Here is a 140,007-nt window from a genome sequence, read left to right on the forward strand (position 1 = left end):
AAAGTTGGAATATTTTTTTACCCCAATTTATGGAATGATTTTGACAATGACTTATTCCTAATAGATCTAGATAATAGTATACATTCTCAGATTTTATTGAATAATAATTTGCCAGTGTTTGTTTTGCGTGACTGCTAAAGCATGTGTATGCTACTATGCTTATCAACTAGGGGACCTACGCCCTTAAGTCATAAATGACATAAATGGCCTCACAGTTACAAGGCCATTGCTTTGCCACTGAACCATGACTGTACGCAGCGGGGGCTAGGGTAGGGGGCAGTTCCCACAAATAAAAAATACACAAAGAAAATGCAATAAATCATCAATAATTCATTGCATTTTACCCCTGTCCACAACATAAACAAATCTTCTGTACGGCCATGCATTGAATGTATACTATTATCTAGATCTATTAGGAATAAATCATTGTCTTTTTCTTCTCATGGGCATTTTCACGATAAAATCCAGAGAGAGATGAATAATGTGAAAAGTAGACGATTTGACCCCTCCCACCCTTCTTTCCCCCCCTTCTCTCTCTCTCTCTTCCTCTTCATGTATATCTCGTACGTGTTTTGACAGAGTGTTCCGTATTCCACACACCTGACGTGGGTGAAACCAGAGTGTACACCTTTCCCGGCTTCTGGATTGCTGAGAATGTGACGTCATTTGACTTCATGGTCAGCGCTGACAATGATGCCCACATCGGACTCTTCGCAAGTAACGTGTCACACGAAAAATACGAATTAGGTAAGTCAGTGTCGCTGAGTTTCGGAGTCAATGGCTGCAATCCCTGGAGGGCGGGAGAGAACCCCCCCCCCCCTCCCCCTCCCGAACATATTTCTTTGAGGGATCTCTACCCCCCCCCCCCCCTCCCCCTCTCCCGGAGAAATATTGATAATCTTCTCACTCCGTCACGACGGACCCTCGCTTAAAAATCAAAAGTTTTAAAATGTCTCAAAGTTGATATTCTAAGACAATCCCAAATATTGAGATAATTACATCAATAGAAAGCTTTTAACCCCCAGAATAACACTAAATGGTGTCCAACTGAAAAAAAAAACAAGTTTAGAATGGTGAATTTATGCGAGTAAACTCTACCAAACTATCTAAGTCTGAAACCGGAAGTGCATGTAGAGTCGGGCCTATATCCGTGACGTCACGAACGGGACTCATGGGCTCAGTGAGAGTGAATAGGGGCTTTTAGATTTGCGTGGACTGATACGTGTGACGTCCATTCAAGGCAGTGCATTAAAAGGACGTCGACCGTAGCAATCCCCATTGTCTTCGTGCGAATCTAAAAGTCCCTAATAGCAGTGATATCCCTACGTAAATGCTATCCAGTCAGAGTTTTGATTTGTTGTTGTTAATGAGTATGTTTTGATGGATTTTCTGTTTCATTTGAATGAAGAAAAACAAAGCAACATTTTCCAGTCGCTGATTTTTTTTTATATCCTCATATTCACCTATTTGGTAGAGATTTAAGACGAATTTACTGCTTGGGAAACAAGGTTAAATCATGCACGTATCCGGATGCATTATCTTGTCATCAGATAAGGTACAGGAGCAGTTTTGTAAAACGAATAGGCATATAACTATGATAGTACTGACATAGATGTGTGTGACTGCCTCAAAAAGGATGCAGTACCAGTTAAACATTTTATGTTGTAAAATATCAAACTTGAACGAGATCATGCAAACGTCTAGTGATCGAACGATATTCATCCGCGAGTGATGCGGCTCTTGCACGAAAGTTCGTGAAGCGAGCAGAATCGGGAGGTAAGACCAGGCCGCTGCTCTAGGCGCGGCTTGCTTGTGATGGAACGTACGTGTGCGCTAGTTATATGTTTATCGGCAATTGCAAGAGAATGAAAGCAACGTTACCAGCTAAGAAAAACAACTAACAAAGACTTGCTCCTGACTACCGGTGTCAGAATTGGTAGATCGCACAATGCATAGCATGGAAGAAGATGAAGGATCTTCAGGGCCAAGGAAGGCGAAAGACATGGGAAAAGGAAGAAGAAACCATCGGGAGGTCGCTGTATGTATAATAATGAACTGTGCATGGGTCCACTTACCAGACAGCTACTGTTCACTCCGTGCCTGTGCCGATTTCAACACTAAAACAAAAATTACATGGTGAAAATATCGACTAATAGCACATCGGTGGCATGTATATGTCATAATTTTTAAAAGGGGAATTGATATTAATACTATGAAATATTAGGGGAAGGTAAAGAATTGTACATAGAATTATGATTTATTAGACTTTTCAGCCTTTGAAACAAAAATAAGCAGAAAATCTCTCTGCACATGCTTTCTATGGAACATCCGGGTACATGAATATACTCTTTCCCGGACGTGATGTCATAATATACTAGACCAGCGCCGTGACTGATTTTCTATGCAAAGAGAGGCGGATATTTTCGTCATTTCAATTAAGGATTTCGAGTAGCCAGATTTTTTTGTGATATACTAAGTAATTGAAAAACTTATAAATAACATATGCTTGCTGTAGGTACCAAATTAAGGGACATTTATTTGCTTAGAATATCAGCTTTAAGAGTGTACATCCATGCAGGGAGGGGGAAGTGGTAAGTCGTATGTATTGAACAGACAGAGATTCCATTGTGTGTATATACCGTGTGAGTCAAAAAAAAGTTTACACCTCGAAAATTGCTCATTATTTAAAAATCATCTATGAACAGTAAATTATTATACATCTTATGAAAGAGTGTTTTATCCCAAATCGTTTGATATCATTTGTGTGTGATGCATACAGCAGGTATTATGTTGGGGTTAGCGGAGTGAGAGAATGAATTGAATGTATCAAATGAAATGCATTGCAAATGCTTTTCATATTCGATATTTGATATGTGTGGCATGATTAATTTTGTAAGGGATGTTATTTGGATCTGCCAAATTCGATTTAATACCCAAATCTTCCCTGTCTCTCTCCCCGTTTTCCTATCCTTTATCCCTCGGTTTTACCCCTCTTCGTCCCCATTCCATGGAAAGGGGTAGGGCTGTTTGGAAGGGGGAGGGGCAATACACTCTGTACTACCCTCTCGTCGCGCTATACTATTTTCACGATGTATTACGTATTGGAAGCTTTCCACTGTTGGTGTGGGGTGGGGTTGGGAGGGAGTGTTCACGAGGAATCTTGCGCATCAATGACTTCTCCTCTCTATTACTTTTCATTTTCTTTTGGGAAAAGATATGAATATATGAACCTGTGAACTTATATCTATCATATAGCTATCGGTGGACGGAGCAATACTGGTGGACATATCGTACGAGCTGCCAGTTCCGGTACTTCTAATTGGCAAGTATTATCTCCTCGCACCCCTGTCAGTCTGTCAGGAATTCCGGATTTTAACCACTACCAGCTATCCTTCGCCAACGGTCATATTAAGTTAAGCCGTTATGGTACACAACAGGCCCTCATGAACGCCACTGATCCGAATCCTCTTGCAGTTAACTATGTCGGAATATGGACTGGGTTTGGATCACAAGGGTATTGGAAATTCCCGACATTCTGCCAGGAAAGCCAAAACCAGGATCTTGCATAAATGCTGGTTGAGATATGAAGACCAGAAATTAATTGAATTGTATAGTCAATCTGCCGTTAAACTTGGGATTGTCAATGAATTTAAAACATTATAGCCTTTTCTCGTGATGATAAACACGGCATCGTTTCACAAAGCAGTGTTAAGTTCAAGTTCGCCGACAATACACGCATTTCAATCGGATGATGGTGAACTTGCACGACGGTTTCGTGAAACGTTGACCTGTATCATAAAATTATGTTATGGCATGGTAAAAAATACAATAATGTAACATTATTGATCCCAGAAATGGTAGGTCGTCTGTATGGATAAAAGCCGGAAGGAAGACCTCTTATAGAATTCTTAGATGATAATTTGAAGAATTCGGAGTTTATTATTGCAAAGAAATCACATTTATTTCCTTCTCATTCCCCGTGCAATGTATACAAAATTAAGAGCAGTACAGTACCAAAAAAAAATATATATATGGGGCCAGTCACCACGAAATGAGTCCAGTGTCGCATTAGCTCAATCGTAGTAATAGCGATGTATATGTACTGAAAATTGACCCACCTACCACATTTAAGATTTTTCCAAAAATCGACTTATTATTTCTTTGTTTGTTGAAAGTTTCATTGAAATCGAATGATGGGAAGTGTGTTGTTGCTATGTTGTTGTTGACCAGACTATAATATGTTACGCATCATTAACTTTACACCTAATTATCTCAAAACTGGGTAATCCCATTGTTATAAAGTCCAATCAGGTTTTTGTTCATATTTCTGGATATAATTTATCAATTTTAATGTGTGACCCCTTAATTTAAAGCTTACTTAATGTAGATTCATATAATACTTAAAAACAGGAATAATTTTTTTGCGACACTGGACTCATTTTGTGGTGACAGGCCCCATATATATAAACAAATCAGAAAATATAAGAAGGCGAAATAGAAGCAGGCGTAATAGAATAGGGCGAAAACGAAGAGGTTATCTAAAGATCGTAGCATTTGGAGAACTATTTGTTGTAGAAGTTATTGGGGTCACCAAACCTGTGATTTGACTTTTGACATTTAAAGATGAATTATTCATATGATAAGACGGGAAGATGCATTTTGTGTAAATATATCAAAATCACAATTCATGCACCTGAGAAATGAAGACTGATTATCAGTGTTAAAGAGTATACCTTAAAGGTAATACAAAGTTTTGGGAAATTTTGAAAATTGGGTCGATAGTGATTCTTTACAATTTTGATATATTTGGATGCCCCTGTGGATGTATTATAAGCACAGGAAAATTTATCCCCTAAAACACTTCTGCTTTCGAGAAAAATTGAATATAAAAATTTACCGGTGCTCCCGGTAAATTTTGATGAATTTTTAAATAGCGCCTACGGCCGTACAATGTCAGCTGCGACCATGAAAATCTTAGAAAATATAGCTGTGATATATAATTTCCAAACGGGAATAACTAATCGGTCGATAATAGTAAATAAACTTTGTTTTATAGCTTAATTAATATCGTGACCTTGAGAGGGAGCTATACAACATAAAGAGTTTATTATTTACAATTACATAACTTTAAACTCGAATTTCAACCGCGACAACAATCACTGAATATTGTAGGATCGCATATGCTTCCAATATGTTCATTTGAACCAAATTCATGACCCCATACCAAAACTTTGTATTACCTTTAAGTTAGTCAACAATGTAAGTCAGTCATTGGAATGTAACTTACTTGAATATTAATTTACATGTTTTAATTTGTTTTAAAGTAGATATTTATTGATTTTAAAAACTAACTTTATTTTCATTATTGCAAAGTTGAAACTTTGATTCGACAAGGTTATCAGAATTCAATGCTTAGAAACATGCGAAGTAATGATTATTATCAATTACAAAACGCTTAAATACGTCCCCGGCATAGCACCTGAAGAGCTCTCCGAACGCTGCTGAGATGTGTGACATCACAGTGTGGACATGATTTGCACAAGCAGACGATGTCCCATGACATCTCACACATTTTCGGTGTCTGTTTTCATCTTCTATGGAGTTCTTTCTCTTACCTCACTACCGTCAGGCTAAATGTATAATCTATTGCCTCACTCTAAAACCCGAGCATGGTTTTATTTTGATGACAAATGCAGCGATACAAAAATAAAGGAATCTGTAGCTTGTAAACAAAATAAGACGCCATTGTATATTCAGCTGCACACACCGCGGTATGTTCGGCATTTCAAGAGGGAACAAATGCCTTCTTCAATATCATTCCGGGGGTTTTTAAATTTGAAAGTGTAGTTTCTTTGATTGTCAAATACCCCTATCCTGTGTATTTACAAACAAAAGATTTTAGTTAACAGAATCGGTTTCATATCCCCTTTTGAATGGTTTGAAATGCCACCACATTTATATACACTAAATTCATTATAATTTGACAAATAATAGCTTTGCAATTATGTTCATTCTTTATGGGATGTCGGCTGCTTGGGCAGGTTTGGTCCATATTGTGACGTCATTAAACATCGTTATTTTTCTGACGAATTTCTCGTATATACCAGCTGCTATGGAGGTGGTTGTATTTGTATTTTTATAAATCACCCGATATGTAGTTGACCTAAAACTTGTACGATGGCCATCTGTTAGCTTACCATTTTCTAGTGATACATTAGTTGACATATTTGTGATTTTCTTTGAATTTCCACTTTAATTTTTTTTCATTCTTCTGTACATTATACCTTAAAGTATGTTTTGTGTATTTCTTTTGTATAATACTTTTTGTATTGATTGTTATCCATGCAGCAGTTTATTAACTGTAGAGGCATTCATGTACAAATACTAATATTACTCTAATTTGTCTGCTTCTATTCAAAGCTCCACTGTCCTACTTGTAGCTACTTGCTCCCTCTATATAGAAAACAATGCCTAATCGGTGACCATTGGTCCCCCATGATCCTCTTTTTCTTATGTTAATTGAGAGCTGATTTGATGAGATAACCACCTTTCCAGTGACCTTGCAGTGTGGTCTAATCCCTCCTATAAACTAGTACAGATAAGCTTTGAAGCCAACATAATATTAAAGTCCAAAGTGGTTTCCGCCCAAATACGTTGATACGCCACAGATTTTCCAAACGAAGAATCGAAACTTTAACTGTTAAATATATATACGTATATTCATGTTTTAATTGTAATTTAGTATTTTTGACACAGCCTTGTATTCGTAAAAGCGATAGGTTTAACTTGAGTTATTCTCATCAATAATCTACGTTGTATAAAGTGTCTATCATTCTCACAATCGTGTATTAACTACCACAATTCTGTATACAAACGATTGTACCCCTTAAAAAATATTTTAAATGAATATTTAGACGTGTTTTGGGGCAAAGTTTGCATGATGTCACGGTCACGATAGATTGTACAAACTATTACTTGGATTATTTAGACTCCTGTGTTTGCATTCTAATCACCAAGCAGAAATTAGTTTTTTTTTCTTCCACAATTATGATACCACATTTGTAATGATAGAGCTTATGATAGAGCTAGATATATCAATGTCAATAACAATAACAATGTCAAAATCGATCTGCTTATGAGATTGGGATTTAGTGATCAATGTAATGAATGGCCGTTCATTGAACCTCTCTTTTATTTGCTTTTCCTTTCATTTTTGTCTTGCAATCCCATTGTCCTGTCCATCAAACTGATCAAATTGTAAATATTATGGACTCATTTTCAGGTTGAAAATATTTGAAAAATGATTAAATGTACATCATGAAACATCAGTTATCTTTTTTGATTATCTTAATCTTTTATTTATTTTATTGCATGATACTTACAAGTAATTACATTATTCATTCTGTACGTAAACTACTATTGACATTGCCCATGAAACTGTAAAATAGATTTGTGTATTCATGCATAGCCCTTGTTGGTATCATATGAAACAGGAAGAAGTCATCTTTGACATGAACAACTCAAATTCATCAGAACATAATCCTTTTTTTCTAATCATCGATTGGAAAGCCGGGTTTCACAATAGTACTTGGGAGATTTCATTTCGGAATTCAATTACTTTTCGTGTCCGTTACAGGTATTTGAAAGAGTAGAACCCGCGCAGAACAATGTTGTGTCGATATTATTTGTATGGATTGTGTTTAAGTGTTTAAGAGAGAAGAGATTTTAACTATGGAAATCCCCGTTGATCGACACCTCCGACCTTCAGAGAAGTTTTCAGCAGGCCAACGTGAACAATATGTCGGAGTTCTTGACTGTCGGTCTCACCAACCCTAAGACAACTTTTCAGAATGCCTGTCAGTGCGACATTGTCAGTGTGGTGGCTCGTCAGTCTCCTAGAGCCGTCCGTCTCGTGGACCGAGACGATCGTTTTATATACGCACAGAAAGGGAAGTGTTTCGTGCTGGTCGATTGAACATAATACTGAATCGAAGAATTAACATTGTTAACATTTGTTGGAAGACCGAGATTTATGAATAATTATTATAGGCCTAAAGGCGAAGAGAAGTTTTGGAATTGAAAATAAGAATGTATAAGCTTGATTAATTTCTAATTCAAATAACAATGTAGTTCAAAATTATGCGTGCGATTTAGATGTACTTTAAAGGCCATCCCAATTTGCAATCACTGTAAATACTCGGAATTTCTATCCTATGTATGTGTTGAAATACGAACAGTTGTTCTAGTTGTTATATAATCAAGTTGAAGACATCGTCCTATAGTTGAAGTTAAATGTTAATTTGATGTATTCGTTTTAATGTTGATTATAGTATTGCCTGTATTCATATTCGGTGTGAGTGAAATAAAATAACAGAGTAATCTAATAATCGTGCGACACGTCTTTTATCATTCAAGAGCCAATATCGTCTCTCTCTCAATCTCTCTCTTCCTCTCTCTTTCTCTCTCTCTCTCTCTCCCTCTCCCTTCGTCCTCCTACATGGGTTGTATGTATGTCCGTCTCCGCCTGTCTGACTCTTTCTCTCTTGATCTTTGTCCGTCTCTCTATCTGTGTCTCTATCTCGATCCGTCTATGTCTCTATTCCTGCTTCTGTCTCTGGCTGTCTCCTATCTCTCTCTCCTACACATTCACACACACACTCACGCACACACACACGCACACTTGGTACTTTCATTTTATTACAGGTTCATTGACTTTGATGAGCAGATGTGACACAAGAAAGTCATTATTTCACATCTATTTTTGATGAATAATCGATTTATTCATCTTTAATTACATTGTTATTACATGAAATATTTTCCAATTTCTAAAATCAGCGTTCAGCCCATTTCATTTCAATATCCTGTCAGCCATGTTGTTTTGATTTAGTTGGTGAAGAGGAGAAGGTTGGGTGAGAGCCAGCCCCTGTTGGTCACCTTACCGCTGGTGGCGGAGTTGAGCATAGAGCTGTAGACGGAAGATGGGGGACATGCTTGGGCTGGCGGCAAGGATAAGAGCAGCAACTCCTGGAAAATAAAGCGAAACGAAAGTATGTAAGAGATGAACTTAAGTAGCTGCCATGCGATAAGTATGAAATAGTGTATACAGTTATCGGAAAAGAAAAAAATAACGCACCCCGGAGTGGGGGGGGGGGGGGGGGTACAAGGCGTGGTGAATGAAGTGTCTTTCACATAACGCTGTTTAGCGGGGAACCCCAGTAGCGGGGAATCCCAACTTCTTCTTCTTCTTCTTCGGGAGTACTCCTCAACGTTCCGTAAGGAACCAAGCGAGGAGGAATGAGGGGGTGCGCACTGTGCTTGTTTAGTTCTTATTGCTTGAGTCTTGGTTGCGGAAAAAGTTGGTTGCTTGGAGTTTGAAGGTGTCAATGTTCGTGGTCCTTTGGATGTCGGAGGGTAGTGAGTTCCAGTCCTTAATGGTACGTGGAATGTAGGAGTGTTTAAAACAATTGGTGCGGGTGGAGTATTGGATGAAGGAGTTTCCTGAGGTACGTCTGGTGGCTCGTGTAGCTGGACGCAGGTAGTCCGACACCGGCAGGGCCAAGTGCCCCCCCCCCCCCCAAGGCTTTGTGCAATATACAGACCCTCGAAACTGACACGTCACTTCAAACTCTGGTACATTAAAACCCATTTCACTGCCTACATTCACTGCCACATATTGTATTCACTGAACAAGGAGCGGATATCCAGTTTGTTGATTAGTGAGTGATTGTGTATTGATATTATTTCTCTTAATTTTCACGTTTTCATTGATATGCTCTTGTCTTGTGAGTATACAAATAACGCACGTCCCAGAGTGCAATAGCGGTGAATGCAGTACGCGCGAGGTTTCTTTAGATTGGTGCCGCTCTGTGCAACGAGCCGCTTGCGGCGAGTTGACAGTGCGAACCATCTGAAGAAACCGAGCGTACACTGCATTTACGTTTCGCACAAGTGGTCAAGTGCGTTATTTGTTTTATAAAATAGCGACACAAATAGCAACAAACGAAACTTTAGATCTTAAGTTAGAGTCTACGAGAGTTCGATCTAGATCTAGAGTTAGGTTGGTTCTAAAAGTTAGACTAAGACCTTGCAGGCTTACCAAAAAGTCAATGGGATTCATTGCCTTGATTAAAAATAAAATCCACAGAGGTCTACAGTGGGTCGATGAATCTACATCAGACAGCTGAAATTCCTGGCTTAATTATAAAATCCAAAAGTCAAAACAGGCCTAAATCCAAGGCAAAAGTAAAATAAAAATTTGCTTTTTATGTCTAGTAAGTCCATGCTAGAGCTAAGCTACGCGAACGTTGCGCTGGGGATCATGGTGGAGCGTACAATATTAGCTACGCGTAGCCTACACTAATTACAATGCACTCGAGGGAGCGCGTACTATACACGTACGCGCGCGCACTGGATCTCCATGGTCACGTGCAATATAACTTTTTGTTGCGCTTTTTCTGCACTCATTTCTGCAAAATCGTGCTTGCATCAAAAATTTGTCAATGTCATGTGACGCGTATTGACCAATCACGATGCTTAAAATACTAGAGCCATTTTATAATTGACTCTATTTGCAGGTAAATCGTAAAATATTATTTGCTTGCCTTGCTTCTACGTCGAGAAACTATTTTTTATTAGAGTGCCATTTTTCGATTGTTATTTAAATTCATTGTAGTGCTTTTCTTTTTCAAATGTTGAGTTTTATTTTTCAATTCAATTCAATTCAATTCTTTATTCAACCAGTATAAAACAATTTACAATGAAAATATATATAGGCCTAATGGTTAGGACCCCTTAGAAGCAGAAATCTGCTTGTAATCGGGGCGCTGTAACAAACAATAACAATATAATTAACATAAATTAACAATAAAAAGTAAAGACTTGCATAATACAAGTAGCACATTAGCACATACACAACAACACACACACACACACACACGCACATCCATAAAGAAGGTTACACAGAAAAATAGGAAAGAAAGAGATACAAGTAGAAGAAAGATGGGAAAGATAGGTCTACTCAACACACTAAAAAATAATGGTACAAATTTGCACCATAGGGTGCAGACCGCTGCTACAATAGCAGCCACGTATTGCAGACTTGCGCCCTATAGGTGCATTGTAGGCTATTGTAGCAGCGATCTGCACCCCAAATGTACCCCTATTCCTTAGTGTGAATCATGGATACCATTCTTTAAAAAATACCCTTTTTGTACATTGATTTAAATCTGCTAATTGTAGAACTGGACCTTAGGTCATGATTAAAGGAATTCCATTCCCGTACACCAACAAATGATATAGAATTATACAGTGAAGCTGAGCGACAAATATTGGATGATATAAGTTTTGACTTTGACGAGTGGGGTAATTGTGAATAGAAGAATTTGTTTGGAACATTTTAATAAAAACAGATGGTAACAGCTTATTATGAAATTTAAACATAAATATTCATGTATTAAGTGTTATCAAATCATATACAAGAATAATTTTCAGTTTAATAAATACAAGTACAAGGCCCGCTCCCCCCCCCCCCCCAACTCAGTGTTATTTAGGATACGCATATGCATGTTCCCTCCTTTTGAAAACACACCCTAAAACCGGTGTGTAAATCGGGGTTTTGTGTCCTACGAGCCGGACTTTGGTGCGTGAAAAGTACCCCTTTACCGGACATTTTGGTAACACGCATGCAGTCCCGCCGACCCCGGAGGCGTTATTTTCTTCTGCGGCACAGATTGGGGCTTTTTTTTTAAAGAGGTCTTGATTTAACCCTTACCTGAACCCTAACCCTAAACTTTCCCATAGGCTCAACACGCACCTAACCCCAATCTGTGCCGCAGAAAAAAATAACGCACCCCGGAGTGGGGGGGGGGGGGGGTACAAGGCGTGGTGAATGAAGTGTATTTCATATACCGCTGTTTAGCGGGGAATCCCAGTAGCTGGAAATCCCAGTAGCGGGGAATCCCAACTGACACGTCACTTCAAACTCTGGTACATTAAATCACTCTCACTGCCTACATTCACTTCCACGTATTCACTGAACAAGGAGCGGATATCCAGTTTGTTGATTAGTGAGTGATTGTGTATTGATATTATTTCTCTTAATTTTCACGTTTTCATTGATATGCTCTTGTCTTGTGAGTTGACTCTATTTGCAGGTGAATCGTATAATATTATTTGCTTGCCTTGGTTTTACGTCGAGAAACTATTTTTATTAGAGTACCATTTTTCGATTGTTATTTAAATTCACTGTAGTGCTTTTCTTTTTCAAATGTTGAGTTTTATTTTTTAATTCAATTCAATTCAATTCTTTATTCAACCAGTATAAAACAATTTACAATGAAAATATACAATATATGCCTAATGGTTAGGTCCCCTTAGAAGCAGAAATCTGCTTGTAATCGGGGCGCTGTAACAAACAATAACAAGATAATTAACATAGATTAATAATAAAAAGTAAAGACTTGCATAATACAAGTACGCACATTAGCACATACACAACAACACACACACACGCGCGCGCACACACACACAAACACACGCACACACACACACACACACGCACACACGCACGCACACACGTCCATAAAGAAGGTTACACAGAAAGAATAGAAAGGAGCGAACAAAGGAAAGAAAGAGATAGATGTGAAAGAGAAGTCTACTCAATCATGGATACCATTCTTTAAAAAATACCCTTTTTGTACATTGATTTAAATCTGGTAATTGTAGAACTGGACCTTAGGTCATGATTCAAGGAATTTCATTCCCGTACCCCAACAAAATTAATGATATATAATTATACAGTGAAATTGAACGACAAATATTGGGTGATATAAGTTTTGACTTTGACGAGTGGGGTAATTGTGAATAGAATAATTTGTTTGGAACATTTTAATAAAAACAGATAATAACAGCTTAATATGTAATTTAAACATAAATATTCATGTATAAAATTTTATCAAATCATATATAGGAATAATTTTCAGTTTCATAAATACAAGTACAAGGCCCGCCCCCCCCCCCCAACTCAGTGTTATTTAGGGTACGCATAGGCCTGTTCCCTCCTTTTGAAAACACCCCCTAAGTCCGGTGTGTAAAACGGGCTTTTGTGTACTACGAGCCGGACTTTGGTGCGTAAAAAGTACCCCTTTACCGGACATTTTGGTATTAACGCGCATGCGGTCCCTCCGAGGCGTTATTTTCTTCTGCGGCACAGATTGGGGCTTTTTTTTAAAGAGGTCTTGATTTAACCCTTACCCGAACCCTAACCCTAAACTTTCCCATAGGCTCAACACGCACCTAACCCCAATCTGTGCCGCAGAAAAAAATAACGCACCCCGGAGTGGGGGGGGGGGGGGTACAAGGCGTGGTGAATGAAGTGTCTATCACATACCGCTGTTTAGCGGGGAATCCCAGTAGCTGGAAATCCCATTAGCGGGGAATACCAACTGACACGTCACTTCAAACTCTGGTACATTAAATCACTTTCACTGCCTACATTCACTGCCACATATTGTATTCACTGAACAAGGAGCGGATATCCAATTTGTTGACTAGTGAGTGATTGTGTATTGATATTATTTCTCTTAATTTTCACGTTTTCATTGATATGCTCTTGTCTTGTGAGTTGACTCTATTTGCAGGTGAATCGTAAAATATTATTTGCTTGCCTTGGTTCTACGTCGAGAAACTATTTTTATTAGAGTGCCATTTTTCGATTGTTATTTAAATTCACTGTAGTGCTTTTCATTTTCAAATGTGGGGAAGAATGTTTGCATTGTAAATATTCATTAATATGTTCCTTGGGAGAAAATTCTTTAGTCTAGATAAGACACCAAAACATAATCGATATGACATTTCCAATCTAGAGTTTCTTCAATATTAGTACCTAGAAAAATAACACTTGGTTCTTGTTCAATAGCTACATCCGCTATTTTAACAGGATAGGTGAAACTTGGAACTTTTGTTTTTCTTTGTGCAGTGAAAAATTACATATTTAGTTTTTTCATAATTCAAAAGTAATTTATTACATTTAAATCAATCATTCAATTTTATTAACTCTTCATTTAAAATAGAAACTAAGCGTGTTACATTGTAATGAGAATAAAAAGCAACCGTATCATCTGCAAAATGAAAACATAAGAAATTTGGATGAGCTAAAAATATTATTCATAATTATATATGATAGGGTTTTATTAGGCTTTCTTTTATTTGAAGTTGAACCGTATGTTTGTCTGATTTAGCGTCTCGTCGAGTAACTTAATGACTACTTTTAAATGCCATTTTATTATTGACACAGGTTATTGACATTCAAATTCACGGTTTTAATTTTGTTTTGCAAATGATTGAGCTGAATTGAGTTTGCACTATTTAGTTATGTACGGGTGAATAGTGTGTTCGCATTCTCTGATAACTCGCCGAGTAACAAGAGCTAATGGAATGCTATTTCATAATCGTTATTTTTATTCGCTGAAATGCTTTTCTTTTGCTAATCATTGAGCTTGCTATTTTTAAATATTATGAGGCGAATGGTATGTTTGCATGATTTGAAAAACAAACCATTATCACCATCATCAAATATTATTCATTCTCGTCTTTTTTAATCTCTCTTTTACCACTTATCAGTTTCATTGGAAAGCGATCATCTTCTCAATAATCATGAAGAAGTTGGCTGCTCTGTTTCTCGTGCTTCTTGTCTTGTAAGTTCTGTATATCTACTCAGGGGCGGCAGGGATCGGGGGGGGGGGGCACGTCCCCCCCCCCCAATTTTTTAGGGGGTCGTCCCCCCGGAATTTATTTTGAAAAAGTGTATAGCAAATACTGGCTTATTAAAGGCTGCAATACAAGTTTGGGCTCTGAGGGGCCCGTTTAGACTAATAAAAGTGCAAAAACATTTCTTTATAATATTATGTAACAAATAAAGTACTGCTTTTAACATCTGATGTCCTCTCTTAATTTTGTTTCTAATGTTAGGTGCCAGCCTTTACCAATTTAATAATAGCCCCGTTTTACTTCTGATAAATAAACATTTCAAAATCGTATAAAGTTGTGTAGGCGGCAGTGCGATTAATGTGAATTAATAGGGAAAAAGTGGCTCTTTTCAGAAGAGAAAATGGCACTTATCAGAGTTGAAATGTACCCTTCAGTTAGAATGTGAAAACGGCACCTTAGATTTCGTTTTCATTTGTTGAACCATGGACCCATTTCAAATGGGCACTGATTGGTACCACGATATTCGTGCACCTGACTCTGTCAAAAGTATCATAATAACATTCCAAACATGCTTCCAAGCTTTGATCTCATCACGACCGCCGCCAGCCAGTCATAAAAGAACCAAAGCTGTGCCTTGAAGAATCAACGAAATGCTTGCGAAAAAGTAACTGAATCGCTTGAAATCACGGAAATGCATGTGCAATTGTGGAGTACATAATATAGACGTATATGAAGTTTTCAATAGGAAATTAGAAGTAGTTTACAAGAGAAACCTGGACATTTGGCTGTAACACAATGATTTTAAACTTCATTTTAAAACTTATCCTATCCATTTCCAAAGAAAAGAACTTAAGAAGGTAATAGGACAATAAAGAATATGTATTTTTCAAAGTTTGGCAAGTCCAGATATAATGTCCACCAGTGTCCACTTCTTTAATAATCAATCTAATATCACACGAATTGTCATAATTTGGGGTGCACTGCTCCTCTAACTGGTCTTAAGTCGCGAAAAGTTCGCAACGACACAGCCAGCCGGTGAATGTCCTGGGGGGGGGGGGGGGGGAGGGAAGAGCTCTTAAAAAAAAATTGTCCCGGAAATTTGGCCGACCGATATTTCTTTTTAAGGGGGTGGGGGTAAGGTCACTTTTTTTTGTCATCCATTTGGCACAAAAAAAATTGAGGGGGGGGGACTAGGTTTCCTCCAAAACACACTCATATAAACAAAAAATTGAGGGGGCTCGACCCCCCCCCCCCTGCGTACGCAAAAACAAATTATTCAACAAAAAAAATTGGAGGCGGCCCTCAAAAAGGAAGCGGACGGGGACGCCTCTTAGCCCATGTGTAGTAGGGTCCATGGTTGAGTAAATATTAAAAATGATCCTATAAATATAAAATTGAATTTGAATTTGAATGTTTGTAATCAATACCATGATCATGTTCTAATTGCATTAACTTTCTCATCTCTGAATTAATCTCATTCAGGAACACCGCCAATGCCGGGGTGCTGTCAGACATCGCATTGGGTGTTGGAACAATCGCAATTGGAGCCGTTGCAGCACCTATAGCGCTTACTGCTGTCGGCTTTACAACGGCCGGTATTGCTGCTGGGTCATGTGCCGCGGGAATGATGTCAACCGCCGCCACCACTGGGTATGGCGCGAGTGTGGTCGCTGGGCTCCAAGCTGCTGGAGCATCCGGTTATGTGGCACCCACTATGGGAGCCGTGGCTTCTGTCGTTGCAAAGGCTTTATATGATAATAATTAGAAGTTATTCTTTTTGGAGATTACAATTTTTGATGTACCATACTTCCATAGGTCGCCCTTTGCTTAATCTAAGTTAATCAAACCGTCATTTTAGCCAATACAATTTAATTTTGCACATACCCTATGTCGATCTTCCCGTTGTACCCTAATCTTAAAAGTTAACCTCTCATGCAGATATATCTCTATGTTAGAACATTGCAGTTTCCATTTCATTGATTTGTCTGCTTTCTGTTTCAAAAAGTTGTATCTGCTGTACATGTATTCTCAACTGTTTTCATTAACTGTATTAATATGTAAAGCGTCAAAAATTATTATGAGCCACACTAATATTATCTTAACTATCGTTATTGTAATTATTATTATTATTATCATCATCATGATTTTGAAATAATAATTCGCATTTTGCACAATAGCTTCAAGAAACTTTGACTCATCTAACTGACATAATGACAAAGCCCCGAACTGTCGAGGGAAGGGACCAGCAGACAGAAATTCTCCGACAAGCAAGAGAACAAACACGTATAATAAGCACAACGTAACTCTAGTTTATGCCGGATTTGATTTGGGTGGGGAAAGGATGCAGGCCCCTGCTCCTGAATCCTCCTAGTTGAACCAGATACATTTTTAAAATAATAAAGGCGTGTAGATATTCCTCTTTCATTATTCCATAATTAGAGTGCACAATATTATTGTTAAATGAAACTTAAAGGTAAAGACCAGTTATGGTCATGCGATTGAATTGTGAAAGAAACGTTGTGGAATCGATCAGAAAAGGTTGATCATCTAGCATCTAGCATCTGCAAGGTTCTGGAATCATCAAAATGATAAGAAATTTGGCCCATTCTTCGTAAAGTTACAAGCACTATACACAGAAAGATGTATATGGGACTACCCTATATCTCTCACAGGACCATGAGAGAAACAAATTTACCAAATATATGAATTAGTAGGCGGTTTCCCGGCAAATTTTTTATCATCATGTATTAGTCAAAACATATTCTTTCACATGATTGGTAATGAGAGCTTCCATTTAATTTTTTGAAATTGGGGCGTTACCAATACTGGTCTTTACCTTTAAGTGCTTCCATTAATCTTTAAAACAATACTTGTGTTCAGACCAACTTCATTTGAAGTGATATCGTAGTCTTCAGTTACTCCTTTTGTCATGCGTGATGACTAATAAATTAGAGAAGAAGAAAACAAAATTGGTTTGATGATGTTCCTATATATTGGGGCTATGGTGTATATGAAGGGAAAACACACCAAATACTTTCTGCATTGTATTTTTTCAGATAGCGGAGAAAATCAAAGAATATTATTGTACAGGGGCGCCGCCTTATATATAGCACCAGAGTTGAGAAAAATATTGTTGAATATGTTAAGTATTGGCTGAGATATGACCATCTAAATAAATAGATTGCCAATGGGAACTCAGTGTTATATTGCTCTGGTTCATAATGTTATGAACCAGATAACACTGAGTTCCCATAGGCAATCTATTTATTCAGATGGTCATATCTCAGCCAATATTTAACATATTCAATTGAGAAATTGAGAAATTCCAATGTTTGATGACGTCACGCTCCACCACTCTATAGGGTGACTAAAGTCAACACTTATTTAGTGCATGTATGGTGTCATACTCCGTCCTCAAATGGCGCTGAAATGAACTTCTTTGCTCTGAAAACATTTGCCTCTATGTCTGTCTCCATCACCCCCTTCTCTCTCTCGCTCTCTTTCTCTCCCTCTCTCTCTCTCACCATTTCTCTCTCTCTCTCTTTCTCTCTCTCTCTCTCTCTCTCTCCCCCCCTCTCTCTCTCTCTCTCCCCCTCTTTCTCTCTCTCATGCTGTCTTCAACAGTCTTACAAATTATCTTTTCGACCCATATGTCATGAGGACATGACTTATACATTACTTTTAATAAATCATCTATTGTGCGACAGAAAAACCCATTTAAAATGAGGAAAGAGAGGGGGTGGTGGAGAGAGAGAGAGACAGAGAGAGAGAGAGAGAGGGGGGGGGGTATTTGGGGCTGCGTAACAAGACGTTAGGGATGTCGCAATTAGCAAGGTGAAAATTGATCAACAGAGAGAAAGACAGACAGAGATAGAGGTACAGAGTTAGAGATGGGGGGGGGGGGGGAAGGGGAGAGCGAGAAAGCTAGAGGGGGAGGAAGGGGAGACCGAGAAAGAGAGAGGGGAGACAGAGAGCTGTGTATACAAATGGATATCACTCACAATTAAATATCAAATAACAAAAACTATTTTTTTATCTTTTTCTTCAATCTAATGATTTTATTTGGCACATATTATAGCATCGTTGTTTTTCATATAAACTGTAAGCAGAGATAAAAGCACAATAAATGCTTTTAATATTGTTCTACCAACATGCACGTGAGAAAGATACCAAAGAATACGTTCCTGTTGAGTTGACTTCAATCCATTCCAAATTATAAATTATATTTGCAGGTCAATCGTAAAATATTATTTGCCTGCCTTGGTTCTACGTCGAGAAACTATTTTTATTAGAGTGCCATTTTCGATTGTTATTTAAATTCACTGTAGTGCTTTTCTTTTTCAAATGTTGAGTTTTATTTTTCAATTCAATTCAATTCTTTATTCAACCAGTATAAAACAATTTATAATGAAAATATACAATATAGGCCTAATGGTTAGGACCCCTTAGAAGCAGAAATCTGCTTGTAATCGGGGCGCTGTAACAAACAATAACAAGATAAGATAACATAAATTAACAATAAAAAGTAAAGACTTGCATAATACAAGTACGCACATTAGCACATACACAACAACACACACACACGCGCGCGCGCGCTCACACACACGCACACACACACACACGCACACACACTCATAAAGAAGGTTACACAGAAAGAATAGAAAGGAGCGAAAAAAGGAAAGAAAGAGATAGACGTGAAAGAGAAGTCTACTCAATCATGGATACCATTCTTTGAAAAATAACATTTTTGTACATTGATTTAAATCTGCTAATGGTAGAACTGGATCTTAGGTCATGATTCAAGGAACTCCATTCCTGTACCCCAACAAATGATATATAATTATACAGTGAAGTTGAACGACAAATATTGGGTGATATAAGTTTTGACTTTGACGAGTGGGGTAATTGTGAATAGAAAAATTTGTTTGGAATATTTTAATAAAAACATATGGTAACAGCTTAATATGAAATTTAAACATAAATATTCATGTATTAAATTTTATCAAATCATATACAGGAATAATTTTCAGTTTCATAAATACAAGTACAAGGCCCGCCCCCCCCAACTCAGTGTTATTTAGGGTACGCATATGCATGTTCCCTCCTTTTGAAAACACCCCCTAAGTCCAGTGTGTAAAACGGGCTTTTGTGTACTACCTACGAGCCGGACTTTGGTGCGTGAAAAGTACCCCTTTACCGGACATTATTTTTGGTAACACGCATGCTGTCCCGCTGCTGGGATTCCCCGCTAAACAGCGCGCTGTCTTTCACATACCGCTGCAGCGGTATGTGAAAGACACTTCATTCACCACACCTTGTACTCCCCCCCCCCCCCACTGCGTTATTTTCTTCTGCGGCACAGATTGGTGTTTTTTTTTAAAGAGGTCTTGATTTAACTCTAACCCTAACCCTAACCCTAAACTTTCCCATAGGCTCAACACGCACCTAACCCCAATCTGTGCCGCAGAAAAAAATAACGCAGTATGTCTGTCCATTCAAGGCGTAGTATGTGTGTGTGTGTGTGTGCGTGTGAGTATGTGTGTGTGTGTGTGTGTGAGTGTGTGTGTGTGTGCGTGCACGCTTGTGTGTGTTATTTTACCTCATTAAGTATGCATCAGATTGCACGATTTCAAGTTCAAAATTGCAAAAGCTCCCTACCGTGGGAGGGGGGACACCCCCCTCCCACACCTTCCCCCCGCTCGGTCGCTTCGCTCCCTCACTAGCGTTGCAAGCCCAGTCATCCCCCCAGGTGTCAAACCTGTCTACGCCACTGGGTACGCATATGCATGTTCCCTCCTTTTGAAAACACCCCCTAAGTCCGGTGTGTAAAACGGGCTTTTGTGTACTACATACGAGCCGGACTTTGGTGCGTGAAAAGTACCCCTTTACCGGACATTATTTTTGGTAACACGCATGCTGTCCCGCTGCTGGGATTCCCCGCTAAACAGCGCGCTGTCTTTCACATACCGCTGCAGCGGTATGTGAAAGACACTTCATTCACCACACCTTGTACTCCCCCCCCCCCCCCCCCCCCCCCCCCCCCCCCACTGCGTTATTTTCTTCTGCGGCACAGATTGGTGTTTTTTTTTTAAAGAGGTCTTGATTTAACTCTAACCCTAACCCTAACCCTAAACTTTCCCATAGGCTCAACACGCACCTAACCCCAATCTGTGCCGCAGAAAAAAATAACGCAGTGGGGGGGGGGGGGGTACAAGGTGTGGTGAATGAAGTGTCTTTCACATACCGCTGCAGCGGTATGTGAAAGACAGCGCGCTGTTTAGCGGGGAATCCCAGCAGCGGGAAATCCCATTAGCGGGGAATCCCAACTGACACGTCACTTCAAACTCTGGTACATTAAATTACTCTCACTGCCTACATTCACTGCCACATATTGTATTCACTGAACAAGGAGCGGATATCCAGTTCGTTAATTAGTGAGTGATTGTGTATTGATATTATTTCTCTTAATTTTCACGTTTTCATTGATATGCTCTTGTCTTGTGAGTTGACTCTATTTTGCAGGTGAATCGTAAAATATTATTTGCTTGCCTTGGTTCTACGTCGAGAAACTATTTTTTATTAGAGTGCCATTTTTCGATTGTTATTTAAATTCACTGTAGTGCTTTTCTTTTTGAAATGTGGGGAAGAATGTTTGCATTGTAAATATTCATTAATATGTTCCTTGGGAGAAAATTCCTTAGTCTAGATAAGACACCAATACTTCTAGAAATTCTAGAACAAACATAATCGATATGACATTTCCAATCTGGAATTTCTTCAATATTAGTACCTAGAAAAATAACACTTGGTTCTTGTTCAATAGCTACATCCGCTATTTTAACAGGATTGGTGAAATTTGGAACTTTTGTTTTTCTTTGTGCAGTGAAAAATTACATATTTAGTTTTTTCATAATTCAAAAGTAATTTATTACATTTAAATCAATCATTCAATTTTATTAACTCTTCATTTAAAATAGAAACTAAGCGTGTTACATTGTAATGAGAATAAAAGCAACCGTATCATCTGCAAAATGAAAACATAAGGAATTTGGATGAGCTAAAAATATTATTCATAATTATATATGATAGGGTTTTATTAGGCTTTCTTTTATTTGAAGTTGAACCGTATGTTTGTCTGATTTAGCGTCTCGTCGAGTAACTTAATGACTACTTTTAAATGCCATTTTATTATTGACACAGGTTATTGACATTCAAATTCACGGTTTTAATTTTGTTTTGCACATGATTGAGCTGAATTGAGTTTGCATTATTTAGTTATGTACGGGTGAATAGTGTGTTCGCATTCTCTGATAACTCGCCGAGTAACAAGAGCTAATGGAATGCTATTTCATAATCGTTATTTTTATTCGCTGAAATGCTTTTCTTTTGCAAATCATTGAGCTTGCTCTTTTTAAATATTATGAGGCGAATGGTATGTTTGCATGATTTGAAAAACAAACCATTATCACCATCATCAAATATTATTTATTCTCGTCTTTTTTTAATCTCTCTTTTACCACTTATCAGTTTCATTGGAAAGCGATCATCATCTCAATAATCATGAAGAAGTTAGCTGCTCTGTTTCTCGTGCTTCTTGTCTTGTAAGTTCTGTATATCTACTCAGGGGCGGCAGGGATCGGGGGGGGGGGGCACGTCCCCCCCAATTTTTTAGGGGGTCGTCCCCCCGGAAATTATTTTGAAAAAGTGTATAGCAAATACTGGCGTATTAAAGGCTGCAATACAAGTTTGGGCTCTGAGGGGCCCGTTTAGACTAATAAAAGTGCAAAAACATTTCTTTATAATATTATGTAACAAATAAAGTACTGCTTTTAACATCTGATGTCCTCTCTTAATTTTGTTTCTAATGTTAGGTGCCAGCCTTTACCAATTTAATAATAGCCCCGTTTTACTTCTGATAAATAAACATTTCAAAATCGTATAAAGTTGTGTAGGCGGCAGTGCGATTAATGTGAATTAATAGGGAAAAGGTGGCTCTTTTCAGAAGAGAAAAATGGCACTTATCAGAGTTGAAATGTACCCTTCAGTTAGAATGTGAAAACGGCACCTTAGATTTCGTTTTCATTTGTTGAACCATGGACCTATTACAAATGGGCACTGATTGGTACCACGATATTCGTGCACCTGACTCTGTCAAAAGTATCATAATAACATTCCAAACATGCTTCCAAGCTTTGATCTCATCACGACCGCCGCCAGCCAGTCATAAAAGAACCAAAGCTGTGCCTTGAAGAATCAACAAAATGCTTGCGAAAAAGTAACTGAATCGCTTGAAATCACGGAAATGCATGTGCAATTGTGGAGTACATAATATAGACGTATATATATGAAGTTTTCAATAGGAAATTAGAAGTAGTTTACAAGAGCAACCTGGACATTTGGCTGTAACACAATGATTTTAAACTTCATTTTAAAACTTATCCTATCCATTTCCAAAGAAAAGAACTTAAGAAGGTAATAGGACAATAAAGAATATGTATTTTTCAAAGTTTGGCAAGTCCAGATATATGTCCACCAGTGTCCACTTCTTTAATAATCAATCTAATATCACACGAATTGTCATAATTTGGGGTGCACTGCTCCTCTAACTGGTCTTAAGTCGCGAAAATTTGGCAACGACACAGCCAGCCGGTGAATGACCTGGGGGGGGGGGGGGGGGGGGGGGGGGAAGAGCTCTTAAAAAAAAAAGTTGTCCCAGAAATTTGGCCGACCGATATTTCTTTCATTTAAGGGGGTGGGGGTAAGGTCACTTTTTTTTGTCATCCATTTGGCACAAAAAAAAATTGAGGGGGGGGGGGACTAGGTTTCCTCCAAAACACACTCATATAAACAAAAAATTGAGGGGGCTCGACCCCCTCCCCCCCCCCTGCGTATGCAAAAACAAATTATTCAAAAAAAAAAATTGGAGGCGGCCCTCAAAAAGAAAGCGGACGGGGACGCCTATTAGCCCATGTGTAGTAGGGTCCATGGTTGAGTAAATATTAAAAATGATCCTATAAATATAAAATTGAATTTGAATTTGAATGTTTGTAATCAATACCATGATCATGTTCTAATTGCATTAACTTTCTTGTCTCTGAATTAATCTCATTCAGGAGCAGCGCCAATGCCGGGGTGCTGTCAGACATCGGATGGGGTGTTGAAACAATCGTAGTTGGAGCCGTTGGAGCCGTTGCAGCACTTATAGCGCTTACTGCTGTCGGCTTTACATCGGCCGGTATTGCTGCTGGGTCATGTGCCGCGGGTATGATGTCAAGCGCCGCCATCGCCAATGGGGGAGGTGTGGTTGCAGGGGGTGTTGTCGCTACGCTCCAAGCTGCTGGAGCAGCCGGTTATGTGGCACCAATTGTGGGATGGGTGGCTGCTGTCGTTGCAAAGGCTTTTTTATGATAATTAGAAGTTATTCTTAATCTAAGTTAATCAAACCGTCATTTTAGCCAATTCAATTTAATTTTGCACACTATACCCTATAACGATCTTCCCGTTGTACCCTAATCTTAAAAGTTAACCTCTCATGCAGATATATCTCTATGTTAGAACATTGCAGTTTCCATTTCATTGATTTGTCTGCTTTCTGTTTCAAAAAGTTATATCTGCTGTACATGTATTCTCAACTGTTTTCATTAACTGTATTAATATGTAAAGCGTCAAAAATTATTATGAGCCACACTTATCTTAACTATCGTTATTGTAATTATTATTATTATTATCTTCATCATCATGATTTTGAAATAATAATTCGCATTTTGCACAATAGCTTCAAGAAACTTTGACTCATCTAACTGACATAATGACAAAGCCCCGAAGTGTCGAGGGAAGGGACCAGCAGATAGAAATTCTCCGACAAGCAAAAAAAACAAACATGTATAATAAGCACAACGTAACTCTAGTTTATGCCGGATTTGATTTGGATGCGGAAAGGATGCATGCCCCTGCTCCTGAATTCTCCCAACGAGAACGAGATAAACCTTGAATATAATAAAGGCGTGCAGATATTCCTCTTTCATTGTTCCATAATTAGAGTGCACAATATTATTGTTAAATGAAACTTAAATGCTTCCATTAATTTGTAATACAAAACTTGTGTTCAACCCAACTTCATTTGAAGTGATATCGTAGTCTTAAGTTACTCCTTTTGTCATGCGTGATGACTAATAAATTAGAGAAGAAGAAAACAAAATTGGTTTGATGATGTTCCTATATATTGGGGCTATGGTGTATATTAAGGGAAAACACACCAAATACTTTCTGCATTGTATTTTTTCAGATAGCGGAGAAAATCAAAGAATATTATTGTACAGGGGCGCCGCCTTATATATAGCACCAGAGTTTAGAAAAATATTGTTGAATATGTCAAGTATTGGCTGAGATATGACCATCTAAATAAATAGATTGCCAATGGGAACTCAGTGTTATATTGCTCTGGTTCATAATGTTATGAACCAGATAACACTGAGTTCCCATAGGCAATCTATTTATTCAGATGGTCATATCTCAGCCAATATTTAACATATTCAATTGAGAAATTGAGAAATTCCAATGTTTGATGACGTCACGCTCCACCACTCTATAGGGTGACTAAAGTCAACACTTATTTAGTGCATGTTTGGTGTCATACTCCGTCCTCAAATGGCGCTGGAATGAACTTATTTGCTCTGAAAACATTTGCCTCTATGTCTGATTCCCTCACCCCGTTCTCTCTCTCTTTCTCTTTCTCTCTCACTCTCTCTCTCTCCCCCTCTCTCTCTCTCTCTCTCTCTCTCTCTCTCTCTCTCTCTCTCTCTCCCTCTCTCTCTCTCTCTCTCTCTCTCTCCTCTATTTCTCTCATGCTGTCTTCAACAGTCTTACAAAATTATCTTTTCAACCCCTATGTCATGAGGGCATGACTTATATAGTATATATATTTAATTATCTACTGTGCGACAGAAAGACCCATTTACGATGAGGAAGAGAGAGAGAGAGAGGGGGGGGGGGGTATTTGGGGTTGCATAACAAGACGTTAGGGATGTCGCAATTAGCAAGGTGAAAATTGATCAAGAGAGAGAAAGACAGACAGAGATAGAGGTACAGAGTTAGAGATGGAAGGGGGGTAAGGGGAGAGCGAGAAAGATAGAGGGGGAGGAAGGGGAGACCTAGAAAGAGAGAGGGGAGACAGAGAGCTGTGTATACAAATGGATATCACTCACAACTAAATATCAAATAACAAAAACTATTTTTCTCTCTTTTTCTTCAATCTAATGATTTATTTGGCACATATTATAGCATCGTTGTTTTTCATATAAACTGTAAACAGAGATAAAAGCACAATTATTCATTTAATATTGTTCTACCAACATGCACATGAGAAATATACCAAAGAATACGTTCCTGTTGAGTTGATTTGAATCCATTCCAAATTATAAATTATATTTGCAGGTCAATCGTAAAATATTATTTGCTTGCCTTGGTTCTACGTCGAGAAACTATTTTTCATTAGAGTGCCATTTTTCGATTGTTATTTAAATTCACTGTAGTGCTTTTCTTTTTCAAATGTTGAGTTTTATTTTTCAATTCAATTCAATTCTTTATTCAACCAGTATAAAACAATTTATAATGAAAATATACAATATAGGCCTAATGGTTAGGACCCCTTAGAAGCAGAAATCTGCTTGTAATCGGGGCGCTGTAACAAACAATAACAAGATAATTAACATAAATTAATAATAAAAAGTAAAGACTTGCATAATACAAGTACGCACATTAGCACATACACAACAACACACACACACGCGCGCGCGCGCTCACACACACAAACACACCCACACACACACACGTCCATAAAGAAGGTTACACAGAAAGAATAGAAAGGAGCGAAAAGGGGAAAGAAAGAGATAGATGTGAAAGAGAAGTCTACTCAATCATGGATACCATTCTTTGAAAAATACCCTTTTTGTACATTGATTTAAATCTGCTAATTGTAGAACTGGATTTTAGGTCATGATTCAAGGAATTCCATTCCCGTACCCCAACAAATTATATGTAATTAAACAGTGAAAATGAACGACAAATATTGGGTGATATAAGTTTTGACTTTGACGAGTGGGGTAATTGTGAATAGAAGAATTTGTTTGGAACATTTTAATAAAAACAGATGGTAACAGCTTAATATGAAATTTATATCATATATAAAAATAATTTTCAGTTTCATAAATACAAGTACAAGGCCCGCCCCCCCCAACTCAGTGTTATTTAGGGTACGCACAGGGGCGTAGACAACGGGGGGATGAGGGGATGCATCCCCCACCTCACAAGGTGGGGGGGGGGTGGCATGTACAATCATCCCCCCAGGTTTTGGGGAATGATATTTGCTTACTTAATAAGTCATAATGATGATAATAATAGTAATAATAGTAATAATAATAATGATAACAATTATAATATTAATAATAATAATAATTATGATGATGATAATAATAATCCTCATCATTATTGTAATTGTGTTTATTGTTAGCCGCATTCACACGGTGAAAGCCAATTCTAAAACAGAATAGAAAATGAATGTGATACAACAGTATACATAATAATTCGTGACAGAGAGTACCATACTACTATCTTTATAACAAGTATTATTCAAACAAACATATATAATTATGTATAATCATGAATTGTTCAACTTCATGCTCCCACTATATGACTATTGTTACACTAATACTGATATCAGGACTGACTGGTATACATTAGTTTGTTGTTAAGCTTGCAGCAGCTACATCTTTTCTGTATTGTTAACTATTTATTTATTTCTGTTTTATTTAAGATGCACTTTGTTTTGTATTCATTTAAAGTATGTTGATTGATGCATGAAGACATAAGTTTGAAATGTTTAAAGAAGTTTGTTTCATGTAAAGCGCAGTGTGAATTTACCCTGTGTTGAAATGCGAGATAAAAGGAACCTATTAGTATTAGCATTATTATTTGTATTATTATTATTATTATTATTATTATTATTATTATTATTATTATTATTATTGTTATTATTATTATTATTATTATTACTATTACTATTATAAGACTGAGATCAAATAGAAGTAAATAATGCCCTAATTTGAAACGATGCAATGCCGTTATGGTTCCGATTTCTTCACAAACTTACAAAGCAGTATTGTTACTCCATGGATCATAGTGATACTGTTTTATGTTTTTTGTATCTGTATGTTAATGAGCCGCCTGCCAATATCCATCTATGGATACTATGCCTGTTTCTTTGAGGTTAAAAAAAGCATAGTATGTACGTATTCATTATGCTTTATAATGAACAGACATATTGTTCAAAGTTTAATCGTTATTTGTTTGTTGTTTATGTGTTCTATTCACAAATGGCCACAGAGGCTGTTTTCATTCATAACCACATACCCCTATCAAGACAACAAAGACTATACCTGCGTGTACACAGTTGACATTGGTTTTTTTTCTGAAGAGGTGTAACAGCAAAATTCAGAGGTAAATAAATACGTAGTGTAGTTCAATATGCAATACTCTGTGTCAGTCCATTCTGTATTCGTATGCCACGGTGTGTAGATCTTGTCGATGTATGTCTGTCCATTCAAGGCGTAGTATGTGTGTGTGTGTGTGTGCGTGTGAGTATGTGTGTGTGTGTGTGTGTGTGAGTATGTGTGTGTGTGCGTGCACGCTTGTGTGTGTTATTTTACCTCATTAAGTATGCATCAGATTGCACGATTTCAAGTTCAAAATTGCAAAAGCTCCCTACCGTGGGAGGGGGGACACCCCCTCCCACACCTTCCCCCCGCTCGGTCGCTTCGCTCCCTCACTAGCGTTGCAAGCCCAGTCATCCCCCCAGGTGTCAAACCTGTCTACGCCACTGGGTACGCATATGCATGTTCCCTCCTTTTGAAAACACCCCCTAAGTCCGGTGTGTAAAACTGGCTTTTGTGTACTACGAGCCGGACTTTGGTGCGTAAAAAGTACCCCTTTACCGGACATTTTGGTAACACGCATGCGGTCCCTCCGAGGCGTTATTTTCTTCTGCGGCACAGATTGGGGCTTTTTTTTTTAAAGAGGTCTTGATTTAACCCTTACCCGAACCCTAACCCTAAACTTTCCCATAGGCTCAACACGCACCTAACCCCAATCTGTGCCGCAGAAAAAAATAACGCACCCGGAGTGGGGGGGGGGGGGGGGGTACAAGGCGTGGTGAATGACGTGTATTTCATATACCGCTGTTTAGCGGGGAATCCCAGTAGCAGGGAATCCCAACTGACACGTCACTTCAAACTCTGGTACATTAAATCACTCTCACTGCCTACATTCACTGCCACATACCTGAACAAGGAGCGGATATCCAGTTTGTTGATTAGTGAGTGATTGTGTATTGATATTATTTCTCTTAATTTTCACGTTTTCATTGATATGCTCTTGTCTTGTGAGTTGACTCTATTTGCAGGTGAATCGTAAAATATTATTTGCTTGCCTTGGTTCTACGTCGAGAAACTATTTTTCATTAGAGTGCCATTTTTCGATTGTTATTTAAATTCATTGTAGTGCTTTTCTTTTTCAAATGTTGAGTTTTATTTTTCAATTCAATTCAATTCAATTCTTTATTCAACCAGTATAAAACAATTTATAATGAAAATATACAATATAGGCCTAATGGTTAGGACCCCTTAGAAGCAGAAATCTGTTTGTAATCGGGGCGCTGTAACAAACAATAACAAGATAAGATAACATAAATTAACAATAAAAAGTAAAGACTTGCATAATACAAGTACGCATATAAGCACACACACACACACACACACGCACGCACACACACACACACACACACACACACACACACACACACACACACACACACACACACACATCAATAAAGAAGGTTACACAGAAAGAATAGAAAGGAGCGAAAAATAGGAAAGAAAGAGATACAAGTAGAAGACAGATGGGAAAGAGAAATCTACTCAATCATGGATACAGTTCTTTAAAAAAATACCCTTTTAGTACATTGATTTAAATCTGCTAATTGTAGAACTGGACCTTAGGTCATGATTCAAGGAACTCCATTCCCGAGCTGCCCGTTTCTGTAACATATACATTTTGAATAGTTTTGTTTTGTAAGTATTACCCCAAATGATATTGCAATAGTTTAAGCGGGGAAGAATATTGTTGCATTGTAAATATTCATTATTCATTAATATGTTCCTTGTGAGAAAATTCTTTAGTCTAGATAAGACACCAATACTTCTAGAAATCTTAGAACAAACATAATCGATATGACATTTCCAATCTAGAATTTCTTCAATATTAGTACCTAAAAAATAACAATTGGTTCTCGTTCAATAGCTACATTCGCTATTCTAACAGGATTAGTGAAATTTGGTAGTTTTGTTTTTCTTTGTGTGTTTAGTTTTTTCATAATTCAAAAGTAATTTATTCCATTTCAATCAATCATTCACTTTTATTAACTCTTCATTTAAAATAGAAACTAAGCGTGTTACATTGTAATGAGAATTTAAAAAAAACGTATCATCAGAAAAATAATGAAAACATAAGTAACTTGGAAGAGTTATGATAGGGTTTTATTAGGCTTTCTATATTTATTTGAAGTTGAACCGTATGTTTGTCTGATTTAGCGCCTCGTCGAGTAACTTACTGACTTCTTTTAAATGCCATTTTATTATTGACATTCAAATTCACGGTTATAATTTTGTTTTGCACATGATTGAGCTGAATTGAGCTTACACTATTTAGTTATTTACTGGTGAATAGTGTGTTCGCATTCTCTGATAACTCGCCGAGTAACAAGAGCTATTGGAATGCTATTTCATAATCGTTATTTTTATTCGCTGAAATGGTTTTCTTTTGCAAATCATTGAGATTTATTGAGCTTGCTCTTTTTAAATATTATGAGGCGAATGGTATGTTTGCGTGATTTGAAAACAAACCATTATCACCATCACCATCATCAAATATTCTCCCCGCATTTTATTCATTCTCGTCTTCTTTTAATCTCTCTTTTACCACTTATCAGTTTCATTGAAAAGCGATCATCATCTCAATAATCATGAAGAAGTAAGTTGGCTGTTCTGTTTCTCGTGCTTCTTGTATTGTAAGTTCTGTATATCTACTCAGGGGCGGCAATCCCGGGGACGGGGGCACCTCCTCCCCCCCCCCCATTGTGTAGGGGGGGGGGGGTCGTCCCCCGGAAATTATTTTGAAAAAGTGCACCATGGACCTACTACAAATGGACACATATCGGTACCATAATATATTCATGCACCTGACTCTGTTAAAAGTATCATAATGACATTCCAAACATGCTTCCAAGCTTTGATATCATCACGACCGCCGCCAGTCAGCCATAAAAACCAAAACTGTGCCTTGAAAAATCGACAAAATGCCTGCGCAAAAGTAACTGAATCGCTTGAAATCACGGAAATGCATGTGCAATTGTGGAGTACATATAAATATGCAGTTTTCAATAGGAAATTAGAAGTAGTTTACAAGAGAAACTTGATTATTTGGCTGTAAAACAATGATTTTAAACTTCATTTTAAAACTTATCTTATCCATTTCCAAGGAAGAGAAGGTAACAGGACAATAAAGAATATGTATTTTTTAAAGTTTGGCAAGTCCAGATATTATATACACCAGTGTCCATTTCTTTAATAATCAATCTAATATCACACGAATTGTCATAATTTGGGTTCACTGCTCAGACCTCTAAAAGTCACAATAGTTTTCCTGAAACTACACTTTGGGCCAATAGCGTACGCAGGATTTTTTTTCGAGGGGGGGGGGTTAAATTTCAGAGCACATTTTTTTTTATTTTGGGGGGGGGGGGGCCAAAAAAAATCGCAACGACCCAGCCATCCGCTGAATAAGCTGGGGGGGGGGAGTGCGCACTAATTTATTTTTTTTGGTCGGGGGGGGGGGCACGTCCCTGTTTGCCAGTACATTTTTGGCGAATTTGGGGCTGACTTCAACATTTTTTGGGGGGCCGGGGGGGGGCACATGCCCCCTGTACCCCCCCCCCCCTGGATCCGCCACTAGTAGTAGGGTCCATGGTTGAATAAATATAAAAATGATCTTATATGTTTGGATCTTAATCCATAAAATTGAATTTGAATTTGAATGTTTGTAATCAATACCATGATCATGTTCTAATTGCATTTACTTTCTTGTCTCTGAATTCATCTCATTCAGGAGTAGCGCCAATGCCGGCGTGTTGTCACACATCATGTGGGGGGTTGGAACTGCCGCAGCAGTAGCCGTTGCAACACCAATAGTACTTACTGCTGTCGGCTTTACAACGACCGGTATTGCTGCTGGGTCATTTGCTGCGACAATGATGTCATATTCCGCCACCGCCAGTGGGGGAGGTGTGGTCGCAGGGGGTTTGGTCGCTACGCTCCAAGCTGCTGGAGCAGCCGGTTATGTGGCACCCACTGTTGCAGGCAGGCGCGGATCCAGGGGGGGCCGAGCGGGCCTTGGCCCCCCCCCCCCCCCCCCCCCCCCCGCAAGAAAAAAAAAAAGAAAAAAAAAGAGAGAAGAAAGGAAAAGAAGGGAAAGGGAAAGAGGAGAGAAAGGGAAAGAAAGAAGAAGAAGAAGAAGAAAAGAAAAGGGGGAAGAAGGAAATCGGGGGGGGGGACCGAAAGGGCCTTGCCTCCCAGGCTGTTGACCCCCCCCCCCCCCCCAATTAAAAAAATAGGAGAGAAGGAAGGAAAGGGAAAGAATAAAGGAAAAGAGGAGATACTGGCGTACTATTAGGGGGGGGGGGGGGCTTTGGAGAAATCAAATTCAAACGTGGTTTATTTCTAATTCCACAACGGCGGATTACAAATAATGCTGAAATGACATAATTTCCCAGATTTGTCCTCATTTTTTAGTAAATTATACGTTTGTACATGTGTTTGTTGGAAAATGACAAATTCCTAAATTTACAGCCAGGCACGAAATATGATTCTTGAGATTCCTACATGTCAGGGCCCGAGGTACGGCAGGGATCGGGAGCCTCGAGCTCCCTCCCCCCCCCCCCCCATTTTATTTGAAAAAGTATATTAAAGAGAAAAAAAATAGAATGAGAGCAAGAAAGAAGGAATAGTTAACTGCCAGTGTCACAAAATAATAGGTATTAAAAAAATATATGATCATCTGACTTTAATTAAACGCCTAAACCCCTGAGCTTCCGGGGCCGGACAGGTTATCAAAATGTGTTTATCTGACCGCAGGCGCGTAGCCAGGGGGGGGGGGGGCGGTCCCCCCAAATCGGAAGAGGACGTAGGAAGTAAAAGGAGCAGACAAAGAACATCTTTGAAATTCAGACAAGGATTAAGAGTATAGAGAACAGTACAACGCATCGTCTTCTTTCTCTAATAATTTAATGAAACGTCAAAGCTTCGCGCAAGAGGGGGGGGGGGACTGAATTTAGACGAGGATTAAGAGTCGAGAACGGTACAACGAATCGTCTTCTTTCTTTAATAGTATAATGAAACGTCAAAGCTTCCCCGCTTCGCGCAGGAGGGGGAGGGGGGCTGAATTTAGACGAGGATTAAGAGTCGAGAACGGTACAACGAATCGTCTTCTTTCTCTAATAATTTAATGAAACGTCAAAGCTTCCGCGTTTCGTAGAGGAGGGTGGGGACAACTCGCCCCTCCACCGACCCCCCCCCCCCGCATTACGTCACTGATGGTCACCATTACGTACCAATATAATTTCAAATTTGGGCCCCCCCTAAGAAATCCTGGATCCGCGCCTGGTTGCAGGCATGGCTGTTGTCGTTGCAAAGGCTGTTTATTATTATTATTATTATTCTAAAGATTAGAATTGTTGATGTACCATACTTCCATAGGTCGCCCTTGGCTTAATCTTAGTTAATCAAACCGTAATTTTAGTCAATTCAATTTAATTTTGCATACTATACCCTATGTCATTATTTTCCCGTTGTACCTTAATCTTAAATGTGAATCTGTCATGCAGCTATATCTCCATGTTAAAAAAATTACTGTTCGGACTGTCGATCACAAGGTCCGCGGTTCGAGACCCGCCGCGGGACTAATGTCCGTTGGCAAGACATTGATCTACATTTGCCACACTCAACCCAGGTGATGTAAATGGGTACCTGGCAGGAATTAATTCCTTGAAGTGCTAGAGCGCCGTATAATGGCCCCGCCCCCCCCCCCCAACAAATTTATAACATGTAGAGTATATAAAAGGAACAGTAATAAGGAACAAGTTCATATAATGCATTTTAGTGAAATAGAAAGACGAGGATACCTTAAAAAAAGCTAAGCTTGTAAAAGTCAGGTCCCACAAAGCAATATCATATAAATATAGAATAAAATTAATACAAGAAATTTTCATCAAAAGTGCGATAAACTGAATCATAAAAAAAAAGGTGGAGAGAAGAGACTAATTGTAAAAAAGGAGGCAATAAGAGTGATAAAAACATGGGATATACATATAGAAATGGAAAGAGGGCGTGGGAGGGACTCGAGGGAGAGAGAGGGGGAGGGGGGGGGGGGAAGAAAAAGGACATATTTTCACTGAAAGTATGTCCCTCCCCTCTCTTCTCTCTGATGGTTTCAGAAAAAAAGAAAACTGTATATACTCAACTGTATTAATATAGCGTCAATTTGAGGTCCTAAGCGATTTATAAGAAGCCACCATAATTATATTATTATTATTATTTATTATCAATTATTTTTCATTATTATCATTATTATTTTGGAAATCATCAATGAAATAATTTTGAATTTAGGGATTGCATGATTATATAATTTTCATTTTGCATGGTACAGACACTCGGACTTTAGTTAATTACATAAAGACAAAGCCCCGAAATGTCGAGAGAGGGACAAATAGACAGAAATTCTCAGACAAGCAAAAACATGTATAATTAGCACATCGTAACTCTAGATTTATGCCAGATTTGATTTGGATGGGGGAAAGAATGCAGGCCCCTGCTCTTGAATCCTCCTGTAGTTGAACGAGATACATTTTGAAAGCAATCAAGGCTTTTAGATATTCCTCTTTCATTATTCCATAATTAGAGTGCACAATATTATTGTTAAATGAAACTTAAGTGCTTCCATTAATTTTTAATACAATACTTGTGTTCAACCCAACTTCATTTTGAAGTGATATCGTAGTCCTAAGTTACTCCTTTTATCATGCATGACGACTAATAAATTTTAGAGTAGAAGAAAACAAAATTGACTTGATGATGTTCCTTATGTTGTTGTTGTTGTTGTGTTTTGGTTTATTGGCGATTAGTCAGTAATTTGACTATTGTCACCAAAATACTTTACGGCACGTGTTATATCTCTCATTTTTGTATTAAAAAACAATATATATATTTATTTCGTTTTATATTTATCTATCTTTTAAGATAGTATCGAAACATAATATCGTAAGCAAAACATTCATGGGCTTTGTTAGTGTTTCTTAACACTAACGTAGCCCCAATGTATTGGGGCTATGGTGTATATGAAGGGAAAACACACCAAACAAATTTCTGCATTGTGTTTTTTAAGATCGCGGAGAAGATCAAAGAATTTGAGAAAAATATTGTTGAATATGTTAAGTATTGGCTGAGATATGACCATCTAAATAAATAGATTGCCTATGGGAACTCAGTGTTATCTGGTTCATAACATTATGAACCAGAGCAATATAACACTGAGTTCCCATATGCAATCTATTTATTCAGATGGTCATATCTCAGCCAATATTTAACATATTCAATTGAGAAATTGAGAAATTCAAAAAATACTTGTTTGGTGACGTCACACTTCACCACTCTATAGGGTGACTTATGTCAACATTTATTTTAAATAGTGCGGTGTATGTATGGTCTCATACTTCATCCTCAAATGGCGCTGGAATGAACTTATTTGCTCTGAAAACATTTGCCTCTATGTCTGATTCCCTCACCCCCTTCTCTCTCTCTCTTTCTCTCTCCCCCCTCTCTCTCTCTCTTTCTCTCTCTCTCTTTCTCTCATGCTGTCTGCAACTAATTATCTTTTCGACCCCTATGTCATGAGGGCATGACCTATGCAGTATATATATATTTTTAATAAATATCTACTGTGCGACAAAAAGACCCATTTAAGATGAGGAAAGAGAGGGGGTGATGGAGAGAGAGAGAGAGAGAGAGAGAGAGAGAGAGAGAGAGAGAAAGAGGGGGATATTTGGGGCTACTTAACAATACGTTAGGGATGTCGCAATTAGCAAGGCGAAAATTGATCAAGAGAGAGAAAGACAGACAGAGATAGAGGTACAGAGTTAGAGAGAGGGGTAGGAAGGGGAGAGCGAGAAAGAGAGAGGGGAGACAGAGAGCTGTGTATACAAATGGATATCACTCACAACTAAATATCAAATAACAAAAACTATTTTCTCTCTTTTTCTTCAATCTAATAATTTCATTTGGCACATATTATAGCATCGTTGTTTTTCATATAAACTGTTAACAGAGAAAAAAGCACAATAAATGCATTTAATATTGTTCTACCAACATGCACGTGAGAAAGATACAAAAGAATACGTTTCTGTTGAGTTGACTTGAATCCATTCCAAATTACTGAAATACACTCCTAGGTAGAGGATGAATTATTCTTATTGAGAGTTGATTACACTATATATGGAATTCACTCTGAATAATCCCTATGACTAGCCCAAAATCCCATTCACACTGCTGACGTGTAGAAGGCTAGATCAGATCCCGGAAGGCGTTTCACAAAGCCTTTTTCCAATGACAAATGACAAAAATCAGTGACAACTTTGCTGATAACCAATCAGAAGCACGTATTTCATTATAGCTTATAACAAAAACTGTCTTTTTCACTGATGACAAGTTTCGTGAAACGCCCCCTGGTCGATTGAAAATATTTACCTTTGAGTGCATGCGCGCGCTCACTAACCAATCTTACCCCCCCCCCCCCCCCCCCCCCCCCAGAAAAAACCCTCAACGCTAAACCGGAGACAGTCCTTGCCTCTCATTCTCTTCGAAGGGTGTATTTTGGAGGATCGCGCGATCTGTGCGGGATGCGTGTAAGAGATAAGGACATAGATGAGGCCTTAAAAATCTTGAAATCTTGAAATCTACGGTCGGCCGTTAAAGAAAAAAAAACCGGGAAAAAAAAAAACCGTTTTTTTTTTAAGAAAAAAAAAAATGAACTAAAGCATTACAAATTGAGAAATATCAGCCCAAAGAGGGAGTACAAAAAAAAAAAAAAAGATATCCGACCGACCGACCCATGTTTTAACATCTAAAGGACAATACAACATCTTTTTTTTGTAGGCCTGATTGAAGAATAAAACAGGACAGAATCTTAGGCGTACGAATAAAGAACAGTCCGGGCAGTGGACTAGCAGAGGGGCTAGATCGAGGTAGAGGTGTCGTAGTCGAGTGTTTTAATCACCTGACAGGTAATGCGGAGGTCGTGTGTTCAAACCCTGTTACTACACTTATGTCCTTGAGCAAGGCATTTGATCTACATTGCTCCTTACCACCCAGGGGGGGGGGGGCGTTTCACAAAGCCTTTTTTTCAATGAAAAATGACAAAAGTCAATGACAAATCTCCTGATAACCTATCAGAAGCAAGGATTTCAGTAGCTTTTAAGAAAAACACCCCCTTGGTTTTAAATTGGTACCCGGTAGGATGTGGACGTCAATGTGATTGGATAAGCAGATGCGTGCGCAGCCTAAGGAGCATGGGAGTGGAGAATGTGCACTGTTAGGTGCATAATAGTAATTGAATCTAGTGACAGGGGTTATATAACAAAACTGTTAGCTCTTTGGTTATTTGTAATTGGTAAAGCACTTTATTTTAAAACAAACACTTATTATAATAATTATTATTATAATCAAACTTATACCCAATACATGTACATACTTTACAGAATCCTCAGATCTTCCCAAAAAGTTTCTCCTTATTATCCCCCAAATAAGTACAAGGTTTTACCTCTCATGTGTTACGCTCCTTTTTGTTTTCAGCAGAGCTTTGGAATAAATTGACAGAATGTATCAAAAATTGTGAAACTTTTGACTACTTCATGATATAAACAAAAAACATGATTGATTAGCAGCCAATGGCTAAATTGTTCACATTTGACAAGCAAATTTGGAAAAATACAATAATTTCAATACTGAAAATGGTAAGAATATTATTATTATTATTATTAAACTTTTTATGCAAGAACGACGACCGGCGATTGACCTTCGTGCACCCAGACGATACCGAGATCTCGACGAGCTTTCTCCATCAACGTAGCAAGCAGTTCTGTCTCCTTCCAACTCACGAGGGCGTGCTCCTTTTTACCTAATACAAGAGAAGACAATGATCGACAAATATTAGTGACAATTCATTCAAAAACTCCTTTTTAAAATTCATTAAAGATTCATTCAGTAAAGGTATCGAGATCGTGTGGATACGTCTCCGGAATGTGGATCGAATGGTCCGCGGTTCGAGTCCCGCCGCGGTACTAATGTTATTTGGCAATACAAGTACATTTGTCACACTCGACCCGGGTGATGTAAGTGTGTAGCTGGCAGGAATTTATTCCTTGAAATGATGGAGTGCCATAATGGCAGCCATGCTAAAGCTGAGGTAATAATGTGGAGCGACAGGCGTTTCAAGCCTCCACATTTTCTGCGTGCTTGCTTCTCTCGCTCATTCATAACACTTAAAAACTCGACAGTAGATATTATGGGCACGATAAGATAATGATGACGAGAGAGAACTATTGCGGAATATAGAACAAGACAAGAAAAGAGGAGATTGGGAGAAGAGGTGGAAATAGAGAGAGAGAGAGGGAGAGAGAGAGATAGATCAACGGTGTGTCCAGACTAAGGGGGGAGGGGGGGGGGGGAGGGGTAATAATCCCTCAGACTAAGGGGGAGGGGTGGATAACATGGAAAACGTCTCTGCTTTGGATATTATAGCATAGCGCATGGTATACTCCAAGGCACACTTGGATGGAGAGAGAGACTTTAGATAAAATGCCTTGTAAATGAGCTATAGAGATTCGAACCCTAACCATTTTATTAAGAGTCAAGTGAATGAACCACTACACCGTGACACCTATACCTCATACCCCACTTTTTAATGTTATTTCACTTACATATTTGTATGCCAATCATGAATGTTTCTTTTAAAGGGGGTGTTGGATGGCAAATACTGGTTAGCGCCATCTACGACTTCTTTTGGACAAGTGCACGTAAACGAATGGACTTGATTCACGGTCAGAGCGCTAGCGTTCGCGAAACAGACCGAAGTTCTCCTCACGCTTCGGTTTCGCGTATGTTGCACGCACGTGAAAACTGCGGTCGCGTAGTCCGATTGGCCCCGAGTCAGGCCACGGGAAAGACAAGTGGTCTCGTCATGCTACCCCCTTTAACTATAACCTACCTTCTTGAATCGCCTGTTTCACTGCATCGGCCTCATAGAGCATACCGGACCACAGCGGACCCAAGGAATATTCCGCCGAGGATTCAGGCGTAGGGAAGTTGAACGTCTCGATGGGCTCTCCGTTGGGGCTCGACCAGATTAGATCCGTGGGGGCCCAGAAATGATCCGGAATCTAAATGAGAGAGAGAGAGAGAGAGAGAGAGAGACAGAGTGGGAGGGGATGGTAGATGGGGGTAAGGGAGAGAGAAAGAGAAATAGAGGAGAGGGGGAAGAGCAGGAGGGTGTTAGAGGAGGAGGAGGGGGGGGGGGGTAGGGGGTAGAGAGCAGAGAAAGAGATTAATTAAATATGAAAATATCACGCCTTTGCAAACATTGTAAAATGAGAAGGAGACTACAAGATCCCCACCCTACTCTTATGATATCCAGACGATAGAAAAACAAAATATTGTACAAAATAATACAGATTAAATATAGCTATCCGATAAATTTTGTTAGTGTGAAATGGTTCTTACTCTTAGGCGACCTTTGGTTCCGACAATGACTACTTCATTTGGGTAATCAGCTTTGTAGGTGCATGCAAGCGTTGCCATGGCTTTGTTAGGGAACTTCATCACCGTCGTGTACATCTCATCAACTCCTGATGGTAGAAAAGAAGAACAACAAAACCGGATGAAAGAGAATGTTACACATTAATTTTCTTAATTGTTTTATTGATGATTAATATTAAAAGACTATTCTTCTTTTTCATTGATCCCCTTTGTTCTTGCATGGTTTTACTTCTTATTCAGCATTTTCTAATCTTTATTTCAATTTTCATGTCTCTTCAATTACAAATATATTTGACCGGAAAACTATTGCATACTGGGACTCTTTATCACCTTCTTTACTTTAAAGCCGCACTGCACTACTTATAGCTACTTGCGCCATCTATGTACCAAACAATGCCTTATCGCCTTATCGGTGACCATCGGTACCCCGTGATCCCATTTTTCTTATGTTAATTGAGAGCTGAGTTTATGAGATAGCCACCTGTCAGTGATCACAGATGGACTTTAAAATCCTGACGTATATCCAAGGCTCAAGTGCAATAGCATTTCCAAAAGTATTATTTCGTTATTTCACGTGACTACCAAGTCTGACCTTTTTTACTCCCCCCCCCCCCCCCTCTCTCTCTCTCTCTCAATATCGTTCACTGGCATTCTCTCTCTCTCTCACTTATTTTAGACCACGAGACATAATGACAATGAAGACCGACGACGACGATGATGAAATATATCAGAATAATATCATGGTAATACTAACCATTTTCATTGAGGAATCCGTGCGTATGCGACGATGTCGGTCCTTCCCCGAAGACCATGGTCGTCATTTGGACCATGTAGATTCCCATGTCATAGAGGGCGCCCCCACCCATTTCTACAAAAACAACAGCACACAAATTAATCATGCAGTTGCACACGAGATGCCCCTTGCCTGAACTCCGCGTTCAGACTACCGTAACTCATCATATCGTCAGATGAAAATCGTATAGATAATCATTGTTATTTTTTTTGTTTTTGTTATATAGTCTGAACATCGTTAAAGAATGGCCCTTTAACGGAACGTTGCATAACGATCAACATTTTTACAACGTAAGTAATTTTTTTCTTAAACAATGAACTATCATAATGTAAATTACATAGATTATGAAGTCCCTTGAGAGACCAATGGTGAGAGCAACCACTGGCCTAATTGGCCTGCCATAGTCTTAGTTCTTAATTTTTGTGAAACACCCCCACCCCCCCCCCCCCCCCCCCCCATTTTAAAACTTTAATCAAGTATAATTCCTTGCCTCTTTTGACTGTTCTCTCTCTGTCGGGTAAATCAAGACCAAAGTTGAGAAGCATTGATTTTACGTCACCAAGTTTCCCGGATGAGACGAGTTCCCGGATCTTAGCGCTGACTGGAAAGAAACGGGTCCACACAGCCTAGGCAAAAATGTGTGAATATTAGCTATAATTGAGACAAATTATTGTATAATGTACAGAGAAAGAGAGAGAGAGAGAGAGAGAGATAGAGAGAGAGAAAGAGAGACGTAGGCCTACATACAATAATTATGTTGAAATATACGTGTTTATTTTTTAATTAATATTGATTTGTATGAAGGGGTTTGAGCAGACCATAAAACAAGTCAAGGAATATAAGTTTTAAAACATTTCAGTATAAACATTTATAAAAAAAAAGGGCATAATTCATTTTGTTATAATACTACTACTACTTAAATGAAAATGATGACGATGATAATAATAATGATAATAACAAAAACACCACCACCAACAATAATAGCTGTATAATGACGGCTAAGAGTCACTTACTTCCATGAAGAAGACATTACTTTCTTTGGCCGTCTTCAAGACATCTTGAGTTTCGTGCAGAGTGAGTGCCAGCGGTTTTTCACATAACACATTCTTCTTGTTGGTAAGAAATAACTTGCTCAGTCTGGGATGTTCGGTGTTAATAGCCCCGATGTAGACAATGTCTGAGAGATAGAGCGAGAGAGAGAGAGAGAGAGAGAGAGAGAGAGAGATGGTTTGGTTACAGAGAGAGAGTGAGAGAGAGAGAGAGAGAGAGAGAAAGGGGGGGTCGAACTCGTTTCTAAATGACTCCTTTGCTTTGGTACAAGAACTTCTCTGCCATGATTACGGTTCTAGAGAAGGGCTTGGGGATTCAAGCCCCTACCCCCCCCCCCCCAACAAAAATAAGCCCCCCTTTAAAAACGATTATAAATTACTTTAAGCGAGTCACATTAAGAAAATGAAAACAGAACCCCCCCCCCCCTTCCTCTCAAACAACTGTAGTACCGTGCCTGCAACTTGCTTGCGCAAATGGTGGTGCGTGATTGTGGTGGCGCCAGGTTTACAAGAGGAGCAATTTCGGGGCTTTAACTTGAGCCCCCTCTCCCCTGGCAAGAGAAGCTAGGATCCGCCACTGATTACCTCTTATACAACCTCTTTTTGCAGAGAGAGAGAGATAGAGAGAGAGAGAGAGAGAGAGAGAGAGAGAGAGAGATTGGTTGTGTTACATGGGCATAATATCTCAACAATTGTTATTCCTTATCAAATTACACATTAAAACAAATTATGATTTAGTGACAGGGCAACTTTAGGTCGCTACTTTCAAAGTTCAGCCTCGCTCTTGGTGATGGCATAATGTCGAAGTAATGCCGTAATTAAAAGATAAGGCCGTCAATGAACTTTGGTCATGCGTTATCACCACAATACTTTACACATTAAACATTAAAAGCTCGTACCATGGACTTACTTCTTGTACAGACGACGGGGTACAGACATGACGCGGCAAAAAATGAGGCAGTTTTTTAAAATAATAACGGTTCAAGACAGTGTAATACCTTCATATTTCTGTATCTTATAAAACACAGCTCAGTGCACAAGTCATTTCGTAGCGCACAGTTGCCACCCCCGGCACAAAACTTATTTAGTTTCATGTCTCAATTTCTACGTTTATTCAACATTTTGATAATGACATTATGACATACATAGGCTCAGTAGAATAGGCAAACATGGAATACATGTGCACATTGAAATAAAGTTATATATTGATAAAAGCAACTAAGAATGACGAGGAGACCTTGGAAAAGGCTTAGCTTGTAAAGGTAGGGTCCCACAATTAGAACAATAAACACAATATTTAATAATTGGTTTAAAACTCTAGAGCTAACTGTTAACATGGTTATTACTAACAAAAAGGGATTACTATACAGAGCATGTTTAACGAATAATATTGGTTAAATAATGTGGAACTAACTAAAAACATGATTATATTTTGAACTATAGGAAAAATGGAAAGGTACAATGAGACAAGAAGAATCATATATACTTTATAGAAATGGAAAGAGAGAGAGAGAGAGAGAGAGAAGGGGGGGGGGCTGGAGAAAGAATGATAGGCTTTAAATAAAAGACACGACCCCCTTTAAGAACTCCCTCCCTCATTGCCAAGCAGTAATACCGGTGCATGCCTCTAAACACCCCCCCCCCCTCCTCCTCCTCCCTTATTTCTTTAACGCAAATGCTCCTGGGTCTAATTGTCGCATCCGGCATGGAATGAACGGAACATTCTACTCACCTACATTAGGATCCCGAGCAAGCTCTTCATAGCTACCATAGGCGGTGGGAATCTTGAATTTGGTCGCAAACTTCTGCGCTCTCTCCAATGAACGAGTTGCGATCGCGACGATGGGATGGTTGTCGGAGTGACCTTGTAAGCTGGCGACGAAGTCGTGTGAGATTTCCCCTCCTGTACAGATACCCCAACGTAGAGGCGCCATTATTATTATATCTGGTTATGTATGATAATACTGCTTCCGTGAGCAAATACGCTTCCCGCTTCTTGAAGTAGCTGAGCTAGTCATGAATTATGAATTATGAGTGTATCTCTCCCGGGGTATCTCTCAAATATAGTTAAGACGTAACCTCGATCGACCAAGACACCATATACGTATAGTACGAGGTGTCCGGCGCGCGCGTGAGCGCGGCAGGAGAGTGCTACGTATAACTATATAATATAGCAGTAAGATATGATATATACATAATTATATAGCTCTAATAGAGCTGCTCTATGGATATATACATGACTATAAAGACTAGAGCGAGAGCGGCCTTTTCTAGTCTTGACACCAGCCTTGTGCTTTGCTTTGGAAAATCCAAAACTAGACTATACGATTATTTCCATGACTCAAGATTTCAATCATACAATGTTAAGCTCCTAATTTATACATAATAGAATTACTTCAACTCAAAGTCCAGTCACACCACGGTCACACAGTCGTAGCCTGCGCAGTTCTAGAGATAAATTATTGTACCAGATTCCCCTTGGAAAAACAGAGGTAACTCTAGGGGACCGTGCGTTTGCCATTGCCCCCCCCCCCAAAAAAAAATAAAAAAATAAATAAATAAATAAATAAAATAAATAAATAATAATAATAATAATAATAATAATAATAATAATAATAATAATAATTTAAAAATAAAAAATAAATTAAAAAAAAAAAAAAAAAACACACACACACACACAACACAAAACAAAACAAAACAAATTAATGAATAGCTTGCCAATAAAAATACGAAGCTCTCTATCTCAACTCCAAATTAAAAACATATTTGTTTAATTGAGAGATTCTATATGTTGTAGAATCGAGTTTTAAAAAAGGAGCTCTGAACCAGCGCAGCTGAATATATTTTGTATAAAAGCTGCGCTATAATAATGTTTTATTATTACAGTATTACTAATGTTCCTAAATTCTGTCCTCTGCTTAGTCGGAGATTTATTTCTCCCAAAGTCAAGATTATGATTAAAATTGAAAATATGTAAAAAGAAAGCAACTGCAGGAACCTGAATAATAAACAAATATTGTTATACGACATCAAAGATGAGCTTCGAGTCAATTTTCTATCTTTTATTTTTATTTCAATTATACATAATTTTGTCGTAGTATTGTAGCCGTATTGCTTTCATTCTGTTGTAAATTTACTCACTACAGTTCTAATATCATAGCTAGACTATTGGATTCCGGTGTGTTTTTTTTAATCCCTTTCTCATCTTACTCAGCAGCCGCTCTTAGATTACGTGTCAAATATAATGATAATGTGGTTGCTTATACGTACATAATAATTATGCTATCGCAACTCACAACTCGCAATTGATATAAATCGCAACTATGCACATAGAGATAGGAGACTGCAAACTTGCGATTGATTGGAGGACATGCGATTGATCTTGTAATCATAAAACACATTTTTGGTTTCAAGGCTACGTTAATTTTTGTAGAGCACAATCCTCATGTCAAGTTTTTTATAATAAATATTTGTTTATTTTCATTATTATCTATATGGCTTTGTTTTATATCATTAAGTGATTATTTTTGTTAATGTAAGGCTGAGTATAATTCAGTGTAGGTATTTCTTGGCTGGGAGACGGCGACCTTTGAATGATGAGCCTATCGGGCCCTGCCTCTAAAACTGTATAGGGGAAGGCACGCCCAGTCAAGTTATGATAATAATTTTGTTTTAATAAATATAATTATTTTCTGTATGATTTGTTCAATGATGTGATTATTATTTATTTGTATGCAAGGCTTAGTATTATTAATACTAGTCTAGGTAATTCCTGGCTGGGAAATGGTGACCTGTGAATGATGAGCCTACCGGGCCCTGCCCCTTAAACACTGAAGATGAACGACACGCCCAGTCAAGTTTTTTTTTGGTTGAAATTAACTATTATCATTATTATCGATATGGCTTTGTTCAATGAGGTGATTTTTCTTATTAATGTAAGGCTTAGTATAATTATAACTATAGTGAAGGCAGGCACGACCGCAGGGGGGGGGGGTCGAAACTCCAGAGCTTACGGGGGCTTCGCCCCCTGGACCCCACCAAGGGCCCTAAGGCGGGCCCTTGAATGCTCATCTGACCGTAATGAAATACCTAAAACCCCTGAGCTTCTGGGGGCTCTGCCCCCTGGACCTCACCAAGGGCCATAAGGCGGGCCCCTGGATTCACATCTGACCGTAATTAAATGCCTAAAACCCCTAAGCTTCATGGGGCTCCAGAATGGTGTCGAATTCCCATGAGAGCCCAATACGATGCGTTGTTTCAGTCTCGCCGATGAGATTTGGCATAAAACCCCACCAGGAGTTTTTTCCTACTCTTTATAAGATCTATATTGGTCACAATGCGAACCCATAAGTCTTACATTCTTTTGTTCGCTCGTTTAACTCGCTCAAAAATGAATAAGTTAAGACCATTACACCCAGTGGTGTCGATTTGTATCCGCGGTTGGGGGGGGGGGGAGGGGTGATAGGTGCCAAAATATTTTCGGCAATGGATCAAAGCAACTAAGAGGTAGAAGCGTGTGGCAGGTTGCACCTCCTTTCCAAGTTATTAACTTTTTCAAGTCACCCTCAATAAAGATAACATTTCAGAGAATATAAGAGTGGTAATAAAATTAATAACATGCTAAATATTAGTCCTGACTCTTGCCTGCAGTGTAGGCCTATACCAGACTGATATCATCTATTTTTAAACGAAATTTAGACATTACCAAAAAAGAAATCCAATGGTGACGGATATCAACTTGTGGAAGTATTATGTTACCAGTGGGCAAATGCATTAATAAGCAACCAGGAAAGGTTCATGTAGACAGATAATTCTTTTATTCCCGGAGATAGAAACATACATTTTATGAATATTGATGTCTCCAAACAACATTCATCGTGAAAAACCCATTCCAATATTCTGTGTAAGTAGATCTCAAAAAAACATAGTTCTCATTAGTAAATGAAAAACATATTGCTTTTGGTTCTTCATTTGACTCTCTTCCTTCTTTAATTAAACCATCTGAATCCTCTCTGCGGGAAACTCAATTCAATGAAACAAAATATCACTGATGCAAAATTTGGTTCTAAAAATGACAGAAAATGTCCACTCCTGATCTCATACAAACTGTCTGTTTATTAAAAACACATTATAAAACTTATGTTCCAACTACCAAACAACAAACTTCCATTATCTAAAATATAAATAAATAAAATAAATAAATAATAGTGAACATTTATAATGCGTCATGTCTGTCAAAAATGACACTCCTGGCGCAGTTGTGTGGAAGTTGTATTGTGGGCAAGAATTCAAGAAAGAAAGTAAATACATTAAGTTACAGTTTAACATAAGCATAATATTCCCCTAAGGCCCTGACCAGAGCACAATTTTTTCTTCAAAAACTATAACCAGTCTTAGAAGGTGCATTATTATTTGAAAGGTGTTATAAACAAAACTTCAAACTTAATAACATAACATTCTAACCTTCAAAAACACCTTAACTATCTTATGCCTGTTACGTTTGAATACAATAACTAGGCCTACATCAGCTTTTCAATAAAACTGAAATAATTTGTGACATAATAATCTTTCTCCAAAATATCAAGCTGGAGTATTCTGTTGTATTGCTTGTTTATGTACATACAAAGAGGCACTAGATCCATGCGTCTAACTTAAGAAAGAACTCTTTGTTTAACCGATTTTGTTCAGGTGTCTATGGAAAATTGTATTATGTCCATAATGATGCATTTGTGAATAAGAGCACTTTTTTTTTGGTCCCAAAATGTGATAATTTGGCCGATAGATATTGGGGGGGGGGGTAAGGTCTGCTCTTTTGGGTCACCAGTTACCAAAAAAAAACAACCCAAGGGGTCATACAGTCATATGGGTAGAATATGAATTTTCCCATACAAATTATAGGTAATTATAGGTAATCTGGGTTAACCCACATGGGATATAATTATCTGGGTTAACCAATATGGGTACCAGATGGGATTAAGCTGGGCATACCCATTTGGGTCCAGTCTGGTATGGGTCCCATCTGTCTTATATGGGTTTACCCATATGGGTCCCATATGTTTGGGTGCAGATGCCTTCAGAGAATATTTGACCAATGTGGGCCCCACATGGGCTTGCTACCCGGGTTATTATCCTCTCTGTCTCTCATTATCTCTCTCTCCCCCCCCCCCCCCCCCCCTATCAGTGTTATTTAGGGTACGCATGATTATGCGTGTTCCCTCTTTTTGAAAACACCCCCTAAGTCTGGTGTGTAAAGTCAATTTGTGTGTACTACGAGCCGGACTTTGGTGAGTGAAAAATACCCCTTTACCAGACATTTTGGTAACACGCATGCGGTCATTCCGACCCCGGAGTGGGGGGGGGGGGGGGGGGGGCTCGATCTCCCACTCTCTACTTCTTTTTTTTGCACTTTTGCGATTCGCGCTTAACATTAAGCTCGTTGCTTTTTAATGCTGCGGCTTTGTATTTGGCGCACTGCATTTCTGTGATGCAGTTGATTGAATAAATTGAATAAATTCATCAATTTCAATTTTTGCAGCCGTATGAGCGAGAATTCAATTTATTCTTGTCTCATATACGGTTGTCTCATTTATGTATCTATTTTGAAAATGAGATAGCAAAATGTATATATTGATGGTCATCTTGCGAGCAGAGGCGGCCCTCCCGGGGGGCAGGGGGGGGGGCACAGTGCCCCCCCACTTTTTCAGATACCCCAAAGTGCCCCTTTTTACATAGGAAAAGTGCCCCTTTTATTTTGTAAGAAGTGCCCCTTTTACTTTGACAAGTGCCCCTATTACTTAGTAAACGTGCCCCTTCCCCCTTTTCACCTCTGACGAGTGCCCTTTTTATTTTTGACACGTGCCCCTTTTCCTTCGATATGTTCCCATTTTCCTTTGCAATAAGTGTCCATTTTCCATTCTCATAAATCTTGAAATTATCTTGAATAAGTGCCATTTTTAATCTCTAGTAAGTGCCTTTTTTCAGGTACGAGAAGTGCCCCTTTTCACTTTTGATAGGTTCCCCCTCACCTCTGATAATTGCCCTATTCAAAACTGAGAGGTGCTCCTTTTACTTTGACAACAAATACACATTTTCCTTTATTATAAGTGCCCCTTTTACATTTTCATAAGTGCCCCTTTTCATATCTGGTCAGTGTCCCTTTTCACCTCGGATAATTGCCCTTTTAATAATGATACGTGCCCCTTTTCCTTTCTAATAAGGGACCTATCCCCTTTTCACCTCTTATAAATGCCCTTATCAAAATCTGATGGGTGCCCCCATTCCGTCAACAAATCATACAAATGCCTATTTCCCATTTTCTTTTTCATCTCTTTAATATAATTATCTTTTGTACTTTGACACGTGCTCCTTTTCTTTTCTAATAAGTGTCTTATCCCTTTCGATAATTGCCCCCATTTCATGTAATCATTAAACGTGCCCCTTATTTAAAGCGACTAAGAGCAATTTTCCTCCAAAGTTCGCTCGCTGCGCTCGCTCGCATGTAAAGATGATATAATTATGTTACTTATCACAGGTCTTTTCAGTCTTCCGTTATGAGAATGTGCTTATAACCCCATCACGATTGGCTTTTTTCCTCTTTATAAGATGTAATTTTCGCACTGCTTCGCTCGCTCGTAAATGCATATTCAGACATCACACCCAACTGTACAGTATGATGCTTAAGCGATATCTTGTATGATGTATGAAGAGAAACAAAATGAAATCACCCCTGATAATGTAATCACACTGTAGGGGTATATACCAATGTCTAAAAAAAATGGTATATTTTCGCTTTGAGATTTCCCAATGTAGGTGCCCCTTTTTTTTCCAGAAAGTGCCCTTTTTTGTTGGTGCCCCCCCCCACTTTTGAAGTTGCTCGGCCGCCCCTGCTTGCGAGTAATAACCATTAACTACTCTCATCGGGCTCTCATCACTATTTTTCTCCTCATTTTTGTATGGTGAATTATTGGGGGGGGGGGGATGATTGTACAGGCCACCCCCACCTAAAATATTGGGGGATACATCCCCTACCCCCCCCCCCCGATCGACACCCATGATTACACCTACCATTCCTTGAAAATAATGCATGCATGGCCGTACAAAGGAATTTTTCCAGTTGTGTTGGGAACCGGGGGGGGGGGGGAATCCAATGAATTATTGATAACTCATTGCATTTTCTTTGTTTTTGTGTTTTTCTTTGTGGGAGCTGTCCCTACCCTATAGCCCCCCCCCCCCCGCTGCGTACAGTCATGATTCAGTGCCAAAGCAATGGCCTCGTAGCTGTGAGACCCCAGTATCAGAACCGTGTCGATGTGCTATATTAGTGCCCTTTTATGAGGCATTAATCCTCATACTGTCAGTTATGCAGACTTAAGGACGTATGTCCCCTAGTTGATAAGCATAAAAGTATACACATGGTTTAGCAGTCACGCCTAACAAACACTCGCAAATTATTATTCAATAAAATATGAGCATGTATACTAATAATTAGATCTATTATGAATAACTCATTGTCAAAATCATTTCATAAATTGGGAAAGAAAAACAAATATTCCCCCTTTATGACCAACAGTGGAGGCCTACTTGAGCTATGTACATGTATGAATATTTACTCCATAATTCTATGACAATCGGGCGAGCTCTTTGTTTTTTAGTACTGTTTTTGCTTTTATTTTTTTAAATTATGAATATTGTTTTATTAGTAGTATGTATGTTTTATATGATTTTAAATAATTTTCTTTCCGACCAAACCACTCTTTTTCCAATATAATAAACCTAGACTTTTTTATCAAAATATAAAGGATATAAAAACCACCATCAACTAATGGCATCTTGCTCTATAAGATATCCCCATGCACCCTGTGACATTCCTTTTGCTTTTTAATTTCACAAGTATAGAACTACTTGTAAGATGTTTTATTTTAATCATGTAACGTAATACAAACTCCCTCTAAGAAGCAGAAGAAGAAAGGAAGAAGGACGAAGAGGAAGAGAATAGGAATGAAGAAAAGGATAACGGTTGATCTCATCCCTCCCATCTATTAAGCCCTACAAATTTGCCCCAAAAAGGTTTACTCAAAAAGGAGTGAAGAGAATCGGAGAGGGTGAGCCTCATAAACAGGATCAGGCTGTTCGGAAGTTTTTTTTACGAAAGCCGACAAAAGATACAGTAGCCCATGAAGATGACAAAGTGGGCCCTCGCCCTATTATTTCGATGTTCTTTGAGTGACTCATTTTGCCGCTTTAGGTAGCACAATAAACACTTGTATTGTCCATAAAAGGTATGACACATCCTTCCAAACAAACGATTACTCAAAATTGTTTCTATTGTTTCATAACTCCTAATAAACAATAACGTAGCCTGAAAAAGAAAATCCTTTTTATTGATTATGCACTGTGTTTTGATGACGCACAAGAACAACAGACGCTTGCGGTACGTTGTAAAAGCTCCTACAGGTGCTTGTGCGATCATATCGGCCTTCTGATTGGCTGATGATTACTCATGTGATTCCGTCCAAAACAGGCGCGCCATTTTGACCGTGCTTTCCGTGCATAGAATGCATGCAGTATTACACGCACGCTAAATATGCACACATTACACATGCGCCGTATATCTCCAACGTGTAACGTGTTTTTATTTACATCATTTGCATTTTTGCGAAACGCCACCATCGCTGAATCAAATTAACGGGAAGTGAAGATTAATTTCATCAATATCTAACGGTTTTGCTCAATGAATGATGTCTTTAGCCGCACCAATGAATTCCTTATTTCATCGAGGTGTTCATGGATCGCCTTCCCAACGCCTTGATTTTGGCGATGCTCTCGGTTCAGAAGGCGAAAGTGACGCGAGTTTTGCAGCTTACTCCGATTTCAACGAAATACAGGAAGGAGCCATTGATCACAGTCCCATTTCAAGTTCATTTTCAGACGACCGTGATGATTCTCTTAACCTTACAGCAGAATGGGACCCCGCCTTGGCAACCCCTAAAAGCAGTCCATCAAGACGGCGTGTACAACGTAGACCAAATTCAAGACTCCATGATGGCGAAAATTCAATCGCATCGCCTCATTTTCGAAGGCCAAGCGACTCGAGTTGCAGTCCCTCTCCGATGGTATGCGCAAGCAGCCCCGCCTCCTCCGCTGGCGGGGGCGACGTCGTGGGATCTCCACCCCCACACAAGAGGCTGCGAAACCTCAAACTTTTCGATTCACCTCACACACCCAAATCGCTGATTCAAAAGGCAAATGCTAGTGCTAGACGAAACAAACTTCTAGCAAGTAGACTGTTCAGCGAAAAACCTGCTAGTTCTACTCCTACTGATCATGGCGATGGGCCTATTGCCTTTGGCATTGCGAGGCCGCACACGGCTCCGAACATGAGAAATTTACAGAGAAGAAGCACAAGAATACCCAAGACAAGACAGCAGAATGTAGCTAATGTCAACCCTTTCACTCCGTCAGCCATGCTGCAAAATGCGACCAAGAAAAGGCTTCGACAGGAGAGGTAATTATTAATGAGTATGAATATGAGAAAGTGGTGCTGGTGGGTCTCCAAGCTCTAATTTCCGTCCGAAAAAAATCTGCTCTCTCTAATTCTAAGTAAGAGAAACAGGCATCAATTAACAGAACAGTGAAAAAATACACTTGGCTCGGGGTAAATTATCCCCAGAAACGCTAAAAAGAGCCCAACAAAATTTGCACAGAGTTCAATGCAAAACAAATTAAAGAGTGTTATTTTCATGCAAGCAAGCTTGAAAAGTAGCTCCCCAAATATTTAGAGTATTTTTTTCCCTGGTGTTATAATAATTTTCATAATGTTACAGTTCTGTTATTGCCATGTTCATTGTTGGTTTGCTTATGTGGCATTCAGTCAATTTTAAAGTTTAACCAAACTTGCAATTGTTGCAGACTTAAACTGCTTAAACCAATGAACTCAGCTCAGTATAAACTTTGGTCTTGATAAAGTCTCTTCGGAGTCGGGCTAACTCAGACCCGGGGACAAGTTGGCCCCATGATTTACAGTTGGGCCGAATTGTCCTTGAGTCCGAGCTAGCCCGAAACGTCTCTTTGTGTACATGTAGATGTCGGTCAGCATGTAAACTAGAGTTTGGCTTTAAGTAAATCATTATTGGTTTAATTTATTGAAATGAATTTACCTCTGTTTCTTTATTGTTTTCCTTGAGTTTTCCCTGAAATTTTTTATTTTAGCAAAGACAAACAAAATATGTTGATTCTTAGCTTATCAGGCTTTATTGTATAGACCCCTATGGTAAATATTCTACGTAGATCATCTCCAAATCTCCATATTAAAAAAAAATAGTATGGGGGGGGGGGGGGGGGGGTAAATACATGTAGTATGCAGTATAGAACGCCAGAATTAAAAAGAAAATAACTCAGGCAGGGGTAGAACTTCACATCAATTAGAAAAGATCTGGACTAATTATAGCGAAAATGTAATGTTGAAGACCTTCAAAAATCAAAATCTTGACTACACCTTATCACTGAGAGTCTTCTTCTTCTGTTGAAGTACAGGCCACCATGTTGTTGGTGTATCTTCGTACGTTGGGGTTGTGCAGATAGATATGTACAGTCTGAGAGATATCCCAACCAAATAAGGAGTTGCATACAAGTAGCCTATGACCTTCATTATTATTCATAATTTATATGAGTATTGAATTTAAATCTCAAAGTTCAGTTCCTCTAAAAAAAAACTGGTTCTGACATAACAATAGGGTTAATGTATTCTGGAACCTACCGATTCCATTGTGTTATTATAACTACTAAGATAAGCCAGAAAGTATGAATCATTTGATAAAGCAAACATTAGTCTATTTAAATATTCTGACAATGCAAAGGTCAAAGGTTGCACCATGCAAAGGCTGCAGACTGGTACAGACAGGATTTCATGTCTGCACTCTTGTTTGCGAAACCTGCCGGTTATTTTTTTGAAAGAATACAAGTTCAAGTACTTACATTGTATGTCAACAGGTCACCTGCAATGTACAATTTTCATGAAATTCAAAAAGGTCACTGGCACTGCACAGCCTGGGCATAGAGACTGACAGTAGAAGTTTTCAGAATATTATTATTATTAGGCTTTGCAAGGCTTTTCTTTGTGAACTTCTGGATGTGATCACAATGAAAACTATTTGTGAGTATTGAGGCTGTTGTAAATCAATGAATGAATAAAGTCATAAACCTCTTCATTTCTGTGACAGAGACTTCTATTTCAAATTGATATCAAAGAAATATACTGGCATGGTATTAATGTGACATTTTTATGACTTCAGTGAACTCAATTAAAAAAATATTTTTGTTGTTGGTTGAATTAAAATTAAATGCAAATAGCCCATATACTGTAGTAATGTGAGCTCAGTTACAAAATAAGAGCTCTGTAAGTTCCATCTTTTTCAAACCAATCCTACCCCCCCCCCCTCAAAAAAGTAGTATATTCTTATTTGTATTTTTCTAAAGAGTAAAGGTACTGTTTTCGCTCTGTTCTTAGTGAAGTCCTATAATTGCATCGCTGAGGGGTATTCTGCAGTGAATTATCCAATTTATTTCCTAGTACTGAATTTATCCTGTGCAAACAAATTTTGGGATAATAGGGGAAACGATTTGTTATGTATCCAGTGGATCTTTTTGGAGACTTGTTAGAAAATCGATTTTTGTCATTCATTGCAAAAACAAATTTCAACCTTTTTCAAAGGAAACAAAAATGTGGTTATTATAAATGTAGTATTGCACATTAGGTGATCTTTCACTCAGTAGTAAGGGAAAGCCATTTTCAATGTAACACATACAGTACATGTACATGAACATTTCTGTAAATTGTAATACATTTATTATCTACTATGCTTTGATATTTGGCCTTGTCCACCTTCATGAATATTCACATTTTCAGTAATCATGAAAAACTACATCTTCTGATTAGTGATAAAGGACTGTGAGAATTGCTCCAGACTTTATTTTTTGTCAGAGGTTTGGATTGTGGTTGACTTGCAATTGTGTTTTAGGTTAGGGTAAGGTCTAGTGTTTGGTCAGTAAGTGTAGCCTCCTGTACTTTAGGTGAATTGACCATGGATCGATTGGCCCTGAACATGTGACCTACATGTACAACACCTCTGATTAATCTTCAACATTCAACTGTCATTTTATTCTTTCCTAAACAACAATAACAGTATCATGTCCATGTCAATCACATGCTATGTGTAGTTAAGCATATTGATTTCTATTTTTCTACCCACTCCTTGAAGGTCTCATCATAATTAGATTTAGCTTCTGAATCTATGTTGTACAGTGCACATTGTAAAATGCATAGAACACCTCCATTCTAATTGCGTTTTCTTAATTCCTTGTGCCCTTTTATGCCCATTTAAACCGAAGACCAATTTTGATCCTATTGTCACTAGACAAAAGAAAGCTATGACAAGGGCCTTTTCAGAGGTTTTTAGTTGGATTAAAAGAAGTTTTTGAAGTTCCCTAAGCTTCAAAGGACTTCATTTAGTGGACCCCTGTTTTTGTTATTTAATTACAATTGACCCATAGGCCTGGTTGATGTCTTTCATAGCCCAACACTTCGCCTAATCCCCCTTTTGAAATGTTTAAATGGCAGAGCCTTTTGTTAGCTTAATTGATGGGGGGCTATTGAAATGACCTTTGAGTCTGTGGCCTATGACTTGTTCTCACAACCCTTTGGAAACATCATCTGGTTATGATATTTGTACTGGTACTTATGAAATGTTGTTTGCCATCTAGGAAATATGTCCTGGGAGTCCTTGGATATGTGTGTGTAGAGAATTTTCACCCCCTCTCTTTCTTTCTCTCTCTCACTCTTTCTGTCTTTCTCTCTCTCTATTGAAATGCCTGCTACCTTTGACCTGTTCCCACAACCCATAGTAAACTCTGTCTACATATGGAGTTACAAAATTTGTACTGGTACTTTTTACATTATGCCCAAAAGAGCCCCCAAAAATTTGCATAGAGTTCAATGCAAAACAAATTAAAGAGTGTTATTTTCATGCAAGCAAGCAAAATTGCATTTTACGCCTTTCCATGATATCTATTCTATATGATTTTTCAGCATATTATTCATGCTATTCAAGAAAAAAGATTTTCATCCATATATAATTTGTCCATAATTATCAGTTGTCTTGAATTTTCTTCAGGTGACTACTTTAAGACTTTTCATTCAACCTTTTCTTCCTCTGTATTTTCTTTGACCAGGAGTATTCTAGATGATGATGAAGACTTGGATGATGACATGGATGGTAGTTATACAGAAAACCCAGCCAAGGTAAAAACAAAAATATTCCATATCTATTTCATTTCTGTTTTCGTCAAAGACAAACATTAATAATAATATTCCGCTTTTATATAGCGCCCAATACATCGATACAACGGTGTGTCTAAGCGCTTTACAGATATATTATTACTATTATTGTTTAGGGGTGATCTGATTTTAGCTCGGGGCGTTATTTTGTCAAAGAACATTAGGGCTTGGGTTTAAGTGGATTTGGGTTGGGGAAAGTGTTGGATACAGGGTTGAGGTTACACATAGCAATGTCAGATATTAACAATCAATTTACTGCAGGATAAACCATTCAGAATGAAATATAGCCATTTTCTCTCGACATACCATTCCCATACCAAAGCTCAAAATTATCTCCTTGAATGCTGTGAGCCCCAAAATAGGGAGCCAAGCAGAGCTCAAATAATATTTGAGCACCATGCGTTGTGGACGAGTGCTATGAAAATATCCATTATTGTTAGGGGTTCAAGGCATTAATCTTCATTTGCCACACTCGACTGAGGTGAGGTAAATGAATACCTGGCAGGAATTAATTCCTTGAAATGCTGGAGCGCTGTAATGGCGGCTAGGCTAAAGCTGGGGTAATAATGAATACATCGCTGAATAGAATTTCTAGATCGACGGCGCTATAGAAATGCCTATTGTTATTATTTATTATTATTTTTTCTCAATATTTTGCTTTCTTATGTTTTTCCGCAGAGGATAGCCCTACGAGACAGTGACATCTCTCGCTATGAGGCAGAGTTTGTCGAGGTCGGTAAGGTTGGTTCAGGGGAGTTTGGTTCCGTCTATAAGTGTATCAACAGGCTTGATGGATGCTTCTACGCCATCAAAAAATCAAAAAGGCCCATCGCTGGATCGGCTTTTGAGTGAGTACTTTTATTCTCTGCAACAAAGAACATCATATTCTCTTAGGTCTTCATCAGCTCCTACCTTTTTTGTTCCCAATTCTTGTAAGCGGGCTAGTTTGAAATCCTTTCAGTCCTTAGCCCCAAGTCTCTGGAACAAACTCCCCTCATTCTTAAGAAACAGTACAGTACTTAACTAGATTCCTTCAAAAAAACAACTGAAAGCATACCTGTACAACTCCTTTTAAATTTTTGATAGTCTAAGAGCCAGCGCCTTGTATCCTTTGGAAAAGGCGCTATAATATAAATCCAATTATTATTATTATTATTATTATTTCTTTATTGGAACCAAAGCTTGAGGTTGGATTTCAAAATAATATAAAAATACAAATAGATAACAATGGTAGAAATAATGTACACAAAGTCAAAGAAACTGTAACATTTGATACATAAATATATGAATATACAAATACAAACCTTTTAGCTACTTGTAACATGGCCATGATCCTTGTTCACACTTTGGCATTCCGAGTTGGTTGGGATGCTTCCATTGCTACAATCTGCCTATCAAAAGCTTGAAGGGGGATTGATTGATTTTTTTCCAATTGTTTGTCAATGGGGTAGTTTCATTATAAGTCCATTTCTGGACCTGGTTTTCCAGAGATTCCTGCATTAAAAGTAAACTGAATGCCCCTTTAATAAGCAAATGGTATTGAAGGACACCCAAAAGGACCCAAATGGAGTATAAAGGAGCCTAGTGAGCCATATAATGTTGTCAGATACTAACTATATGTCGTCTCCTCGTATTACAGACAAATGGCTCTGAATGAAGTGTATGCCCATGCAGTGCTAGGGACTCACATTCATGTGGTCAGGTACTACTCAGCTTGGTCCGAAGCAGGTCACATGATCATACAGAATGAATACTGTAATGGTAAGTGTATCTAACCCTTTAAGTTGGGACTTTGATCGGATCAGAAGATCGGAACGACACCCTGGCACCTTTGATCGGTATCGGCACAAAGCATAATTGGTTCAATTTATTTTTTTTTAATGCCAAAAAATTTCAAATTTTGAAGAAAAAGTTTTTAAAAAAATATGCATAGCTGGTCACATGATCATACAATTAAATCGAATACTGTAATGGTAGTAGGTCAAGATCATAGTCGTCAGTTGACATTTCATTGTAGGCTTTTTGCTTTTATCTTATATGTCACAAATGATTCCATCTGTTTTCTATCCTGAATTTAGGGAGGAGTATAGGAGACGCTGTCACATTTTTGTTGTTGACAATAGCATATGCTTCTTATGCCGATATCTTATATACAGTGACTTTGTGTGGTGATATAGCTCTGCAAGGCTCCCTAACAAGAAAAAATAAAACTAACAAAAGACTAGTATAGTAGATTAGTAGTCAATATTTGCAAATACAAAAAGAGCTCCAGGAATAGATTTTTTCCTTTGTGCTAGCAATGCTGATATCATATTTGTCCTATGTTTAATTGTTATATATTTTTTGTAACAGTTGTTGTGATACATTTTTTCTTTTTCCATCTTGTTCAATCTGTCTAATGTTCAGGAGGTAGTTTAGCAGACATCATCTCGTCAAACAAACAGAACAACCATAGGATGACAGAGATAGAACTCAAGCAGGTCCTGGTCCAGATAGCCCAAGGTCTTAAATACATCCACTCAGAGGGACTAGTCCACATGGATATCAAACCAGGTAAACAGTTCTTGGTCCAACTGAGCCAGGAAGGCAGTTCATGATCTAGCTACATTCAAACCTGCTTTAGTGACCACCTGTCTACAAGGACCACATTTTTTGTGTCCCTTGAAAATGGTTTCTCATTGAAACATGTACTAAAGGAATCTGTCTACAAAGACCACTTTTTGTGTTTCCCTTAGGCGGTCGGGTCGCTGTAAACAGGTTTGACTGTATTTGTGACGTGGCACCTTCAACTCGCAACAGGTGATAGACAGGGTTCCCACTGTCATTGAAAAGCAGGGAAAGTCATGGAAAAATAAATTCTTCTTGGAAGGTCATGGAAAATGAGCAAAAAAAATCTCCCCAAAACATGGAAAGTCATGGAAATGGTGTGGGCTATGTGTTGCTATGGCAGCCTTTCAGTTTGAACTGACAATAAGTGTGGTATTAATATGCTGCTTGGATACTGCATGGAAAAAAGAAAAGGGAAAAAAATAGGTCTGTAACCCTGGATAGAGTACAAAATTGGTAAAAAATGGGGAAAAAAAAATATTTGGAAGGATGATTTTCATGGTTGTATCATATTTGGAATCTGTTATAAATAATCCATATGGATTAAAGAGAAGGTTGAGTTCTGGGGAGAGGTGAAAAATAGTTTGTAACCATTTTCAATGTTCTAATGCAAATGTTGAAGAACATCAGATGAAAAATGTTCCCTGAAAAGCTAGGCTCTTCATATGCCTTCATATTCTATTTATGAATTGTAACAGCTGAAAATATGGGCCTCAGTTTATGCCACTTGTTTTTGTAGTCCCATATAAATCTTTCTGTGCATAGTGCTTGTTACTTTTACCAAAACTGGGCCAAATTTTTTATCATTTTGATGATTCCTGAACCTTGCAGTACACACCAATACTAATATGCTACATGATCAACTTTTTCTGATGGATTCCACTCCGTTTCTTTTACAATGCAATCGCATGACCAAAACTCAACTTTATCTTTAAGTTTGACAGATCTTGGTCTGAAGTTCTGTTATTTGTGACAAACCTGTAACAAAGTATATTTCATGTTCAAATGGTCCCATGTAATATTTCTACCATGTTTTGATGTGGTGCTTGTTATTTTTACAGGAAATATCTTCATCTCCAAGAAGGAGCCCCTCCCATCCACCACACCGGAGTCCGAGAAGATAGATGAGGAGGAGGAGGAAGGAGCCACGGAAGATAACACCCCACTCGCATCACTTATTTATAAAATTGGTAAGTTTAGGCTCATTCAGATATGTCGTAGTAAGCCACCGCAACAAAAAAAATTGTTGGTGATTTTTTTAATCACTTGTTGATCATACCTTGGAAGTAGGCATAAAGTTATACAAAACTTATTTGCCCCTCGGTGTCCGTTAGTGGGTTACTGTTGAATTTGGCGTTGTGCAGTTACGGATGAACATGGACAGTTGAATAGTTCATCATGATTAAACTTGTCCTTCTTCAGTGACCAGTACTTGTCAAGATTTTATTTGAAAGAATTGAGTGATGGACTTTCTGCTACATATGAATGGCAACTGCACAGAACAAAGGTTCTGCACATATTCAGTTAGCTCTTTGTTGTAATATACATAAATGTAAAGCTAAGTACACTTTATGTTCCTTTGTAATGAAATAAACAGGTGGTTCATCTATAATCATTGTTTATCTAGACTCCATTACATGTATTATAACTTCCTGTTAATAGTTTTGAAAACTGTCAGTTAAATGTTTTGACTCAGCTTTACTTGTCCCTTAACAACAAGCAAAAAGGAGCTGGCAACTCAGGTGTAAACATTTTTTAAGTCACCTTTGTTAATTATCGCAAAAACTTGTCCGTGTTCCTTTCATTAGCAAAATCACATGTATCAAATTTCAGCTTATACAATATTTTGTACGAGATGGATACCTCAAGACAGGATCGAGGATTGATTGTCATCTGTTTGTCTATTTTGTATTTGTTAACTATCAGGTGATCTGGGTCATGTGACTTCAATCTCCAATCCCAAGGTAGAGGAAGGTGATGTCAGGTTCTTACCGGTAGAGATCTTACAAGAGGTACGTTCAAAAGATGCTTTTCATTCTCATATTACCATGGTAATAATACTAGGTATAATGATAGTAATGTAGGTCCAACAAACTCTTTTCATTTTAACAATATGACCTGTGTTAATAATAATGATATACTGTTTTGACGTGCATTTCAGTGCTGTAACGTCTCTATACACATTAAAATTGCTTAAGCGTGGGTATATAGAGGGCAACACACAAACGTACGCACAGGAGCATAGTACAGTACATAGTACAGCATAGCTCAGTGTGATTGGGAGTGATCGACAAGTTGCCTACTTCACGAACGACTATATACCCACGCATGAACATCTTAAAGAGAATATTAAGTTCAGGTTGTGCAGTTTCACTGTGAAAGGAATTGTCCAGATGTTATTCTGCATGGTTATGAGTGTCACATGAGAATTAAGAATGATGTTACCCTGAATAGGGTGAGTTTTTCCTTTGGTGTTTGTATTTCAGTTACACCATGAATAAAGCCTCTTTGAGCCGAGACCTAAAACCAGTAAGATTAATTGTCGTTTTTCCGTGACAATTTATGGCGACCTTGCCAGGACCAAAGTTTTAGGTCTCGTATGTTATATCCCATTTTGTTGGTTAAATATCCGTTACACTGTACGTGTAGGTTGTATTGGAAAAGAGAGACGGATGTTAGCAAAAGGAGTGATTTTGCGGTTCGGTGTGGTGTGTCTCTCGCCACGGTTTCAGCAGTGCGTGTATCGTCAATAGACGTACAGTATTTGCGGTGGGTGATTTGCGTCCGTATACGGGATCGTGTGTAGATTGTTATTCAGATTTCAGGTATGCGTGTTATGTGCATGGGTGTCCGTAGGCATTGTTTATTGCAGCGGTGTATACAGGTTTGTGTGCGAGGGCTGTACTGGGTTTCAATGACCTGAATTGGACATGGTATTGGATTTAGCTGTGTGTGAGCATGAGTTAATCCAGGTTGGATGCACAGGGATACTTGTTGTCATACTTTGACTTTGAGACGGGTCTTGATATTGCATGTCTATGTTAATTAAGACAAATGGTGGATAGTTTTTCACGGGTTCTTGTCTTGGGAATTAAGCTAGACCTCTACAACAAGAGTCTTGATGGTTGTCAATGTTTTCTTGAATAGATTCTACGGGGATTGTTCCGTACCTGTTGATACCCAGTTGTGATTTCGAATACAGTTTCATAATGGCCAGTATAGATCAGATAAAAGAGTTCTCAACCCTAGGTCGGGAGATGAGCCTTGCGGGTAGTGAGCTTAACAAGTTCGTTTCCGAGCGCTGCGCCGAAGTGTTAAGAGTAAAAGAGCTAGAATGTGATCGCGAAGAGCGCGAAAAGGAAGTGAAGCTAGCCGAGCTTCGGGTCGAGGAGAGAAAGAATGCCGGTGTTGATACGGGTGGTTTGAGGTTGAAAATTGGTAAATTTGATGACACATGTGATAAATTTGATGCATACATTACCAAATTCGAATTAGTCATGGCTAGTCAAAAGGTACCTGACAGTGTAAGAGCCTTACACCTTATTTCTAAATTGACAGGGCAGGCTTTGGAGGTAGTGAATAGAATGTCAAGGGAAACTCGCAATGATTACGAGGCAGTAAAGCGAGAGTTGATGGAGTTCTATCATTTGACCGCCGATGGTTATAGGAGGAAAATTTCGTACGGCGAAGCCAGAAAAGCATGAACAGCCTAGGCAATTCAGTGTACGATTGAAGGGGTACTTGCAGAATTGGATTGAGTTATCAAACATTGAAGAGGATTATGACTCCCTGTTTGATTTAATTCTAAGAGAACAGTTTGTGTATTGTTGCCCAAGGGAAGTTGAAGTGTTTGTTAGAGAGGGGCAGGATAGTAGCATTGATAAGGTTGTTGAAAGGGCTATGGTTTACGTAGGGGCCCATGGATTACATACATTCGGTACACCCCGCAATCCAGGTGAATTCAAACCGACGGCTACAAGTACACAGGGTAGTGTCGGTCCCACTCGGCCAAGTGTCCCCAAGGGTAAGGGTTTTGACTCGCGTACACCAAGTAGTAAGGGTGCAAGAGCACATGATGCAGGCAATCGTTCTGCTAGAGGTTGTTATATGTGTGGTAGCCAGGGGCACTTTAAGAACGAATGTCCATTGCGCAAACAGATACATTCAGCACAAGGAATGATGACTTTGGATGGGACAGATTTCCCCACCCAAGGAGTAGACGGTAATGGCAGTTCTCAGTTAGTCGCGAATGGTGTTGAGGATACAGGAGATAGTATCGGCACATTGAAGTCTGTGGATAGTTCACCACATGCAAATATAGTGCATCTTGGACTAGCTAGTATCTGTTTACTACCAGTAGAAGCAAATGGATTAAATTCATTAGAGCAGGCAAGACAAAGCATTGTGAATAAGTTAGGCATGGCTTATGATCTGGTAGGGGCTATGACGAAGCATATGCCCGTAGTTTCAGGTAGGCTGGAAAAAGGGAACAAAGCAGTATCAGTTTTGAGAGATTGCGGATGCACTACTTGTGTAGTTAAATCAGAACTAGTCGATGAAGATCAGCTAACAGGGTACAAGCAGTTAGTATTGCTCATTGATGGTACAGTAAGGGAGTTCTCAGTTGCGAAGCTCACAGTTGATTCTCCATACTATGTGGGTGAGATAGAGGCTTTGTGTATGCCTCATTCACTATTTGATGTTGTTATTGGGGATATAACTGGTGCACGTGAACCCCGCGATCCAGATTTGAACTGGGTACCTAAAGGAGGTAAAGTAGTAAGTGACGTTGCAGATCAGGTGAATAGTGATGGTGAGAATACCATTGGTGATGTCAAGCAGGATATTGAAGGGCAGGTGGTTGATAGAGTTGATCGAGTTGAGCAGGTTGCAAATATCTCTGGTGTGAAAGAGGATATTCCAGGGGTGATGGCAGTTGAAACTCGATCTCAGAAGGAGGTCAAGGTCAAATCGATCAAGGGTTTGAAAATTGGAACTCCCGTTTCCTGCATAGAGCCTGCAGGTTCTGTTCATGAACAGAAGGAAGATCCATCTTTGAGTTCATTGTGGAACAAAGTAGGTAGAGAGGAGGTTAACTTGCCAATGGCTGGCTGTTGTTATATAAGCAAAGAGAGTAGCGAGGTTTGTGAGGATTCAGCGGAAGATGTTGAGGTTCAGATTAGTGATGTTGATGGCGCTGACGTGACAGTGATGCCACCCATACATGAGAAGGAATTCATAGGGCATGTGAGGGTGAATGAGTCCGTGGAAGAGAGACGTAGGAAAGGGATATCTCAGTCATTGCGTGAGTATCATGAGGTCTTTTCTGATGTACCATAGAAGACATCAGCCGCAAAGTGCCAATTGTTCAGGCATCTGACTAAGAATCATGAGATGAGTACAGGTTTAGGATGTAAAGGGTCAGGATAGTGTTGCAGCAAATGGTATGAGGAATGTGTAAAATGCACTACACATGTTTTTATTTTGGTCTGCGTACCATTGTAAATGATTGAATATGTGTATTATGTATCATGGGTTAACACAGTTTATTAATGTCAATTTTGTTGGATACACATTGCATTTAATAAGATTATGTGATATCTACGATGTCAGCACGAGATAGCAAGAGCTTTGTAGACATCATTTGTTTATTTTCTCGTAATTTTTCGAGCATAGTTCATGTATAGGGAGCTTGGAAAGAAATGTAACAAACGATTTAGTACCATAAAATCTTGTCTGTTTAAATGGCAGCATTTGTTTTATATTGATTTTGCAAGCTACAAATGTGTACCCATCAAACTGTATATGATAGTGCATACAAATTATCCCGAGCATATGTTTTGTGGAGATGCATGAAATGCATTACTGAAGGTTGATATTAAGAAGAAAATATTACAGCAGTATTACATGTATTTTAGTTTACGCAAATGCAGGAATGTTACTCACTGCATTTTGAACCATGCCAATGTATTTTTTGAACGATGTCTATGTATGATACTCGTTATGAACTTTAGTGTTGGAGCTATATCATTGTGGAAATTATAACAGATTTAGATGTGAGTTTTGCCATAATTAGCTTTGGACTTCTGTTGGTGGTCATCTTTAAAAGTCTTCAGGTATCACAAAGATTGGACTCAAACGACAAACAATGACCGAGATGATGTCCCATTACGAACAATACTCCTTGAGACTATGGTTTTAGCATACACGTTTACTCACAACTTGGACTGATACATTGGATCACAGAAAGAAACTGATGATACTTATTGGAAAGCTTTAATGACAATGTAATGATTTATGTGCAGTAAACATTGAAAAGTTTGATTTTCAAATTTTCATGAGATATGTATTTGCCAATAATTCTAGGTTTTGTGTACAATATTTATTGTAAACATGCTATAGTAAGTACATTTGGAATGAGATGTTCAGTAAACATTGAAACAGTTTGCTTTAAAAATTCCATGAGATATGTAATTGCCAATAATTCTATGATTTGTGTAGAAATTTTACTTTAGTAAATTGTTCTTAAAATGGGGGGCTAATTGTCACATGAGAATTAAGAATGATGTTACCCTGAATAGGGTGAGTTTTTCCTTTGGTGTTTGTATTTCAGTTACACCATGAATAAAGCCTCTTTGAGCCGAGACCTAAAACCAGTAAGATTAATTGTCGTTTTTCCGTGACAATGAGGAATGATTACAAACACCTGTATTTGCTGTCATATCTGTTAAGACCTATAGCTAGTTGATAAGAGATAGTCACAACAGAGGAAATTCCCGATTGGTCAGTCATTTCGTGCTGACTATAGGTAACTATTTGGAGCTCAATGATTTTCAACCAATGACTGATATGCTATCCCCTAACCCATTGTTCTATTACAGGAACACAATCGCCTAACATAAGGGGACATCTTTGCACGTTTATCGGGGCTTGCCACTAGATATGTACATATCGTACCCCACTATCGAACCCCACTATTCACAATAAAGGCCTTGTCTCTTCGCAGCTGCTCAGCGCTATTTCTCCGAACCGGAAACTAGCCTGGGATCTCTCAGAAACTTGATTCTGGCTGTATGTCACATTCAAAACACACCTTTTCGCGTCTTTAGATATGCCCATATCTAAAGCCCTTTAAAAAAGGCTTTGCGTTTATCACCTTCTAAATTTGCCTGAAAGACGTTTGAGAAACCTGATTCTAGCCAAAAATTTGGTCGATAAACGCAACCTAAGAGCAATAGGTCCCAACGGTTGCATACCTACATGCACTTATATTTACTTTCTTAGAATATGAATCGTCAACTGAAATGAGTGCAAAAACAAATCAAACCAGTTCTGATTCATTCTTTTTTATCTTGCAGGAACATGCACACCTAACCAAAGCAGACATTGGCTGCATACCTACAAGCACTTATATTTACTTTCTTAGAATATTAATTGTCAAATGAAATCAATTCAATTCTGATTCATTCTTTTTTATCTCACAGGAACACGGCCATCTGACCAAAGCAGACATCTTTGCCCTAGCCCTGACGGCTTACCTGGCGGCCGGCGGTGAATCCTTGCCTAAGAACGGAGATGATTGGCATAGAATAAGACAGGGTCATTTTCCTCCGCTACCACACATCTCAACTGACCTGGTAGATCTATTACAGGTACGTTCATCATTCCTTTTCTCTTTTAATTAATTTGTTTTCACATCTCGTTAAATATTGTTGAGGGGGGGGGGGGGGTGGAGAAGTGCAGATTCTTTTGACTCCCAGACTTCCTAAAAGATCGGAAATTTTCAAAATAAAAAACGTCAGAGAATTCGAGGAAAGTTATTAAAATCAGTGATTGTGCCTCTAGGGTTGTTCACATATACCATTGTAAACTGTTTTCCATGCAATATGTGAATGAGCCTATAACAGCAGCAAATGTTCTTATTATATCAATGTATCTCTTTCTCTTCAATTAGACTATGATCGACCCAGACCCATCACAGCGCCCCTCTGCATCGGCCTTAGTCCAACACCCTTTACTATGTCCTAACAGCAAACGATCCTTCACCCAACTCAAGAGGGAGCTAAACGTCGCTAAGTTCCAGAATGCAATCCTCTCCAGGTAAGATGAAAAACAAACAAACAAAGGCTAAGATCGACTTTAAGATGGACTTAACTATGGTAGGCCATTCATGCCACTTGTTCCTTTAACCATTCCTGGCATTGGTTTCTCAAGGGACATTTAAATCATGGTCACAAATCTACAGATTTTACATTTATTGATAGTTCATTATTGAAGGAAAAAATATTATCTAAAGATCATAATTGAGAGACAAATGGCGCGAGCAACCAGTGGCATGGGATGCCTGTCATAGTTAAGTCCAAATTGAAGTCGATCTTAGTCTTTGCGAAACACCCCCAGAGCAAAGGTTCAAGAATATTTGAAAAAGAAAAATTTGGAGTTGTCAAATCTCCCAAACTCATTGTTTTTCTTTCTATTCATGGAGAGTAAGAACAAACAGGGCATCTTTTCAAGAAACCGTCAAAAGTTCACCAAGCTAAAGTAAAATAAAGTTTAACAAGCGTTCTAATGGGATGTCAGTAACTTATGATGGTTTCATGAAACGATCCCCTGGTTGCTATCTTGAATTTTTAATTCAAGGCAAGTCTGAAAGGTTTTTAAGGCCAGAAAAAATCACTCATTTTAAACCCTTAGAGGCACACTGTCCTACTTGTAGCTACTTGCTCCCTCTATATAGAAAACTTCCCCAATCGGTGCCTGTTGGTCCCCCATGATCCTCTTTTTATTATGTTAAATGAGAGCTGAGTTAATGAGATAGCCACCTGTCACAGTGACCTCGCTGGCACGCTGGGTGGTCTAATCCCTTCTAGCTGAAGTAGTAAAGCCTGCCTTTAATGCAATGCCAGCTTTAATACTTCATGACTTCATATCTCAGAATCATAATGCAGAGATGCCATTCCTAAAAATGTGTTTATTTGATATGTCACTCCACACACATTTAATGCGATAAAAAACCTCCCTGATTTCTGAATGAATCTTACCTGAATTGAAAGCTGAATGTTAAAGAGAAGGTTGAGTTCTGGGAGGAGGTGAAAATAATTTCTGAGCGTTATCATTGTTATTATGCAAGTGTGGAAGAACATCAAATGAAACATGTTCCCTGAAATGCATGGCTCTTCAAATGCCTTCATATTCCAAATATGTCATGTAACATCATAAATATTGGGACAGATTTTTACGCCACAAGTTCGTGTAGTCCCATATACATCTTTCTGTGTACAGTGTTTGTAACTTTACCAAGACTTGGCCAAATTTCTTATCATTCTGATGATTCCAGAACCTTGCAATACACACAAATACTTATATGCTAGATGATCAACCTTTTCTGGTCGGTTCCACACCGTTTCTTTCACAATGCAATCGCATGACCAGAACTCAAGTTTATCTTTAAGGTTGGCATATCTGATAATGATAATGTGATGTCATCTAGCAATGAATGCCACTTTTCACACCTTTTTGTTCTAATTTCAGACTGTAACACCTCTTTTGTTCTTTTGTTTTTCACCAGAGAGCTGAACGAGGCCCGTAAGAGCACCATGAACCCTCCTCCCAAGTCAAGGTCAAACGCAGGTCGACTCATCGGCAAGAAGGTCAATCGAAGTATGAGCCTTACCATCTATTGAAGACTGTGATCCCCTTACAGATTCATTTAAACAAACAATAAACTACCCCCTCCAAAGGAAAGCTGATAATGATTAAATCCATGTGATATTACCACATACAGTCACATTTATATCATAGCAACAGGAAACCTAAGTCGAGACTTATACACCCATTAATGGTGTTTCCACCAAGTCTGGTAAGAAGGTCAACCGAAGTATGAGCCTTACCATCTATTGAAGACTGTGATCCCCTTACAGGTTCAGTTAGACATACAATAAACTTGCTTTGTAAATGAATTGCAAGAGGAATTATTTTGGGTGTAGAAACAAGATATTTCTGCCTGACATGGTATTTTATCTTGAAGAACCAGTATGTTTACTTATGGCAACAGTTTTTAATAATTTTTTACAATCGATAAACTTAGGGTGAATGCTTATTTCGTGTAAATAAAATTGCTCTATGTGTTTGGTTCGCTATCTAGCAAGAAACAAAGTTATGAAGTAAACTCTGCATTTATCTAAGTATCTAAGTTGTCTTCATGGCGAGTCCATTACATTTTCAAAGTTTTTTCTAGGCAACTTTTATTAAGATCATACAACACATCTTGCCTCTACTATTGCTCTGTTGTCAATTTTTTAATCAAATTCTATTCCAAAGTGCAACCTTGGACCAAATATACTTAACTCGCACACAAATTTAACCTAAAACCCTATCGCAACCATAAACTTCAAGCAGCAAATGTTGCGAAAGCATTTTTCAGATGCCTGTTCTTACAAATTTTTGACAAATTTTCTTATGGTAGTTGGTCAGATTTTATCTCTTTGGTTTTACTTTTGAAATCATTGTCTTCTGTTTTGTACAGTTATTGATGTTTAAATGTGCCATGTTACTTTTAGAGTATGGAAAGAAATTATTTTAAATTGTGTTTTCGAAGCATTGAATTTCTAGTCAAAAAGAAAATACTTAGTGTTTTAAAGAGTGAAGTAAGTTCTGGTGAAGGTGAACAAATAATTTGAAAAAGTTCTCTCATTGTTACATGTGAAGGAATTCTTTTGAAAATACATCACATTCCAAGTGAATTTACTCAATTTAGAAAAAGTTCTGATGCCACATGTTTCTATAGTGTATTCCCACACAATACTGTGCCTTTCACTATATGTGATATTCAATATGCTAGACCCCCAAAACTCTTATCATTTTGATGATTCCAAAACTTCACAGTACACACTGATTCTTATGACCTAAGTATTCAACCTTTTTTTCAATGATTGGATGGACAGTTTCATTTACAATTATCAGTATTACAATTTTTAAAATGTTCTCTGAATGGAAATTCAGAGATTAATATGAAGCAGTTGTTTCGCCTTTTCCTTTCATGGAATTCCCTTAAATACTTCCTTTAATGTGTGATTTAGTGATGAGATGAAGTGGGGGTACATTTATTATTCTATATTCATCAGTATTCAACCATCTATTCCCTGGCTGTGGCAGTCTGCTTTCTATTTTAGAGGTCAATTTTGTGATAGATCACAACAGGGATAGTTAGGATTTAGCAAGGCTTTATTTATTCCTTTATTTTGTTTATGTTGGTATGTGTTTATATGTCTATGAGCCAGGTATATCAAGTGTAAATGTTTTGCTTGATTAACTCGTTCTTCATTTCATGTAATATTTACCTGTTTAAGATTTTATGTACCTTATGATTATGTTGAAAAGACCCATACATTTGTATCACTTTCTCTTTTTATTATGATATTGTGGAGATGTATTTATGAACTCCAATCCGTATAAATGATTTTAAATTTGTATTCTGTGGTAAAACTCTTGTATTCCATCAAAACTACTCTGAAATCTGAAACTTTTTCAAGTATTTTGACAGCTTATTTTTCATCATGGCTTTTGAGGTTTCTTCCTCATGAGGGCATTGGTTTTATGGTTATGTATCACAAGATTTGAAGCTGTTCAATTTTAAAGTCACTTTTTATCCTCTAATTTTGTCAAAACATATACTTGCACCTCTACCGCAACATGTTAAGTCTCAGTATTTTAAAGTAGTATTATTTTATATGTTTATCGTAGTTATCTGAATCAGCTAAGTATATCTGATCACATGAAAATGAATATCTTCCACTATGTTTAAATCTTAGTGTTTAGTTTATTTTACAAATGCATTTGTTCTCTTTTTGAGATGTATATATTATACTATAAATCAGTACTTTACTTTACTAGCAGATACTAATGTATATAGCCTTCCACAATGCTTGTAAATACCGGTAGGTCAGTACTTTTGTCATTGTTACATGTACATGTATGTCGAGTCTTGTTTGACTTGAAATACAGATATATTTGATATTATTTGGGCATTTTTTTTCTCCTTCTCATTCTTTTCTAATTTAACATGAGCTGCATTGGGTGTTTCTAAGTGGGGCATCTTGCAATGTATCTCTGTTTGTTTTGGAGTTGATATTAAAATAATTCCGATATGATGTCTTCCTCCTTCACGGTCTCTCTGACCAATCAGAGAGCTTCGCTTTGTATAAGATTACACAACGTATGTGTAAAATAAACATTAATGTCTTCCTATGTAAACTCTACATGCCTAAGATTATGTTCAGGCACAGTCAAACCTGCTTCAGCGACCACCTGGCTACAAAGACCACTGTTCTTGTCTTCTTTAAGTGGTCTTAAAGACAGGGTTGACTTTATACTGATTTTGTAAGATTATTTTTTGCTTAAAATCTTGTTTCTTGGTGTATAATCAAAGTATTGTCACATTTTTGTGCCAGTAAGTCTTCATTTGTACAATTCATTTCTACAATTCCATAATGGTAGAATTTTTATTGCCTTTTTATGTATTAAGTGGAAGAGATGATTTTATTTCTTGTCCAATTGTGCCTTATTTTCATCCATCGTGCCTTATTCTCATCCATCGTGCCTTATTCTCTTTATTTGAAACCAACTTGATTGGGTGATTGATGAAATCAGGGGGTGCTTCACAAAACTTGTCATCAATGACAAGTGACAGTTTTTGTTATAAGCTAGTGAAATCTTTGCATCTGATTGATTATCAGCAGATTTGTCACCGGTTTTTTGTAATTTGTCATTGAAAAAGGCTTTGTGAAACAGCCCCAGGAGTATGTATATATCTTGATTATATGACAATGCAATGCACAATAAAGTGAGCAGAAATTAAAAAAACGAAATCTACCTGTTATTTAGTTCTTTGTTTGCCCTCTTACAGATTATAAAGCTAATGTCGAGTAAAGGTGAATCATTGCCCAAATTATATATCAATTTTTAAGTTTGTAAAATTTGCAAGTGAGCAAAACTTTGACACTGTCCATTGTGAAAATATTTGTTAATACATTTTTTGGGGGGATGGGGGTGTTATGGGGGTTGCAGCCTCTGCCTCATTTACCTATAATCTTGGTTTCTAGTAAATAAAATCTTGTGAATTTCAACAGAAACAGTCTAAAAATCCTCTTAACATGGAATGGGCTGTTAAAGGCATCGTTTAATAATGTTAAATCTGAGATGCACGGCCCTAGGTGTTATCAGTGCCTGCAATATTGAAGCCCTAAACAATTGCGCCTCAAAAAGTAAAAATCTTTGAGGAACCGGTTTAATCATACTCGTTTTCCCAAATAGACTGGAGTGTTATGAAAACTGTTTGGAAAACGCAAAATTTGATGTCGATTTGCAACCACAAATATCTTGATAATCTGACAGGTGATCGGCTTGTAAAAGTCATGGGAATCCTGACTGACCTAAAGGTTTATAATTATCATTGCAGTATGAGCTAAATCCAGGATATTGTTTCAGAATCTGAGACTGTCACGTGAGAGACTTTTTTTTATTTTTTATTATTGCTACGGACACACAAAATAAAGGGAAATAGAGCTTGTTAATTAAAGTTAAATTGTAATGTTTAATTTCCAATCATTTCTCCTGTTTCACAGACTTTGTTTTGGCTTCAATAATAATACAGTATGTAAATAAACTTATCTTTAACAAAAATAATTCTGGATGGGTAGTTTCCCGTCTGACATCGACGCCGGTCACAGCTCGTGTTGTCCACTTGGCCCTGGCCTCCGCAGACGGTGTCTTTGTTCCACTTGGCCCCGGTAGTCGCTCCGGATTCTTGGCCTCCGCAGACTGAGATACGATGGTGTGTGTCCCGATCCCAGACAAGAGCTAGCCCCCCGACGAAAGATATGGAGAACCGGGTGGCAGTTGAGCTAGCCTCTCGTCCCGACGTGGAATTACCCTCAGATATTGACTTTAACTGCCGACTAACATGACGTTTAGTCTATTATAGCTTAGGTGGTTCTCCATATCTTTCGTCGGGGGGCTAGCTCTTGTCTGGGATCGGGACACACACCATCGTATCTCAGTCTGCGGAGGCCAAGAATCCGGAGCGACTACCGGGGCCAAGTGGAACAAAGACACCGTCTGCGGAGGCCAGGGCCAAGTGGACAACACGAGCTGTGACCGGCGTCGATGTCAGACGGGAAACTACCCATCCAGAATTATTTTTGTTAAAGATAAGTTTATTTACATACTGTATTATTATTGAAGCCAAAACAAAGTCTGTGAAACAGGAGAAATGATTGGAAATTAAACATTACAATTTAACTTTAATTAACAAGCTCTATTTCCCTTTATTTTGTGTGTCCGTAGCAATAATAAAAAATAAAAAAAAGTCTCTCACGTGACAATTTGGAGGTCCCACCGAGACCTTGCTACTGATAAATAATTTCAAAAAAAAAAAAGGGAATTAGATATTTCTCCCCCTCTTTTCCCCGCATACGAATTTGAGGTGTAATTGATGTTTGGGGTTGAAATACAGGTTAAAAGAAATTATCAATGCTAGGTTGATAAAAGCAATAATGTCAAGAGTTTAGTGGATTCTCCCCAAGGTTAAGCCCTTGGTAACGCCTATAGACTAGGGTAGTGCTTAGGCGGGTTTTGCATTATGCATGGTATTTTGCTCGGATTACAGATTCCAGGTTTGAATTACTATAGGCTTTGAATGTTCATGTTGTGAAGTTGACCGGTGTTTCGCATGGTTGGATTTTTTGTTCTCGTTAGGAGAAATTCTAGTGTGCTTGTTAGAAGGCACTAGGGGTTGATTGCCTGGTGTGAAGCGGACCGGTGTTTCGCATGGTTGAATTAATTGTATGCTCATTGGGAGATACATTCTAGTGTGCTTGTTAGAAGGCACTAGGGGTTGGCATTTGTTGCCGGTGTTAAAGCCTAGGTTTTTGTAGTTTTGGAATCGATGTTTAGTCGCTATGGCTAGTACCGAGCAAATGAAAGAGTTTTCTACTTTAGGTAGGGAAATGGGTCTTAGTGGAGGCGAGTTGAGTAGTTTCGTTTCTGAACGCTGTCAGGCGGTAGAAAGAGAAAGAGAGCGTGAACATGAGCTCAAGTTAGCGCAGTTGCGTAAGGATGAAGGAAATAATGTAGCTCAGTTAGGTCGGGTTAAACTCGTTGTCGGTCAATTTGATGATGCCCACGATAAATTTGATGCTTACATTACCAAGTTTGAAATGATCCTGAAAAGTCAAAAAATCCCTAATGACGTGTGGGTACTACATCTAATCTCTAATTTGAAAGGGAAGGCTTTAGATGTAGTAAATAGAATGAGTACAGATGATCGCCAGAAATATACCGTAGTTAAGAGTGAGTTAATGCAATCTTATAATCTCACTGAGGAGGGGTATAGGCGTAGTTTCAGATCTGTTAGGCCTTTGAATTCAGAACGCCCAAAACAGTTTGCTAATCGGATGAAAGGTCATTTTGATAATTGGATAGGTGCGTCTAAGATAGACAATAGTAGGGCTGCTCTTGAGGATCTAATGTTGCGAGAGCAATTTTTGATTGATTGTCCAAGAGAGGTTGCTAGGTTCATCAGGGAACGGAAATGCACGAAGTTTGACGAGGCAGTGGAGTGTGCAGAGGTTTATGTTGGTGCACACGGACCTCATGTTTTCTTTGGTGGAGAGAAATCCGAAAGAAGCCGATCAGATCCGAAGGGGGGTAGTAAGGGCCCTAATCAAATAGGTAAGAGTAATGCAAAATTGGGCGAGGTTCAAGCTAGGGCAAAGAAAGTGGAAGGTAGTAAGCCCTTCCAAAAGAAGGGGTGTTATATGTGTGGGAATCCCAATCACATGAAGAGGGAGTGTCCCCTGTTGTTAAAGTCTATGGCGGCTCATGGTATGATGTTGTTAGGGGGTGATGAAGTCCCCGGGGTATATGCTGTTCATAATAAGCCTAATGAGGGCGAGATTGAATCTGATGCCGTAGAGTTGACAGCAGCTTGCATTGCCGAGTCGGTGGTCGATAGTGAAGTCATTGAAAAAGTTGGAATGGCTTACGATGATATTGAGGCGATGGTCAATGATATGCCTGTCGTGTCTGGGAGGTTGATGCCTGGGAATGTTCCCGTTTCCGTGCTACGTGATTCAGGTTGTAGTACTTGTGTTGTGAAAGAAGCGTTAGTTAGGAAAGAGCAATTCACAGGTCGTCATGTTAGAGTCAGGTTAATTGATGAAACGATAAGGCGTTTCCCCTTGGCAAGAATCGTTGTCGATTCGCCTTATTTCGAAGGAGAGGTTGTGGCAGTGTGTATGCCTAGATGTTTGAATGACGTAATCATTGGTAATGTGAGAGGGGCTCGTCCACCAAAAGAGCCTAATTTCCATTGGGTTCCTAAGGCTGACATAGAGGTCACGCCGGAGGTCGTGCCGGAGGTCACTGGTTTGGAAGATTCGAAGTTGGAGAGAGAATTTTCAGATGAGTTGAAGTCTACCGCTGAGGGCGTTTGTTCTGATGAGGGCGGTATTAGATTACAAGCTGTTCAGACTAGGGCAAAGAAGTTGAGAGATTCCAAGCCTAGTAAGGGTTTGCCGGTGGCTGACCCAGTTGCTAATATTCAGTCAAATCACTTTCTGCAAGAGCAAAAAGATGACGTATCATTGCGCCCTCTGTGGCAAAAGGTTGATAATGTTGACAAGTCGCAATTCATGTTTTTGCGTGAGCAAGGTTTTCTCTTTAGGCAGAGAAAGGATGTCAATGCTAAGGGTATAGGTCCTAAATTACTTGTAGTGCCTAAGCCTCGTAGGGAAGAGCTAATGCGAGTTGCACACGATTCTCTTTTAGGTGGACATATGGGTATTAATAATACTCTGTCAAAACTCAAGGCGCAGTTTTATTGGCCTGGGATGTCGGAAGATGTAGCCAATTTCTGCAGATCATGTGATGTCTGTCAAAAGACTGTTGATAAAGGGCGGGTGCCGAAGGCTAGTCTTGGTCGAATACCCCTTATTGGTGTTCCATTTCAGCGGATTGCTATTGATCTTATGGGTCCATTCATACCTTCTGCCCGTAAGCATACCCACATATTAACCATAGTGGATTATGCTACAAGGTATGTCGAGGCGATCCCGTTGAAGTCTATATCGACTGTCGATGTGGCTGAGGCCCTTGTTTCGGTCTATAGTAGAGTTGGTATTCCAGCAGAGGTCATGTCGGACTTGGGTACGCAGTTCGTATCGGATTTGATGCGTGAAGTTTGTAGATTGTTGTCGGTCAAACAATTGACCAGTTCTCGGTACCATCCCATGTGTAACGGGTTAGTCGAGCGTTACAATGCGGTTGTGAAATCGACTTTGAAACGGTTATGCTCCGAGGAACCAGCTCAATGGGATAGGTATCTCCCGGCTTTGCTGTTTGCTTTACGAGAAGCACCGAGCTCGAGTTTGGGGTTTTCCCCGTTTGAACTTCTGTATGGGCGGCATATCCGTGGGCCATTGAATGTCCTGAGAGAGTTATGGACGGCCGAGAAGTTAGAACCAGAGCTCAAGAGTGAATATGAATATGTAATTGAGTTGAGGGAGAGGTTGGTGAAATCTTGGCGAATTGCGCAAGAGACCCTTAAGTGTTCAGCAAAAAGGTACAAGGGGTACTATGATCGTAGGGCTAGAACAAGAAAGTTTAATGTAGGCGATGATGTGCTCATTCTACTTCCTACTGAGCACAATAAATTACTGATTAGGTGGCAGGGTCCCTACAAAATCATAGGAGTCAAATTTGACTACGATTATGTCGTAGATGTTCGTGGCATTGCTAAGACGTATCATATCAACTTGTTGAAGCAATACTATAGTAGACCCGTGAATGCCCCAGTAGGTGCTTGCTTTGAAGTCGGTGTTGACGATGAAGTCATTGATGTCAAAGATGATGTCGGTGAGGTTGAGGAGACTGAAGTTGATCCCGATTGGGGGGATGAAATACCCAAAATGCCAAGTGCAATTCAAAGTGAATTCGTGGACAGGGTGGGGATAGACGGAAACTTAGATGAAAATCAGAAAAATCAAGTACGAGACATTCTCTGTGAATATCAAGACATATTCACTGATATCCCTAAGAAAACGTCATGTTAGTCGGCAGTTAAAGTCAATATCTGAGGGTAATTCCACGTCGGGACGAGAGGCTAGCTCAACTGCCACCCGGTTCTCCATATCTTTCGTCGGGGGCTAGCTCTTGTCTGGGATCGGGACACACACCATCGTATCTCAGTCTGCGGAGGCCAAGAATCCGGAGCGACTACCGGGGCCAAGTGGAGCAAAGACACCGTCTGCGGAGGCCAGGGCCAAGTGGACGACACGAGCTGTGACCGGCGTCGATGTCAGACGGGAAACTACCCATCCAGAATTATTTTTGTTAAAGATAAGTTTATTTACATACTGTATTATTATTGAAGCCAAAACAAAGTCTGTGAAACAGGAGAAATGATTGGAAATTAAACATTACAATTTAACTTTAATTAACAAGCTCTATTTCCCTTTATTTTGTGTGTCCGTAGCAATAATAAAAAATAAAAAAAAGTCTCTCACGTGACAGAGACAAAGTTACCCAATTAAAGCCCCACTGTCCTACTTGTAGCTACTTGCTCCCTCTCTATAGAAAACTTCCCAATCGGTGCCTGTTGGTCCCCCATGATCCTCTTTTTCTTATGTCAGTTGAGAGCTGAGTTAATGAGATATAGCCACCTGTCAGTGACCTCACTTTGTGGTCTAATCCCTTCTGGCCCAGTAGTATTGACGGTCTTTAAGGCAATTAATGCGGCACAGGTGACCCCCACCCCCTAAAAAAAATAATAATGATATTGCATAAGATATAAATTGACAGAAAATGACTGTTGCCCCCTTCTCTCCCCAAAGATTTGACACAAAAGGAACCTCAAATATGTTAGAATTTTTTTTTTTCTTCTACTTTATTTCTCTCTTGTTTGCCTGCTATATATTTCTATGTCATAAATCATCACCTCCTCATTTACCTAAAATCTTGAGTTCTGGTAAATAAAATCTTTTGAATTTCAACAGAAACTCTCTAAAATCCTCTTCACATGAAATGGGCTGTTTAGGCAATGAAAACTCCTGCCAGATTAATGGGGCACAGGTGAACCCACCCCCATCCCTAAAAAAAAGACAAATAACTAAAATTGCATGTGATAAAAGTTGACAGACTGGAAAATTACTGTTACTCCCCCCCAAAGTTTTGACACAAAAGGAACCTCAAATATCTTAGAATATAATTTTTTTCAACTTTCTTTCTTTCTTGTTTGCCCGGTGCCATAGATATCTATGTGATGAATTATCACTGATGAAATCTTCCAATTCTGTCAAGTAATTTTGAATTGGGTCCCATTTTATTTATAACAAATGTACTGAATTTATCTTATCCATTCCCTCTCTGTATCCCCCCATCTCTCTCTCTCTCTCTCTCTCCATCACTCTCTCCCCTCTCTCTCTCTCTTCCCCTGTCTCTCTCTCTCTCTATCTCTCTCTCTCACTCTCTCTCTCTCTCTCTCTCTCTCTCTCTCTCTCTCCTTGTCTCCTCCCTGCTATATCTCTGTTTTTATTTTCTCTTCTTTCTTTCCTTTTTAAAGTAATACCGCTTCTTTTCTTTCCAATTTTTTGTTTGTTTCGATTATCACCCGAAATTGTCTGACTGAACACCCCTGCACATAACATCCCCTTGCTTTCATGAAAAGGCCCCAGGGGCAGGTCCGACATGACCATGATCTCCATGTACAACATCAAATTCAAGGGGGGGATCTTCGATCGTCTTTATATGCCCGTTTCAAGTCATGGCCGTTTGCCTATTTTACTGCTTCATATCTACCGAGGCATAAATGAAGTCTCTATTTATGCATGAAAATATAGGCCTACATAAAACGTGGTCTGCATCATTTTGATATCGCAATCAGAAACTCAAATATCCACCTGGGTTAATATAAAATGAATATGGTAGGCTAAAGTCACATAGTTTTTGCAAAAACTTTTTTTCCCCTCTGTGCTGTGCATGCATTATGTAATCTGACTCTTCCACGCATGCTCATTGCACGCCACGCTAGCTCAGTAGGCCGCGTCGTGGTGGTTGCTACGCGACCCAAGTGTATAGGTGTGTTTTGTGTGAGACAGGTGCTTGCAATGCAACGCTATGCGTTACACACACACAAAATATTAGCAGTGGGACAGCCGAAGAAGAAAAAGTTGACGAAGTTGGGATAGTTTTCTACCCAAAACTGTATTTTTTTTTCAGGTAAGTTTACAATTTTTATTATAGATATTCCTTTTAGATACCGTTCGTTATATTGCATGCATTAGTATGTTGTGATGTTATTTCAGTTAAACACATTTGTTGGCTGAAAATTTTGTGTCGATTGTGAGTTGTGAAGTTGTGACTTGTGACCGGGCGTGGACGTGGCCATGGACAGGTGCATGATGAATGCCCATGGCCATGACATTGTTTCAAAACTTTAATAGGATAATTCATCCATCCTGCAAAAAAAGCGAAACAAATAAATCTTTGACGAATAGTTTTTGTAATACTAATAGACCCTAATACAGACATCTACATTGTCAATACAAAATTTAGATCTAGATCTAGATCAACATTTTGATTTCTAAATTAAATTACAAAAATGAAAAAGAGAAAAGATTCAGATGAAGAACAGTTGACTGTAAAACTAGAGTGTAATGTTGGTCTTACTTCTGACTCTAAAGGGGGTATCTCACTGAGCAACGAATGCTTGCGAACATAGCGAATCTGGGGTTTGGCAAGGGTTCGTAAAACTAAAAGGTTGCAAGAAAGTCCCAAACAGTTTTCTTTGCAAATTTATTTTCCGCGAACAGTTGCAAGCGTTTGCAAAACAGTCGCGAGCTTTTGCAAACGGTTGTTGTAAGACGGTGTCGCTGAAGTTCTTTTTGATTTGTCAATGCTAGCAACCACGTTACCATATGGTTCCTACATGTATATACATGTAACTCGACCCATTGACTACTGTACCAGGCAAGAGTTAGCAAAAGGTCCCAAACATTCACAAATAGTGGCAAAGGATTGGCAAATAGTTGCTAATCTTTGCAAAACCTGTTGCTTATATTTGCTTACAGTTGCTAATTATCACTAAACATCCCTGATCCTCGCCAACATTTGTCAGAAAAATTGGCGAATCCAAAATCGCAACGTTTGCAAGCATTCGCCGCTCAGTGAGATACCCCCTTTACTCTAACTCTAAGTTAAAGTTTGTCTGACTCTAAGAATAAATAAAAAGATCTAACTTTACTTGAGATTTAAATCAAGAAAAAGTATAAAAAATAAGTGATGGCAAGGGCTAAGTTGAGGAGAGGGGGGGAGGGGTGTGGGGGCAGGGGTAGGAGGCTTATAAATCGTAAACTTACAATTTTTCGACAAATGCTTATACAGTACGAGTATCTGAGTATACTTATACTTTATAGCAAGCGCGTAGCCAGGATTTCATTTTAGGGGGGGCGGTAGTGAGCACGCGAAGCGTGCGAATCACTTAAAGAGCGCGCGAAGCGCGCTCCCTAGGGGGGTGGGTGCAGGGAGGGGGGAGTTTCCCCCCTCCCGCGCGAAGCGCGGAAGCTTTGAAAGAAGACGATTCGTTGTACCTTTCTCGACTCATAATCCTTGTCTGAATTCAGTCCCTCCCCTCTCTCGCGCGAAGCTTTGACGTTTCATTAAATTATTAGAGAAAGAAGACGATTCGTTGTACCTCTCTCGACTCTTAATCCTTATCTGTATTCAGTCCCTCCCCTCTCACACGCGAAGCTTTGACGTTTCATTAAATTATTAGAGAAAGAAGACGATTCGTTGTACCTTTCCCGACTCATATTTCTTAATTTGAACTCAGTCTCCCCCTTCCCGCGCGAAGCGCGGAAGCTTTGACGATTCATTGTACCGTTCTCGACACCTTTTCCCTTTTTCTTCCTACGTCCTCTTTCTTTTTTTTCTTCTCTTTCTCTCTCTTTTTTTTTTTTGGCCGGCGTTTTGGGGGGGGGGGGGCGACCGCCCCCACCGCCCCCCCCCTGGCTACGCGCCTGCTTTATAGTAATACTAATAGTATGATTTTGAGTGTTGTTCAGGCCTGGTTTACTTTTATTTTTAGTCATACTTTGGTACGAATGGAGTTGATATTTGAAAATAACAAAAATAATAATAATTGCTGATTAGTTGAGTACATATGTATCTGCCTTAGTGGCACCCAAGCAGGCATGCAAAACAATCCAGAAATCATGGGAGCAACAACCGTTAACAAAAATAGACAAAATGTATGGCCAAGGGCCCTAAAAGGCTAAAGCTAAGCAGGTCCATACTTTCTTTTTTATATAATCCAACAGTAAACATGACAGCTTATTGTTTAGTAAGTGTCCAGACACATAACCCAACCCCCTCTCTACCTTTATATACAAAAATCTATCAAAGTATGCCACATGTTCATGCAAGTCAATGTACATGTACATGTAAAAGGAAGTCTGTGATAATGAGACTACATTACTTGAAGCTTGCTGTTATGGCTAGAACAGTTGAAGCATGTAATGATTTAATGAAGGCACTGATAAACTGCAACCCAGGTCTGGGGTCAATTATTCTATCTAGATTCCTGTAACCTAATCCACCATCACTTCTTCATATGAATTAATTACACTACACATTGAATAGAAACTGGTACAATTTAGGCATAAATGGGCATTTGGTCAAGATTATGAATTCTTGGTGAGATCATTTTTTTTATTGCATTATTCAGACAAATTTATGTATGAAAAAAAAAACATTTTCTAGCATTTTTCGTTTATCATTTTACCCTTTTTGCCAAATTTAAGTTTATTGGCATGTTTTATTTGTATTTATTTTGAATGCAATAATTATTGACTGTTCAGATAGAATTTAAAGCTTTTGTAGTGAACTTATAAACAAATGAATAACATCAAAATGATATTGGGATGGGAATTCATGGAAATTAGGATCATATGATAATGATCATAAAATAATTGCAAAAGCAATTGTAATATTGTAATATTTACTATAATTAGAAAGCTGGTTTATTCCTTTAAAAATTGATCCCCCATTTGTTATGAGTTTTAAGTCATGGAATGTGCAATAGATAAAAATAAGGGGCAATGTTGAAGTGAAAAGTTACAAAATGCACTGCTCTTGTTTGACTGTGCATTCAATTTCCCTATTGCCCGGCCTTTTCAACAGTTGGACAAGATGCTTCAGAAACTTGGCGACCAAAGCGGGATAAATATTGCCTGACATGTCAATGTAGTACTTAAAATTCAATTTCAGATTCTTAAGAATTTTGGTAATCATGGATGACCAATTTGGAATAATAGCCCCACTGTCATATACAAAAATCACACTCTCTAATGTCAAAGAAAGAAGAATTCTCTGCATAAAATTTCAAGTGCTTACCAGTTCATTTTGCAACTTTTCACTTTTTACCCTACCCCTATGTACTGCTCACTCCATGGCTGCAAAATCATAATAAATATGGTATCAATTTAAAGAGAAATAAATCCACTTTCTAATGATAATAATCAAAGCAATGATTGTGCCATGATAAGATCATAGCTCTCTTATCCAAATTGAGTTTCCATTTTTTTGTAGGGGTTTATTATCCTTATTACATCTTAACATTACATTAACCTTTACAGGAATTGGGTAACTTTGTCTCAGATTCTGAAACAAAATCCTAGAGTTAGCTCATGCTGCAATGATAATTATAAACCTTTAGGTCAGTCAGGAACTCCATGACTTTTACAAGCCGATCGCCTGTCTGAATATCAAGATATTTAGGATTGAAAATCAAAATCAAATTTTGCGTCTGCCAAACGGTTTTCATAACACTACTGTCTATTGGGGAAAACAGCTATGGTAAAACTGGTCACTCAAAGATTTTTACTTTTTTAAGGCACTTTTGTAGCGCAATTTTTTTAGGGCTTCATTATTACACCATATCACCGACACTGATAACACTGATAACACGCATCTCAGATTTAACAATGTTAAACGATCCCTTTAAGTATTGGTTGCTCATCCCTCTGTGCTTCTGCGTTGGTGTGATATGTTACTAGGCAACAAGTCAATGCTGGGGAGTAATCCATCACTGTTGGCTAACTGGGTCTTTAGGAAAATGAGAAGCTATTAATATTAAATGCACCTGTACTTATCTTAATGAGAAAGAAGGGAGTGATGGTAGACAAGTCTGCTTTGACGTACATGTAGCAATGCACAGGCATGACAGCAATATGGAAAATACAAAATTAGATAGATGTCTGCTTGTAGAGTGGGATTGGGTGGTTCTTGTATTGAACCTATAGGGGAAATGAAAATTCAGTAATTGTGGAGTTAACACAAAGGATAATGATGGAAAAGACAGAAAGAAAGAGAGAGAGAGAGAGAGAGAGAGAGGGAGGGGGGGAGGGTTTTTTTTGGGGGGGGGGGCAGGGGAGAGATATATAAAATGATTTACAAGGTGTCATTCTTACAGCTGAACAAGACATATATGAATGAAAACTAAAAGGAAAAAAAAAAGATGAAGAAAAAAAAAAGAAATTTGATGTAGGATAGTATGAGGTTTAACCTGCCTAGAGCTAAAAACTTAGAAAGGCATTATCACTATGTAAAATGATATTAAATATTTACCGGTAGTCAACTTGTCTGACTCCTTAGAGTTGAGTTGTGACGATATGGAACTTTGCAGAAGGATGACTACTTAAGTAGTTCAAGTTTCAAGTATATTCAACTCATAAGCATGATCAATTCATGATCAGCTGTATTTTTATTTTTAGAAGTAATAGGGAGGGGGAGGATAGCAAAAGTCAATGGTCTAGCTGTCAATGGTTGTCTGTATTGCCCATAAACACCCCCATCTACAGTAGGAACAGTACATTCTATGGGGTAATCTGATTCTGAATTAAATAGACGTTTAAAGATTAAATACTGAACTCTACATTTAGTATTCATTCATTTACACTATTAAAGGAAAGTCCACCCTGATACTAAGTTTGTTTTTATGAAAGTAGAAAAATAAGAGAAACAAATTAGTGAAAGTTTGAGCCATATCCAACTAAAAATAGGAAAGTTATGAATTTTTGAAGTTGTCATCAGTGAGACAATTTACTCTATTCATAAAATTTCATTAACTTTCATTTTCTTAGTTATTGATGACGGAATAGTATGTATGATTCAAAGTTTTCTCAAGGGAAAATACAAGTTTTTGAACGTTTATAGTACAGGGCAAATGGAAGGAGACCTCACAAGGCACATCAGAGAGTTTCTGATTTGTATTTGATTGATTGCACCTTTAAAAATTCATAACTTTCTTGTTTTTATTCAGTTTTGGCTCAAACTTTCACTGAGCTGTTTCTCTCATATTTCTGCTTCTATTAAAACCAACTTATCAAGGTGGACTTCACCTTTAATGCAAACAGTCAAAGTTTCAAGAAGACAAGTAATTAGGTTTATATTAGTAAGATTACATTCAATGATATCAATACAAAAAAGAATAGGAATAAATTACACTTTCAAGTTAACCTTAATGTATTTGTTGCTGACATGAATGAAGATATATGACTGCCATAAAACATGGCATATGATGTAGACTTTGTCCTTGGGTTATAAAGCATCATCTATTTTGGCTACTGAATAGTTGTTATTTAGATAGTCCCCTACTGTAGAATAAACAAGAAAGAGGGGGAAAGTAGAGAGAGAGAGAGAGAGAGAGAGAGACAATAGAGGGGGGCTCACAATAGAGCGAGCATCCTGTGTTTCTGGGGCGATGATGCATAGAAGGCAGCTTGCTATGCTGGTTGCCTGGTAACTCTATTGATTGGCCCCCACGCTACTGCGTGTTGGTAGGGGCTATACACAAGCAGACCGCTTAGGTCCCAGTTCATTTAGTACAGTAACAGCGGCTTAGCAGGCAGGCATTTTTATCGCGCGCAGTGCTCTTCTTCCTACAGTAGCAGTTGGTTTTTAACGACTTAAATCATTACATTTGAGAAGGATACAAATTGATAAAGGAGCTTTCCGTAGGATATATAACCAGGAAATATATATTTATATCTGAATTTCTGAGGTAAATATGACAGAAGAGTGCAAGTTTGTGGATTGTTGTGTTTGTGAAAGAAGGCCTTTTAGTGATCAGCTTGCCATTCTGTATCTTGGGTTTCAACAATCTTTGAAGTTGAAATGAAGCATTTATTATCCCATTTGGGAATTTGTTTTTCATTGGTAAAAGTTTACAGATCAATTGATCATAATCATCTACATTTACAGGAACTATAAAATACATTCAGCTTCAGTTGGGCAAGTTACATGAAATGAATTTTATACAGTGGGGATGCTGACAGAGCGAGAGAGTAGAAAAGAACCAAAGGCAGGTAGGCAGACGAGTAGGGTGAAGAAAGGATAGAATGAGAGCAAGTCAACATCAGATTGTAGATAGATAATAATAAACAGCTTCGATGTGGTTCAACAACAACATCATGGTACTTTTTCTCCTTGATCTCCCAATGTATTGTTGGATGTTCTTTCCTGTTATATGCCATCTTCCTACTTAATTAATCAGGTTTTCATTTTTAATTAAATCTCTTGCAGATATCAGAGGAACTAAGAGCAAGAAGCAACCATGAATTCCAGCAACTACACACCCACCATACCTCGAGCACCCATCGCGGCACACTTCACCGGGCCAGGTCCCAATGTGATGCTTCCAAGCTGCCTTGGAAATGGAACAGCCATCAACAAGAGGGAGATGCCACAGTTCTCCTTCGGTGTCCGACACAAGTCTTACAGCACAGACTACAGCCCGGGACCGTGTCACAACTTCCCCGCTGGAGTGACCAGGAAGGGAAACGACGGCACACCAAAGTATTCTCTGTACGCCCGCTCTAAGGAACTGACCGCCTTCAAGACACCAGGTCCAGGATCATACTCCCCTGAGAAGGCTGGACGTAGCGCCCACCTTCATGCTCCTGAACACACCTTTGGCTCAAGAACAAAAGGAATCACCTTCGACAAGTCACCAGGTAACTAGACACACATTGATGAATATAAACTTAACAGTAGAATACCCCCAATGATGGGGTTTATGTTGATGGATGATCGAGCCTCAAGGCAAAGGGTAAGGATAAGAGTAAGAATTCGCCAAGAAACTTTTTTTATTTTTTATATAGCTTCATTGGTAGAGGGTTAATCAACCAATTGACATGTGTTCAACTTTTTAGTTGGGGTATTTTTATGTTGTGCCGTGATTTAATGCATAAGGATTAAGGGCGCCTAACTTCTTCTCGCTTCAACATGATTTGAAAACTTGTAGAACCACTAGAGATAAGAGGCTCAAACTTTACCATAGGAACTCAATTTCATAAGATCTTGGGTTTATAAGTCAAAGGTCACAGGAATCCACTTCTTAAATTCTATTATTTGTCTTGTTTATAACTATAAAATTCTATTTTCTATTTTCGCAGCTCCCAACAACTACAGCCTACCCAGCATCCTTGGTGGACGCTCGTGCGTGAAGCCCAGCAAACCCGTCTACTCCATGCGAGGGCGCAACAAGATGGGTGGCTTCGACGAGGACCTCCAGAAGACCCCAGGACCAGGATCATACGACGTCGTCGACCCAGCCATCTACAAGAATAAATCCCCCATGTACTCAATAACCGGACGCAACCAGCTTCCCTGCGACAGCACACGCAAACCAGGACCAGGTCAGCACAGTCCGGAGAAGGTCACGGTCAACAAGAGGATGGCTCCTAAGTTCTCGTTTGGTGTACCTCATTCGCAATACACCACACCCCTCATCATTCAATCAGATTATTAAACCATTCAACAGCAGCAGCACCTATCTTTATTTGGTGAGTTACGTGTCAATTTAGAAAATGCTTTGGTTCGTCGTTTGGGTTGTTGTTCTGGGACCCGTTTCACAAAGCTTTTTTCCAATGACAAATGACAAAGATCAGTGACAAATCTGCTGATAACCTATCAGAAGCAAGCATTTCACTAGCTTATAATGAAAAACTGTAATTTGTCACTGATGACAAGTTTTGTGAAATTTCTTATGCTGGGAATGTATTTGAGCACAACAAAAATTACCATGCACAAAGGGTCTAGGAAGTAGTTTCTGACAAAACAGGTTTTAGATGTGATGAATAACTTCAATATGTATCTGCGTGATATGACTGTTTTGATTAAATCTACACACACTGTACACTTGCAGAGCATTGTCATGAAATGTATGGCATTGATTTCAATTCTACATGGATGGAAAGGTGTCCTAGATTGCTACTTGTATCAATAGTAGTAGTAGTAGCATTATTACTATTGTTATTATTATCATTATTACTATTGTTATTATTGATTTTATTGTTATCATTACTGATTATAAATTGTTACTCTCTTTTTTTCCTTTTAGAAAATAATATTCACTATAGCACATTATTTAATTGTTTTTTCTCTATTTTTCATTCGTTTTGATTTGCAGATAAGGATTTACATTGTCGCAAAGAGCGTATGCAGCAGAGTGTATCTTGGATTTTTCTGCCACTCGGTATCAAAATAAGTGTCCACTAAAACAAGAAAGAGACGTTAGTTACAACAGTAGCGACTTCAGCAACAACATTGTTAAGATTGTGGCAGCCAAATGGACAATGACCTGTGAGAAACTCCAAAAAAAGCCCTGGAGAGTTTCCTGAATTATTGCCAAGATTAATCCTGCTGCGCTGATATAGTACAGTGGCTCAGTGTACTGCTAAGACAATAGAACAATCGTCATGCCGACAAGCAAGATAAACATCGTATTTATAAGTTTTATCATGGAGAATTTGAGTGCAAAAACGTCTGTAATTGTTATTATTCTGCAACCGTCCATTATGTACTTATGTGGTTAATTCAACAAATATGCAAAATGAAATTATAGTATTAAAGGCTTCATCTGTGTATTGAAGCATTGATATGAGTTAACGCATGAGGTGTCTATCTTTTTTTAAATTATCCGTTTAGAAGAGACATAAAGCCACTGGTGATAGGTCAAACTCTAATTTGTAAATATCAACAACGAAACAAGTTTATTGTACATGTGTGATTGTATTCTATGTATTTGCATCCAATCATGCTTTAAAGCACTTTATCAAATGTATTCAACTATTCGTAGAGCAGGACTCGCCAACCTTCTTCCTAAATGAACTTTGACCTTGCTATTTTCCGAGCCACTCACATACGGTGCCTGATGAATGTGCGTTTCACAGTTTATACAACTATTGCTCAGTTAGTATTTATCAACTTTTGCTTCCAGTCGCGTCAACATCAAGTTGATAATCATGTTTTTATTTTGGTGGTTACAATAATGTACAATTGCTTTACAAAATGCAACCAAGGGGGTCAGGGAAACATGACCTAGACCAACCCCGAAGAAACAAGCATGCACCACCAACGGTCAGCACAGAATTGTGCCTTGAGAGTGAATTGGCCACCAACATGACACATCTTATACTCTCAAGTCAAGATAATTGTCATGTATCTTACTATACAACATTATGCAACTGTAGATTGGGTAATAACCTGTTTGAGTTGTGCATCAATAGGATTTTTCTTTTTTTTCCCAGAAAACAGGATTATGACTACAATTGTTCATTTTTACCAATTCGTTCTGCCTTTCATGCTAGACTTGACGAGGTGCTATGCAAGCTGTATTTCCGCTAAATCACATTTTTACATATGGCGTATACACTGTATGTACGATAGATTTTTTACTATATAGCTTTTGTGGTGATGTTCTGATCATATTTATCAAGTCTCACTTTGAACTTGTTTGGAACACAGTACCCGCCAAATGATTTAGACATACACTGTATTCTTGTATATGTACATTTCAAAGCAGTTTCTAGTGTATCCATGCAAGAAAAGTTTGATGTTTTTCTCATAGTTTGTGACGAGAAACTGAACGTTCATCATTCCACGACCTGCACTCACGAAGGGATTGCAGATGTGTGTATATTATCATACTAGATCATTCCAATATCTTCACTATTTGTGGCTTTTGGGTAGAATTAAAGTCGCGGAAAGAAACTAGTTCAACTATCAATTCTATTTTGAATGCACATAGCTGATCATGTAAGCTAACCAAATGCAAAGTAATTGTCAGAGCAGCTTCACTATTTTCAAACAGATGTTTGTTAAAGAAGTGACATCGAGGGGACTGGGGGTCAATGAAATAATGCATGATTTTCTCTTTGGAAGAGTTATTACTTAATATCATGGAGATCATGTTTTGAATGAGCTTGCCTTTCGATAAAAAAGTATAAAAATATACTTTGCTGTAAAAAATAGAATGTATGTGTGTGTTTGTGTGCTATCTATATACTGTGTAGCCCTCATATGATTGCACATTGTTTTGTCAAATTTCTCGAAATTCCGAAGTGAAAGCTTTTTTTTTTCAGTGATTTTCCAGCTGGTTTTGGAAAAGGTTCCTTAACTGAAAGAAATTCCACTCATCCGAACAGTATGTAACATGAAGTATTACAATCTCACTTCTGACTTAACACTATGCACTGAGAGAAAATTTGTATTAATTTGCAACCTTTCTAATCATGTCTCTTCAAATTATTAATTTTTTATTTGTTTTTCAAATGAAAATCTTAAATAATGCATTGTATATATATATAATCTTGCTTTGATGCCTTCTAGTTTATGTTATTACGTGATAAATATACAGGTATGAACATTAAAATTCAAAAAATATTTAAATATCCTTTTGTTGCTGTTATGTAAACTATCTGTCTTTAAAAGTCAATAGTTGTTTTATTTTGATTCAATTATAGATTTGTCTTAAAAAAGAAAAAGTCAGTAGGCATGGATTAAATCTATAGAATGAGAGAGAGAGAGAGAGAGAGAGAGAGAGAGAGAGAGAGAGAGAGAGAGAGAGAGAGTGAGTGAGAGAGAGGGGAAGAGGAAGAAGAATATGAGGGTTTATATAAAATTATGGGGAAGGAAAGAGAAATGTATCGTAGGAGGAAACTAAAGAGAGAGAGGCTAGGGGGACCGAGGAAGACAATCAGCAGAGAGAGAGAGAGATAAAAAGAGAAGAATATAATTAGGGTGTGTAATATGGGGAAGAAAAGAAACAAATATTTATATCAGTCAAAACAAACGAAGTCAATATTTACAAATTTTCTGTGATTTGAAGTGTTTTTCTTCTCTTTGCCTCTTCAGAGGGACTTAATTATTCCATTTCAAAATACATATAGATTTTTTACAAAATATGTAAAACGAAACATATGAATTATATACAAGATAAACATAATTTCTTAAAAGGATCATTATTATATTTCTATTACTTTCTTAACTTCTTCATTATCGAAGTATTTTATATTTTCTTTGCTTTTCAAACAATATTTCAATGATAAATTAAAATTATTTATTAACCTCTTTGGATTGGTTGGTACTTCCCCCAAAGTTTCGCTTTACGTATTCTTTGTACAGTATTTTACAAGTTGTAGACTGTTGATCTCACGGAGAGGGGAAGGAAGAGATATATTCACAAACGAGGAGCAGAGGTTCCTCGGCCCCATTGCATAAAACCCCCCTGACAAAACTTACCATTGGTGGTAAATTTGCCATTAATAATAATTGTTACTTCCACGGAAACCTTGATTTGATGGATTGTTGGTTTGACGTGATATGTTGCCAAGGTAGTTAATATTGATGGCAAAGTTAACATCGGTATGCAACGGGGCCCTGCGAGAGTAGGAGGACACTTTTTTTTGGGGGGGGGGGGGCTCGAAATTTGAAAATTTGACATTTTGTTCCGTTGGGGGGGGGGGGTTATGTCACCTTTTTTTAGGTCAGCCGTTGGCATAATAATTTTTAATTTTTTTATTTTTTTTATTTATTTATTTTTTATCAAAAAAACATACATATAACTATTTGTTAAACTGAAATGCTTAAAGATTGATGATATTAACTTCCTCCAAATTGCCATATTTATGTTCCGTTTTAATATCAAATTATTACCTACGTCATTATCTTTAATGTTCCAACCTAATAACATGGTTCATTCGTATTCAACAAGGCAGTCATCGAATTTACATGTGGTCAATCCTCACACTACATTAGCCCAGAAATCAATCAGACACAGAGGTCCAGATGTATGGAATTCTTTACCTAATGATATTCGAAATATAAAATCAACAAACTCTTTTAAAAGAGCACTCAAATGTATTATCATTTCACAGATGTAAGATATTACTTACATTATAATCTATTTATCAGTTCTAATTAAATCTAACATAATTTTGTTACTAGGCCTAACGAAAATTTTTTTTCTTTCTTTTTTTAAAACTTTGTAAATAGTGTAAATATTTCACTACAAAACTTTAGGCATTTTATTTGTCATATATTATATATTTGAAAGGTGTTGTAACGATTCAAGCTCTATTTGCTTATGTTTCATCACCTTTGTGTGTTCATTCTTCAAACTGTATATAAGTTGCAACTTGTCTTTGATAAAACAATGTTATATTCTTTTTCACGTGAAGTTAATTCAAATGTATTGTAAAATTGAAAATGATTTGTCATCTTATATTAATTTTCATGTGATGTTTATGGTGGCCCTGAAGGGACATTGCGAATAGACTAAATCGTGAAAAATATGCGATAAAATTCACGATATCGTCAATTTTATCGCATATTTTTCACGAAGAAATTCACGAAATTGACGATATCGTGAACTTTATCGTGAACTTTTCACGATGAAATTGACGATATCGTGAATTTTATCGTGAAAAGTTCACGATATAAAGTTCACGATATCGTCAATTTTATCGTGTACTCTATCGTGTACTCTATCGTGTACTCTCCTGACGGGCGCTTCGTAAACAAAACCAGCCCTAGCTGGGGGAGACAGAGAGAAGGAAAAAAGGGAAAGGGAAAGAGAAGATAAAAGGAAAGAAAGAAGAGGAAGAAGAAGAAAAGAGGGAAACGGGGGCAAAGGGCTTTTGCCTCGTCCCCCCGCCCCCCGCCAAAAAATAAATAAGAGAGAGAGAGAGAGAAGGAAAGGGAAAGAGAAGAAAGAAAGAGAAAAACGAAAAAGAGGGAGAATAGGAAAGAAAGGAAAAGAAAGAAAAGAAAGGAGGCAAGAGCCCTTCGCCCCTGTTTCCCTCTTTTCTTATTCTTTTTCCTCTTCTTTCTTTCCTTTTATATTTTCTTTCCCTCTCCCTTCTCTTTCCCTTTATGGCGGGAGGGGGAGGGGAGGTAAGAGCCTTTCGCCCTTCCCCCGTTTCCCTCTTTCCGTCTTCTTCTTCTTTCTTTCCTTTTATATTTTCTTTCCCTTTCCCTTTCCCTTCTCTCTATCTCTCTCTCTCTCTCTCCTATTTATTTGTTGGCGCGGGAGGGGGGGAGGAGGCAAGAGCCCCTCTTTTCTTCTTATTCTTCTTCCTTTCCTTTTTTATTCTCATTCCCTTTCCCTTCTCTCTCTCTCTCTCTTATTTATTTTTTGGGCGGGGGGATGCAAGAGCCCTTCGCCCCCGTTTCCCTCTTTTCCTCTTCTTCTTCCTCTTCTTTCTTTCCTTTTATCTTCTCTTTCCCTTTCCCTTTCCCTTCTCTCTCTATCTCTTATTTATTTTTTTGGCGGGGGGTGGGGAGGGAGGAGGCAAGAGCCCTTCGCCCTTCCCCCGTTTCCCTCTTTCCTTCTTATTCCTCTTCTTTCTTTCCTTTTATATTTTCTTTCCCTTTCCCTTCTCTCTCTTATTTATTTTTGGCGGGGGGGGGGAGGAGGCAAGAGCCCTTCGCCCTTCCCCTGTTTCCCTCTTATTTCTCTTCTTTCTTTCCCTTTCCCTTCTCTCTCTCTCTCTCTCTTATTTATTTTTTTGGCGGGGGGGGGGGGGGGGGAGGTAAGAGCCTTTCGCCCTTCACCCGTTTCCCTCTTTCCTTCTTCCTCTTCTTTCTTTCCTTTTATATTTTCTTTCCCTTTCCCTTTCCCTTCTCTCTCTCCTTATTTATTTTTTGGCGGGGGGGGGGGGGGGAGTGAGGAGGAGGCAAGAGCCCTTCGCCCCCGTTTCCCTCTTTTCCTCTTCTTCTTCCTCTTCTTTCTTTCCTTTTATCTTCTCTTTCCCTTTTCCCTTTCCCTTCTCTCTCTCCCAGATAGCAAAGTATCTGGGGCCCATATGGGATTTATCTGGGCGTATCTGGGATGCAATATGGGCCCCAGCTGTGATGCACATATGGGGCCCATTTGGATCCCATATAGCCCATATGGGGCCCATATACCGTTTGCACCCGGGTCCCCAAATGGGTACCATGTGGGCCATGTTGGTTTTTACATCTGGGTCCTATGTGGGTCCCACGTGGTATCAAGATTGTGTTTTCATCTGGGTCCTATATGGGCCCCATGTGGTTTCAAGATTGTGTTTTTATCTGGGTCCTATATGGGCCCCACATGGTACCAATGTCCTCTTTCCATCTGGGTCCAATATGGGCCCCACGTGGTATCAACATCAGATATTCATCTGGGCCCCTTATGGGCTCCACATGGTATCAATGTCTTCTTTTCATCTGGGTCCAATATGGGCCCCACGTGGTATCAAGATCAGATATTCATCTGGGCCCCTTATGGGCCCCACATGGTATCAATGTCCTCTATTCATCTGGGTCCAATATGGGCCCCACGTGGTATCAACATCAGATATTCATCTGGGCCCCTTATGGGCTCCACATGGTATCAATGTCCTCTTTTCATCTGGGTCCAATATGGGCCCCACGTGGTATCTAGATCAGATATTCATCTGGGCCCCTTATGGGCTCCACATGGTATCAATGTCCTCTTTTCATCTGGGTCCAATATGGGCCCCACGTGGTATCAAGATTAGATATTCATTTGGGCCCCTTATGGGCCACACATGGTATCAATATTGCTTTTTCATCTGGGTTCAATATGGGCCCCACATGGTACCAAGATCATGTTTTTATCTGGCTCCTATATGGGCCCCACATGGTACCAATTTCCTCTTTTCATCTGTGTCCTATATGGGCCCAACATAGTATATTAGTGTCGCTTTTTCATCTGGGTCAAATATGGGCCATGCGGGTTTAGGGTAAAATCTAGGCATTCCCATGCACATAAAACCCCTTATGGCCCATCTGAGAACCATATGGTATCAATAATTGTGTTTTTATATGGGTCCCATATGGGCCACGTGGGTTTTGTATGAGTAAAAGCTGGTCAATCTGAACTGAAACCCTTGTAATTCTCACATGGCACGCATCTGGACAAAATCTTCATAATTGGGCGTATCTCGTATCAAGTGAGGTTTTTGGTATCATTTGGGGTCCACATTATAAATGTAGATCGTAGAACACAGAAAAATAAAATCAACATACAAAATCAAGATACATTTTCTTTTCTTTTTAATAGATGGTAAAAGGAAAACGTTATTTCTTCCATAATAAAACTCAACACGTGAACTATAAATGTTACTACATTTACATGTATTACATACAGGGTACATCTTCTACTGTTTATATACATGTCAGCTACAGTCCCAAAACATGGTATGTACTTCAAACTTCCACTAAGATATGATTACATAAATGTCAGGATTCCCACATAAATTTGAGGACTAAATTCCATGACCCATCTTCACCCTAGCGGTTCCATGACCAGATAAATACCATTCTGGTATGGGTTATGGTATCCAAGCGGCGTATAAATTCCGCTTCCATCGTCTGTCAAAATTGGAATGCTGCAATAGCCATGTACTGCCCATATCCGCGATCCATTTCCGAGACTTTCCATTACTGTGGGAACCCTGCATGTACTCTAATACTACGTACACATCGTTATCTCGGGAGGGGGGGGGGGGGGGAGTAGAAAACAGATATCAATATGCATATAAATAAGGCATACAAGACATTTAAGCATAGAAGTAGTTATTAGTTTGGCCAGAATATAGTGTATCTTTCAGCTCAAGAAAATAACGTAATAATAATAATTTCCATTTAGTTACCTTAATATTTGCAGCAAATTAAGTTTGGCAAGTCATGCATAAAGTGGTTACAATAATTTCCATAAACCTCAATTGGCAGCAGGTTTGCTATTTGCTTATACTATCATGTATACTGTATACATGTAGTACTTGCATTTCAAATATGAACTAGAAACGCACAGTGTCCGTAGGACACTGATGACCTGCGTAATGTAATTCAAAAAATATCTTGGTTCTTTTAATTTGTACGCATATTTAATGAGCATTTCATTTATGTATATTTATGCATATTTAATGAGCATTTAATTTATGTATATTTACGCATATTTAATGAGCATTTCATTTATGTATATTTATGCATATTTGACCTTCATATTCCAAATCCTAACTTATCATCCAAATTCGATGAAGATTTTCAAAGTTATCGAATGAAAACCAATTTAGGGATGAACGGACAGGGGCACCACTGCGGTAAAAAATATATATTCAAGATTGAATTGGTATACCACGCTTTTGGCATGTAATTAGAAGATAATGTAACATTATACCTTCTGATCTCGGTGCATCATCCGGTTTATCAAAATTTCAATTACATACATGTCTTCAAATACGTTATGTCACACTTAAAAACACCTACCGTTTGTGCTACATACTTAGACATGAAATCGTTTGAGACATCGTATAGCACATCATGATAGCATACAATATAATCAGCCAGACAACAAATATCTAGTTGAACTCATTTCAAGAACATAATAAACTTTTTAAACTTAGTTGCATAACAATACAAATTAAAAAAAAGAACCCGAGGCTTGCCACAATGAATCATGCATGAACACTTTATAAAAAACCTGAGAACAACCCAATCCTGTCAAAATTTAGGACCAGCAATGTGGATAAAATGCCGACATAAGCACTGGAAGTGGTACGTAGCAACAAATTTTGCAGTTAATGATCTACTTTTGCAATCTAAATAAAAAAAACTCATTGGAAACTAATAATATTCTTTAAATCAAACTAGTATATTCATTTCTATATCAAAATGACATCCTATCTTCTCAATGTAGCTAGGATATTTTTGGCGGCTGCCGGGCAATAGAAATGTATCCGAGGCCATAAAGAGTACGCCGGCAAGAGAAAAAAAAAGGGGGGATTTGTTTTGAACTGTTTTAGAGTACGGAAATTCTTCTAGGGTCAAGTATTTGCTAATAATTTGAAATTATGTTTGCCCGATGGGAAAAGTAGTACAAAAAAGTTATGTCGCCCCCTGTGGTTTACATTTGTGACCGCCACCTCAAAACCACCAGTAAGTCGCAAATCTGACAAAGGAGCAAATAGGGAAAGAAAGGCATATTCATGTGTATATATGCCATTGACTGCTCTACAAGACTAAATGGAAGTGTTACATATCATTGTATATAAAAACTTACTAGAACCTCTAGTTTCAGATAAGATGTTTTTTTAATGAGTTCCAGGAACTTATTGGTGGTTTTGAGGAGAGGGTCACATTTTATTAACTTTATTGTTTATGGGTCTACATTTCATTATCATTTATTAGTTATTGCTTGTTTTGATTTGTATTACTTGTTTATATTACTCTTCGTCAGGCGTTTGGACTGGGTCAGGCATTGGAACGGGGTAAGGTACAGGTGCAGGTGCTGGAATATTCCTCCTCGCATTCCTCTCCCCATTCCGGTCACGGGATCCAGTAAACCAGGTGCCCATACTTGCGTAAATCTCCTTTTCGCTGGCATCCCGGTACCCTTTGTTGCCTCGAATACCATCTGTAATTTAAATGGATGAAAAGACATATTCAAATAAATTTCATTTGACATATTCCAGGGAATTAATCCATGAATCAAATGCAAATGGTGGGAAAACCTACATCAACTGTACAGTCAAATCCAATTGTAACAAAGGGTTGGGGACTGGAAGTATACTTCATTATCAAAAAAATTTCAGGGAAAATTCAATTTTAACACTATAAACAAATGCACAAACAGACAATTACATTGCATATTAAAATGTTGTGCTTCATTTTCACCTTTTTGAGAGATTATAATGGGAAAAGCAGAAAAATCAGAGAAGCAGATTGTTGAAAGTTTGAACAAAATTGGACAAAGAATAAAAAAAGTTATGAATTTTTGAAAGTTGTAATCACTATACATATGGGATTCTCAAATTGCGGAACTAGTCATTCGACTGTGACGTATTCCTGGGAAACTCTCCCATTTGTTGTACTCTAAAATATCATTAAATTCTGGTTTTCTCCTAATCGCCTCTTCACACAGGGCAATACTCAACATATATTAATGATATCATGCCATAAAAAACCTCCCTAAAACAAAAAAAATGATTCCTAGTCCTAAATTCTCAAAAATGATATTGGAGTCATATTTTGTATTGGAACAAATGGGAGAGTTGTACCTGCACTACGTCACAGTGGCATTACAGACTCGGCCAATTTAATACTCCCATATGTATAGTGATTACATTTATTTACAACTTTCAGAAATTCATAACTTCCTCATTCTTTGTCCGATTTCGTTAAAACTTTCACCAATCTGCTTCCCAGATCGAGCAACTTGCTATTAAGGTTTTATTTCCCTTTAAGGGGTCAGGAGATTGGATGCTACTTAACCCTACTGTGAAATTTGACTCAAAAGAAGTGTGAATACAATTTGGGTGTTTCCATTTGTTAACACACTTTTCTGCTATTGTACATTCATTAGCTAATTGATTTTTCAAAACAAGTTTGTGGTCTTCTTTGTCGTTTTGCGAAAAATATCAACTTTTAAAAAAGTCATCTTCACTATAAACTTGAAAAGCAAAGTTCAACCCTGTTACCCTCCCCAAAACATGGTCCTGAGAACAATATATAGGTCAGTTTCATAACATTTCAATATTACGAAATCAACATACACACCTCTGAGATCACAAAGTTGACTCATTAAAAATTTACTTGCTGAAAGAGTCATTTTCAGGAACTTTTTTAAAAGTTAATCGTATTTTTCGCGCGACGAAAAGATGACCATAAAATAGTTTTGAAAAATCAATTAGCTAATAAATTAATATTCAATACCAAAAAAGCCAATCACAGTTAGCTAATGAATATCCACGAGCAAAAAAAGCCAATCCAGAAACTCTCATGAAAAAGCCCCCGTGTACGAAGTGAATGGCAAAAAAAGTTTCTGAAAAAGTGTCAGTGGTGTCAGAAAAAGTGGGTCACCAAATGGAAACTCCCATACAATTTGAAAATTCAGTAAACCAAACACAATTTTCTTCTTAGACTCCTTATCCTGAAGATCAATACTTTATATATTGCTAACAATATTAAAAGCAATGGAATTTTATATACATGTACACTATATAGCATTATTCCAGTAAACTTCCAAGATAGCTCACAATACTGGGTAGCCCCTAAAATGGTTCAGCATGAATGTGCTTCCTAAATTTTAAGATTAAAATCACTTACAGCATCGCTAAGAGCAACACTTAAATTGTAAGTTAATTTTGTTGAGTAGCTTTTATTCTGGAGCATATTTTATGTTCCAATCCAACGTCAACCCAAATTATATGATTCTTCAGAACCGTAACTCAGCTAAAAGTCCCCCCCCCCCCTCCCTCGGCCTTTGAGTCCTTAGACTTTGTGTAATCACAAAGCATTATCGCACTGTCAAGTTGGGGCTTTTAAAAGTCAAGTGCCAGCTTGGATATATATGCATCTGAAAATAGGTAATTTACAAAGTTCAACATGGCGTTATGCATTGTGGATTATATAATGGGAAGTACATTGTTCCCGTTTTGTGTGTATATACTAATCCCTAACTGATAATTTATGTACAAAAGTAAACAAATATCTTACTTGTCATTACAGCAAGAAGTGAGCTGTGGACAGACAAACCCTGCTTGCCCTTAGAACCTGTAAGGTTCATTTTCTTGGCAAGTTCATTGTCAATGATTTTTCTGCAAACATTTCGAATGACAGCTTGAAGATTTTTACCCCCTACGAGGCTGAGGGAACGTACCTGAAGAGAAGGAAAAAATCTGTATAACTATCTAGTTTCAGATAATTTTTGTTCCCAATATTCCATGTTGTACATATGCTGAAACAATTTAAAGCAACTGATACCAAGAATTATCAATTCAAAATAATGAAACAAAATGAAAAAGGTTTGATTCGTTAAAATATAAGTACATGTACGTGATGTAGATTATGTCATGTGCTCACAAACTCTTGTGACGATTACAACATGTGCACACTAGTGAAATCATACATTATAGTAGTTTTCAAAATATGTGCAGGGAAAAAATCAATGCTGTATGCAGTTGAGACTAATATAACAACCAATCATAGCGCACCCCCGCCAGCAAGGATGCTGTTGCTACCCAAAGTTTATGTAATAGCAGGGATATTTAACTCACATACCCTGGTAATAGTACCCCTGTGAGGAACCACTGGACACCACTAAAAATGGGATGCATATGAGATGCCACATCACATCAGTAAACCCAGATTTTTGTGACTATATTTTGTGATCTGCCTGTACAAAGAACCCATGCAGGGGCGTCTCCAAAGTGGGGTGTGGGGGGTGTGACACCCCCCCACCTGTCAGGATTTTGTCGGTAAAATTGCGCTGCCGTCGGGAAAAAAGAGAAAAGGGGGAGGGGAAAAAAGAGGGAAAAGGAAAGAAAAGAAAAAAAGAAAAGGAAAAGATGGAAAGGAAAGAAAAAAAGGAAAAGAAAAAGAAAGGAAAGAAAAGAGAGAAAAAAGAGAAAAAAGAAAAACAGGGAGGAGAGGAAAGAAAGGAAAAGAAAGGAAACCAAGAAACGGGGGACGAAAGAGAGGAGAGAGAGAGGGGAGGGGGGGGGGGTTGTTGGGTGGAGTTGTCTCTTCGAGGGAGCAAGAAAGACACGCTTAAATATGTTGCTGTGTCGGTATTCTTGTTCGATCCTCGTGTACTATATCAATGCATAAGTTTGAAGTCGGTGAGATGTACAATGTCGGTCGGCCGACAAGTTTTTTTTCCCTACGACATGTGACTTTTTAATCCGCTGTGACGACTTCGAGAGTGACTACAACTACAATATTTGTATTTTCTCGAAGTTTCACTTTCCTATAATAACAGCTTAAGAAATCAGAGGTTTAAAATTTTCAGGGAAACTAAATTCAAACAAGGATTAAGAGTCAACAACCGTGCAACGAATCGTCTTCCTTTCTCTAATATATTGATGAAACGCCAGAGCGTCCGCGCTTCGCGCGGGAGGGGGGCAACTTCATTGACAAGGATTAAGAGTGGAGAACGGTACAACGAATCGTCTTCTTTCTCTAATAATTAAGGAAATGTCTTAGCTTCGCGCGGAAGGGGGGGAAACTGAATTCAGACAAGGCTAAAGAGTCGAGAACAGTAACACGAATCGTCTGCTTTCTCTAATTATTTAAGGAAATATCAAAGCTTCACGCTTCGCGCGAGAGGGGAAAATTGTATTCTGATAATTAGAAAACGTTACAACAAATAGTCTTCTTTCTCAAATAATTTAAGGAAACGTCTAAGCTTTCGCGCATCGCGCGGGAGGGGCAAAACTGAAGTCAGACAATGATTAGGATCGAAAACGTTACAACGAATCGTCTTCTTTCTATAATAATTAAACTAAACGCCAAAGCTTTTCACGCGGGAGGGGGAAAACTGAATTCAGACAAGGATTTAGAGTCAAGAACGGTACAAGGAATCGTCTCCTTTCTATAATAATTCAATGAAATGTCAAAGCTTCCGCGCTTCGCGCGAGAGGGGAAAATTGTATTCTGATAATTAGAAAACGTTACAACAAATAGTCTTCTTTCTCAAATAATTTAAGGAAACGTCTAAGCTTTCGCGCATCGCGCGGGAGGGGGAATACTGAATTCAGACAAGGATTAGGGTCTAGAACGGTATAACGAATCGTCTTCTTTCTATAATAATTAAATGGAACGCCAAAGCTTCCGCTCTTCGCGCGGGAGGGGGAAACTGAATTCAGGCAAGGATTAAGAGTCAAGAATAGTACAACGAATCGTCTGCTTTTTCCTCAAAATGTAATGAAACATCATAGCTTGGGGAGAAACTGAATTCAGACAATTGGGGATAAGAGTAGAGAACGGTACAACAAATCATCTTTTTTCTATACGTCAAAACTTTTGCGGGAGGGGGGGGGGGGGGACTTCATTCAAACAAGGATTAAGAGTCGAGAACGGTACAACGAATCGTCTTCTTTATCTAATAATTTTATGAAAAGTCTAAGCTTCCACGCGTCTCGCGGAATGGGAAACTGAATTCAGACAAGAAATAAGGGTCAAGAGCGGTACAACAAATCGTCTTCTTTTTCTAATAATTTAATAAAACGTCTAAGCTTTCGCGCCTCCCCCCCCCCCTCCCGGAGTAGCTCACTACCGCCCCTCCCTAAAATAAGATCCTAGCTACGCGCCTACATTAATATATATATAGCTATGATGCTGACTAAGTTGACGAAATAATTCGTATATTTATGTCGTCAAGGAAAATGACAATCTGCGCATACGCAAGTACTAACTATAGATAGTTCATAGGAAAAACAATTTAGCCTTCGGCCCCGGGTTTATAGGGTTAAATTTGAAAAATTTGTAAAATTTATTTTGTCGGTAATTGGTGGCTAGTTTTGTCGGTAATCGTTGGCCTCCACCCCCCCCCCCCCCCCACTGAAAAAGGTCTAGCGACGCCCCTGAACCCATGCATATTACACATTATTACTAGTGGAACGCGTGAAAATCCACAGGCAGCTAGATAAATGAGCAATAGTTTGCATTGCATTCGGTGCTGTGAAATGAAATGTAAACTGCGTTGGTGAAATTTAGCCACAGTCGCGTGCTGGTTAGGACTTGACGGGAAACCCCTCAAATAATTTGCAAGTAATCCACCCCCTGTACGTTACTTTAAAAAAAAAATTGAGCATTCAAATAGAGGGTGTCTCTCATGTTCTCATTTCCAAAGGCATGCCGGTACTTAATTGATGAGAAATTGCACTGCATTGTTTTCTATAATATAAAATATGTTGTTGATACGTTATATTTAACGGCGTAGTCCATGATATTAGATTTTCAACAAAAAGTATTTAAAATATCCTACAAGCATCTCACATCTGCAATTTGGGGATGTTCACTGGTACCAAATTTATTGCACACACTCTCCATGCTTGCCACAAACAATATGTTCACGGGATGAAAACATTTATGAGGTTAATTTTCAGTCAGTCCATCGTGATTTTTTTTTTGGTATGTAAAGATAATCAGTTAAAGTCCTATTTTCATAACTTTAATTTGATACTTGACAAATCCCTCACAAAACACTAGTGCACCATCACTCCTCATAGGTGAACAAACAGGACTTTGATGTTTGAGTTTCACATTGTGGCCAGTCATGTATGGAGTGTGAGTAATAAATGTGGTATCAAATGAACGAGGAGAAAATGATCTTAATGAATATGTACATGTATAATTATTGTGGAATTAAATGATAATAAAGGAATAATCTGTCCTTGCATAAGATGTAAAGAAAAAAACATTACCAGCTTCTTTTTTGCCGCGGGATCTTGAACTATTTCGTTCAGCCGAACTAGTTCCTCGAATGAGCTGCTGGGAAGGTTTGGAAGCCCGGCCTCCTCCTCATCAGCAGCTGTGCGTAATCCTCCCAAACTTGCCTCAGCAAGCAATTGCAGTGCTTGTGACAGCATCTGCTCTTGCTTATCCTGTTTTTGCTTTATGGCCTCCAAGGCAGCAAACATCCTTGTCACTACAATTTGAGAAACAAAATGTAACCTGATGAAGCTTCATTTTGATATATGATTCAGGCAGGCGCGTACGCAGGGGGGGGGGGGGGGGGGTTAAACCCCCCCTTCAGTTTTTGTTATGTGTATTTGTTTGAGAACCCCCCTTATGAGTTATGATTTATTTATTTTTTAAATCCTAATGGAGGACCTAAAAAAGATGACCTTACCCAGCCGTTGAAAAAAGCACATTATACGTTTTATTCCAGCCAATGCCGATGTTGGCTTTTTGTTGGCTTTTTCGTGTTGGTTATTATACGCACAACCAGCTGGCCCATGTATTGTTATTATTAATTAATTAACGGTCCACATATTTTTTTGAAATTGGAGCTGAATTGGCATAATCGTATTAGCCAAATTTCACACATTTTGGGAGTATAAAATTACCTTCATAGCAATGTTAGGTCCTAAAAAAGCAACTGGAACGTCATAAATAAGAATAAAAGCAATAACCATGCACTTTGAAGTTTGAAGGCATTTGCGGTCTTAAACAAGAACTCAACTATCCCTGAATTGTAACTCTCATTTCAAAAGTGGATGTCCAAATTAAAAACCTGCACCCAACAAATATGAAGTACCGGTATCACCAATTATCTGGAAGAAATTTCATCACCAAGATCAAAGGTCAATTATGTTTGATTGAATGAATGGTGTTGATATCCAGTGGTTGGTTATTTCACCTGATTTTAGTCAATATGGACGAATTATCAAATTTCTCATTAAATATCAATAAGTAGTGTTCACTCTTATTTAATAGGCAAATTGCTAGGTGTAGACAAGACAGCATTATGCCGTTTAAATTGTTATTTGATTGCATTTTAACTGAAAAATACGCTTTTCAAGAGAAGTTAGTATAATGCCTCCTCAATTAATAAAAATCATTGTTTTTTTTTTTTAATTGTACATCCACAGTCAGACTGGTTGGGAATTAAAATCATTGAGAACATTTACAAAGAAATTAAAGATAATGTAAGACATCAAATTGGAGATCAATATGAAAATATGAACTTACTGGCGGCAGTCAGGGGTGAACTTTCCTCCGATGTGGAATTTCTGGCAGCTCCTGTGGACTTAGTAGTTCCTGTAGTGAAAGAAAACAGCACTCACATTAGCATTTGGTTAAATGAAAATAGAAATGTTTCCAGATAAAAAAATTCAAGAAGATATTACGATGCAACATTTCTGTTTCAAAGTTTAGTGTAATTGATGCACGTCTTATATACAAAGTCTGACTGGTTGGGGCTTTGAATCTGCAATCACACTTAGGAAATGAATTGAAGATAATTTAAGACTTTAGATTGGTTGATCTCTCTCATACAAGGCAACAACTGGACAGACAAACAACATCTTAAAGCATTGATTATAAGCAAAGGTGACTATGAAAACCAGACTTCTACGACACCTGGCTGTCTCTTGTTGGGTGGCAGTACATTATGCACCAGTGCATTTGCATTGGTCTACAGCGCTGCGCAGGATGCCTCATCTGTATGGTGCCAAAGTACCCATACTAAGAATCTAGATACAGTCCTCACCTTGCGTCCTCGTATCACTGGATATCTCCACCCTAATCCAACAGAGTAATTTAACTTGATCCAATTGCTCCCAGGCATCGCCCCCATTTACATAGCAAGAAGAAAAAAAAATTGAAATCAACGTCGGGATAAGAACTTACTAGGAGTACTTATAGATGGATGTTCGGCATTTGAAGTTCTGTCATTTGAAGTTCTGTCATTGGTGACTAGTACCTTATTTAGTCCTGTAATAAAGAAACAGCACAACATCCACAATTAATCAGATGTAATTTCTTCCTCAATACTTAATCTGCTCCAGTGAAATCTTGAAAATGAAGAAGTGTTCTTTCAAGTATGACACAAAAAACACTTCAAAAGTTTGTTGAAATCCATCTTCCAGAGGAATCTAGGGTAGCACATAATATTGGACTTGGCAGTATGCAGGGATGTCAAAAGCATATTTGTATACCGGGTGCCATTCATGACAATTTAGTTTTCAACCTTAACAAATATTTGTCCTTCGCTACCAATGCCCAATTTCACATTTTCTAAGCTGGAATGGTAGAAATATCTGCCTATTTTATTTTGAACTTGATCTGTGGTTGGTGTTCCTGCCCACTGTAGCTCAATCCCGGACAATACATTGATTAAATGCACTAAGGAAAATGGAAGGCAAACATTTCTTAAGGAAAGAAAATATGATGGTAGACTCACTAGCAGCAAGTTCAACTATCATGAATTCAGGGAGCAACTAAGCTCACAATAGACATGTCTGTGGGAAGAATTATCGAAGTAGTAGTATGTAAAATGTAAATGTTAGCATTTTGTGCTTTGGTATGGTGTGTTGTAAGTCACAGGACCAGATAATATTAACTTTTATAAGTAGAGGCACTACGAACCGTGAGTCGCGAAGCGGCTCACCGCCTATAATCACTGGTCTAGCTTTAGTCGTTGTTTTTTTTTTATTATCGACCATGAATCCGTGGCAGTTTTCGTACGAAAAACTGCCACGGATTCATGGTCGATAATAAAAAAACAACGACTAAAGCTAGACCAGTGATTATAGGTGGTGCGCGGCTCACGGTACGTAGTCTCGCCGTATCAGACGTTCTGCTTAAGGTTAGTCTAGCAGCAAAGAAAAAAGCTCGGCACTCCGCCTAGATTATAGGCTAACATGACCCAAGTTTGGCAGGAATATATAACGCGATCACAAGCTATTTTTGAAAACATAATGAGCCCTGTGACCTTTGACCTTCAAACTCGTGACCCCAAAATCCAATCAGCTCATTGGCTCTGTAAGATACATACATGACCCAAGTTTGGCAGGAATCTATTGACCGGTACTTGAGATAACGCGATCACGAGCTATTTTTGCATACATAATGAGCCCTGTGACCTTTGACCTTCAACCTCATGACCCCAAAATCTAATCAGTTCATTGGCTCTGTACGATACATACATGACCCAAGTTTGGCAGGAATCTATTGACCGGTACTTGGGATAACGCGATCACGAGCTATTTTTGCATATATAATGAGCCCTGTAACCTTTGACCTTCAACCTTGTGACCCCAAAATCTAATCAGTTCATTGGCTCTGTAAGATACATACATGATCCAAGTTTGGAGGGAATACATCAATTGGTTCTTGAGATAACGCGATCACGAGAACGGGACGTACGGACGGACGGACGGACGGACGAACAACCAGAAAACATAATGCCTCCGGCTACTTTGTAGCGGAGGCATAAAAATTAAAGGGAAATATAATTGCCTCAATAGTCTTATTAACAAATTTCATCCCATTTGTGGGAAGGGGGGTAATTAATATTCCATGACAGCTGCTCAACCGCTGCAGATCGCGACTTGCCTTTTCATGACTTTTGCCTCTTTTAAGTTTCTCGCAACTCTTGCAACAAATCATAAAAATAAAGCGATACATGAGAAATAAAAACAATAGAATAGATCAGAAATTAGTAAAACAATAGAATAGATCAGAAATTAGAAAAACAATAAGAATACTAAGGTATAGATTTGAAATTTGATTTCTTTTTTTTAATACAAAATTGTTGACTATGCTACTCAGAACTTTTGACCTTCATAAAAGAATCCAATATGTAAAAATTGTCATCTAATTATTTGCCTAAATTGTGATGAACTAATAAATAAATGACTGTAACAGTGTACTTCATATGCATGTCAATATCTGTGCAAAATTATCAAAAGATGATGAAACTTACTTGCAACTAGAAGACGTGGTGGTGTTGGGAGGTTTACTTGTTCTTCTTCACTTTCCGAGATTGTGTCACGACTGTTGTCCATGATCATTTCACAGTCATCATCGTCATCTTCATCTATGTATTTGGAATTCTTCCTAAAATATAAATTTCGCAACATGCGTAAGCTGGTGAATATTTCATTAAAGAAAAAAATGCATGATCTATTATATGTGACCCAATAACAGGCAATTGTCAGCAGAGACTTTCTATTTCATTGCACGAGTGGCTAATGAGCTTTAATTTAATGTATCACTTAGTTACAATTTTAAAGAACAGGTCATCTATAGACTTTTAAAGTGGAAACTTCAAACAATTTTTTCAAAATGTGTTTGCTGTTGCTGGATTTAATTGCTAAGTATCTCTAGTAATATATTTCAGATCTAAACATTAACTCAGTCAATTCCACCTGCTACCTGGCCCTGCACTAGAAAACTTATTTTTAGAGGTACTTATCACAGACAAGAATTCACGACTTTGATTAATCTATGCAATATATTGGAACCTACTTCCTCTTCCGCTTCCTGATGCTTAAATCCTCCTCAGAATCGCTTGGGTTGCTAGTTGCGACCAATTTCGTGCACCTTCTGTTGGCACGATCCCATGACTCTGTAAAGCAAAAAAAAACACAAAAAACATCCTCATCAAATTAGATCAAGTACTGTAGATACAGAGAAATTTGATTCCCCCCCCCCCATGCTTTTCAGTCTTATTGAATACTTGCCACACATAATACAAAACTTAACAATATACTTAAAGTTGAACTTGTGATTTGAGGTCATATGACATAGCACAGAATATCCCTGACCACCATACTTTATTTATTTGTTATTTATTTATGTTATGTTATTTCATTTTTTTTTTTTGGGGGGGGGAGGGGGGGTACCAATTGCATAGTGAATCTTCTAATATCAAGAAAATTTATTCTTGTATTGTATTCATTACATTTAATACAGGATTATAACAATTATACACTAAAATGTTTCTTTACCTGTGGTAAGCCACTCCTTTTTAACTGGGAAAGATTTCCACAGGTCCGTTGGAGGTTCTCCTTTCTTAGCAGCCTTTATCACCCGTGGTGCAGTGTAATGCTCCGGGTACAGGAAGCAACCATTCCCTTCTGTGTCCCTCCAGGTTTCTGGTACGACTTCTAGAGATGTCTCTCCGCTCCCAGCCTCCTTCTCAAATTCTACTATCACGTAGTTCAATGGCATTATCTTTAAAGATTTTGAGAAGTGACAAATTTGTTGTGATACTGTGATTTTAATTGTACACTTACATTAAAATGTGTATGTACAGTAATTGTAGTAAAAGTATTCTCTTTCCCACTCATCTTCAACACAATTTCTAAGTCATTTCTATGCTTCTGATAATAATACTTCCAACTTCATGGACTAAAGGATACACTGTAGCTTCACAGCAGATTGCTGATCCCTGTACACAAGCAGTGAGCAAGATACGCAAGCCAAATTACTGGAAATTGGGGGGGGGGGGGACCATAGGCCTGTTTTCATCAGCTTGAGATTGCCGCTATTTAAACTATCCCAATCGCAAATTATCCAGCTAATTTGGGTCTTCATCAGCCTGCAGTTGCAATTAGCGGGATATTTTGTCGAGATATTTTGTCGAGATATTTTGTCGAGATATTTTGTCGAGAGCCGACAGCCCAGAGATATGGCTAGTGCAAAATGTCATCATCAATATCTACCCGACAGCTCAAAGAAAAAATATATATTTTTGATAGATCTGTCAAGTCTCAAACACTTCTTAACTATCCTTCACTAAATGCAGCTAGATGTATTCAATCATTAATAAACAAATTGCATCTAGATGTATTCAATCATTAATAAACAAATTGCATAAGAGTTCATTGATACAAGAGTTGCGTTACTGTACAAACTACAGAAGATTCTTGTAAGTAATAATCTGAACTCAGACAGAAAATTCAACAAAACTGGTGGACAAGGGGCACAAGTACAAATGATTCCTTATAAGGAATTCGGTACAACTTGCAAACAATTTCAGATAGCTTTTCGGCTTTCAGAGTATCAGATAATCGACTGACTTTCACAATCCCAAGGTCTGAAGAATCCAGTGGGCGCTGGAAAAAGTTGTCAACCCTCATAAATTGTTGAAACATCACCATCACAGTCAAATTCTGTGGATCCTGAATAATGTTTCTTATCAGCCCGTATCGTGAACCAATTTGAATGCAACTGTCACTGTCCTTTGCTGAAAAGTAAAGGCCATTGAATTGTACATATCTGTGCTGTGTTAAGTGCCTTTTGTGGGCAAGGAGGATTGGACCGTCTGTATGCTCAGGCCCCAAACAAAAGTCATTCGACTTTTTTTCATCCTTTCCTCCTATTTTATTCTCAGATAGTCTTCGTATCACTTGAGGTAGACACCTATGCGGTTTACGTACCACTTTTTTCAATCTCCCAAGAAAACTTTCAAACGGGAAGGCAGAATACGAATCGAGAGGACCGAATTTCTTGGCATCAGCTGCCAAATGTGTTAGCCCATGGACATTATATACAAGCATATCTCGCCCATACAAGCCTGCCCACATTTTAACAAATGTGTCAAGCAATTCCTTAACATAGTCACAATATGTCGGCAAGTACAATGAACTGGATAAACAATATATTGAAACAGATAAGAGAAGAAAATGGAGATAAACATCATCTGAGAGTTTACCTTTCAATACGACAGGTCCACTGTAAATTATAAATTGGCGCAATTCAGTAGCTTTCCACCTTTCAAATTCACTTAGAGGTCGACACTTCCTTGGAAATTCCCGAGGAACAAATGGTCGACAAGATAGAAGACAATCTGAAATTTGTCTACGCATATTTGCACTGATTCGACATCTAATTGGTCCTTTGGTCCAGCTCCAAATTAGCCTTTTCACAACACCTAGATGAACAAGGTGCATTGGATCAAGCGGAAATTGGGAAACTAATCCAACTGATAACTCAGAAATTGGAGATTTGTTATTATGGTGTTCTTTCTGCACCATATTTTTGAAAGCAGAATCAGTTCTCAGTGGCGAATCAGTTTCAGGAAAGATAACTTTGTTTGACCAGTCACCTTTCTGTACACATTTATCACAGCCATAGTACGCGTTGTGTGGCTTTGTCTGCTTCACAAATGCACGAGCAGGAGCATCACAAATGAAGCATGCAATCGATATGGGAATGAGATCATTTGTGGACTTAATCATAACCCCGCCCGATTCTTCTAGGCCTTTCATCTCAGAGACAAATTGGGTCAAATAATGTTGAACACTATGTGGCTTACTCTCTCCTCAATATAAGCCTATTATGAATGTTTCACTTTCAAAAGGCATTGATATTCTCCCTAGTATTGGCCAAAATTGAGTTTTAGAACTTTTAAAGAGAGGTAAACCATCAATATTGATCTGGAGATTGATTCTGGTAGCATCTTTTGTAGCTATACAAATTTCTGATATCCTATTAATGCCATCTGCAACACCAAAGTGGTAATACTCTCCCCCAGCAATATTTGTTATTTCATAGTCGGTAACAGTTTGAAGGAGAGTCCTAGGATCTTTGGGCAATTCAGGGTGATACTTGCGCAATACTGACATCAATCCACGCAGTTTTGATTGAGGAATTTGGGCGACAGCTGCCCAATTTGCAAGGTCACTTGAAAGCTTCTGTGTGTCAAAATCAAAATCATCATGATCACTTTCATCGGAGCACGAGGCCGAGGGTGAATAGTAGTCATCAGAAATATCTGAGCTACTAGTATCACCGACACTGAATTTATCACCTAGAGGGTCTATGTCAAATGTTGGGCCATCTCCACATTCAATGGGACGAGTGAGCTGCCCGTCATTTTCAGAATTATGGAAGGAAACCGGTGCAGCTGCAGACTCATTTTGCAAGGACAGTTGATGAGAATGGTTAGAGTCACTGTCAATGTCAGTGACATCGACAGTATCATTCTCAAAATGAGTTCTGCCATATTTCTCAAAATCTAGTTCGAAAGTGCGCTTTTTGGGCATTGGAGAATGACTTTGCTGATCAAAGAGAGTGACAGAATCAGATTCAAAATCTAAATCGTGCGCGTCAATGTTGACTTGTACAGATTCACATTCAGATTCAACATCTTTGCTATTGCTGTTAGTAATTGTACTGGTAGTAGATCTAGACTCATTAGTAATTTTGGACATTGCTGGATGATCAACATGACCCATGGCTAGATCATCACCATTACCTTCTGCTCTAGCACACGTACTAGTACTACTACTAGGCCTATTGGTACATAATCGGACATCATCATCGTCATGATTGTATGCAAAAGAATTAATAATATTGATATGTTCTTCAACCATCCTCTTCCTTTTCCTCCACAGTGACCAACGTGACTTTTGTTTATCCATTTTCCCCGTGTATAGCCTGGCGGAGGCTTACGGAAGAAAAGGTAGATTGAAGTGTCGATAGAATTTAGAAAGAGAATACCTTTAATACATTAATAAGAGTGAGTATCTAGGCCCTCCACAGTGCCAGTGATAGTGCCTCCTCCTATCAATATTCATTACATTATCAGTATCAGTTATCACTCAGGGCCAGAAAACACTACTGAAAAACGTTATGATTCTAATTTCTAGGTCGTAACAATTTTAATTAAGTTCAAGTTATTTTGCCTTTTGGTAAATCAAATGATATAATTTAGCCTACGAAAAGTGTGAACTCACGTTGATTAGCTTGAGAATTGTAGCTAGAAGAAGAAAAGTAGCTAGACGTCAATGAAATAACCACAATGTGAGAGCTGGCTGCAAAATACACCTGCAAATAGGACCGAGGAAGGATGAAGATGAACGTGACCGGACCGCTCTAGCGCTAGAAAAGATGTGTTGCCTACGCGGGAATCTAGTAGAAAAGATGGTCGGCGGCCTTGGCATGGCTCGGCTAGGCTAGCTAGCTCGAATCGAATTTGGCGGTAAAATTACTGTATTGTATACCCCCCTCCACAAACGGTTATTTGGGAACTTGGCCTGAAACTGCAAATGAATAACCCGAGCACAAAGGGCATTTCAAAACTTTTTACTGGGTTGACCGACCCCCTTCTCACACGCGGGATTTTTTTTTTAAATGTAGTTCATTTTCAATTTAAATGAGGAACATCATAGGTTCACTGTCGTAGACAAGCAAGGGGCACAGGTGCTCATGGCCCTTGAACTTGTTCAGCCAGTAACAACAAAAAACAAAAAACAAAAAAACAAGAGCAATAGGAGAGATGAAGGAAATTGGGATTAAAAAAACTAGTTGAGAAAATATATATGTTTTCCCGTCTATTTTAACTATTCTTCTATCGAAACTTAAAATCGTACATAATTAATATTCAATTTTCTTTTGGGCCACGTCTTTGGCCATTCATTTTCATACTTTGTTCAGTCAATTTTCTCATTTTGCAATCGAGTCAAAGCGGCGTGATACAAATTCGTCATCTGCTCGATAACTTTTAGTGACGAATTTGAATGAGACTCTCGATCTTTAAAATGATTTCACAAAATCGAGTTTTGCAGCGGACCGCAAAGTGAGACGAAGTGGAATGAAATCTGATGAAAATGATTGGAGAATTAGTGTTGAAATTGATTGACCATTGAGGAAATCCCACTTGGGAGGGAACAGAATACTCAACTTGAACGCCCTTCAAACATATTATACAAATCAGGGCTTTAATATCATCCGCGAACACGAAAACACGTAAAAACAGGGATACCTTAATTTCATGACGTAATTAAACTCCTCGTAGAAAAATTGAAATACCCCCTTGGGTGGAAGTTTATTGGGGGCTAGTCAACTCTGCCAAGAACCACAAATCCCTAAGTCAACACTGTGGTTTTGCCAGCGATCGTTGCTGGAGGGGAGAAGAAGAGATTGACAGATCGCCACAGTAACCCTGACTGCACGTGCCTGCACTGAGCTGTCTGCATTACAGTATTACGTATAATAATATTTATTGGAATGCATCTTCAGGTTGGCACGCGCCGCCATATTTTTTATGGGCTCTTTCATGTTCTGGCTTCAGGCTTGATAGTTTTTTTTTTGGTCTACAGGTGTCATGTTCACTTTAGTACAGAATACTCCTTTGGGATATTACAAATGTCGAAACCGTATACGGTCTCTCTCCCTCAGTCGTTGCCTATATACTCATGAAAGCCTTTTTCGGACTCGGCGATTCAAATCAGACCCAAATTGGCCTTTAGTTACACTGAGAAGTACATAAAATGCTTAGAATTGATATTAATGGGATCTATTAAAAATTATTGACTGATTGAAGGCTAATAATAGACAGAAAAGAGACGTAAAAAAAGAAGTGGGAGTATAAAGACTGGAAAATGATAGACGGGAGGATCGGAGAAGGAGACTGAGAGTGTGAAATATACAGGAAACCAAGCGAAGACTTAAAATAAAACGAAAGAAAAAACAATCCAAAATAAAAATTGAATTCCAGGCTCGACTAGCACATGTGGGTTTTTTTCTGGTCACATTTTGTTTCATATCTGCTGTTACTTTGCATTTTTTTAAGCACATTAATTTGATATTTGTTAGTGGATGAATAAATACATCGATCAATTTCTTTTTATGATCTTTTACCATTCATGACGTAAGGGGTAAACAGAAAAAAGGAAAGATTTAGGGGTGAAAAGAAGAGAGAGCCAGAGAGTGAGAGGATGGAGAGAACTGACGAGAGAAGAGATAGTGGTGAGAGGGAGGGACTGAGGAGACATCCCGCCCCAACCCAGTGTTATTTAGGGTATGCGTAAGCAGCGTAACTATGCTTGTTCCCTCCCTTTGAAAGCACCCCCTACCTCAGGGCTGCCAACATTTCTGAACCCCCCCCCCCCTTTCGCGGGCTTGTCCTGCCTTTAAGACCCCCCCCCCCTAAATATGGAACACTGCTCAATGTAACCCCCTATATCTATGATATCCAAGACATTTTATAACCCCCTTTTTAAATTTCTCAGGATTCCAAAGAGAGAGAGAGAGTGAAAAAAAACACCCCGTTTTAATATTTTATAACCTCCTTTTTTAATTTCTCAAGAATCCAAAGAGAGAGAGAGAGAGAGAAAATACACCCCTTTTTTAAGAAATCTGGTGAAAAGTTAAAGCTTAAGTTGAGTCATGCGATTGCATTGTGAAAGAAAAGGCGTGGAATGGATCAGAAAAGGTTGATAATGACTGTATATAAGTATTGGTGTGTACTGCAAGGTTATGGAATCATCCAAATTTGGCCAAGTCTTGGTAAAGTAACAAGTACTGTACACAGAAAGATGTAGGCCTATATGGGACTACTTAATAGTGTCAGGCCCCGACTTTTTTTTTTTTTTTTTTTTTTTTAAGTGTTTTATTGGTTTTCAAGATACAAATCAACACATGAATCAAAGAAATCAATTTGAAAAAAAAAAAAAAAAAAAAAAAAAAAAAAAAAAAGCAGCAATACAAAAATGTTAACATAGAATTGTCGCCAGAAGAATAAGACAAAATGATTTTCATTCATAAAAAAAGACATGTTAGGTGTTTTCCGCGTTACTTATATAACAAACATGGTACATAGTACATTGTACAGGGTATTTTTTTTTTTAAAGCATGTTAAAAGCAAAAATACAATTTGCAAAGGAGCTCAAAGGTAACATATTCAAATGTTAAATCTCCATTTTCGAAAATGAATAGGGAGTTTGTTATTTTTTTTGGCAATACAATACTCGAGTTCTTTATTGGCCGTAATATAGCATTTATAACCTTCGAAGTTTGGTGGTTTGCTTTGGAATTTGCATATATAAATATAATATTTAAGTAAAAGAAACAAATATGTAAGGAACCTATCAGATTCGCAACCGAACATTTTTTCAAATGTTGAGACATTTAGAGGTTTATTAGTTTTCTGAATAATAGCTTTAACAGTTTCATCCCAAATAGGCTTAACATTAGGACATTCAACAAAAATGTGACTATATGTCTCAGGGTCAGTATTACAAAATGAACAATTGGGGGAGACCTTCCTTTTAATTTTATACAAAAACTCATTCAAACCTATAGCTCTATGAAATAACTTAAAGTAGAAAGAGCGAATACGAGTACTTATAGTGCATTTAAAGTTATTCACATGAGTCTTTTCCCAATCAACTTCGTCAGGTTCTTGGAGGTCATTCCAAAATAAGATTTGACGTTCTGGAGAACATGACTCTAGCATTGTACTGTATGCATATTTTGGAATTTTTAGAGTTTTCAAGAGCTTAGTTTTAACGTCATCAAATATTTTGTCAGGGGTTAAGTCAGAAGTGACTAGCAAGTCATTTGGTATATTTCTCAATAAAAAATTGTATTTCCGCCTGTCTTTTTTACCAATATCATAATCCAGAATAAGCTCTTCAAAAAGTTTATTACCTGGGTGGGGAGGGTTGAGTAAATCACTGATATAGACAATTCCTTTGTCCAACCAATCTTCATATAAAAAATAATGTTTTGATTTTGAACAGATATTTCTGTTAAACCAAATACACTGACAAGAGCCAATTGCGGAAAAGACTGTACCGAACTCAGTTTTAGCAAAATTTTCTCTAAATATATACCATGTTTGAAGGGATTCAGCTAATTGACATGAACCTAATTTGTTTAATATACTTTGAGGAGCATATGCTTTCCATAGTATATCCTCTCTGCTACTGAAATTATTTAAAATAGACATTTCAATGGACTTCCACACGCTTTGATATTTATCATCAAGAAGCATTTTGACCCATGACATTTTTTGAGCAATAGAGAATGTGTATGGATCTATCATTTTTAAACCACCCAAAGAGTAATCATTACACATGAGCCTTCTTTTGACCCTATCACTGCCACCATTCCATATAAATTTATACAGTATTGTATTTAACTGTCTAAAAAATTTCTTAGGTATTTTAATACACAACACAGAAAAAAAATAAAGAACTTGTGGCAGCAATAGGGTCTTTACGACACAGATCTTCCCGACCAGAGATAAATTTCTTGCGCGCCAACAATTTAGGGTGTTTTCAATGGATTTGAGTTTTATCTTATGGTTAAGGTCATATAAATGATCTGTGGTCAAAGAAAAGTGAATGCCTAAAGTCTTAAAAGTAAATTTATTCCACTTCAGACCTTTCTCACAAAATGGATACCTTTGACAACCCTTCAAAGAACCAATCCATATTGCCTCTGATTTTGAAATATTAAGTTTACAGCCAGAGCTCTCAGAAAAAAACCCAATAGTGTCGAATAATGATTTAAAAGAGTTATCTGAGCCATCAATAAAGCACGTAGAATCATCTGCTAACAAAGAAATTTTCAGTTCATTTTCTGCAACTGGGATACCTTGAATATTAGGATTTTGTCGAATAGCAAGAGCCATAGATTCAATAACTAGCAAAAATAAATATGGGGATATGGGACACCCTTGGAAAATACCTCTTTCCATATTAAGTGGTCTGGTCAAATTACCATAGTTAGATACATAACTTTTCCTACCGGAGTAAAATACTTTTATCCAATCAATGAATTCATTACTGAAATTGAATTTTCTTAGTACACAACATAGGAAATCATGGGAAACACTATCAAAAGCTTTTTGAATATCAAGGAGAAGGATTGCACCAGGAATTTGTTCTGATTCTGTATATTCAATTATATCAATAATTAATCTCACATTGTTTCCAATATTCCTTCCTTTTAAAAAACCAGATTGGTCTGGATGAATCAAATCTGAAAGGATTTTTTTTACACGGTTTGCTAAAGTTTTGGCTAAAATTTTGTAATCTACTGTTAACAGGGATATAGGTCTGAAATTTTTTAAGTAGGAGGCATCCCTGTCTTTTTTTGGAATCAAGGTAATAACTCCGTTTCTTTGTGAGCTAGACATTAGTCCATTCTGTAAGGAGAAATTAAATGAGTCTATAAGCATATCAGAAATATCTTTCCAAAACACAATATAAAATTCTACAGGTAATCCATCCAAACCTGGTGACATGTTATGTTTCATTGAAGCAATTGTATCAAATAATTCCTTTTTAGAGATGGGTTTATCAAGAAGAACCTTATCAACTTCATTTAATTGAGGGAATTCAATAGAGTCTAAAAAGTCCTCCATTTCATTATCTGAATTATTGTCACCACAGTGTTTTGTGTAAAGGGTTTGATAAAATGAATTAATTTCCTCCAGTATAGCGTGTTGATTAACAATAATATCATCATCTTCATTCTTTAAGTTGAAAATACTTTTCTTCTCTCCAGTTCTTTTTTCTAAATTACAAAAATATTTGGAGCTTTTTTCTCCATCTTCAGCCCATCGAAGTCGTGAGCGAATAATTAAACCTTTGGTTTCCACATCTAAAATATCATTTAAAGCCTGGGTTAAAAAATCCTTTTCATTAATAAGCTCATTGTTATTTAAATCAGCACTTAATTTTTTCTCTATATCTTCTATTTCCGCCAAAAGGTATTTTTTTGCAAAATCCTTTTCCTTCTTTTTACGTGTACAATATTCTATACAAATGCCAGTAATGGTGCACTTTAAAGAGTCCCATAAAATATTTGGATTGCAATCGCTTTTGGAATGAATTAATTTAAAATCTTCTATTTTGTCAATGATAATTCTACTAAAGTCTGCATCATTATGTAAATATTTGCAATTCAGTTTCCAAAATCCTCGGCCCCTTAGTGGTTGAGCACCTTTAAAATTTAATGTAACAAGGGAATGGTCGGATTGGATTCCTGGGATTATTTTAGATTGCAAACAATTGGTAACAAAATTATCAGAAACAAGAATGAAATCAATCCTGGATAACACTCTAGGTTTTTTTTTGATGTCTCGTATATTGCTTCAGGTTTGGATGAAAACTGCGCCAAATGTCACAAAGATTAAATTCATCCATAAGTGTTATTAACATTTCCTTTGATTTGAAATTTGAGTGGGTGTCCCTACCCCCTTGATAATCCATGGGCCCCAAAACAGCATTAAAATCCCCAGCGCATAGAATGGAGGTGTAATCGAGTTTATCCACTTTACTGAAAACTTCAAGAAAAAAATTGGGGTCATCATTATTTGGACCATAGAGATTAACTAAAATCACAGGTACCTCATTAATGGTAACAGATAAAATCAGGTATCTCCCATCGGGGTCAATAAAAGAAGAGTTAAGGACCAATGACACCCGATTTCGAATCAAAATGGCTACACCTCTACTATTTGAAGCGTGGCTAGAAAACCATGCTTTTTCACCCCATTGTTGTTTCCAAAATTGTTCATCTGATTTAGAAGAGTGAGTTTCTTGTAAAAATATTATGTCACTATTAATTGATCTTAAGTAATGAAAATTTTTTCTTCTTTTGACATGATCTTGTATACCCCGACAATTAAAAGTAGCTAACCTAACATTCATGGTATGTACACATAAATACACACCAAATCACTACACTTGTAGATGAAGATAACACTGAAATAAGAATTGTGGTCATAAAAACCAGTCCTATGTAACAAAGCTGCAAAATACTGATTGCTGCATGATCATTTGAAATTAAAAAAGTAATTGACATACATGTAGATGTAAGCATCATCAAAACGACAAGATTAAGACAATAAAAAAGAGAAAAAGGTTGCACGAGAACGAACGGCAAAGGCTTCAAATCATAAAACAGCCCAAACCAAAAGTGCAAAGGCATGCAGAACAGTTCTGAGCAGAAAAAAGGGTAAAGTGACTTTTCGAACTCCCAATCTAACTAGGAAAAGAGCATTCTGCAAACATATAACAAAAAATGTCTTGTGTTGTTGGAGTCAGAGGGAGAAACAGTAAGAATTACAGACAAAATGAAAATGGCACAGAACTTTTATACTGTTGTAAATTGTAACTGACCAGGGCCACTTAAACTCCACATCTTGTAAAATAAACTTAAATTACACTCTTATATGTTTAAAAGTTCACCCTCACCAAATAAAGGAGAGTTAGACATCTGTCAATAACATCCAAGTTACTGTCAACTAGCTTGTTAATGCAAGTTCTTTTGTACAGATGACATGAACGTACGGATGTATATTCTCCAAACAAAGTAAGAAACTTTCAAATAATGTGATGAATAAAAAATGTTGAGTGCTGTAGACTCCACGGTGAAATAGCCAGAAGCAATTAATTCACACCTACGTGTATCTCCATAGACCTATATAGGAATTCTTCAGCAGAACGTCATAAAACAAACATAATAATCAGGGATGAAACTGGAATGTCACATGAATGATATTATCCCATAAAAGGAGGACAGCAGAAAGTTAAGCGATGATCATCTTTCCATCTGGATTCCTATGACATAACTTGTCCGGAAAAACGAAAAAAGGCCTTTTGCCCTCTTCCTTGAGACGCTTGAATGAACCAGCCTTAGCTTTTCTGAGTTGGAGAACACGTTGCGAGAGATCCTCCGCAACGAAAACCTTGTGGTCTTGGTATAATGATGTAGTAGCCTTAAGCTTCTTAATGCAGGCTTTTCGGGCCCTCTCTTTCGCAGTGTAGGCGCCAAAACCTAAGTGGATCCTCCTGGGATATTGTTGAGAATTCTCCTTTACCTGGGGCCGAAATGATGGTGTACGGTGACATCGTTGAATATCCTTGATAACATCCTCAGGCACCTCTGCAAAACGCATGAAATCTTGAATCACCTTCCTGCAGTCTTCCTTGTTATCTGATTCCTGGATCCCAAAGACTACGAGATTATTTCTTCTAGAACGATTTTCAAGATCGTCTAACTTGCTTTCCAGCTTTCCATTCTCTATTTGCAAGGCCTGTACAGCATCTTTCATATTATCAACTTCAAAAGACAGACATTTGATCTTCTCTTCATGATCTGCGACTTTAAAAGTAAGGTCACCCAGTTTTTTGTCGAGAAGTGACTCAATACGAGCCTCTTGTCTATTCTCAAAATCAGCAAAGAATTGTACGAACCATTGTGGTGGCTTGTTCATTGATAGGTCGGCTACTGCCGCTGGGGTAGAGTGGGAAACTGATGAGAGAATGTTCCGTTTCGCTGGGGGGTCGCACACTGTAACGTTCCCGGCGGTTGCCGGGGAAGCCTGGTGAGGAACTGCTGAGTCCGCGTGCTCATTGTTCAACTTTAGTTTCTTACTGAGTGGCGAGTTATTCTCCATGATTACGCATAAATCTGCTCGTAATATTGACTATAAGTTTAACACAGTATCACAGAAGAGTTGAAATTGATAGAATTTACCGTTTATAAGTCACACATATTCGTCACCGGTGATAAAATTCTGCTCAAAACTGCTCTCGACGCAAATCACGTCCACATGCGAAACGCGGCCATTTTCCTCCCGTGTCAGGCCCCGACTTACCTTGATTTCCTTATCTTTCTTTGCTGATTACTCAGCCAGTATACATTTTCTACCACAATATTGTTTGGCAATTGACATTTATTTGTAATCTTGAACATTCAGTGTAAGTTTAGTTTGATTCTGTGAGAATTTTTTTCATATTTTGTTTAACCAGAACTCAAGTTTATCTTTGAATACACCCCCTTTTTAAAAATAATTCCCGGGCCAGACTTGGTCGCGCGAAAAGTACCCCTTTACCGGAGATTTTGGGAACACAAATGCGGTCCCTCCGACCCCAGAGTATAGGGGAGCTGGGGGAGACTGAGAGAGAGAGAGAGAGAGAGAGAGAGAGAAGCAGCAGACAGAAAGAGAGGGGGAGGGGAGGTGTACTATCAAGAAAAAGTTGATTAATAATTAATAATAATAGCACTTCTATAACGCCGTCTCTCTAGAAATTCTATTCCGAGGCGCATTAATTATTACCCTGGCTTTAGCCTAGCTGCCATTACAGCGCTCTAGCATTTCAAGGAATTAATTCCTGCCAGGTACCCATTTACCTCACCTGGGTCGAGTATGGCAAATGAAGATTAATCCTTTGCCAAAGGACATTAATGTCGTATCGGGGATCGAACCACGACCTTTGAATTGCAAGTCAAGTCAGCTTAGACCACTCGCTCACGACACTTCTGATTAGCTTGAGAGCGGTGAGAATGGTCACTTTCACTTTCATTGAGCACTCAAAATATGTTGCGAGTAAATAAATTACATTCAAACCAATTGCCATTATGATTTATCAAAATAATATGCCTACAAGATACTACTATAGCACTTCTAATTAACTAGTATTACCGTCTTCCATCTCTCTCTTGCTCCTCTTCTACATCTGCCTCTCTCTCTCTCTCTCTCTCTCTCTCTCTCTTTCTCTCTTTTCTCTCTCTCTCTCTCTCTCTCTCCCTCTCTCTCTCTCACTCTCTCCCTCCCCCTCCTCTCTCTCTCTCTCTCTATTTGGAACGGTTTTATCTCTACACCTGATCCCCCTCTCTCTCTCTATCTCTCTTATTTGCAACAATTTTCTCTTGTTCATCTCTAACATGCACACACAACTCCTTTCTCCCACTATAGGATTTACCTTCATGTATGTTTTTTTAAATATTTTGTTATATTCATTTAGATTTTTGTTTTTTGTCCTACAAGAGAGCAAAATATTAAAGGTCGTGAACTCGCTGCATTTGTTTTATTGAAATGAGCCATAAGTCGTGATTTATCATCAACCACCAATAAGCTGGATGGGGGATATTTCAAATTGGAGAGGATATTATCACTCCTTTCTGTATCCGTTATCAAGAGAAAAATTGTAGTTGCAAATAAAGTTCAAAGCCATTTTCATATCTTAATTCGAAACGCGTCCCCTCAAAATATTCTTAGGGCAAGAACCAGGAAGGCCTATAATGTGTAGGGCCAGGGGCTAAATACATCAATTTGCAAATCCCTTTGGAAAGGGACTGACGTTGGTGCCACTTTGCTAGATTAAAATATCTAGAATCTTATTAATTGTAATTATTAACTGTACAAAAGCTTGAGAAGTTTGCCAATCGTTTTTAGTAGTTTATTTAAAGAATTGAATGTATTTCATTCATTCTAACAAGCATAATGGGGCACGAAATGACAAATTACAGCGAGCCCATCGCGTCGCCCGAATCATGAGGTGATAACTTGTGTGGTTGCCCACAACCCCGAACCCTCCACCCCCCCCCCTTCCTGTATTGTACGCCTACAGCTATATAGAACATAGAGCGGTATTCCATATCCAAGTTTTATGTGAAATTCTGATAAGTTTTTCCAACAAACAATGTTACATGACAAAACGTTAAGATAAACAAAGAAAACTTTAGATAACGTGTTTTTAGTTTAGTCCTAAAAGTTGGTCAATGACAATTATTAAAATTCATTTGCTGTAAATAGTAATGACTATACACTGCATCTGAAACTATCATTTTTATGTAGAGAGATACATAAAAACAGGTATAATAAAGAAATGAAACTTCGGAACTTTTCCCTAAGTCTCTAGATTAGAAATTCCATGTACATTTTTCATGCAACTAACAATTCATGCGTCCATTAATTGGATTACAAACATTAAATTCGGAAGCCTCTTTTACCCCTGATTTTGTGCTAAGCATTTCTTTAGACACGTTATATATAACTATACTTGTAGAACAAATATCGTAGGCCTATATAATATCTCTTGAATGCGAGAAAAATTGTTTCCATGTTTGAGAAGGTACTTGCGAATGACCCGAGTTATAATTATCGTGGGACATGACCAGTCTTTATGAATAGCCGTCCTTACGACTAGCGAAGTTACCCCGCTCAGCCTGCTTTTTAGTGACAAATATTGTAGATCAATGTCTTGCCAAAGGACATTAGTGCCACGGCGGGACTCGAACCGCGGATATGAATAGCTTTCCTTATGAGTAATGACCCTCAATATGAATTATGAATAGCGATCCTCATCTCACATTATGAATAGCGGTCCTTACGAATTCCGTCTTTATGAATAGCCGTCCTTACGAATAGCGAAGTTACCCCGCTCAGCCTGCTTTTTAGTGAATTTTTCCCACAAGTTCTTTTTCCAATTTGCTACATTATTATTACAAACTTATGGGTTTTAAATACAAAATAGGCTGTAGTACAATGGGAATTAGTACACGAAAGTGTGCAACGTTTAAAAGACATTAGAGGCAAAAACAAACAGCTGAAACTGGGAAAGCCGTTACTAATTAAATTAAGGGATTAAGGTAGCCTATGTGAAAGTGTAAATCATTCATGCAAATACATGGAATACGGCAAAACCTTAAACATGGGTTGCGTTTTGAATGGAAATCCCTAATAATGGTTACCATTTTCTGCCCAAAAATGGTTTAGACGCTTCAGCCGCACACCCCGTCCAAACCAAATCTGATCGGTCCCCCCCCCAGGGGCGTCGCCAAAGGGGGGGGGGGGGGGTGGGGGGTGCGACAGCCCCCCCCCCCCACTTGTCAGGATATTGTCGGTAAAATTGCGCTGCCGTCGGGAAAAAAAAGAGAAAAGGGGGAGGGGGAAAAAGAGAGGGAAAGGGAAAGAAAAGAAAAAAGGAAAAGGAAAAGAAAAGAAAAGAAAGAAAGGAAAAAAAGGGAAAGAAAGGAAAAGAAAGGAAAGAAAAGAGAAGAAAGAAAAAGAAAAAGAGGGAGGAGAGGAAAGAAAGGAAAAGAAAGAAAAGAAAAAAAGAGTAAAAGGGAAAGAAAAGAAACGGGAGGTGAAAGAGAGGAGAGAGGGGGGAGGTAAGAGCCTGAGAGAGTAGGAGTAGGAGTAAAAGAGAAAAGGGGGTTGTTGGGTGGAGTCGTTTCGTCGAGGGAGCAAGAAAGACACGGGTAAATATGTTGCTGTGTCGGGTCAGCTGTGTCGGTATTCTTGCTCGATCCTCGTGTACTATATCAATGCAGAAGTTTGAAGTCGGTGAGATGTATATTGTCGGTCGGCCGACAAGTTTTTTTCCGCTACGAACTGTGACTTTTTATCCGCTGTGACGACTTCGAGAGTGACTACTACTACAATATTTGTATTTTCTCGAAGTTTCACTTTCCTATAATATCAGCTAAAGAAATTCAGAATTTTTAAATTTTGGGGAAAACTAAATTCAAACAAGGTTTAAGGGTCAACAACGGTACGACGAATCGTCTCCTTTCTCTATATTGTGATGAAACGCCAAAAATTCCGCGCTTCGCGCGGAAGGGGAAAACTTCATTTAGACGAGTCGACAACGGTACAACGAATCGTCTTCTTTCTCTAATAATTTAAGGAAACGTCAAAGCTTCCGCGCTTCGCGCGAGGGGGGGGGGGGGGGACTGAATTCAGACAATAGGGCTTATCAAGAGTCGAAAACGGTACAACGAATCCTCTTCTTTCTCTAATAATTTAAGGAAACGTCAGAGCTTCCGCGCTTCGCGCGAGAGAGGGAAACTGAATTCAGATGAATAGGGCTTAATAAGAGTCGAAAACGGTACGACGAATCGTCTTCCTTTCTCTATATTGTGATGAAACGCCAAAAATTCCGCGCTTCGCGCGAGGGGGAAAACTTAGACTAGTCGAGAACGATACAAAGAATCGTCTACTTTCTCTAATAATTAAATTAAACGTCAAAACTTCCGCGCTTCGCGCGGAGGGTAGAACTGAATTCAGGTAAGGATTAAGAGTCGAGAACAGTACACCGAATCGTCTGCTTTTTCTCATAATTGAATGAAACGTCAAAGCTTCCGCGCTTTGCGCGGGGGGGGGGAGAAACTGCATTCAGACAAGGATTAAGAGTCGAGCACGGTTCAACGAATCGGCTACTTTCTCTAATAATTTAATTAAACGCCAAAACTTCCGCGCTTCGCGCGGGTGGGGGAAAAACTGAATTCAGACAAGGATTAACAGTCGAGAACGGTACAATAAATCGTCTTCTTTTCCTAATAATTTAAGGAAACGTCTAAGCTTCATATCACCTATCGCCTATCACCTAAACCCCCTTAATGAACGCGCTTCGCTTGCTCACTACCGCCCCTCCTTAAAATAAGATCCTAGCTCCGCGCCTGCATTAAAATATATAGCTATGAATGCTGACTAAGTTGACGAAATAATTCGTTTATTTGTGTCGTCTTGGAAAATGACCATTTGCGCATACGCAAGTACTACATAGTCCATAGGAAAAACAATTTAGCCTTCGGGCCCGGGTTTATAGGGTTAAATGTGTAGATATTGGACATTTAATTTTGTCGGTAATTGGTGGCTAGTTTTGTCGGTAATCGTTGGCCTCTACACCCCCCCCCCCCCCCCCGCAGGGGCGGATCTAGCTTTTTGCTAAGGGGGATCTAACCTTTTGCATCGTCCACGAGCCGCGAAGCGGCGAGCCGATTTTTTTTGGGGTGTTTATTTGAACCCCGTAAGTGATGTTTTCCTTGCATCTATTAACACAATGGAGACCATAAAAAGCAGTGCATGATAACGTCTTTTAAAATCAAGTAACAGTTTAATACATAGTTATATCCAGAGTTATCATGTGTTTGGTTAAGTTACCAGATGAGTTGAATATCTTCTCACAATATTTGCACTTGAAAGGGTTTCTCTCCAGCGTGCGTTCTTTTTTCTTTCTTTTTTTCTTTCTTTTTTTCTTTCTTTTTCCTTTTTTTTTTGGGGGGGGGGGGGCCGCCCAAGGGGGGGGGGGGTTGCAACCCCCCCAACCCCCCCTCTAGATCCGCTTCTGCCCCCCCCCCCACTGAAAAAGGTCCAGCGACGCCCCTGCCCCCCCCCCCCTTAGGTAGGAACCCTGAGGTGCCCCCATGAGTTTAATGGAGAACGCAATAGTCTTTTTCTCTCTGTACAATGTATATAAATCATATACATTAAATTTCAATGACAAATTTCAAAGTCATTCTAAAATGTTTCAGGCCTTGTGTATAGGCCCTAAGCTGGATTTCTAGGGAAACCTCTGAGTGCAGTCCCCCGGAGTTTGGGGGAGAATACAACCCAGGTTTTGTATCGATTTTAGAAATTATACAAAGTCAAATTCGCCTTTTATTGCTCTCACTAATATTGTAGAGTCTATTTCTATCTGTAAGATCTATACAAAGCATATACATTAAATTTCAATGAAAAATATCCAAGTCATTCTAAAAATGTTTGAAGCCTTGTGTATAGGCTCTAAGCTGCATTTCTATAGGGAAACCTCTGAGTGCAGCCCCCCGGAGTTTGGCGGAGAATGCAACCCAGGTTTTGTATCGCTTGTTGTACTTTTCCAAAGTCAAATTTACTTTTTATTGCTCTCACTAATATTGTACAGTCTATTTCTATCTGTACAATTTATATAAAGCATAAACATAAAATTTAAATGAAAAATATCAACGCCATTCTAAAATGTTTGAGGCCTTGTGTATAGGCCCTAAGCTGGATTTCTAGTGGAACCTCTGAACGGTCCCAACCGGAGTTGGGGAGAGAACGCAACGCAGGTTTGGTGTCGATCATGCTGGTAACATTAAGATTAGTAATGTTTTTTATTCCAAATTTGCTTTCCCATGATATGATGAATATTTGTTATTTACTTCGTTCGGACATCAATTGAAGAGTCACTGTGGGAATACTACAACAAAATGCCGTATCAAACAGTTTACCATGGCCATGTAAATGAGTTTGTATCGCAAACCTTTCACGAAAGAGAGTATGTTGATGCCTCTATAACAAACTACTGTTAATGATATTGATAAGCCCAGATCCTATCGTGCTGAAATGTTATGATCTGAATCCCGCTAACATTACTGTAACATTTTCATCAAATTAAACATTGTTACTTTTTTTCTTCAAATTGATTCATTTTATTTTTTCTACGCCCTCTATGATTAATTTACTCTTGAAACTATGTGTTATTTTGTCAAAGGACCACACAATTTGTTTTATTTTTTATTTTTTTAATTCAACGTGCCTTATCTGCTCCATCTAATATTCTATTCATTAGTATAAGTAACTCCAGCGTGACAAAATGGACACCAAATCCTCACATTTTGATGCATTTGCTCTTTTATTTAAAAGATTTTTATATCGATGTATAGTTTATTTTGTGGAAAGATTTCTCCTAAAGTACAAACGAAAAAATATTAATTTTGAAAACCTATGATATAAAGTATTGGGGCAGGGCTCCCCGTTTGGAGTCTCTTGTGATACTTCTTGATTTCACTCTCGTTAATGGTTCATTTTTGAATTTTCTTTTGTAACTATATGCGGATATTATTTATTATTTGTCAGTGCTTCCATGAGCCCTGAAACCGTCCATCTGGATATAGAGGGGGGGGGGGGGTCGAAGAACTGAGCGTGACAGACAGGACAAGCAAAGTGTACATGCATTGAGATAATGACATAATAACATGTTTATAATAACTTTATTTTAAAATTTAAAGCATCAAATATCTTTTGCTGGTGTGCTTTAGCGGTGAAATGGTCAATTATCATGGTAATTAAAGTTTGGGGCAAGAGAAGTTTTAATCTTCGATTTTCGATCAAAGCATTGGAAATGTAGAGGTATTGTGGTCGAGTGGATACGTCACCGGACTAACGATCACAAGGTCCGCGGTTCGAGTCCCACCGCGGTACTAATGTCCTTTCGCTAAAGCCAATGTGGAATGCTTAGCAATTTGAGCCTAGTAGCTCTTGTTGTAATGCTCCCCAGGGAGTGGAGAAAGTGCAAACATTGTATGCGGGCAAGCCAGAATCCGATGACCGGGGGTAATAATGTAAAGCGCTTAGAAACTCGGACATTCCAGACGTATTAAGCGCCATATAGGCAATAATATTATTATTAAATGTAAAACGATATAATGACTATTTTCATGATATCGAATTCCGAAAAATACGTTGCAGAACAAGACATCAAAGAGCATAAAGTCTGCAAAATTTTATTGTAAGTCATTGATACAACTGAAAAACAAATACAAGTACCTACAAAAGCGTGACGAAATAGATACATTTTCGTTTTACCTTTGACCTGCTATAAAACGTTATTTATTTTTTGCATTTAGATTTACTTGAAGATTTTTTTTATAAATAATGACAATACAGATATTAAGAATTGCACATGTTGTTTTAACATAAACATGATGTTTAATTTATGACTTTAAAAAGGGAATTTGGAGTAAAAGTATCGAGAAATTAAAAATGTCAACGTTATTTCATGAACGTTCAGCTGATATATAGATTACAACGTTATACAAGTACACGCTTTATAGACTAAACAATATTTAATGGAATTAGTCACATTTATATAGTTTTTCAACAGATTTCAAGTTGGCGATCCTTAACTTTATATAATGTCTGTGTCTTTGGTCTCACAAAAAGAAGAAGAGCTTTTGTCAGCAATCTATACCCATCATTTCAAGTTTCCAACCTTTTACTGATACACACAAAATATATGTATAACTTGTAATTATTTGCTTTCTTGGGGCAAACAAATAAAAAAAATTGACCAGACAATAACAAGAGGGAGAGGGGGGGGGGGGGACACGTGTATATTGGTGTAGTGAAGGTAAATGGGTACTTTGATATTTTGCCAGCGGGGTGAGGGGGACCCTCTCAAATCCGCAACCGAATGCACCATCACTGTAAATATACCGCCAACATGTTATTTACCAAAACGAATGATTAATGATTTCAATAAATTGGTCGTTAAGGATTCGGAGTCCCGTACGTAGTGGTAGTAATACAGGTATAGTATTACATCTTTAGCAGACACGTGTCGCATCTCATATATCTACGCATCTACTGGATTCCGTGCAATGAATTGATTGATATGGCGATCATGCCTTTTTGCCTTTCCCCATGTTTTCCAACGCTTTGTAATACTCTTCCTTTCCACGTCGAGAGGTTTATCCAAACACTTAAAAATTAACCGTCTCAGAAGTTTAGAAAATATCCTTTAAGGCAATCTCAGAAACTGTAGGTGTGTTCCATGTTCTTCATCTCTCTCCCCCTCTTTCTCTACCTGCTTGATGTTATTTTGTACTTTTTTAAAACAGTATGTTATGTACTATACAGGACTTTTCGAGACCATGTTCCCCATTGCGAAATGTGTAATTAATTTTAATTGGTAGAAACCACCAATACATTTTTGAATATATTTTTTATCTGCTCTTCCATCATGTACAATTTACATACTTAATTTGCAAAACAATGTTAAACTTTATCTTATTCATGTGCAATGTTATTTATCTTGAGTTATATTGTTAAATTTGATGTAATCATGCTTGATACATTATGTTTTATTTGTTCTTATTATTGGTGTTAATACTGAACTCTAACTTAAAGGGCAATCCAACCCTTGCTTCTCTGATTTTTCGGCTTTCTTTTAGAATATTATTTTTGTCTATGTGGGTTGGATTTTCCTTTAAAGCCCTTCTGCGCTAGTTTGGCCAGAAGGAATTAGCGTGGTTATTGACAAGTGGTTATCTCATCAACTCGATCAGCTTTCAATTAACACAAGCAAAAGAGGACCATGGGGGACCAACGGGCACCGCTTAGGCATTGGTTTCTATATAGAGGGAGCAAGTAGCTACAAGTAGTCCAGTGGGGCTTTAAAGCCCCACTGTACTGTACTCTACACTGTACGCGCAATTGTGATTGCAAGCTCGCAAACAGGGACATCTCCCACGAACGTGCAAAGCCCAGAGAGTCATTTTGTGACTACGTAATTATTTTGGTAATATATTGCCTTATTTTGTAATATTTGTTTTGGTAAAATAACCATTTCAGGTCTTCTTTATTTTGTCATAATAATATAAACACATTCACATTTTTAGCAATTGCCTCCATTTCTAAAGGGATATACATGGTTTTCTAATATTTTCTTCTATTTGTAAACGATAATTCAATGGGTAAATAAAAATATGAAGAAGTCTCTTTTTAGTTTCTTTTTAAATTATTTTCCAACAAAGCTTTTGTAAATAGTAAAAAGTGCATAATTCAAAATAATATCAACATCTTTTTCCTTCTCTGAATTAAAATCAATACCAAACAATAGATGACATTAGACATAAAATATTTCTTTATATTCCTTTCAACTTCATTTCAAAACATACTGACTTCGTTACAAAAAAGAACATGTGCATACAATCACCTGTTTGATTACAATAATAACATTGATCATTGGCATTAACTTTCCATTTAAACTAATTATATGGTATTGCTAAAATATTATACATGAATTTGAAATTGAAATTTATTAGTAAGCTGTCTTTTATACTTTTTAACCTAAATAACCAAATATCTGACCATACAGGTATATATTCAATTTCCAAAGAATTACGCCAAAATTACTCCGCTCTAGATTCTTCGATTTTTGTTTTAATTAACTCGTGATATATTCTTTTAACTGTCAACTGTCTTACTGAAATCATATCCTCAATCAATTTTATATCATTATATACAAACGCTGCGGATCTAAATTTCATATGCTCTCTATGTTCTACATTCATATCTGCAAGTACTAACATATTCCCAAGTGATTGAATCGCTCTTCTAATACGTGCATATATATTTACTATACCACCTTCCATCCTTAAATAATATTTTCGCACTTAACTCATTAACTGGTAGAAAACCTTTACCATTCATTAAATCCCCAACAAACAAAATGTCAGAATTTATCCAATTCCTATAAAAAAGAAAAAGCATTTTCCTTTTATACGTTACCCACGTATTCAGCTAAATCATTTTTTCTACGATAGCTGTCAAAAGTACATGATCGAACCTTTCTTGGGTTGTAACAGTTTTTATACAAGAAAAAGGTCATAATTAAATTATAGTAGAAATGAGGCATCTTGTTTTCCATAAAACTTGCGTTTTTTGTATTATATTTACAATTCATTATAACCTTTATACCACTAATTTGCTCAAACCAATAGTCAAACATACATTTGCAACCTCCATTTAATTCATCGCTTAGATATTTACATAACCAATTTATATTTAACGATGCAACCTTTGTTTGAACATCTAACATATCTAACCCACCTTTTTTTTAACCTTTGCAGGTCTCCCTTTCCATATAGTAAATCAAAAAATAACTTATCGAGCTCCTTAATTATCTCTTTAGGACAAGAAAAAACTTGTGATGTATAAATGATTTTCGACATTGTCAATGATTTTAATAACATTATTTTCCCTTTGATTTCTCTGCTTCCATAGATTTAACAGCTGTTTTATTTTAATATCCTCTCTTCAGACTAGTTCATTTCTGAGCCTATATCTTTATTTTTACAAAAATAAATACCAAGTGACTTAACATAAACATCTTCCCATAACATATTTTCAATAGTATTTGTTGGATCGTTGGTTCCCAACCAGAGGGCTTTTGTATGGTTTTTCTTTAATTGAATTCCAGAATACTTTTCAATTTGTTTAATAATCTTTATAGCTGTATTACCTGACATAACTGTACGAACAAATAATGTCATGTCATCTGCTAACTGTAATATTTTAAATGTTTTCTCATTACAACCAGCACTCAAGCCTATGATATTATTATTTTGTCTAATCTCATTTGCAAGATCATCAATGCTAAGGATAAATAATAATGCAGATAGGGGACACCCCTGTCTTATACCTCTAGATGGTTTTATATCTTTTGTTAACCAACCGTTCATAAGGATATTAAGATGAGGATCACAATACTTTGTCAATTAGAGATGTAGTTCAAAATGTATTGTCAAAGCGCCAACTACAACTACACTACCTACATGTAAAAGAACTTACATTTATACTAGTATTTGTAGTGAAAGTAGTATACTATACAGTGAAACCCAGAAAAAATGAAACCGAGAATTATCGATGTTTTATCATAACTTAATCACAATTATAATTGATAAATGACACATGCATGAAGTCTTTCGTCTGTGTCTGATCGTCGACGAAACGGAGTTAAGTCTTTTGTCAATTCCGTTTGTTGCTACGGCAAGCAGCAAGTGAAAACGAATTCGTTTAATCAAATTATGGAAATGCAAGCATCACTTTAAACAAACAGAACTTTGTTATTCCTTGCTCGTTTTTCCTGATTGAGGTGTCATTATGAAAGGAAGAAACTGAACTTTCTAGAAATGTGAATTTTTCTTCGAAATTCAGATACCTCTCGCCAAATGACTTTTTGGTTTCCTTAATTCCTTCAAATTGCTTTTAATCACTCATGCGTGATTGCGTGAAATATGCATCATAATTATGAGTTGCATCAAATGAAAGAGGAGTGTCATTTATTAATTATAATTGTGATTAAGTTATGATAAAACATCGATATTTCTCGGTCTCATTTTCTATGGGTCGCACTGTAGAACCCGTTTATTGGCTTAATTATTGTTATTATTATATTGTCAGTATTATTATTATTATTATTATTATTATTATTATTATTATTATTATTATTATTATTATTATGATTAATATTCTATTGTTATTATTATTATTATTATGATCATTATTATTATGATTAATATCATTATTACTGTTATCATCATCATTATTTTGTAATTGTTATTAGCACTGCAATGGTAGAAGAAGCACTGACACCCAGTAAAATAGTTCATGAAGCATTGTACTACTACTAGTATTAGTTGTGAGTTGTGAGGGTATAGTAGAATGGAAGAAAATGGCATGTACAAAGAGTATCATTCATGTTAACTGGGAAAATCCACTTCACTAAGATATTTTGATAGGTGTTCCCATATTTAAGCGTATAAACATTGATTTGAATTTTACTTGATTTGCGAATGATTTGTGGAAGCATTCTAATAAACAAATTCAAATGTTTCTATCAAAAACAATTTTTTGTCAGAAGGTGGACTTCCCCTTTAACTGAAAGTATCACCAGTGACGAATATTTAGTGCGTTAAAGATGAAGTTGAGTGGTCATGCAATTGCATTGTGAAAGAAACGGTGTGGAATTGATCAGAAAAAGTTCATCTTGTACGTAGCATATAAGTATTCGTGTGTGCTGCAAGGTTCTGGAGTCATCAAATGATAAGAAATTTGGCCCAGTCTTGGTAAAAGTAACACTGTACACATAAAGATGTATATGGGACTACACAAACATGTTGCATAACATATCGGGCTTCATTTTTAAGCTGTTTCTTGTCATATTTAGAATATGAACGCATTTGAAGAGCCATGGTTTTCGGGGAACATTTTTTTGATGATGTTCTTCCACACTTGCATAATATATGCTCACAATTTATTTGTCACCTCTCCCTAGAACTCGACCTTGTCTTCCAAATATCAGAATCATAACTTAAATTTCATTCTAGTTCGTTTATCAGAAGAACATTATGTAACTTCGGGCTCATTTCCCAAATCAGAAATAGCGGGCTATTTGGCAATCACGACCATTGAAACCAGCATATTATGGGCATTGGAACTTTGGGAAAGGAATGTAGAAGTAGAAGGACAGACTTGTCCAATTTTATCGTTCACTTTGGATATAATGGGATTTATGGCGAGCCAGCTCGCCTCCCTCCTTTATCTATCTTCTTCCTCTCTCTCTCTCTCTCTCTCTCTCTCTCTCTTTTGATTTCCTGCATGGTCTTTCTAAGCAGTTATGTAAAATCCTAACTCCTTGCTCTTTCTTATCTAGCTCTTATGTTTACATTATTCCTGGAAAACCATGCACCTTGCTGATAAAAGATAGAATAGAAGTGGTGTACACAAATAAAAAAAATTAACATTTGCACAAAACTCTATGTATGATATTTTTAATCAAAAACAACATGATGGGTTCAGACTTGCTGACTTAATAACCTCTCTCTCGATTAAACCATGCAGCTGTGTTTCAGCTAGATCACTGTAAGAGAATGAACTTGGGAATATAAGGAGTGCACCCCTCATGAAAGGAAAGAGAGGAGTTTTCAAGCAAGCTAACACTCATATCTTGGCTGCTCTACATCTTGTGAATATTGTTAATGCCATGTCCATCGGGGGTCAAGAAATTGACCCCTGCCACATTCCTAAAATCTGAACATGGACCCATAAATATTAAACATGGAGGTGAGACTCAGACTTAAGGAATGTTGCAGGGGTCAATCCCTTGACCCGATGGACATGACATTTATTTGCACTGTGTACCCACATGCATATGGGAATGCTACAAACTCTGCAAATTAATTCATTCATTGAACAAGTCTATATCAATTGTGAGCATATTGGAGGCAATACTGAAATAATTGTTACTCTGTTTATAATTTGTTTTGTGATATAGTCATTGATATATAATCAGCATGAGTTGACCTTGTTCAGAGTATGACCATGCAAATTAAAATTGGGTTTCGTTTCGGGGTAAAATTAAATAAAGACATTCGGAGACATTATCTATCTAATGTGGAGTCTCCAAAAGAGTCTCCAAAATCGTGAATTTCATTCATAATATATTGTATTTCATTAACAGATTCCACAAAAAAGTCGTGGCATCTGCATATTGGGAAATTTTTGAACTATCAATACCTAAATCAACACTATATCAATCCCTTTAATCTTTTTATTTTGTCTTATTTTGTATGCTAATATTTCCACTACTATATAATGCCGATAATGGGCAACCCTGGCGAGCTCCTCTTTCAATAAGCAACTTTTGTGAAATCCATCCATTATTCATTACACGACCGATGGCGTCAGTATAAAAGTTCTTTATCCAGGTGATAAAAGATTCTTTAAAATTGAATTTACGTAGTACATAAAGTAGGGCAAAATGGGATACATTGTCGAATGCTTTTTTAAAATCCAAAAAGAATATAATCCCTGAACTATTGGATGTCTTTAAATAGTCGATCACATCTTGTACTAATCGTATGTTTTCTGCTGCGGATCTTTACTTTATAAACCTCTTTGATCAGTTGAAATGATACTTGATAAAACACGTTGAAGTCTTTTAGACAGTACTCTTGCCGCAATTTTATAATCATTATTAAATAACGAAATGGGTCTCCAATTGTCTAACTAACAATGTAATAAGACCCTGCCTTTGGGAAGAAGATAATTTTTGTCTGTGATAACACTCATTTAAACTTGCAATAATCAAATCTTTAATTTCTAACCAAGCCTTGTAAAACTCAGCACTAAGACCATCACTTCCAGGGGCTTTGTTATTACCCATACATTGCAATGCGTCTTTACATTCCTTTTCACTTAGCAACCCTTCACACTTCGATGCCTCTTCTTCGGTCAGAGTACTTACAATTAAATATTTAAAATATTTATCAACATGAACATTCGTTCATTCCTTAACATACACTTTTTCAAAAATATTTATGAATTTCATGTAAAACCTTTTCATCATCCTTTATAAGTTTTCCATTCACATAAACTTTCTATTTCCCTTTTCTGCCAATTGTGCTTTTCCAACTGTCAAACAATATTTGCTTGTCTTCTCACGTACCCTTTTCAATCCATTTTGACCTCGATCTTACAAACGCTCCTTTACATTATGTATATAATATTTATCTATTTTTCTGTGCTTTCTTCACCTCACTAATCAAATTTTCATTTGGATCCCTATCTAACTGTTAACTCAAGGTATCTTTAAATATTTCCCATTTGTCCTGTGGTGACAATTGTATGTATTCTAATTTAACTTGTTTAATCAAATTACGTACACCAGTCTGATACATGTGTTAGCTAGACCACTGTGAGAATGAACCACTGATTTTGTCAAAATTCAATACATTTAACTTTTTTTTTATGATAATTTTTTTCTTTTAAATCAAAATACACCAAAGATTATGAAGTCGCCCGACCACAAATATTAATATCGACAAGATCCCTACTGTGTTATTGGAACAACCCCTAGTTCCCCCCCCCTTCCACACCCCAACACCCCCCCCCCCCCCTGACGAGGTATGCCAGGTACGCCACTGCCCCTCATGAAAGGAAAGAGAGGAGTTTTCAAGCAAGCTAACACTCATATCTTGGCTGCTCTACATCTTGTGAATATTGTTAATGCCATGTCCATCGGGGGTCAAGAAATTGACCCCTGCCACATTCCTAAAATCTGAACATGGACCCATAAATATTAAACATGGAGGTGAGACTCAGACTTTAGGAATGTTGCAGGGGTCAATCCCTTGACCCGATGGACATGGCATTTATTTGCACTGTGTACCCACATGCATATGGGAATGCTACACACTCTGCAAATTAATTAATTCATTAAACAAGTCTATATCAATTGTGAGCATATTGGAGGCAATACTGAAATAATTGTTACTCTGTTTATAATTTGTTTTGTGATATAATCATTGATATATAATCAGCATGAGTTGACCTTGTTCAGAGTATGACCATGCAAATTAAAATTGGGTTTCGTTTCGGGGTAAAATTATATAAAGACATTCGGAGACATTATCTACCAATTAAGTCATAATTTAATCCTTTAATTTGTACTTCGAATTCTGCACATATTTCAGCTAAACTCCCTATAAAGCAATGTTTATGTAAGAATTTATGATTTATGTTACTCAAGATTAGTCACGTATTGATAGATAATCAATAGGTTAGTTTGGTTCGAAACCGTTAATTTGGGTGATAGACACGGGTTGGATTACTAAACTAAATAACATGTTTTATTTTGTATTTTGTTTAAATTGAGTAATTATGTATTTCCCTTTTGTTGGCCGAAATCTATGTTATTCCCATTAGTCTATAATTCAGAAGAAGAACAAAAAGTTTGATATTGATAACATTGTTTGTGATAGTATTTATATTTTGCATTATCGAAAATGAAATAGTATTGCATACGGTAGCATGCTCAGGCCGATAACAGACGCTTTTTTCTAAACATAATACGTGTACTTTACATGTATTATGTGGTTTAGAAACAAGTGATGTACTTGTATATCTGTTAAAAGTTTCAAATCAGAGACTGTGTACTTGCAGACAAGTGATTTCTATGTGAGGTCAATAATTGTGTTTCATTCTATCGCCCATGCAAGTTACCGGAAGAACTCTGTTTCAAACGTTTCGCGGGGTTTTATCGGACTTGGCGCGCCGTAATCTTCCCCACATTGCATGTGATTTAGTACCTAAATATTGCCAATAGGAAAATAATGATTGGAACATTTTATTGACTCTATCGACCCCCTCTCGGGGTAGTATACACATATTTACAGCATAGTATCAATATAACAATAGTATAACAATGCATATGTTATAATATGAACAATTATAAACATATATGATAATATGAACAAAGATAAACATGTGATAATGAACATTTATAAACATGTGATAATAATGAACAATGATCACAAGTCATGTGATAATATGAACAAATAAACATGATTCAAAATCAAGGCGAACTGGGCCGCAATTCACCCTCCTACCGCTACGAGTGTGCCTAACAACATTGCTTTGATAGTGTGAGGTATCATTTACAGTATTACCATCTACCCTAATTGGCTCTTTAGAAAAATGTAACATAATTATTCTAACAAATTTAGCTAATTTCTTTAGCTGGCAAGCATGAGCTGTATTAAAAAACCTTATCCATGTGCAACGCGCACTTGTGGAACATGATTACTGATTTCAATGACTGCATGGCTGATCAGTCCTAGTTGGATGCATGTTTGGTGCTACGTTCATGCTATTCATTCCTGAAATGATATTAAATGGTGGATTGATGCTGAGAAACCTGAGATGAACCACATTACTCGAGTGACTGTCATCAGCTGTGCAAGTACATGTTTTTTTCTTTGTTTCCATTGATACAGAATATATTTCGATAGTCTCAAGCAAAGTGATTATCGCCAAGTTATCATGCACTAAATTTAATGGTCTCTAAATTGTGTTAGTAGATGCCAGGAAAATATCACTTAGCCTACGGGGGTTCAAAATAGCAGGGAAATAAAATAGCCTGGTACGCATATGCTCGTTTCCTCTTTTTGAAAGCACCCCCTATCTGAGGACTGCCAATATTTCCGAACCCCCCTTTCGCGGGCATTTCGCGGGCTTTTCCTGCCTTGGAGACCCCCCTAAATCAGGAAAAATGCTCGATGTATCCTCCTCAATTCGGAATAATTTATCATGAGTCCAAAGAGATGAGAGAAAAAAAAAAAAAACACCCCCTTTTTAAAGAAATCTCCGGGTGAAAAGTCAAATACACCCCTTTTTTTTTACAATTCTCGGGCCGGACTTTGTCGCACGAAAAGTACCCCTTTACCGGACATTTTGGCAACACGCATGCGGTCATTCCGACCTCTGAGTGGGGGGGGGGGGGCGGGATTGAGTCAACCCCCCTTAACTTAACCAAACACATGCAGGATAACATTACTATGGATATAACTGTGCTGTTACTTGATTTAAAAAGACGCTATCAGGCACTGCTTTTTAAGGTCTCCATTACAGTGTTAGTAAATGATGCTTTCGTCAGTGTGATACAAGAATATATTGCTCTCGGTATCTCGCTAAGACAATATTAGACTCGCGCGCCACCAAAGGACAGCTAACGGCACTGGTTCGCCGAAAGATGGCGCTATATAGTAACAACAATTATCACGATCGAGCAGTTTGAATTTTGAATTGGACCGTTGGTGAGCATGCACTTGCGAACTGGCATTCTTAAACATTTATTTTGAGCTAGATTATCATATTATGACATTATATAATGACTTTGTCTTCATGTATAAACTCTTATATGCATATTTCTAGTATTTCAAGCCATGAAATACCTAGTTTCAGTGAGGGGAAATTTCGCTCCCACTACTCAACGCAGGCTCTTTAACGGTGGGGGGGGGGGGGGGGGGGGGGGGGGGGGGGGGGGGGGGGGGGGGGGGGAGGGGTTGACCCAATGACGATGCGGATAATGTGTGTGTCTGGAAACAAGATGCCGTTTTCTATGCACATCACATCACAATGGTATATACGTGCCCCCATCCACTGCATGTTTGAAAAAATAGTTCAGCAGCCAATAAAAAACCTACAGAAAAACCTGCATATGGCCACAGTGGTACGCTCACACTGTCCACGCACACGGTTTGCCTCTCATTCCACCAATCCTGAAACAAAATTAGCACCCATTGAAATATAATTTGTTTTTAATACTTTAACTTTGTTTTTTTTATGGGTGAGAATAAATTGTGAAGTAGTTGTATACTACATACAAGATCATTTCCTTATAAATTTTTAATTTATGATCATCTGAGCCCCATCTAGAAATGCCCATCTGCAGCCCATATGGGTTATGTGTGGTACATATGGGCCCAGATATAAACCAGATGGACCCCAGATATCTTCCACCATCTGGGGCCCATCTAAAAATGCCCATCTGCAGCCCATATGGGTTATATGTGGTACATATGGGCCCAAATATAAACCAAATGAGTCCCACATATTTTTCACAATATGGGATTCATCTAGGTATGCCCATCTGCAGCCCATATGGGTTATATGTGGTACATATGAGCCCAGATATATAAACCAGACGGACCCCAGATATATTCAACCATCTAGACCCCAACTAGCAATGCCCATCTGCAGCCCAGATGGGTTAGATGTGGTACATATGGGCCCAGATATAAATCAGATAGGCCCCATATATTTTTCACCATCTGAGCCCCATCTTGAAATGCCCATATGCAGCCAATATGGGTTATGTATGGTACATATGGGCCCAGATATAAACCAGATGGACCCCAGATATCTTCAACCATCCGGGCCCCATCTAGAAATGCCCATCTGCAGCCCAGATGAGTTATGTATGGTACATATGGGCCCAGATATAAACCAGATGGGTCCCATATATATTTAACCATCTGAGCCCCATCTTGAAATGCCCATCTGCAGCCCATATGGGTTAAATGTGGTACATATGGGCCCAGATATAAACCAGATGGGTCCCATATATATTTCACCATCTGAGCCCCATCTTGAAATGTCCATCTGCAGCCCATATGGGTTAGATGTGGTACATATGGGCCCAGATATAAACCAGATAGGCCCCATATATATTTCACCATCTGAGCCCCATCTTGAAATGCCCATCTGCAGCCCATATGGGTAAGATGTGGTACATATGGGCCCAGATATAAACCAGATAGGCCCCATATATATTTCACCATCTGAGCCCCATCTTGAAATGCCCATCTGCAGCCCATATGGGTTAGATGTGGTACATATGGGCCCAGATATAAACCAGATAGGCCCCATATATATTTCACCATCTGAGCCCCATCTAGAAATGCCCATCTGCAGCCCATATGGGTTAGATGTGGTACATATGGGCCCAGATATAAACCAGATGGGTCCCATATATATTTCACCATCTGAGCCCCATCTTAAAATGTCCATCTGCAGCCCATATGGGTTAGATGTGGTACATATGGGCCCAGATATAAACCAGATAGGCCCCATATATATTTCACCATATGGGCCCCATCTAGAAATGCCCATCTGCAGCCCATATGGGTTAGATGTGGTACATATGGGCCCAGATATAAACCAGATGGGTCCCATATATATTTCACCATCTGAGCCCCATCTTGAAATGCCCATCTGCAGCCCATATGGGTTAGATGTGGTACATATGGGCCCAGATATAAACCAGATGGGTCCCATATATTTTTCACCATCTGAGCCCCATCTTGAAATGTCCATCTGCAGCCCATATGGGTTAGATGTGGTATATATGGGCCCAGATATAAACCAGATAGGCCCCATATATATTTCACCATCTGAGCCCCATCTTGAAATGCCCATCTGCAGCCCATATGGGTTAGATGTGGTACATATGGGCCCAGATATAAACCAGATGGGCCCCAGATATTTTCAACCATCAGGGCCCCATCTTGAAATGCCCATCTGCAGCCCATATGGGTTAGATGTGGTACATATGGGCCGAGAAATAAACCAGATGGGCCCCATATATCTTTCACTATATGGGCCCCATCTAGAAATGCCCATCTGCAGCCCATATGGGTTGTATGTGGTACATATGGGCCGAGAAACAAACCAGATGGGCCCCA

The 140,007-nt window shown here is 38.1% G+C and overlaps 5 protein-coding genes and 1 pseudogene across 12 annotated transcripts; 4 read left to right on the forward strand and 2 right to left on the reverse strand.

The window, feature by feature from the left end:
• Nucleotides 1-9,593: 9,593 nt before the first annotated feature.
• On the forward strand, nt 9,594-24,389 carry LOC105439500 (interferon alpha-inducible protein 27-like protein 2A). 6 transcript variants are annotated; one of them, XM_030988400.1, is made up of 3 exons: nt 9,594-9,716; nt 14,620-14,693; nt 23,820-24,389. In XM_030988400.1, exons 2-3 carry the CDS (start codon nt 14,653-14,655, stop codon nt 24,112-24,114), a joined length of 336 nt encoding a protein of 111 aa, XP_030844260.1. In that variant the 5' UTR covers nt 9,594-9,716; nt 14,620-14,652; the 3' UTR covers nt 24,115-24,389. The 6 variants fall into 6 exon arrangements, with proteins under 6 accessions (XP_030844260.1, XP_030844261.1, XP_030844264.1 ...); XM_030988401.1 differs by lacking the exon at nt 14,620-14,693 and adding an exon at nt 22,234-22,307 and having other exon boundaries at nt 9,595-9,716; XM_030988404.1 differs by lacking the exon at nt 23,820-24,389 and adding an exon at nt 16,189-17,172 and having other exon boundaries at nt 9,599-9,716.
• A 4,651-nt stretch (nt 24,390-29,040) lies between these two features.
• LOC105439501 lies at nt 29,041-33,582 on the forward strand (annotated as a pseudogene).
• Nucleotides 33,583-36,964: 3,382 nt separating this feature from the next.
• Nucleotides 36,965-43,642, reverse strand: LOC583996 (trans-1,2-dihydrobenzene-1,2-diol dehydrogenase). The gene is made up of 7 exons (XM_783881.4): nt 43,249-43,642; nt 41,481-41,644; nt 40,958-41,093; nt 40,429-40,542; nt 39,639-39,763; nt 39,127-39,298; nt 36,965-38,037 (listed from the first exon to the last, which is right to left on the reverse strand). Exons 1-7 carry the CDS (start codon nt 43,448-43,450, stop codon nt 37,907-37,909), a joined length of 1,044 nt encoding a protein of 347 aa, XP_788974.3. The 5' UTR covers nt 43,451-43,642; the 3' UTR covers nt 36,965-37,906.
• A 7,395-nt stretch (nt 43,643-51,037) lies between these two features.
• On the forward strand, nt 51,038-71,321 carry LOC755547 (wee1-like protein kinase 2). The gene is given in 13 exon segments (XM_030988405.1): nt 51,038-51,363; nt 51,366-51,502; nt 51,504-51,534; nt 51,537-52,020; nt 55,743-55,812; nt 56,527-56,696; nt 57,488-57,609; nt 58,255-58,401; nt 59,517-59,645; nt 60,382-60,467; nt 65,940-66,107; nt 66,410-66,555; nt 68,024-71,321. Coding segments are annotated over 13 exon segments (1,869 nt in total). The 5' UTR covers nt 51,038-51,299; the 3' UTR covers nt 68,139-71,321.
• A 7,276-nt stretch (nt 71,322-78,597) lies between these two features.
• On the forward strand, nt 78,598-89,241 carry LOC577413 (outer dense fiber protein 3). Of its 3 annotated transcripts, none has more exons than XM_796986.5 (4): nt 78,598-78,729; nt 85,093-85,523; nt 85,965-86,354; nt 86,981-89,241. In XM_796986.5, the coding sequence occupies exons 2-3, from the start codon at nt 85,124-85,126 to the stop codon at nt 86,318-86,320; spliced, it is 756 nt and encodes a 251-aa protein (XP_802079.1). In that variant the 5' UTR covers nt 78,598-78,729; nt 85,093-85,123; the 3' UTR covers nt 86,321-86,354; nt 86,981-89,241. The 3 variants fall into 3 exon arrangements, with proteins under 3 accessions (XP_802079.1, XP_011666883.1, XP_003729878.1); XM_011668581.2 differs by having other exon boundaries at nt 78,603-78,725; nt 85,090-85,523; XM_003729830.3 differs by lacking the exon at nt 78,598-78,729 and adding an exon at nt 84,378-84,571.
• Nucleotides 89,242-93,880: 4,639 nt separating this feature from the next.
• Nucleotides 93,881-107,311, reverse strand: LOC105439294. The gene is made up of 8 exons (XM_030988406.1): nt 107,085-107,311; nt 106,603-106,702; nt 106,058-106,191; nt 103,981-104,064; nt 103,321-103,389; nt 102,051-102,274; nt 98,341-98,503; nt 93,881-96,259 (listed from the first exon to the last, which is right to left on the reverse strand). Exons 1-8 carry the CDS (start codon nt 107,305-107,307, stop codon nt 96,069-96,071), a joined length of 1,188 nt encoding a protein of 395 aa, XP_030844266.1. The 5' UTR covers nt 107,308-107,311; the 3' UTR covers nt 93,881-96,068.
• Nucleotides 107,312-140,007: the final 32,696 nt, after the last annotated feature.

Source organism: Strongylocentrotus purpuratus, unplaced genomic scaffold, assembly GCF_000002235.5.
Source record: "Strongylocentrotus purpuratus isolate Spur 01 unplaced genomic scaffold, Spur_5.0 spur5_scaffold_17, whole genome shotgun sequence".
Classification (NCBI taxonomy): Eukaryota; Metazoa; Echinodermata; class Echinoidea; order Camarodonta; family Strongylocentrotidae; genus Strongylocentrotus; species Strongylocentrotus purpuratus.

Coding starts and splice junctions, on each gene's coding strand:
- LOC583996 (XM_783881.4), bottom strand. CDS start 43,450: ATGGCGCCTCTACGTTGGGGTATCTGTACAGGAGGGGAAATCTCACAC. Junction 41,645..43,248: donor TGCTCGGGATCCTAATGTAG/GTGAGTAGAATG, acceptor TCTATCTCTCAG/ACATTGTCTACATCGGGGCT. Junction 40,543..40,957: donor AGAGAGAACAGTCAAAAGAG/GCAAGGAATTAT, acceptor TTGTTTTTGTAG/AAATGGGTGGGGGCGCCCTC.
- LOC105439294 (XM_030988406.1), bottom strand. CDS start 107,307: ATGCCATTGAACTACGTGATAGTAGAATTTGAGAAGGAGGCTGGGAGC. Junction 104,065..106,057: donor ACCACGTCTTCTAGTTGCAA/GTAAGTTTCATC, acceptor TCTTTATTACAG/GACTAAATAAGGTACTAGTC. Junction 96,260..98,340: donor ACTTCTTGCTGTAATGACAA/GTAAGATATTTG, acceptor TTTAAATTACAG/ATGGTATTCGAGGCAACAAA.
- LOC577413 (XM_796986.5), top strand. CDS start 85,124: ATGAATTCCAGCAACTACACACCCACCATACCTCGAGCACCCATCGCG. Junction 85,524..85,964: donor CACCTTCGACAAGTCACCAG/GTAACTAGACAC, acceptor CTATTTTCGCAG/CTCCCAACAACTACAGCCTA.
- LOC105439500 (XM_030988400.1), top strand. CDS start 14,653: ATGAAGAAGTTGGCTGCTCTGTTTCTCGTGCTTCTTGTCTT. Junction 14,694..23,819: donor TTTCTCGTGCTTCTTGTCTT/GTAAGTTCTGTA, acceptor AATCTCATTCAG/GAGCAGCGCCAATGCCGGGG.